Here is a 142421-nt window from a genome sequence, read left to right as displayed (position 1 = left end):
CCAAATTAACTAACTTCTCCAATTTTGCATCTAGCATTCTTTGAGACAATTTTCATGCGCAGAGGTTGTGCGATAAAGTTGCGGTAATTCAAATATAAAGTCTGCGAACAAAAGATCGAACCAAAGTTTATCAAGTGCAATCACTTTATGCTGTTATCAACAATCGGGGGATTACCCCAGTTTACATTCCCGCCCTGTGGAAAATTCATGTTACCCCTAGGGTGCATTTCTTTCTATGGTTGTTATCTCACGGTAAGCTTCTCGCTAGAGATAACCTGATTAAAAGACAACACCTAAATGATGTGTCATGTTTAATGTGTTCTGAAGCTGAATCCATTGACCATTTATTCTTTTCTTGCGATATTGTGAAACTGTTCTGGGAAGAGATCTCTTCCATGTTGAACATACAATAGATATTTGGCCTTCAGTAGTCTTTTTTTTAGAAACATCTGGCTTTATTGAATCAATAAAAAGAGTACAAAGAATCGAAAAACTGAAATAAACGACAACAAAAATCTCTAATGAAACTAAAACTTACAACAAGATTTTTTGAAGTAAAAATCTCTAGATCCGTCATCTGTATCTTGAAATTTCTCCATGTCTCTGATGATGAAATTGCAGAAGACCAAAGCTCCAAAAGCTGTCAAGCTGGACTAATCTCGTTGATTTTCAATAGCCACGTGAGTCGGTCGACGCAACCGAATGAGAACCTAAGATCTTGGAATGGGCTTTGGCCGATGACAACCTAAGTAGTCTGGTGTGCAGAGACTGAGGATGTCCAGGCCTGTCTAGCAAGCAATGCTTGGTTGAACAGCCTCAAATTCCTAAAGCCTAGCCCACCCTTGTTATTGGGCCGAAGCATATGATCCCAGGCCATCCAATCGACTTTTGTTTTTCCACCTTCTGTTCCCCACCAGCAATCTCTAATTATTTTAGTAAGCTCCTCACGAAAAACTGCGGGTAGCTTGAACACGCCCATAACAGAAGTAGGAGGTGCCTCTGCAACTGCTTTAATCCCGGCCGGTATCTCCCATTCATAGACTCTTGTTCTCGACATCATTCAACCTAGTAGTGACAATGAAGCTGATCTGTAGCACTCTTAAGTGGATATGTTGCCACATATTTAACATAGTAAAATGTAAATTACAAATAGTTGGGACTTCAAAATGTCAAGTGTGGATTACTGAGCTGAGGTGATAGAGCTTACTTGATTGACTCAAGTGTCAATGGGATAGTATATATATCTCCATGGATAGGGGCAGTGAGTAGTGATATCATTGATTATGTACATGTGCATGAAGCTGGCGATGCATTCATTTGTATCAGTTCCATCTTATAATAACTTTTGAACAGAGCACATTTGTTGTTCATGTCGCATCATTATTTTGTTTCTTTGGTGGTTCTAGGCAGCTCCTAGCACACTTCATGGGTTGTCTATATTTTTTGAGTTTGCCACTGAATAAATATGATCAAATTTACCATAGCCTTGTCCACTAAAGAATGTTTCAATTATTTATCTTCTTTGAAAGGCAGCAAATTTTTGTGATACAATGTTTATTCTAGTCTTCGTTCTTCTTCTAGAAATAAACCAGAAAGCATGCACTGGCAAAAGCTTTGGAGGCGAGCAGCATGAAATCCAACCAGTTTGTTCGCCACCGAGAAGCGGAAGATGTAATCACGAAGTTGAGCCACACGAAGTTCCTCGACGGCCCAGCCCAGATGTGCGTGCAGCAGAAAACTTACAGTTTCTTCAGTTAGACGGAAAGGGCAGCGACCAGATGAGGAACCAGGAAGAGCTCCTGATTTGAATCGGCGAGTGGAGAAACAGGGGAACGCCATTGTCGCCAGAATTTCGGACGAAGAAGCTCGCCAGAACACGCCAATCTACCTCGGAAAGATCCATGCCTGCATGGCCATGAAGGCGGCGCCCAGCCGCCAAGGGCAAATTCAAGCGACGACGACCATGACTAGAAACTCACGGACTGAGTTGCATGACTAGCATTTGATCCTTTCCCAGTGTCTCCTATTCATACATACTTGTTCTCGACATCATTCTAGTAGTGATAATTAGGATGATCTAGCTATAACACCCTTACGTGATAACGTTGCCACCTTTTTAACATAGTAAAATGTTCAAAACAAATAGATGTGACTTCAAAATGGCTAGTGTGGATATACCAGGTGACACAGCTTATTTGATCAAGTTCAAGTGGCATGGGGTACTGTATATATATCCATGTATAAAGGTAGTGAGATTATTGATTATGTATACATGTGTAGGCTGGCGGTGCATCCATTTGCATCAGTTCCATCTTATAATAGACATGAACAACAAATGTGCTCTGATCAGTAGACATCACTGTTTTTTTTTTCATGGTCCCAGCACAATTCATATGTTCTATAACCTTTTTGAGTTTTTCACTAAATTAATAAGTACTGGTCGAGAACTCTGGTCCTTTTTATAAATTTAGGTCGGGGCCTCCCCTCCCAACTTCGTTCAAGAAATAAGCATTGTTGGACCACCCTAACCCATTGGGCTGGATACGCCAATGCTTGCAGTCTCAGCTCCCCCTTCCTTCTCTTCCTACGCAGGCCTAGGCAGCGCCCCGGCCCAGGACACTCCATGCCCCGTCTCGGCCCAACTCCCAGGCGCTAGGAGCTCAAATATCTATACCAATATATTAAATTGCAGTTTGTGGTGAGGACTGTGGGCGGTTGCCCGTACGTCCGCCCCTCGCAAATTCCGAACTCTTCGTCTCCACCCGCCTCGCCACATCGTGTCATGGATCTCCTACTTCACCTTCCTGCATGCCCTCTCCGTCCATCCTAATGCGGCCTCCTTCATGTTCCCCGGTGGCCTCCCTAGCCGAGGCGACAGGCCGTCACCATGGCGCCCAAGCCAGGGCCGACCCGGCCGGACAGGATATCGGACCTTTCGAAGGGGTTGTTTGGGTTCCTGGTCAAGCCGTACGGCCACGTGTACTCCCTGGAAGCGTCCGGCGACTTGCTCTACATGCTCGGTGCCCACGCTCTGACGAACAGGTGGCTGGAAGCGCCGCAGCGGAAGTAGGGGTGAGGCAGTAGGAGAAGCACCCGTCGTGACGCGGCATTGAGGGATCCCGCCGTGCCCTGGGTTTACCCATCGGGATTAGCCGGAATTGTGAGGTCAGGATTTGAAATTCAGGGATCAGAAAGACAAGGTTTTTCTCACACTATGTCTACGAGCTCAAAGTTTGGAACAGACTTTTCTCTTACGTGATCCCGCTTCCTGATTTACGAGCCGAGCAGCTGGCCGGCGTTCGGCTCCATCCAGCAGTGGTGGGAGAGTGTTTGTTTTGCCAGGCCGTTTTGGCGGGCAAAGCAAATTACGTCAAGGTTTTTTTTAAACCGGAATGACTCAATTTATTAATTAAGAAAAATAGAGTTGCGTAATTCCTTAACAAAACAGTAACAAACATCCATGATGTCATCATAAAATATAACCGCACCAAGAACTACTACACTGGTCGACTTGGTCACGCACACTCACTCAACACTAGTTGCCGAAATAAGATTGCCATCAAGGCTGTTGTTTCGGCGGGCAGGCCTAAGACGATGGCCAAGAGGTTGTTGTGGCCATGACACTGCTTGTTCTTTGGGAAACTAAGGAGTGCAACGGAAGGATTTTCCAAAACAAGTTCTTTGGTCCGTCTAATGTTACGGTGATTATCAAGGATGAGGCTGCGACCTCGTCTCCTGATTCGGCGGTGTTCTATGAGTATTCAATCTACTCTCTTTTTCTCTCTAACGCACCCCAACTCCCAACCCCTTTTGTTAGTTCTTCTGTGGCTCTGTGGGCAGTGTCATGCACGAAACGCATCCGTGTGTCTGTGAAGTTCATGCACAGGGTGCATCCTTGTGAATACGAAGAAAATATCACTTTCATGATGTCTCCCATTCCTAGCTACTGCACTCCTTAACTTTGTGAGGCTCTTCATATTTCGTTCAAGGATAAGTTTTATTGTGTTCCCATATATATGTCATTGCACCATCGGGTTTGGGAGCATTAATTCTTTTAAAGTAATGTTTCACAAATGGATGAATGCATATATTGTATACAGAAGACCCCAGTGATCAATCATGATTCATGAGAGTATGTTTGTGTTTATGAATTGGATGCATATATATGGCAATGTTTTGACATGTGCTTTCCATGTATAAGAGTTTTTTGCTCGGACATTGCAGTGGATCGAGATGAAAGGCTGAGATTCCTTTAGTTTTTATCTTCTACACTTGTCCTTAATTAGCATTGTAGTAAGAGGATGGAGTCCGTAATGACATGATTAAATTTCATTGATCGATCTTGTATACAAAGTACTGAGAGGATCAAGTCGTAAGGCTACAAGAAGATGCATATAGGATGCGGCTTTTTTACCGGTGGCATGGAGGCCTCTCACGCGCGCGTTGCCACGTGGCGCCAGTCCGGGCCCAGCTAATCCTTCTTTGTAAACCGGTTGAGGTGAGCTGAGAAAGGGAGGAGAACTGAGTGGCGGCCGGCGCCCATGCCGGAGTTTCCATGGCTGAACCCGGCGGTGGCGCCGAATCTGCTGCGAGTGCCGCCTGGCAACCCTGATCCTCCTCGCCGTCCTCATCCTAGTCCACTCCGTTCGCAACCCCAATTAATGCGGCCTCCTTAGCATGAGGTCATCGAGTGAGGGCATGGAAAGTATCTTGATTCTCGTTAGGCAGACATGAATACTGCATGTATCGATCAAATTACCATTAATATTTGGCTTTCAGTAGTTTGGCGTGCAGAGACTGAGGATGTCCAGGTCAGTCTAGCCATCAATTAATGCTTGGTTGAACAGCCTCAAATCCCTAAAGCCTAGCCCACCCTTGTTCTTGGCCCGAAGCATATGATCCCAGGCCACCCAATGGGTTTTTCATTTTCCACCTTCTGCTCGCCACCAGCAATCTCTAATTATTTTAGTAAGATCCTCACATAAATCTGCAGGTAGCTTAAACACGCCCATAGCAGAAGGAGGAACTGCTTGTGCAACTGCTTTAATCCCGGTGTCTCCTATTCATACATACATGTTGACGACATCATTCAAGCTAGCAGTGACAATGAAGCTGATCTGTAACACTCTTGAGTGGATATGTTGCTACATATTTAACATAGTAAAATGTTAAATACAAATAGTTGCGACTTCAAAATGTCAAGTGCGGATTACTGAGCCGAGGTGATAGAGCTTACTTGATATATCGACTAAGGTGTCAATGGGATAGTATATATATCCATGTATACGGGCAGTGACATCATTGATTATGTACATGTGGATGAAGCTGGCGATGCATTCATTTGTATCAGTTCCATCTTATAATAACTTTTGAACAGAGGACATTTGTTGTTCATGTCGCATCATTAAATTTGTTTCTTTGGTGGTCCTAGGCTCCTAGCACACTTTATGCGTTGTCTTTTTTGAGTTTGTCACTGAATTAATATGATCAAATTTACCATGGCCTTGTCCACTAAAGACTGTTTCAATTATTTATCTTCTTGGAAAGGCATCAAATTTTTGTGATACCATGTTTTATTCTATTCGTCGTTCTTCTTCTAGAAATAAACCAGAAAGCATGCACTGGCAAAAGCTTTGGAGGCGAGCAACATGAAATCCAACCCCAGTCTGTTCGCCACCGAGAAGCGGAAGATGCAATCACGAAGTTTTTTTTTAGGTAATAACGCTAGTGGTGCATTAACTTGTCCCGCATGTGCATTCTGGTGCATCAACTACAAAAGTGGTTCAGTCGCATCCTTAAACTTGTCACGCAGGTGCACTTTGGTGCAAAATGGTCAAACATGGGCAAATCCTGCCGCCACTTACGCAGGACGGCACACGAGGAGTGAAATTTTGTGGTTATGCCCTCACGAATTGGTACAGCGGAGTCCTTAACGGTTCGAGATAGAAGAATGCAAATCGAAATCCCTAGTCTTTAGTCCCCATTCATTCTGACGCCTCCCAATTCGCAATCCCCTCGACATTGACCTCGCTGCACGTCAGGCATCTACATGGCTTCTCCGAGCACATGCAACTCTGTCCGCCACCCGCAGTACGCCCCCTTCCCTTGATAAAGTGCACCAGCTGCAGGATTCGCGAGGTGGAGAGGTTCACAGCTAGAACGCCAACGAACAAGATACATAATTTCATGAAGTGTTGTAATCACAACGTGAGATCCTTCATCTGCTCATCAATTTCTGCTCATCAAGCTGAAATTTCCGGGCCGTGTTCTGAGGAGAAATCGTTGGATACTCACTGTATACAGGAGCGGTGGCGGTAGACCGTGTGATGGCGGCGGGTTCCTCCACCGCCGCTTGCGATGTTGCCATCGCCTCACTCGAACTCTCTGGGGAGACAAAGGGGTAGGGAAGTGTTTTTTAACACATTACAAAATCGGAGGGCCTAAACACGGCACGAATCTTCCCCTGCGCCCTCAGGTCTACGTGGCACGCCATGTCGGCAGGATTTGCTCGAGTTTCACCGTTTACACCAAAGTGCACCCACGGGACAAGTTTAAGGATGCGACTGAACCACTTTTGTAGTTGATGCACCAGTTTGCACAAGCGGGACAAGTTAATGCACCAGCAACGTTATTACCTCTTCTTTTTTAGGGTTAAAGGCTTAGGCAAAATGGATACAGTTATATATTAAATAAAGAGTCTGGTGCTTCACATCACTTAATTGGACCATCTTTTTTTTTCAAAAAGGGGAGAGAAATCCCCGGCCTCTGCATCAACAGATGCACACAGCCATTTCTATTGCAAAGTTTTAAAGAAACAAGCCATCAAATTCACCGATCAGCGATCGTGGATATAAGGATAAGCCAGTGAAGTAAAGCAAACATAGCGATTCTATGCATCTAGACGACTAGTACACCGCCAGCCAGCCCGGTTGAAGATATCCTGAGATACCATCTCCAACCAGTTGCATCTAGTATCCAAAGGTGCCCACTAGTGCGCAGGGACCAACAAAGCCCAAAGACGAATCCAATGTGTGGCCTTGAAGATAACCTGTAAAAAATGAGGAGTTCTTGATCGATTAAAAATAACATCATTTCTACAGTTCCAAATAGCCCAACAGAAAGCCGAAACTCCCATCAGAATTTGAGCTTTAATCATTTTTCCACACCATTAAGCCAATTGCCAAACATATTGGAAATTGATGTCGATGGAGGCAAATTAAAAGCACAGAAAATGATGCACCAAATAATACGTGCAAGGGGACAAGAGACAAAAAGATGGTGTACAGTCTCATTAGACTCGCAAAAACAACACTTTAAACTCCCCTCCCAATTTGGTTTCGCAAGATTATCTTTTGTTAATAAAACTTGGTGATCGAGGAACCACATAAAAATCTTGACTTTCGATGGAATTTTTAACTTCCATATGAATTTCTAATGAAAGACCGTTTGCCCATCCATATAGTCGGCGTATAAAGACTTCACAGAAAAGACGCCCGAGGGAGTAAGATTCCACACAAAGCTATCAGGTTCATTCGAGAGGTTAACCATCATCAAACGTTGAACCAAATGTAACCATCTTGTCCAATTGGCCCCGATCAGGTTCCGCCTAAAACGTATATTTAGAGGAATCGTCGCAAAGACCGTGGCAACCGAAACATTTTTATGTTGCACAATACGAAACAAAGATGGACATTGATAGGAAAGCGGGGTATTGTCGAGCCAGGTATCTTCCCAGAAACGAATTCCGTACCCATCCCCGAGAATGAAAGCACCACGGCTAAAAAATCATCTTTAACCTGCATAAGTTCTTTCCAAAACTGAGAATCAGTTGGTTTGGCGATCTGGGACAGAGTGTCATTCATTTATTTCGTTGCCACATTCCTTCTTCGTTAAGCAGTTTAAACAATCATTTGTTAAGTAAACATCTATTTTTAATCTCCAAAAGCTCCACACGGAGTCCACCTTGACTTAATTGGACCATCTGCAATCACGAAGTTGAGCCACACGAAGTTCCTGGACGGCCCATCCCAGATGTGCGTGCAGCAGAAAACTTGCAGTTTCTTCAGTTAGACAGAAAGGGCAACGACCAGATGAGGAACCAGGAAGAACTCCTGATTTGAATCGGCGAGTGGAGAATCAAGGGAACGCCGTTGTCGCCAGAATTTCGGACGAAGAAGCTCTCCAGAACGCCGATCTACCTCAGAAACAACCATGCGCATGCGACGACACGGGGGCAGCGCCCAGCAGCTAAGGGCAAATTCAGGAGAGGGCGACCATGACTAGAAACTCACCGATTCAAGATGGCTGACCGATTCATTTCCAATAGGCTGGTCAATCCATTTTTTGCATAGCTCACTTGTCCTTGCATGACCAGCATTTGATCCTTTCCCAGTGTCTCCTATTCATACATACTTATCCGTAAAAAAAATCTTCATACATACTTGTAGTCGACATCATTGTAGTAGTGATAATTAGGATGATCTATATAACACCCCCGTTGCCACCTTTTTAACATAGTAAAATGTTCAAAACAAATAGATGTGTGACTTCAAAATGGCTAGTGTGGATAAACCAGCTTATTTTATCGAGTCAAGTGACATGGTGTATTGGTGTGGTGTATATATATCCATGTACAGGGGTAGCTAGTGAGATTATCGATTATGTATGTTTGAAGGCTGGTGGTGCATTGATCATTTGCATCAGTTTCCATCTTATAAAGAGGCGTAATTCAATACGACCCCCCCCAGCGTAAGTCATCGGGTTTCCAGGGCCCCGCGACTTAAGTCAGCCCCTGTAGGTATAGCCCGCTGTAAGCCCATATCCAAGCCCTGTATAACCCCGTAGTCGCGTACGTATTCGTCTACGGCGTCGAGGTAACCCGCCCGCGAATGTAAATAGGAAAAAAGAAAAGAAAAGGAAATGAAAACAAAAACAGAAACGGCAGGATCAACGCCACGAATCGCGCACGCGATACATTCTCGGTTGGCGGTTTCCAAAAGAAAAATCATGCGCCGGCCGCCATCTGCGATTCGATTTTGTCCGGCGGAAGAGACCCGACACCACCTCGCCATCCTTTTACACAGATCTTCGTGAAAACTCCGGCGGCCGGACACATATCTCGACAGAGTAGTCTCGTTCGACCAACCCTGCCGTGGTTCCCGCCGCCTCCGTTCGTCCGAAGGTAATGCCGTGCTTTCATGCTATTGGCGTCCACGCCAACCTCATGTAGGTTAGCCTAGCTAGCGCTATAGTTTAGCTCCGCCACCCCGGTAGCCACCTATACATTCTGGCTTTTTCATTATCAATAACATCGCAAGTTCATGTGGTTGTGCAGTGCTGAGGTATGGAGGACGACAACGGATACGTGGGCGGGGATTCTAGTTCGGATATTGAATCCACGTCATCTAGTCCTAGAAACGGGCCATTTGGTGGCGAAGGAACCGACGACGGAAACGTGAGGCTTGAGCACGAATTAGGTGTTGTTGATTCAGACTACATGAGCGATGTAAGTTGTATACCTCGTTTCCTATTCATACTTGAAGCGATGATAAATACAAGGAACGTGACGCCAAGTTATGACGTGTATGGTTTCATTTCTTTTTACAGTCCATGATGGGCTCCGGAGATGAATATGAATACATTTTGGGTTCGGACATCGACATGGGGCATGAAGAAGACCCTGAAGAATCGGAGGTTATTACGGGGTCCTACTCGGGAATCACGAGTGAGGTACGTTGATCAGCTGTTACATGATTTAATGATATCGAGACTTATATATGTATTTCACATTGTGTAGTTGCAAGACCATCTTCAGGACGAAGAAGCGGGAGACTGCAGTTTTAACATGAACATTGAACTTGACGAAGATCGGTGTGGTAGATACCGTCAGATAATGGAGACGTTTTTCTATTCAGAAGATGCTGCTTACAGTTTCTACAACAAGTATGCTAAAGAAAACGGATTCAGCATAAGAAGAGACAAGGTGAAACGAACCAAGAATGCTCCCGGACAAGTACGCTTAAGGCGTTTTGTTTGTTCTAGGGAAGGAAAATGTCATAAGAGGTACTTTGCCAACCTCGGAGGCCGCTCGCAAAGGCTAAGGGCTGAATCTCGATGCAACTGCAAAGCGCGTCTCGTTGTGAAGCTCGACCGTCAGCGTGGGGTTGGGTTGTTGCAAGGTTCGACGACCTCCACAACCATATATTGGCCAAAGCGGATGAAGTCCCATTTCTTCAGTCGCAAAGGAAAATCAAAGATTTTCAGAAAGCAGAAATTTTAGCATTGGGAGCTGCTGGGGTTAGAAAGCACATGATCATGAGTAGCTTCATAAGCAAATACGGGAGATACAGCGAAGTGGGGTTCGTGAGACGGGACGTGTATAACATGTGTGCCAGAGAGAAGAGAAAGCTGATTGCGAATGGTGACGCGTCCACCTCACTCGGGATTATGCTCAGCAGGAGGGACAATGATCCTAATTTTTTTTTTCGAGTACCAGGCAGATGAGATGGGACGTCTGCGAAGCATGGTCTGGTGTGATTCGCAATCACGTCAGGACTATCAGGATTTCGATGACGTCGTCGTGTTTGACAGTACCTACAAGATGAACCAGTATGGCATGCCATTCATTCCCTTTGTTGGTCTGAACAATCACTGTAAGACCACAGTTTTTGGGTGCGCCATCGTTTCAGACGAGACTGAAGAAACGTACGTATGGCTGCTCCAAACATTCTTGAGAGTCATGTGTCAGAAGAAACCGAAGGCTGTGATCACTGATGGTGACGCTGCTATGATCAGGGCTATTGGGGCCGTCCTCACAGGCGTATGGCACCGTCGATGTTCTTAGCACCTAGAGAAAAACATGAAGAAGCACCTTAGTTTCAAATCAACAAAAGAGTTCCGGTCTCTCTTATACTACACCACTTCAGAAGACACATTCGAAGACAGGTGGAACGCGTTTGTTCAAAAATGGCGAACAGATAGAACAGAACCATGGCTGAGGAGGATGTATAGAAAGAAAAGACTGTGGGCCGCGTCATATCACTCGGGAGGATTTTTTCTAGGCATGAAAAGCAATCAGAGAAGTGAAAGTCTGAACTCATGCCTCCACCTTCACCTTGACTTCGGAATGACTCTCATCGATTTGATAGTGCACTATGAGAACGCAATTGTTCGTATCCGCGAGGCAGAGGCAAGTGATGACTGCAACTGTTCTCAGACACTAGCTGTGGCAGTTACAAACTATAAGGCGATCGAGGTGGCCGCTTCACGTGTACTGTTCGCTCCGGCAAACTTTTATATGGTGCAGAAAGATCTCAAGAATATTGGCGGCCTACAAGTGTTTGATGTACACGCCGGAGATCCTCGCCGTTTCATCGTCGGATGGAAAAACAACAACAGGTACAGGTTCGTCGTGGACTACACACCTAGAAGTTCTGAAAAAACTATCAATTGCAGCTGTCGTAGGATGGCTCGGAAGGGTCTCCCTTGCAAGCATATCCTATACATACTAAAGGTATTGAAATTGGAAGAAATTTCTCAGTGTTGTGTTCTTCCACGCTTCTCGAAAAGGGCCAGGCATGGAGTGCCCGCGAGGCGAAACAGCAATCTGTTTGCATGGGGATGGTCCGGAGCAGGGGAGCGGAAACGATACAGCGAGCTTAGCGTATTAGGCTCGGAGGCTTTCCATGTTGTGTGCAATGATCGGGTGCTGTTCTATGAGATGAAAGGATTCTTGAAGAACATGATATCGAAGAAACAAGCTGAGGGCAATAGATTCTTCAACGAAGAAGATGGTAAGAAAACAGAAATCACACACCCATTGATTGGCGATCCCGTCAAAGTTTGTACCAAAGGAGCGCCCAAGCAGAAGACTAAATTTCGGCCCGGTCAGAACTCGTCCATAACGAAAAATGGCCGGCCACTAGCATACGACGAGCGAACAAAACTGCAGGTGTGCCGCGCCTGCAAGCTTCCAGGCCATAACAAACGCAGCAAAGTTTGCAAACTACATCCGTCGTAAGGGCCTTCAGACATCACTAATCGTCAATACATTTTGTACTGAATTACTTTGTTGCTGAACTTTTGCCGTATCTTTTTGTGCAGCACGGCGGATGGGAACTAAAAGGGCAGTGCCGGCGTTCATCTTTTTTTTAAAATTCCAATGATGTATATTTTATGAACTTTATTATACTCTGATATTTCGAGCGGTAATTTAGACTGTCATGAGCGGATAAGAATGTAGCATACTGTAGCATACTTAGTTAATTGAGGCGCCATTTTATGCCGGTCAGGACGCCCCTAAACTGGCGAGTGGGACTAAACGACGCCATTTCCCTCGTCGCGGCCCAGCACGCGCGGCTCACAGCGCCGTGCAGCGCTTGCGGCCTTCCCCTCATCGCGGCCCCCCACGCGCGGTCCACAAGCGCGCGTGCAGTGAAATGCCGTCGTTTAGTCCCACCTCGCCAGTTTAGGGGCGGCATGACCGGCATAAAAGGGTCCATCGTCATGAATGCATTACGATCAGTGCCATCGATTGCAGTTTAAATCGGCTATGCAGTTTACGTAAACAAAAATAAATTAAATCGAAATTAAACTTTTTATTCGCTGACGCGGGCATTTTTTTTTTTTACATATATGTTTAAATCTCCGACGTGACATTTAAACGGCAATAGAAATAGGAATTGAAACGGCAATGGAAATGGAAATACGAATTTCATTCAAACATTTTGGATTTATTACAAGTTCGAACAAAATTACAAAATTAAACCTAATCTAATCTAAGAAACTCCAACTGAAGTCGCTGTCGTCGCCGCTGCCGTCGGAGACCGGCTCGTCCTTCACTGGGACGAACCCAGCACTGCTACCGGTGGCGGCGCCGCCGCCGCGTTCCGCCGACTGCATTTGCTCCCAGTCGCGCGCCGACCAGGCGAGCGCCTCTTCCTAGGTTATCCGAGGCGGCTCCACCGCGGAGAGCGCCATGGTGGTCCGGTAGCCCGGGAACTCCTCGGGCTCCCCAGGAGCCGCCAGCGACCTTTGCACGCCGCACTCCTACACCCACCACGACGCCGGATGACGATGCCGCGTGACGGGCGCGCCGCAGGCCGCGTCTTCACGGCCATCTTCTTGCGCTGTGGGGAGAGGCCGCTGGACCTCGGCTGCGGCGGAGGGTTGCCGGGGAGAGCACCGGGGAGGGGGGTGCCGGTGTCGAGGTGGGCGAGGACGCCGGCGAGCGTGCGGCCGGGCACGCCCCCCAAGCCCTGCGCCCGACAACGTTGTGCTGTCCATACAGGGGGTTGGCGGGGTCGACCTGGGCGAGCTCGGCCGCCCACTCGCCCTGGAAGAGCGCCACCGCGTATGCCGTGTTGTTGGCGGCGTACCGGGGGGCCTGTTGGTCATCCTCCAACATGAGCTGTCGGCGATGGGCGAGGTCGGCACGCCACCGAGGGCTCCCGACGGGCGGCACTGGCGGGACCCCCACCCCGCCGATGCTGAGATGTGACCCCGAAGGGAGGCGCGTGTCCGGCGGCGTCGGGTAGCCGGCCTGGTACAGCGCCACCGCCTGCTCGGACAGCAGCGTGCGCGGGAAGAACCCATTCGCCGCTGCGTCGTCCGTTCGGCGGCTGTTGCCGCCGCGTCCCCACCCGCCGCCTTTGCCTCTGTCGCTGCCGAACATGGTTGCGAGGGAGAGAGAGGCAAGAGGGAGAGAGAGAGAGAGAGAGGCGAGATGGCGGTGTGAGGATCGGTGAGGACGGGGGGCGGGGGGGTTTATAACGGCGAGGGAGGCAACTGGCCGAGAAGGCGAGACGGCAGGGGGGCACAATAACGCCGACGTGGGAAACACGCGACGGGACGGTTTGCCAGGCATCTGGGAACCCGTGGCGGCAACTGGTAGGGCGGTTGCGTGGGAAACCGGCGCAGACCACGACCGGTTTAACTCGCCCACCGACCATGCGGTTATAGGGTACTTGATTGCATGCATGCAAAATCTTACGTACCCTTTTGTCTTCCTTTTGTCTTTTCATTTGCAATTTTTTAAATTTTTGTCAGAATTCAGCGGTTTTTGCGGATTTCCTATCCGAATTTTTTCGAAAACACGAAACAAAGTGGTCGGTCGTTGTTCATAGGGGTACATAGCATGGAAATAAAATTTGGTCCGATTCCGAGGATGTCGAAAAATCGGACCCCCCTTCTGAATTGACGTTTGATGTTAATCCAAACACACTCTCTCCGAAGCAACTCCGTTTTTTCGACCCTCTCCGAACATCCTCATTTTTTTTACACAGAATCTAGGACACCAAAGATGACACTTGAACACGGTTTCCGGATTTTTCCAACTTTTTTGAATTTTCTACGATTGTTACGAGTTTGGTCAGAATTCGACGGTTTTGGCTGATTTCGTATCCGAATTTTTTCGAAAACAAGAAACCAAGTGGCCGGTTGTTGTTCATAGGGGTACGCTAGCATGGAAATCAAATTTGGTCCGATTCCGAGGATGTCAAAAAATCGGACCCCCCCCCTCCAAAATGACGTTTGATGTAACCCAAATGCTCTCTCCGAAGCAACTCCGTTTTTTCAACCATCTCCGAATGTCCTCGTTTTTTTTACACGGAATCTAGGACACCGAAGATGACACTTGAACATAGTTTCCAGATTTTTCCAACTTTTTTGAATTTTCTACGTTTTTTACGAGTTTGGTCAGAATTTGGCAGTTTTGGCTGATTTCGTATCCGAATCTTTTCGAAAACACGAAACCAAGTGATCGGTTGTTGTTCATAGGGGTATGCTAGCATGGAAATCAAATTTGGTCCGATTCCGAGGACGTCGAAAAATCGGACCCCCCCCCCCTTTCGAAATCATGTTTGATGTTAACCCAAACGCTTTCTCCGAAGCAACTCTGTTTTTTCGACCCTCTCCGAATGTCCTCCTTCTTTTTACACGGAATCTAGGACACCAAAGATGACACTTGAACATGGTTTCCGGATTTTTCCAACTTTTTTGAATTTTCTACGGTTTTTACGAGTTTGGTCAGAATTCGGCGGTTTTGGCTGATTTCGTATCCTAATTTTTTCGAAAATACGAAACCAAGTGGCCAGTCGTTGTTCATAGGGGTACGCTAGCTTGGAAATCAAATTTGGTCCGATTCTGAGGATGTTGAAAAATCGGACCCACCCTTCCGAAATCCCGTTTGATGTAACCCAAACGCCCTCTCCGAAGCAACTCCATTTTTTTTCAAACCTCTCCGTAAGTGCACCAAATTTCACAAGATTTGGATAAAGTTAAGAAGTCAAAATCTCAAAATGTCTTCATATCTCAAACATCTCCAAGATGTGTTTCAGAAACAACTCGGAGGCTTGTTGTGTTTTCTACATGAAGTGCATTGTGAAATTGTGCATTAAAAATTTAAATATGTGTTTAGTAAATCACTACATGTTGATACTCTGGCAAAGAATTCACAATTTTGTAACATTATTTTAATTCGACACATCAAATTTAAATGAATTTAAAATTGAAAAAATATGAAAACATCTTGAAATTGAAAATGCTTTTGCATTAACGCAATACACACCGAATATGGTAAGTGCACCAAATTTCATAAGATTTGGGTAAAGTCATGAAGTGAAAATCTCAAAATGCCTTCATATCTTCAACATCTCTAAGAGGTGTTTCAGAAACAACTCGGAGACTTGTTGGGTTTTCTACATGAAGTGCATTGTGAAATTGTGCATTAAGAAATATAAAAATGTGATTAATAAATAACTATATATTGACACTCTTGCAAAGAATTCACAATTTTGTAACATTATTTAATTTGTCACATCAAATTTAAATGAATTTGAAATTCAAAATTTTTGAAAACGTCTTCAAATTGAAAATGGTTTTGCATTCACGCAATACACACCGAATATGGTAAGTGCACCAAATTTCACAAGATTTGGATAAAGTCATGAAGTCAAAATCTCAAAATGCCTTCATATCTCAAACATCTCTAAGAGGTGTTTCAGAAACAACTCAGAGACTTGTTGGGTTTTCTACATGAAGTGCATTGTGAAATTGTGCATGAAGAAATTAAAATATGTGATTAATAAATCACTATATATTGACACTCTGGCAAAAAATTCACAATTTTGTAACATTATTTAATTTGACACATCAAATTTAAAGGAATTTTAAATTCAAAAAATATACAGCCAAATTTGAAATTGCAATAATTCAAATGTTGTATGAAATAAAGCAAATTGGGTTATATAAAGTATTCATAAGACCGTACAAAAAATCTTACCTATAGAATATGAGGAAATTTGGTTCAAATTGACCATATCAATTTAAAGCCAAATTTACAAAACATATATTACTCATTTTTTTGGTCCTCCTTTATTAAATGAGCCTGTCACGTATGCTAACCGCCGAGTCGCGTGGTCTTTGTGGCGGTTTCCAATGCCAGCAAAATCACGCGTCTTGACGGGCCACGGTTTCCGCGCCGTCTGCAGTCGCGTCTCCCTACGTGCATTAAGGCCCCAACCAACCCCGGAACGCCTCCCTCCCCATTAAAAGCCGGCCGCGAGCGTAAATCAATGCCTTTGTCGGAAACAAACCGCCTCGCATCCCCTCTCCTCTCCCTCCTTCCTTCCCCCGCGATAACCCATGGATACCACGCCGCCGCCTCCGCCTCCGCCGGCATCGCCTCAGCCACCGCCGCCGTCGCCGCCAAATTCACCCGCGGTACCACAGGGCATTTGGTCCAACCGAAGAATGCTGGAAGAAATGAATTGCAGGCCGGATCCAGTCCCCCGCGGGGGACGCCGGACTCGTCCAATTCCGAGGCGCGGAGTCTTCCCGCCCGAGTGTAACCAAGGCAGCCGCGGACTTCAGGGGCGCGTGGAGAGCGTCGGAGAATGCTCCGCCGGAAGCGACGGCGAGACCGATGCGGAGAGCACGCCGGCGCGTGAGGCGGCGGATAGTGCCCGCTCAACGCAGTGATGGGCCTCCAGCCCGAAAGACAGAGCCGCCATGGACAGTGACGGTGCCGACGTGTCCAATTAGTTTAGTATTATTATTTTACAAAGTTTAAAATAATTCCTGTGTAATCTGCTCTCCTCACCGTATGTGGCCGTAACTGCCGGGATATTAATCCCGCTTTTAAATAATTGCAAGTCTTTGTGTATTAGTTATAGTTACTTCGATTTAAATAATTGCAATTATTTGTGTATTAGGTCGATTTAAATAATTGCAAGTGTTTACTTGAAAATACGCGCGTTAAACTGCGCCCCAAGTGGCCGTAACTGCGCCGGGATATTATTTCTGCTTTTAATCTTACCCCGTTGGGGTTACGTCGTATTGCCTTAACCACGATTCATGCAATCAGATGAGGTAAAATGCCAGCGAGCCGACGGCTAACCCCAAAAAAGGAAGAGGCGCTGATATTGATTTTTTGCGTTCGGCCGAACCCTTTTATGCCGGTGACGGCTTCTCTAAACGGGCGAGGTGAGACTAAAACACCCCCTCTATGGGCCAAGACGAGGTAAAATGCGAGCGTCACGGCCCAAAAGCGTCCGCGCACTATCGCTTGCGCCAAGGGAAACTCTATGGGCCGAGACGAGGTAAAATGCGAGCGTCACGGCCCAAAAGCGTCTGCGCACTATCGCTTGCGCCAGGGGAAAGGGTGTTTTAGTCCCACCTCGCCCGTTTAGAGGCGCCGTCACCGGCATAAAAGGGTTCGGCCACCCTCACAAATCAATAGTACCGGCTCTTCCTCTGTTGCATCTCCTTCAGCTAGTACCTTCTGAGACCTTCAGCGCTGATGCTTAAGCACCTCAGTGGGTACTAGGTGAGGGTGGTGTGCCTATGGGGGAGGCTGCTCTTTTTTTGGTTAGCAGAGGCTCCACGCATGACAGGGTAAAACGTTAGTTTTACGCATTCAACTGCATTTATTTCGGCAACGGGGTTTCCAATAACATAGCAATTACACAACAAATAGAACAACACTTATGATATGATTCGGATAACGTCGGTTCAATGAACACCACATTCATAGAAACGTGTTCATGCAACCAACTTAACGATACTTATGTTCTTCAATCAAACTACTAAACTGTTTCAAACCACCACAATTCAGTCATAGCAAATCAAATACGACGAAAACTTTATGGTTGGATTCTCACTTCCTCCCCTTCTTCCTCCCCTTCTTCTTTGGAAGGCTCGGCATCCGCATCCACCTCCTGGGCTTCGAGCTTCCTTAAGAACACGCCGAACGCCTTATGTTTTGCCACAATGTGAGGCACATTCTTAGACACACGCCAGTGTCTTCGGCATGCTGCACCATGCTTTTGAAGTCGTTAGCGAACATCCTCTTGTAATGGTATTCGTACGCACCATACTCCAGTGCATTGAGGACGTGACGGCTTTTCGCATGAATACATTCCTCCTCACTGCCGACATCTGAATCCTTTTCTTGCATAACATCAACAAGCATATTTTACTATCGAAGCCGTTACACAAAAAATAATTCACAACGGATACTTGAAAATAATTGCCAAAAAAAATTCGGCCTCCCCATAGGCGCACCACCCTCACCTAGTACCCACTGAGGTGCTTAAGCATCAGCCCTGAAGGTCTCAGAAGGTACTAGATGAAAGTGATGCAACAGACTAAGAGCCGCTGCTATTGATTTGTTAGGGTGGCCGAACCTTTTTATGCCGGTGACCGTGCCTCTAAACGAGCGAGGTGGGACTAAACCACCCCCTCCCCTAATTTGTACTTTAGATTTGTGCGCGGAGATTCGTGGGTTTGTTTTTTTTTCCTCTGGCCGGGCTAGTATGCGGCCTGTGTTCTGTTTGGGCTTCGGAGCACATTTGTCCTAGGCTTTTCGTCGGGCCTCAGGGGAGGGTGGCCGGGAGGGGGTGTTGATTGACGGGGAGGACGTGTTGTTTCCTTTTTTTTATCTCGCTTTCGAGTTTGAGGACGGGGTGCGGGAAGAGGGAGAACCGTCGCCGGAGTTCCTTTCGCCTGTCTTGCCAGATTGCTCCAACAGCCCTCAGATCGTGGTAAAGTTTCTTCCGTCCTAGCACCGCTCTATCCGTGCAGGGACGTGTGTCTAGGGTCTGGTCCCTTTTTTTTTGCATCTGTGATTCGATAAAGGGGTTGTTAGATCGCGGGTTGCTTTGTTTGATTACTGTATACTGTTGCAGATACCACCCTACATAAGATAGACACGCCGTTTTTAGATCGCCGGATCACGGGTTGCTTTGTGTTTTTCCAGAAAGTATCATTGAAGTATACGTGACGTTTTTATTGTTTTTTCCTGTGAGTGTTCTGCACTTAACCTATGTGTTTTCCTAGTGGAGTTCATGGCGCGCCCTTGCAATGAGTGCAACAAGTTCAATGTACTGTGCAAATGCCCTGAGGCTTGCCATTCAACCTTCACGATCACCATGGTTGAAGGGTGTGGCAATTTTGCGGTAATGGGAATAGTTAAGTGTTCACATTTTTATTTTTGATTCTTTTTAAAAAAAAATTACCAATGCTTTCTGTTTAAGCAGGTTGTTCCCCAGTTCTTAGGATCGCCTGAACGATTTTGCGGAGAACTTCCTTGTTGTTGTGGACTGTCATGGGTTCGAGTACGACTTCCACATCCAAATTGGGACTGACGCCACCTTGCTATGTTGTGCTTATTGGAAACTGTTTGCAAAGACCCACAAGTTGAAACCTGGTGCTAGTGTGCACTTCTCTGCCGCGGAGGACGGGGATGCTTTCAGTGCTGTGTTAGTGGGGCAGCCCAATGATGTTGTGCTGCATGCTACCCTTTTTGGTTAGTAGCTTGTTTTCTTTATTTATTTATTTGTTGTTTTATTTTGCTTACTTTTTTCTATAACTTATTGCTTCTTTTTTCACAGGGCTACGTGAGGTTAGTGCTGATGTGCGCAATCTCTTCCACTCCACTGTATTCAAGAACATGGCCGACCTAACCGATCGTGAAGTACGAAGGGTTCTGAAAATATTAGATGGATTGGATGAACCTGAGTTTTTCGAATGTGAGATCATCGTTCAGAAGATGACTGACCTTGATTTGGCTTCCCGAGTACTTGTAAGTTTATTGTCATTTCCCTTTTTGCCGTTACGACTAGCTAGGACTTTTTCCAAGTTTTCATAAGTGTATCTCGCAGGTTATCCCATGCAAGAGCAAGAATGTGCTGAGGATTCCCACTTCTGGGTATGGCAATTTCAGTTCTGAAAGGCTAAGCAACAAATTCATGGCACCGGCATACTCAACGACCAACGCATGTGACACTGTCATCCACCAGGGGTGGGAGGATTTCTGCATTTGCCACGGGATCAGGAGCGGCAGCGTCCTTATGTTCGAGGTGGGCAATGCAGCAAGATTGTTTGTTCAAGTTTAAATTGTCAAGCTCTGAAGACTGTCGGTGCCCTCTTTTGTCAGATTCCTATTATATACACCTTCTACCATGAGTTTGTGTTCCCAAGACAAAAACAAGTGTGGATTTTTTGTGTTTTTGACCTTTTTTCATGCACTGGGGTAATATCTGTGTTCAGGTGCAAAGGATATGTGGGAATGTTTTCTGTTCCAAATGAGTATTGTGTGTTGGCACGAACAACCCTATTTTTTAACGAGTTGCTCCAGTAGTATATATCAGTGGTTAGTCTGACGAGTGCTAAAACTTTGTTTCATATTTACTACCAAACGGCTAAACCATGAGTATTGCTAAACATTTGTTTGATATTTATTTCGGCAACAGGGTTTCCAACAACATAGCAAATAGAACAACACTTATGATATGATTCAGATAACGTCGGTTCAATGAACACCACATTCATCGAAACGTGTACATCATAAATAGTTCATGCAACCAACTTAACAATACTTATGTTCTTCAATCAAACTACTAAACTGTTTCAAACCACCATAATTCAGTAATAGCAAATAAAATACGACGAAAACTTTATGGTTCAATTCTCACTTCCTCCCCTTCTTCCTCCCCCTCCTCGCCTTCTTCTTGGAAGGCTCGGCGTCCGCATCCACCTCCTAGGCTTTGAGCTTCCTAAAGAACACGCCGAACGCCTTGTGTTTTGCCACAAGGTGAGGCGCCTTCTTAGATACACGCCCAGTGTCTTCGGCATGCTTCACCATACTTTTGAAGTCGTCTACGAGGCTCCTCTTGTGACAGAACGGGCACACCCATTTGTCACCGTAACGGTATTCGTACACACCATACTCCAGTGCATTGAGGACATGACGGCTTTTCGCATGAATCGATTCCTCCTCACTGCCGACATCCGAATCCTTTTCCTGCATAACATCAACTAGCATATGTTACTACCGAAGATCGGCGTTACACAAGAATATGTAATTCACGACGGATCATCAAGAATATCCAAATCACCGTTTGTACGACGAAGATAATGATTCCGACATAAATTCAGCCATAAATTACATCACCTACAAATTGGCGCCAACCATGCATACTAAACTTAACTTAACATGAAACTTAACATCAATAGTGTATCCGACTAACCCTAACTCGCATAGACTTAGCATACCGGTGACAAACTAGATTGCATCGACAAACCCTAGAATAACATTGCATCGAACTCATGGACTAACTAGTTTGATCTTACCTCTGGTTCCAAGTCGTTGAGGACTTCATCAAACTCCGTGTAGTCGGCCGAGTCGTCGGAGAAGTCCCAGTCGTGCGGCAGATTAATGGGGTCGACGACGCCAACGACGTCCTCCTCCTGTTGGCGGGTATTGGACCCCGCAGCGATCTCGGACGGCGAAGACGTCACCGAACCTGCCGGCGCTTTACCCAACGCGGTCACGCCTTCCTTCTCCTCCGCTGCATTTGCCACGATCACGGCCTCCTCCTCCTCCTCCGCTGGATTTGTCACGACGGCAGCTTCCTTGCCCAACACGGTCACGCCTTCCTTCTCCTCTGCTGCATCTGCCACGATCACGGCCTCCTCCTCCTCCACCACCGGATCTGTCACGACGGCAGCTTCCTTGACAACAGCCACGGCGTCATCTGCTCCGCGTGTTCGCTTCATCGCCGGAGGTGGTTGTGCGTTCGGGGCATTTTTTTCTTCTCCGCTAGATTAGAGGGAGTCGTGAGGCAAGTCGATGCGGACGACGCGGGTTTTATTCCATAACGGGTGCGTCCGGAACGTTATTTGTTTCCCTGGATTAGAGGGAATAGTGGGGCAAGTCTGTGTCGACGACGCGGGTATTATTCCATAACAGACGTACGCCGTCCGAGTACGCCAAGTACGTATACACGTGGACGCCAACGAATACAGCCGCGTACAACCCCTTGCGGCCCGTATGGGCTTTCTAGGGCCATACGATGGGTTCTACGCAGCGATATTTACAAAATTGCCACGGCGGGCGAAGGGGTACGCGTCAATCCCAGCCGTCCTTGTGTTTTCGCCCGACTGACGGGGGTCGTATAGAATGAGAAGTGTCTTATAAATTATACTACCTCCGTACGTCCCTAATTACTTGTCATTGATTATTTAGTACAACTTTGTACTAAATTAATCTGGAACGAGTAATATGGTTCTAAGGGAGTAATATGTTTTGATCAGAGCTCATCTGTTGCTCATGCCACATCACTATTTTTCTTTCTTTTGTGGTCCAAGCTCAATTCATGTGATCTGTCTTTTGGAGTTTTTTCACTAAATTTACGTGGTTGTGATGCCCTTTTGTTATTTTTACTGTATCAATAGTCCATTACAAGACTGCAACTAACATTATGAAAACAAATCACATTTTTTAAAATTTCCGTTAGCGTAGTCCACTGAAGACATTTTTTAGCTCGTTGTCACCTCTGAGCGATAAACAGAAGATGGCGACCTTTCATCGTTGTTTCTTCCCAAAGTCTCCTAATGTCAAGCTAGAATTCTTAATTTTCTGTGTTTATATACTCAGTTCCCTCCTTATCTTAATAATGCTTGCCAATGGTTCTGTAGACGAGAAATGATGGAACACATTACACGATCATATGTACATATTGGTCAACTCTTATACTGTCGGAGCCTTTCATACAGTTTTGCCGTCAAATAAATAGTCAACTCTTATACTGTCGGACCTTCTCGTACAGTTTTGCCGTCAAATAAATGCCGTTTGTTGGTTAGTTTTCTTTTCGTTTCCTACATTGTCAGCCATTACCATGGTATCAAACCAGTTTGACTGGACTGCCTGAGCTGAGAAGAGACGTGAAAGGTCCCGAATGCCCTTGCTAGCCATGGCCAGTGAATGTCATTTAATTATAGAGCAAATTCAGGCGAGGCCAACCATGACTAGAAACTCACCGTTGCACGATGGTTTATCGATTTGTTTCCAATGAGCTGGTCGATTCATTTGCATGGATGACTAGAATTTGAACCCTTTCCCGATGTCTCCTATTCATACATACTTATTCTCGACATCATTCTAGTAGTGATTCAAAACAAATGGTTGTAATTTCAAAATGGCTAGTGTGGATTGATCAGGTGATGGAGCTTATTTGATCGAGTCAAGTGACATGGGATAGTGTGTATATATATCCATGTATAGGGGTAGTGAGATTATTGATTATGTACGTATGAAGGCTGGTGGTGCATTCATTTGTATCCTTATAATATGTTTGACAAGAGCACATCTGTTGTTCATGTCACATCGATATTTTCTTTATTTCGTGGTCCTAGTACAATTCATGTGTTCTACTCCATCTTTCGGAGTTTTTCACTAAATTAATGCGTACTTGTCGGGATGTCCTGTTATTTCAAGTACTGTATGAAGCCCATTACAAAACGGCAACTAACATTACGAAAATAAATTACATTTTCTTGTGGCATGGAGATGGTAGTTCATAGGTACATCAAATTTTCCTTAGAGTAATCCACCGAGGGCATTTGGCCTTTCCTCTTTGTTTCTTCCCAAAGTCTCCTAATCTCAAGCTAGCATTCTTAACTTTCTGTGTTTATATATATGTTTTTTTGATAACGTCTCTTCCTTGCTCCCTCCCTCTCTTCCTTGCGCCCATGCTATATACACATTGATCAACTCTTATACTGCCAGAGCCTCTGAAGCGGTTTTCGTTCAGAAAATTAGTCAATTCTAGCCAGAAGATATCTATTTATAAGGATAGAAGATATTCACAAATCACAATACGAACTAATTAACGAAGTAACAATTATGTCAATTAATGCCACTATAATAAGGATAGAAGATATTCACAAATCACAATACGGATTAATTAACGAAGTAAAAATTATGTCAACCATATGCCACTATATTCTTCTCTGGAATTCTGAGTGTGTGTCACTAGTTTGATTGGACTGATTGAGCTGGCCTGAGAGAACAGGCGGGAGGTCCAGAATGCCCTTGCTAGCCATGGCCAGTGCATGTTGAGCGAACTAGGGGGAGTTGCGTGTCCTCTCTAGATTAATTGGGCACTGTTCTCTGTGTAAAAAGGAAAACTGCTCGCTTGTAAATAGTTGATGAATCCGTGAAAGTAATAGTGCCTTTTTCGGCCTTAAACCTGGCGATACTTGCCAGCCACAAGACATATATAGTATAAGACAGTGAGTCAGTGACAATAGAATCAGCGTGTCAGACCAAAACCCATCACATTTGCTAACACGAGCAAACTAAAATCCGTCAATAAACCATCAGGTTTTCCGGCAAGTCCTTCAGGTCTTACTTTGCTCGCACAGAAAAAAACACAACCCAAACATCCATGATCCACGAGCAACTTTCAGCAAGCCTAGAAGCAAGCAAAAATAAAACATGCATGCAAGTTTGCAACTACAGTTTGATGCAAGAATACCATCAGCAATTTGCGGCCACAGCCCACAGCTCCCTGTTCCTTCTCTCCCTGCGCAGGCCTAGGCGGCGGCCCGGCCCAGCACCTGCACTTTCCCTTCTTGGCCCAACTTCCAGGCGGTGGGGGCCCAAACGAGACCCGATCCAGGAGGAGTCCACCCAGCAGCAGAGGCAGACTCCTCTGAAAAAAAAGGCAGCAGAGGCAGACTAGTACTGTTTTCACCTCTATCCCGTAATAATTCTGTACCCAGATATGATGATATTTTTCTGCTGGTTATTTTCTCTTGTAAGAAGGCACAGTTCTTGACGATTATTTTCTCTTCTTGAAGAGGCAGCCAATGTTTGATACCGTGTTTATTCTAGTTGCCGTTTTAGATGTTTTTCAGGGGAAAGTTCATTCTAGGCTCCTAACCACCCAAATTTTGTATCCAATGGAAATGCTAACTTTCTCTTGCTTGATCACCTGATGTATGATTGCAAATCTAAACGGCTAGATTCCTCTTGGGTCCACGCACTGCACATTGCAAAGCAGCAACGTAGTATTCTTGCTGACCTTTTGGCCATTTGTCTCTTTCAGCTCCATATTCCATCTGAACAAATCAAGAAGGGCTAAAAAAGCCAGCCGTATTTTATCCTGTGAGTATCTCTTGGGATCTTGTCACTGACCTTTTGGCCATTTGTCGCCCACAATGAAACTAAACAATTGAACAGGTGCATCACCCTCCACAAACCACAATCTCTGCAGTTTTATTCTAGATGGACAACTAGTGAACAAAAACAGTACTATTGCATTAGGACATGTACAAACAAGAGGATAGTACAAGCTAGCTAGAGATGTGATTGTTTGAGAAAATACAGCAGATTTTCCTCCAGAAAAAGGTAAAGGAAGTACAGCATATGTGGCAAAGCAAAGACTTCAGTACTGCTGTTGTTGGATAAATGATCTGCCTCTCCATTGACAAGATGTATCTGTTTTGTGCATGAGCAGGGGCCACAGCATGCATGTTGCACCAATTCTAGGCATGCAAGTTAATCAAGTTGTTGCTTCCATGAGCTCCATTTCTGTGCATCAGCAGTGATGATTTTGTTTTGGTTGACATGCTGGTGTTCATGAGCTGATCATCAGAGGAGTCCTTCCCTTCTCTCCTTGTCGTTTCCTTACTCTTGTATGGCTCCATTTTTGCTCTTATCTGACCTAAAGAAACCATAGCACCCAAGTCTCTTTCTGCACCAACACAAATTAAAGAGAGTTTGTGAGAGCATGAAAAAGAAAATGTTGGCATGATTAAGATCAAATCATGAGCTGAATTAGATACAAGTTCTAGTCTCTAGTGGGAAGATGATGATTAGATTAGCCGTTTCTTAGTAGGACATAAAGCATTTATGCTATGATTGGGATTCAGGTGAGGACAAACAAAGCGCGCCTTAAGCTTTTCAAAAGAAGAACTAAAGTAGGCAGCTAGATCTATTTGATCAGAAAATCGGGCTCGCTGGAATCCATGATCACATTCAACTACGGCTAAACGTACTGGAAAGATGTAGAAGTATTCAGAAATAGTGTCAGAAAACAAACAAAAATCTATCCAGCAGTCACATTTTAAGGATAAGTAGTAGCAGTAGCCACAATGTTTATACCAATTCTCAACATATTCTTTTATACAATACAATTATTATTTCAATAGTCCACAGCAACGAAAAAGTTCTAATATCCATAAACAAAACATTTGGGGATTTTGTAAGTAACAAGAACGCAAATAGAAGACTCTTGAAAATTGACCATATGTGAAGTCATGCCTCCTTTCGCCCAAGAAGGCTGCCGTGAAGAGTATTATAAGGAATTGACTGGTAAGTTGATTGTGACGAAACAATATGAACTTCCAAGTCCAAGCCATGACCAATCTCTTTGCCGTGTTGACCAATCTGCCCCCAAAATTTCTGCCATGACTTCACAGTTCACACTAACTTCCAGAAGGGGGGACAAAATGTGTTTTGGCCCTTTTAGCAGCCTGACGCTGTAAAATTTTCATACTATACGCATTTGCTGACACATGCTTACAATTTATAATTTTTAGATCCAGTCATTTTACCATTTCTGGCTCTGACCTGAGAAACGCCTTGTGTTTCTTTACCAAACGTGTGTTCTAGAACGTGTCAAAAAAAAGGGTGTGTTCTAGAAACTGGAAAAAAGAGTTACACAAAAACTAGAACAACTAATTTTTTTATTTTCCGAAATTATGTTCTAGATACCAGTAAGTTTGCATCTAGAAGATTAGAAAACTCTATTTCCTGGGTTGAAAACTGTTACTGCTATGTAAAATGATCAAAGAAATCAGAACCAGAGAAATGAAGGATAAAACAACTCCAACAACCTTTGTCTGCAGTGCAACTCAAGAACCTAAGGAACTCTCAAAAATAGAAAACTCGTGAGCCTAAAATACTTTTTTTTGAAGAATAATAGCAGGTGCTCTGCTTTTGTATTGAGGAGTAGAGGTACAAACGATCCTAACAGTAGTTAGGGGAAGGCCACACAAAGAACAAAGAAAAAAAAAGAACCTGATACCGCCATGTCAGCTCAGCAGTACAGACAAACAAAATTTTCCACATATTTTTAAGAACAAGGAATTTTGGTTTAATAAATCCGAAATTAGAAATTTACCTGATCATAGTCTTGGCCGGAGCTTTCGTCGTGCCGCCGGCAGCGCCAGCAGGAATGCCAATGGCGCTGCCATTGCTGTTGCTGCTGCCGGAGCTGCTGGTCCTGCTGCTGCTCCCCGCCTCGCTGCTGAACTCGCTCTTCTTCCACCACTCCTCCTCCTCCCCCTCCTTCCTCTTCTTCCTCCCCTGCTTCTTCTTCTTCTTCAGGCCGTCCTTGTCAGCCACAGGCTTGGGCGAAGGCGAGACCTTCTTCTTCTTGGTCCGGCCGCCGCCGCCGACGGAGAGCGGCATGAAGAGCTTGATGAGCAGCCCCGTGTCCAGGCTCACGCTCCGCTCCATGCTCCGGCTCCGCGCCCTCCCCATCTTCTTCCTCCCCTGTTTCCCCTGTTTCTTCCCCCCGATGCTCTGTTTCCTCTGTTCCTCGTAATCTTCCTCGTCGTCCGCCATGGCCGCCGCCACCGTAGTCGCCACCGTAGTAGTAGTAGCAGCAGTAGTAGCACCCTGCTTCCTTGATCCTAGTTCTTCTTCCCCGGCGACGGCGACGGCGGGCGGCGGAGGTGGGAGAGGAGGGAGAGGGGGGGAGGAGCGATGCTCGACGATGTCGCGGAGGGAGAGCTCGTAGGCGGCCTCGGGGAGGCCGCGGACGAGGTCGAGCATCTCGCGGCGGTACCCGGCGATGGCCTGCGCCCGCGACGGCCCCGGCGGCGAGCTCCCCGCCGACGCCGGGTACAGCCTCCGGTCGTCGTCGAGGTGCGTCCAGAGCCGCGGCGACGGCGTGCCGGACCCGGACAAGACGGCCGATTCCGGCGAGCCGAGCCTCGACTCCTGAAGCCACCGGAACTCCTCCTCCCCTGCCCGCGGCGCCATCGGGTTCGCCGCCAACTCCGGCAGCCGCGGCGGCAGCATCGCGCGCCGCCGCTCGTCGTCGGCCCCCTCGTCCCCTGCGAAGCTGAATTCCTGCCGCCTGTGCGCCGACCGTGTCGCCATGGTCCGAGATCAGAGAGAGAGAGATACGTACTGGGGTAATAAAGGCGCCGCTGGCCGCGTGGAAGGAGGAAGCCCGGGAGAAGAGCAAGTGTGGAAAGGGATGGCGGGTGCCGACGCGAGCTTTAAAAAGCCGGGGAGCGGTTAGCAGTAGTAGTGGGGGGTGAATTACGGCGTAAGTACACTTGGCGCGAAGAGCACGGACCGCTTGACGGGGGTGAATTTAATGTGTGTGTGACGGGAGGATCCGGGCGAATGGGGCTCCGTTGCGGCGGTTGCACGGCCTGGCGTGCTTGGCTTGTTCGTTGTCATCGCTCGCTCGCTCAGGACGTCGTCGGTCGGGAAAGGGAAACGTAATTCTCGAGCTCACGGCGATACAGCGGCAGTCACCACCAGAAAGGTTCAGAATTCCACGGCAGAAAGGTGAAATCTTTTCTTGATACTCCCTCCGTTACGAGACATGGATTTGTATCAGAATTCCTCCGTCCAACAATAGGGACGTATTAGCTTTTCTTTGACCAATATTTTGATCACAAATTATTCTATTAATATATAATTATTTGGCATAATTTCGTATCCATTATATTCCTACTCAAGGATATTTGCTTATGATTATGATTTTGATCACATTAGTCACATTCATGATGTAATTTGTAGTTAAAAGCTTGATCAATCGAACCCTAATATGTCCCTTATTGTTGGATGGAGGGAGTAATTCGGAACAGGGGCGGAGCTAGAAAATTTTGCCAATGGATTCGTTCGAGATTTTGGCATACACTAACTATAGTATTTTACGATCTTAGACCATCTCAAAACAAGCGTGTACGGCTCAAAAGGAGCATAAAAAATGAAAAATAACATATCATCTATAACCATCACATTTAAACTGTCTTATCATAAGGCAGATCATCTAAATTAATTTCTCTCTAAACACAAGACTGCAGCAGACTAGCATTAGTAGAATTTGATTGCTTGTGTGTAACGGGTGGCCTTGAAGTGCATGCATCACGTAGAAATAAATAGCGCGCGATTTGACCGCTATAGCGGCACGGAAGCCTCAGTGGGACGCTATAACAATTGCGGCGAAATCAACGTTAATCTCTAATTTTGCATTAATCTTCATTATATAACAGATACGTTTAGATATGGCACTAAAATTTTGTATGCGAATGCGGCGCAATGGCGGCTGCGATTGCGGCTGGAGGATGCCGCAGCGAAATGATTTAGCGTGCGATTTAAAACCTTGCTGCATCATTATCTTAATCTAACGATCGTTTCTTTTTCTCATAATACCATTCCGGGGCCTAGATCAATCAATCATTCAAAGTACAAAAAAAAACCAATCAGAACATTAGGGATTATGCTAGACACTAGACACTAGACAGGACTTAGAATGGAGGGAGATCAGGTGCTCATGTACCTCAATTTTTAGAGCTCGGCATGTAGACGGCTAGTCAGATTGCCGCTGCTGTCGCCGGCGTCCAGCGTCTGCGTGATGGACGATGTGAGACGACAGAGGCGAAGGAATTACGGGATTCAGAGTGGGGTTTTCCTTGTTTTGGTTGGCAGATAACGGAACGACGCGAGATTGCATAAGAATTGGAGTTGAATACGAGACGCCGCCGCCGTGCGTGTAGAGGGTGTAGACAGATCGATCGTTCGGGATTGCTAGCTGGGCTGTTAGTTGTCTAGTTGGGCTGACTTACCACTGAGTAAATCGGCTCCAGCCCAGCAGCACGAGATCAATGGGTTCGACCGTGATTTTTGGTTGGGTTCGGCCGAGTAACTACGTGTCTATTTCTACGTTACCGGCAAAAGTTATTGGAGTCGGTAGCACCGAACAACGCCTCTATGGCAGCTCCACCCCTGATTCGGAACGGAGGGAGTATATACTAGCAGCAGACCTCTGAAGGCGATGTTTCCGGAGAAATCCCCAAGCTAGGCAAGCGTTTTACAAACATTGTTGGAATTCACAGAATTCAATTATTCAGAGGTATTATTCCATATGGACAGGATATCCAATATATATAACCATGTTTCATGAAGAAAAAAATCACGTCAAATTTCCTTTGTTTTTCTAACTATTTTTCTTTAATTAGATGTGGTTTTATCGAATTTCTAGGTTCTTCCAAAAAAAATGGGTTTTTAAAATTGTACTCGTCCATGATTCTGACAGGTCATTTTTTCTAGCTATCTTTCCTTAATAGTCCAAATGTTGTATTTAATTTGGGAGTATTTATGAGTTAGATATTTGATTCGGTAGACACTGCAGAGGAGCAGGAGTGTGTTTGGCTCTTCACCAAACTCGACCCTAATAATATTTTGGTCATGACCAAATATTTGGTTCTTATTTGGATTGCTACCAAAATTTTGGTAAGACAATCATCCATGATCGACTCTAGTTCAACTTTGTTGCCAAATCTTGGACAAACAAAAGGCAACCAAATATTGGCTGCCAAATAACGGACCCTACGATCGGTTTGCCGCTCTACAAGGTCAAAACCATGCCACCACTTCACTCCAAAAATCCTCTTTTGTGGTACGAAATGGCAAACTTTAGTCCCTAGTAAGATTAGACGTCAGGGATGAGGGTGAAACACACACCTTTTCCTTTTTATATTGTTATAAAGATAAACATGGATTATGGTGCATATGCTCTTGTCGCCCCTTGAAAATGGTAAAACATAACCATGAAAAATCCTCCAAATATTTTTACATTGGCTTTAATCAAAACCTGCAAAAGAAAAACTGCCTGCAAGCAAAATGCTTACGAAGTGAAATAAAAAAAGACATAATTACATTGCATATATAAGCTTTCAAAAAAAAAACTCCATGGCTTCATTGAACTTTCCCTCTTTACACATTCTTCCGACATGCTCTGTCTTTACCGTTTGTGTATTTCTAGGAGTTTAGCTGTAGAAAAATATAGTGGCGACTTTGTGGTTGTTGGGTGCGAGGAAGTCATAGGGTTCTAGATAGATAGATAGATATGGGGGTGATTGCTACATATATTTGTCTGCATGTGGGTCTAGAACTGAACCACTTTTGAAAAACGGGCAATAATTTCCCGTCGGGGACGACAGGTTTCACTTTCCACTGGATCATGTCTTTCCTAGCTTTGGTTATTGTAGTGGTTAATTATTCTGACAGAAAGGAAAAGAAAAATGAAAGGTTACCTCACAAAGGAAAGAAAAAGCTATCTCTCTTGGTAGAGACAAAAAAATTGCTATTCACTGCCGAGAAAATCCCTCGGTAATTCTGGGTCAAGCTACACTGATGAAGAGTGGGGATTTCTTCTGTGGGCACATATTAAAAATAAATAGGAATTACTTTTCAAAATCTTACAAATTTGATTTTAAAAACAAATAGGAATTACTTCCTCCAACCAACAAAGAATGTCTTAACTTTGCCTAAATTTGAATGCATATATACACTAAGTTATGTCTAGATACATTTAATTTTAACAAACTTGAGACATTTTTTGTTGGACGGAGGGAGTACCACACATTTTATAAGGATTGAGAGTGGCCGGATGACTCTCACGAATAATTTATTCAAATTAATTAATGAGTAAATGTAAGTACATGATTTGATTGAAGTATTGAACTTTGGTGGGTAAAGTCATGTCAAATATACGGAGGTCATTTTCGTTTTGTTTTTTTAGATGAAGAGGTCATTCTCGTTGATGACTATGTTTACTGCTATTGATTCACGCTTTGAACTGATATTATCATGCCTAAAAAAATTCAATAATCATTTCTAATTTTCTAGAATGTTTGCACTTGGAACTTAATTTAGTGCCATAATTTTACAGATTTGTACTTTATACATTCATGTGAAATTAAAAACTGTACACTGAAAACAGCGCTCACATCCAAAACGAACGGAGAGGATTTATTGTTGCCATTGATAACTAAAATTTTGCTTGGTCATTGTCATTTCCTCACTCAGTTCACGAAATTGTATATAGTTTAGTCGTCTGAAACTGAGGTTCCTGTTGCTGTTGGAGACGCACGCACGCGCGAGAGCAAGAAAATCGTCGTGTTGGACTAAAAATCAACAAGTCTCAAAATCAAAGCCCGCTATATAGCTCCCATCTTGATTCTTACCTACCTAGGTGCTGTGCATGCATACTAAAAACCCATCCGAGTCAAAGATCTCCCATAGATCCGTTACATCACTCGACTTGATCAACAACATGTAGTACTGTTAATTTATTTATGCACAAGTCCATCACTCTCATTCGGCCCATTTCAATTTCCATGACCTGTGCATGCATTCAAGGGAAAATATATACACATGTGGTAGTCATCACTTTGCTTGCACACGTGCATTATATGGAATTTTTACGGCTCCAAATTTGACCGTCGATCGATCCGGATCATGCATTACAATAGCAGCTCTCTTCTTTTTCTTTAATTTCGGTCTTGCTATTTCTTAGGCGACTGAAAATAATATTTCTTAGTCGATGTAACATTCTTTTGATTCAATCATTGAGATTCATGTAAGATTAATGTAGGTTTGATGGATAAGAAATTTTTTATTGGATGGCTATGATTGTCGACTGAAAAATAACTACTCCCTCAGTTACATAATTCTTGTCTCAAATTTACCAAAAAGTGGATGTATCTATTCCTAAAAAGCGTCTAGATACATGTAATATTTCGACAATGATTATGAAAAGGAGGTAGTATTTCTTAGACGACTCAGAAATAGACACTTCCTTTTTTATTAGAGGCCGTAGCAACTTGTGCGAACGTTCTATCGCACCGTCGACCCTGTCATGCATTGAGGGTTAAGTGATAGGACGGCCTGAAAATTAACCACCGAAATCCAACCGGATTCGATTATAGTGAGAACTAATTCATCGTGTGCACAGTTTGAAGAGGTAATTAAGAAATACAACGAATTCAGTGGTTTCTGCAAACAAATCCCAATCGAGAATTCAGCTTGTACGGCGTGAGAATTCAATGTGTCGGTGATATGAAGGCGCTTAATTGGACCAAAAATTGTCCTAAAAGGGTTGTGTCGTAAGGCAGGCGTGATCAGTTCGCACCGTACATCAATCCCTTTCCAGAAAACGACCCTAGCTAGCTAAGCTTGAATGCTTGAATCTCTCTTTCTTTTTTCTCCTCGTTGAAAAAGGAAACGGTACTAGCTAAACACACAAGTGCAAAGTGTGCAAACGGTACACATTTGCACGTACATATATGAACGACCTTATTCAAAGTTCAAACACGTGCGCGCGTGCGTACACATCGACCATATATCGGATTGGAGAAACAAGGCATGCTGTAGTCATTTTCCAATTTATTTATTTTTCGTACACACTGAAGCACGCGGATTAATTGGACTCGGTGGCCGGAGAGCACTGATAAGATCATCTGGTTTTACCTTTTTTTTACTGGATATTATTCCATTAACTGTGTTTAAGACCAGACTTGCTTATACTTTCAATGATTTTTTAAGGTTTGCATTAATAATGTGTGATCTATACTCTGTAGCTAATATTTTCTAAGTTTAAGATAACTGAACTCTACTTAGCTCGACGGCGGCGGATAAGGAAAAGGGGGATTTTTTTATTGTGTTTGGTTGAAGAACCATGTGGAACGGAATGAAACGGTTCTATTCATATAAGAATGAAATGTAATGTAACGGTCCTATTTTTCTATGTTATATAAACCAAATATTTGGAACCACTCCATCCACTTGGAACCATATGATTTCTACCTTTTTGGGAAATGAGATGGTTAGGCATATTTCCTTATGTGGAATCAAGTGGTTCCATTTCAGTTTCATGCATTCCACAAACCAAACACGAGAACCATTTCAATTGTTAGAACCATTCGGTACATTCTACCCCACTATCTCAACTAAACACTACCTAAAGGAATGGACCAACGGAAAACTGAGGAAATTTGTACGTTGATCTCAATTGTTTTCAAAGGGAAAACATAGGGATTTTACAACCCACTCAAATCTCAAGAATGAGATCAGAGTCTTCAGTGGCATATCAATTAACATTCCAATTATACTTCTCCAAGTGGTTTGACCGTGTTTAGTACTACCTCCGTCTCAAAATAAGTGACGTGCAATTCCACGTCACTTATTTTGGAACTATGATTTTTTTGTTTTTCCTATTTCTATTAATCAAACATCCGTATTTACGTTTTTCAAACCTCTGTTTTGCACGTGCACTTCTACTCTATTCTAGGTTTTCGTAGTCCTACTAATCAAAGAGCCCCTAAAAGGATGAAAAATAAGACTGATCCCTATTAAATTCCTCAGTTCCAGAAGGCTCCATTATTTTCACGCAGGAGGTGAAAACGAGAGTTTTTTCAAGAAAGCAGTGATTTTTCTGGCCAACTGAGTTGGAAGTCCCTCTCCATTAAACGGGTGAAAAGTTCGCTGATGGATGGGCTGGGCGTACCAACAAATGCACAACGGGAGTCACGAATGTCATAAAGACCATTGACTTCTGATCAGGGTACACACCAAAAGACAGGTGAAAAGCAGTCGACAGTGGCTTGAGCAAGAGAATGATGTCAAGATCTCTGCTTACTTAAATTGGAGATGATATGATTGCAACATTGCTTGTAAAATGGATGGTAAAAAATAGAAACACATCATCACCAAGATCTCACCATAAAAGTGGCCAGAGGTTCAAAGTGAATCTAGGCCCCTTTTCGCAGAGGCAGAGCAGTGGCTTGTGCCAAAGCCTGCCTCCCGCCCGCTGGCTGCCGTGAGAAGTAACTCTACGCAGGCTCTTGCTTCTCTTCACAAACCCTGCGATAGGTGCCCACAGAAGCAACTTAGGAAGCTAAAGGGGGCGACTCCTGAAAGAAGTCTGCAAGGTTGGAGCAAGAAGCCCTTCAGCTTGGGTGTCTAAAAAAAACAAATACTACTACAGTTTAGACAAGTTCTTTGTATAACAAAATATTCCAGCTAATCCAACCCAAGTGTGAGAAAAACATTAATAAAAAATACACGATCTGCATAAAGGAGCTCAAACGACCATAGCAAACAGATTCGTTACTAGCAGGGTATGATCCATAGTTGTCAAAGAAGCCTGCTTGTGAAGCAAATGTACAAGAGAAGACATGATATGATAGTGTACTATCCGCAGTAAATATGACTGTACAAATTCCTTCATTACGAAGTTAGAAAGTACAAGTCATAAAAGATGTGAACTTCACTTTGATTGCAAGCATAACTAAGGATCAAGAATTCAAGATTAGCCAGTCATCTCAATCTTTGTTTTTTTAAGAAATCCATTGTCTTATGGCTGTGTCATAAATCTTGTATCCATCATATTACAATTTACAAATGCTCAAAAAATTGATACACCAGAACCACACAAAGGCTGTATTTGAGTTAAGGTGGCTCCAGACAACAAAACAAAGAGTGAACTAATGCTATCTGTTACATATATACTGCAATAGAAAAAAGGAAAGTCGTTCCTTAGCCACAACGGCCACAACTCTAAAAACATTTTGTATCGTTGCTCGCTTGCATTTCATTTGTTCCATGGCGTTGCTGAATACCCATGGAATTAGCAGAGAGCAGAAAACTGCAAAGCCCCAAGTCTGCAGAAACCGGTCATAGGAGACAATGAGCGGACAGTAAACTGGCTTTACTGATCTTCCATCATTCCAGTCTGATGCTTCGAGAGTGCATTCTTCACCAAACATGGAGGTCTTAAGGACCAAATGCAATCCTCTGCACCAGGTCTGGCCTTCTCTTGCTTGGCATCCGAAGAAGTCCGGTAATTTGTAGCTCAGTGACAGCTCTGCAGAACCGTGCTCTGGAAGACTTGAGTCAAGGATTACCTAGACTAAAAATGTATGTAAAGAAATTATAAAATAATATTTGAAAAATAAGAAACATGAACCTCAGTTTGTCAAATTTATAAGTTCAAGGATACTGGATCATAGATTCACTCTGTCGAGGCATCGCTTTTGATTTCTTTTTTGAGGGGGAACCAAGCAGTCTCCTTTTCCCTTTTGAATGTGTACTATTGGTAATTCCATCAAAAGACAAGTACCAGTCATGGACATTAATTACGTCACCATATTCTTGGGCTAGGTTGCACCTGCAAAGTTAAAGGGATTCACATCAGCTTAAAAATGTCAGTCTTGCTTGACTAAGCTTCAACATGAGTCTATAATCTCTATTCTTTAGTCAAAACTTCAACTCAGAATAGATCCATACAATTTTGCCAGTGAGACCCTTAAAATTTCCATCTTGCCATTCATTGGGCCTTCTTCAAAATCATATAGTGGAGTCAGTACCGTGGACATCATGTCAAGGACAAGATGGCTAACATGCCATGCCATTTCAACAATATGGTGTGTTTACTTTGAGCCAAACCCTACCCTACCAAAATTTGGCTGGCCAAGGCCAAGGTGCTTGCCCAAAATTTGGCCGATGTTTGAGCCTATGCTTAGTCTGTATCGTAGTGGTATTTAGAATTTTAGATTCCAAGCATAGCAGCCCCTTAGATATCAGCAAACACTAGCCAATGCCCGTGTGTTGCTGTGGACAAAAAAAATGACATTGCATGTTTATAGAGAATGTACTATTTATTATCTCAGATCAAATAACCCATATCTATTCTCACCGCAATGCTTTAGCCAAATCAACAGGTGGTGCGGTATGAAGACTGATGGTGACAGACCGCCGCCACCAGTTAAGATCTTTATAGGAGTAAAAATCCAGATGTTAATATAACGAAAGCATGGACTTACATAATTGATGTGTCATGCAAGGATGCTGACACCGCAATTCTATTTTTACTGCAGCAAGAGCATTTAAGACAGCTCTGTGACTTCAGCAGATCAAGCTGAACCATTCTTCTTGGGTTTCCAAGCAGTGCCTAGATTTCAATGCAATGGAGATCAGAATTTATTTATTTTGACAGGAAGATCAGAATTGTTGTTAGTATATGTGTTAGACAATAATAACAGTTCTTATTCTGTGATGATAAACTTACAGATTGCAGAACGCCAACATTTTTGAAGCAAATGATTTCATGAAAAGGTAAGCACTCAACAGGCACCAAAACTTTCCTGTTGAATATCTAGAGATTAGATGCTGAGAAAACTTTAAATGACTTACAGTTATAAAATAAAGAGATAAAAAATATGATAAGCGACTTCTCGGTTCACAACATCAACTTAACTATCGGTCATGGTTGGATGTTAATTACTAAATCTCATTGTATATCACAGTTATTACCTTAATGTCTTGTGAACAAGTACAGCTAGGCTATATTTGGTATTGCAGTGGATTATGGTAATTACATCACATTTGGTTCAACCTCTTATAAATATTATTCGGTGTTTGGCTGTTGCTTTTCTCAATCAAGTCGTGAACAAATGTTTTACTGTGTTTCAAACTGAGGTGAAATGTGAGCAAACAAATACACTGCACTCCCTCCGGCCGGAATTACTTGTCGAAATATTACATGTATCTAAACATCTTTTACACATAGATACATCCATATTTGGGCAAATTTGAGACAAGTAATACCGATCGGAGGGAGTATAACAATTATATAACATTAATCTGATTCACCAAACAGAGTAATATAAATGTACAATCAAAATGTTGCCGAGTTGACATATCGTACTACAAATTTTACCTGGTAATATCATCCAAAAGCATGGTAGCCTTATCATTTAATGGGGCTACTCTATTTGGTGAACTATGTGTTGATCTCCTGATACAGCAAGAAGTGGTAGTCAGCCAGTATTAGCTAATCAAAACTGATAAATATCAAATCATAAGCCATTTTTGCCAAAGGACATCACAGCATCGTAATGCAAGTAACTACTACATCAGCTTGATGGGTTAGCAGGTATATAGAATGAAACAAACCAGCTAATTATGATTGAGCATTAACATAATGATCATGATTCGGTATGTCAATTTTTGCATGACCATTATTGGTTATAACCAACAATAACTGCACTGTTATTTTGGCATTCTTAATGTTGGTTTTGTCAATCAAATTTCACATGAGATGATATAAAGCAAGTACTAACCTAGGCCACTTATCCTTTGTGATCTTCACAGAATCTGTACTGATTGTGGTTGACTGAAGCTCTTTCACCTTGTCAGTAATCTAGAAAAGAATGGACATGTTCATAACTAGGAACAAAGTGCAGTCAATACAGATATTGCAATTATTATGTCTGGCTGTCTGCCACAAGCCAATAGTTAGTTTCTCCAGTGAGGAATTACAGGTCCATTTACCAAAAAAATTGTCCACCAATGGAGAGTGGCCAGAAGCTAGTTCAACCAAAAACAAACACCAATGGAAATTGATTTGAACATCAGATAACCAAAACAATATGCTCCATTTCAGAGTATCTACCAAGATTCCAAATAAACACCCAAGAAAATGAAAACTGTTGCTCAGAAACTGAAAGTAATTTTTAGCAAGTGAATAAACTCAACCAAAAGGATTTCATGAGACATAATATAAATTATCCTTGTACTCCGTATGACTTAATACTTCTTTTCTCAAAGTGTCAGCCATTACAAATAAGCAGTGAGAATACCTCATTCATTCCCTTTAAATGGGTGCTCCAAACATCAAGAACACGAAGTAATTTGTCCGTCGGCATGTATCTGATCCAAGAGAACAGATTTCAATCAGGCATGTGCTCTTTTATCAGAATCTAAAGAATGAATTTCTTTATGAATTGCCTTCACATTAATGAAAAATCAGCCTGTACTGTTATGTAACTGCCACAAAAATTTAGAGTCTCACTTCTTCAATAGTAATTGTAAGTTGTCCATATTACTACACAATACAATAACCATGGCCTAGTAACTCCATTAAGTAATCTGGAGCTTTCACAAATTGTAATAAATAAGAAACTTTGGTGCATCAAGCAGCCTGAAAGGAACTCCGATCTTACCTTACCGTATCCAATGCCCGATCTATAAATCTTCTACCAGCACCTGACTTTCCACTTGATAGATTTTCACTGGTCACTTTAGACATAAGCAGGTCACTCTTTGGAGCCCTCTGAGTATGCATATCCGGGTTGATTACCTCACAGAAAATATCTAAAAGTTGCATTTTCTCATGTCTTCCAGCTTCATACAAGCACTGGATAATCATGAAGTGGAAGATATATATTCAGTGTTATGGACTTGGCATATTTCCAATTAATCAGTTAAAGATGCTTTAACTATGGAAACTGCAATCCGTAGTTCTGCTGTATCTATAATTTCAAATTGTGCAGATATTTTTGGTATCATTAAATTTGGACCCTAGAGTAAAATACAAAGAGAATACAAATTTCTGTTACAGCTCGTTTGGCACCCATCATTTGGGCATAGAATTCTGGAATTCAAAATGAATTCCAGAAATGAACTTGTTTGGTTGGCACGGAATTGGCCACAGGAATTCAATCTTAAATTCCATGGAATCACACTATAACTAACCCTAATTCCTCTCTAAAAGCCATCATTAGTTTGGAATTGTCTCTCACTCTACAAATCCAAGTGGTAGACACATGATTTTTTAACCCGGAATTCAAATTCAGCCAAATGAAATCCTATCAAGAATTGGATTTCATTTCATTTATACCAAATGAAATGAAAGGATGGATGCCAAATGAGCTGTCAGTTTTTAACCATCCTTCACATGTAGAAAGCATGTGAACACTGAACATGTAAATATCTGAAGCGTTGAACTGAAAGAAGACATTTTCTATAAGGATGAAAAATGTCTTTGATGTAAACATAGCAAATTTCTGGGTAGAACCACAAGCCTACCAAGAGAACAGAGCTCCAGTCCTTTTGAAACTTCATCAGCTCAGACAACCCTTCTACCACGTTGTCAGTCTTGACTGAGTAATTTTCCCTGCAATGCAAAGTTTTAAACCTATAATATGGATGGAAATTACTATAGGAGAGTCTTATACCTTGTGCATGAGGGTAAACCAAAAGCGCTCTTCTGCATTGCTTGAGGCAGTGCATCAAATTTATCACGCCAAAAGTTCTGTAGGGTGGGAAATCAGAATGAAGTCAAACAAAGATAATCATGTCCATAAAATCTAGGAGAAGCCGGTCCTAAAAGCCAAAAAGAATTGGCCCTATAAAATCTAGCTTGTAGTAGTAATATAAAATTAGCCAACATTGTATTATGTTGGAAATAGGAAATAATAGAAACCTCAGAATCCTCTTCAAGCATTCCCATACACAAGAAGCTCAAAGGTTCAATGGAGAAGTGCTTACTGCATGCAAGCTGTGTAAATTTGGATTTAGTCTTTGCATGAAAAATGGAGAACATATTCATTGCTAACATGAATAGCTTAAGGGCTTAACATGAATACTAACCTTGAGAGCACTAATAAAAGATGTTATTGTCCCATCGTGCCTGAAAAAGTAATTTCTGAGGAAGACTGCAACTTCATGACTGATGGAAAATCCGGCGCATGGTTTAACAAGGATGGCCTCCACAAGCGCGTTCATTCTATCAGAAGGAGATCCCAAAGTGAGCTTACAGGGATCTAATCGTTGAAGAGCTTCCGATGAGAGCAACTTCCTTGGTGCGTCAAGCGTAGTTGCTATCCCCATTACAAAGAACATTGGAAGCTTAACTACCCACTCACTGCAACAGAGAAATTAGTATTATGCTTTCAAACATTCTATGCGAAAGTGACCCCACCAATTCAAGTTTCTTGGTGGAAGCAATTGTAGAAAGAAAAATGTACATATTATATTTCATTATCTATTTATTTTTGAGAAAAAAATTATTCTTCTACAGAGGAGCTAAACAACACTTGGTGAGTGGCATGGAGAAGGAAATTACAGAAAAGGAGTGGAAGCTACCGAACAAACATTTTGTGTTAAGCAGTCCAAAAAAGATGCCAGTTAAACGTTCCATCTAGTTTTATGTAATCCTGGTTTTGGTATAATCGCATGAGTACCCAAATCAGAGTTTCTTCAAAGCTTCCAATTACCTGGGCACTTTCCAAAAATAACTTCTACTTGGGTTTGCATAGAAGCACATCCCCACACAAGAGCAAAATGCTTGAACACAACGAAACATAAAGTTTACCTCAGCATTATCACAAGCTCTCCCAAGACATCACCAGAACATTGCTCTAAATCATCAATTATGATAACCATAGGTTGATCATAATTCTCGACTCCACAGTACCAAGATGCAAGTGCAGATACATCCGCTACCTGTTCCATAAAAGAAGCAATACACATATTAGGTCGTATTTGCTAATGCAGTGGATTCCTATAATCATGTTTCCCCACCCGCTTTTGCCTACTTGGCTACTTCATTTTTTGGTTAACCAACTTGTTCCTGATCTTATGTCTATCCGTTCACAGCAGATTATAAAATAAATTCAGCGCAGCAGACTATGCCTTGGAGAGCTTATACAACTCCATTCTGAATCGACACTGCCAATTTAATAGATTTGAGCTGCAGTGTGATGTGACCCACATCTGGAACATCTGAAAGCAGCTGCCTCAACAAGCTCCTTAAGCAACCACCGACTCCGTGCTTTGCTGCGAATTCAGTCGCCGACAGCTTGGCCAGGTGACATCCATTTGACTCCAGATGGTCCGTGAGATCCCGAAATGTCGTGACGTCGTCAACAAATTCCGCATTCTCTGCAAAAGTGAGATATCCAATCCCCACATCAGTCAATTCCTCACCAGCACAAAGCAATCAGTAAAAACACTTGGTGGCACGGCAGTGCTTACTGGTGAGAACAAACGCCGTCGGTATCTTCCTGCAGATGACATCGGTTAGAAGAGGGTACGGCTGCTGGATTTCGGCGGGGCACGGTGTCGCAACAGAGCGGATCGCCGAGAAGGACTCGTGGACCCACTGCAGCACCTGGTCGAACAGCTTGAGGTTGATGTCTCTCAGGACCTCCTGGAAGCAAAACAAAACGAAACAATTGCAAGATGAGGAACAAGACTGATTGATCGAAAAACTGACTGAGGCAAGAGAGACGGACGGACAGACATCGATGGTGGACTGGATCTTGGACCAGGTGCGGTGGAACGCCTCCAGGCGGAGCCGCTCGTACAGCGCGACATCCCCCTCCTCCTCGTCCTCCTCCTCGGTGTTCCGCGGCCTCTTTGCGGATTTGGGATTGGGGGATGACGGCGGGGAAACGTCGATTCGCCGCCGGGTCCGGGTAGTTGTTGTCGGTGGGGAACTGGAAGACGCTGCGGCGGCGGCGGCGGCGGCCTTGGGAAGAATAAAGAAGGGCTGCGAAGAGGACGGAGCTGTGAGGGGGAGAAAGATACGGGGCAGCAACATCCATCTGAGTGGAAACGTACCTCGATATTGTTGGCGGCTGCGAGAGGAGTATCGTGGGATGGTGAATCCATGGCAGCTCGGCTCCCGTGGGCGGCGGAGGTCGGAGGAGGAGGAGGAGGCGGCGGCGGCGGCGAACCACACAGCAGTTGCTGACCGAGGCCCGGCGGCTGCTCACCCCAAGCGAGGCGGCGGGAGCTTGGGAGGGGAAAAGAAAAGGAGGCGGCCAGATCTGGAGGTCCAGGGCTGGCGGGAAAATTGCCCGGCCAGAATTGTGTGGGTTTTTGCTGGATCTCACATATTTTGGAAAAAATTGGTACCGTTATTCTATCTTTTTTGTCGAAACAAATCGTTGGATTATGTTTTTTAAGAACAAGAAATTATCATGTTACCTTCTCAATTTTTCCTAACGTTTTTATTTTTTTTCTTTCGAAACATAGTTTGGACGGAGCACCGCGCCGCACAGACAAACCGTGGACACGTGGTCGGTCGCGTGCTCACGTGTTGTATGTTTTTTTTGACAGGCAACATGATGCAGGTGTTTACCAAGGTTTAGATCCCCACGGATTGGGTAAGAACTCTACTTCGATTGTATTATATCAGGTCCACGAAGTACAACTACATTTACAAACAGAGGATGCCCGGCGAGTTAGGGGAACTCGACATGGACACATGGTGGTGTTCCTATCTAAAATCGACTTCTTTGCTTTTGCAGATCTACTATGGTTCCCGGTCTTCCTACGGACCCTTGTCCACCCTTATATTTCCTGCTCTTCATGGCGCATCAGGTTAGTTTCCAGGTCGTATACGAGTAGAATTGTTGCCCATTTCCATCTAATCCGCAAGGGTTCCTCGTCAACCAACCTTCCATGTTTACATGTAAGAAAACTTTACAAGTTTACATACAAGCACTTTGATCGTCACCGGTCGCCGGGCACGTTTGACAGGTGCCTTGCCTTGGAAGACCAACAGAATGTGAACGGCGGTACTCCAGTAGGCAACGCCCAAGTGGACAAAGGATATCTTCAGGAGGAAGCTAGGGACTAGCCGAGACAAAAGTAGTTATCCTGCACAAAAATTGCTACGCAGCAACCAGAACGGTACGACTAGTAAGGACCAGAGAGTACAGTCAAGCATCCAGTACAACATATTCGGAGCTCCATTGCTACAAGCGGCAGCAGACAGTCGTTCCTAAGAACCCAGGTGATCGACACTCGTGAAATCAAGAACTGGTTGCTCCATCAGATGACCGGGTTGAGCCGTTAGATGGGTTTGTTGCTCCATCAGATGAGTAGGTTGAGCCGTCGGATGGGTTTGCTGCTCCGTCAGATGGGCTGTCTGCTTTGTCAGATGAGATTGATCGGTCAGATGAGCCGGTTGATCCGTCAGATGGGTTTGTTGCTCCCTCAGATGGGCTGGCTGCTTCGTCAGATGAGATTGATCGGTCAGATGAGCCGGTTGATCCGTCAGATGGGTTTGTTGCTCCGTCAGATGAGATTGATCGGTCAGATGAGCTGGTTGATCCATCAGATAATGTGTCTGCACAAACATGACGAGAGAATGGTAAGTTATGAGGTTTCATTTGTGATATAAGTAGAAACATTCAATTGCTCGAGAAAACACAAGTAGAAATATTAAAAATATTAGGGAAGCGATTTTGCAGTTGAGCAGCTCAGTGCAGCCTTAGAAGTGACACACAAATACTGGTATTAGGCCATCATGGGGTTCGAGTACGGGTTTACTCGAATCTGCAAAATAGCGCGGACCACACGGTAGTACATTTTGCTTCGTTGTATGTGACATCAGCCAAAGCTCTAGCTGAAATTTTTCTATAGGACAGTTTCACAGGTTCAGACGACCTACGTTTTGAACACCCCTAGGCCCTAACTGGCATCTTACTGAAGAAACCTACAATGACTCGACGCACAACTTGAAGTTTAGAACAAAAAATAACATCGAGGCACTGAACTAAAAGAGCTTCGAAACGAACCAAGGGGAATTATAACACAATTAAATCATCTCCAAACAACAAGACATGCATTATGTTTTCTCTCGACACCGGTGTATGTCATATGGTAAAAGAAGACTCCATTCACTAGAGTTTCTTAACGAGACGTGCAACAATCAAATTGGACACCAAGAAAAGGTTCTTTTTTTCTCCAGATTTTGGTATGTGTGAAGATAATTGGAAAAAAAAGAACAAACACAAATAATTGAGAATGGAAGACAACAACTATAAACGCAGCACGAGAATGAGCATCTACCACCCAAATGCACACTATTCCATCTGCTTTACAATATGGAGTATTTCTTCATCTCATCATGCACATAGACCAGGGAAAAAATAAATCTAAGAAATAATTAAAAAACTTTAAAGTAATGGTACAGTCTAGACTAAAATACAGCAGTATCTGCACTCTTGATATCTCCAATGGAAGACTTTTTGAAACAGATTCTCTTGAGCCCCTATGAGTTACCAACTCATTTACAAAGCATATAGTTTGAATCAAGGATCATATCAGCATACTGTTTTGCATGTTAATCATGGATATCGTTCAAAGTCGGCAAGGGGAATCAGAGAAAGAGCAGTTTAGTCAACAATGAAGACCATGGAAACATTTGTTCGCTCATGGATATACAGTAATAAACAATTATGTGAAGTGAAATTGCCATATTTAACTTACATGTGTACTCACCATCTTTGGTCACGAGTTTGATTTTGTCAGGACTTATGCCATATGTACTCAAGGTGCTCAAGAATTTGTAAACCCTTCTATTATTCTTCATGCATCTGATTTCAACAATCTTTAGGTGCTCAGATCAAACCAATTGTTCCACTGGACTGCAAATTTCTTCTATACTCATAAATCTCTCCTACAGAGAACAGAAATATCTCGGATAATTAATTATTCATGATAACTTTGCAAGACAGCAACTATCAAAAAAGATTGCATGTACCTCACGAAGTTCAAGAGTGAGTTTCTCTAGAATTGGTGCGTGTTCAAGAAAGCGAAGTAGTGCTGTATGGAAGTCAGAATCAAGATCCCACCCATCAAGTACCAAAGTCTTCAGCTTGCTGAATGTGGGACACCATGTCATGTCTAGCTTGAAAACACGCTGGGTAGAGTAAAAGAAACAATTAATTTTGACATTCAAGATAAAAAGAATAGAGATAGTGGGTAGAATTTTGAGCAAAACAAAGAGATAACAAAATACATCCACAGTCCACTTCTCACTTCATAAAGTTCTTTTTACTAACACAGAAATATCCTTATTATAGTGATGTCAACCTAAATCCTGCAGAAATTAACAAGAGCCTAACTATTTCCTAATTCTCAGAACAGCTTGATGTCAGAAGTTCCAAAACCATAAAATGCAATAATACATCCACACAAACGAACACAAACAACTTGCCAAGGATATCCTTACTGAAGCATGAAAACATATAGAAAACACAACTGGTGGTTACAAGTCACAAGAAGCTTGTATGAGCATAGAGTTCAAGAATATGAATATATGCAATCATAGATAAACAAGCGACCTAGTAGTATGAATGGTGAACAACGAAACACTAGGAACCAAGGTAGAAGCGGTGCAAACATACCACCCCAAGTTCAGCTTCCAAAGCCAAATGTGTAGCGTTGGACAGACCTCTGAGAAGCACAGACTTGTCACTGCCGTCACGAACCCCATAACAATTAAGACACGCACCAGAATGGCAATCTCCGCAGTCGTCATGCCTACTATTATCACTACAGAAGATATCAAGCGCAACAGACGCTGTCACTAGCAATGGCATGCTTTCAAGCACAGGAGTCCAGCCGCTGGTGCTTCTCAGTTGCAGTAAAACAAGACCAGGGGCAGAGATACATGTGCGGAACTGATAGTCAAACTGACAGTTGGTGATGCAGAGACGCTTCACCGACGGGGATGACAACTTACTGACGGCAGTAAATCTGCATGACCTCATCTTCAGATCCTCCAACACGGGGCACCTTGAGAAATCCAGAGCACGCCTGCACAGAACTACACACTCGAGCTCTAAGGTCGTCAAATGCTGGGAGGCGAGAGGCATTTGGACCAGCTTCAGAGGTCTGGTCAATGAGCGAACCCAGACCCGGAGCACCTCCACATGGAAATTTATAGCATAGGCCATCCAGAGCTCCACGTATCGGAGTGGCTCCTCACTGTCGTTGAATTTACCACCAGCAGCAACACCCCGCACTATAGATCTAGGGATGTAACGGAAGGTTTCCAACTCGAACTCGCGCAGAAGCACGGGGCGGCGCAGGAGCAGCAGGCCGTTGACGAACTTGTTGAGGTGCTGCGGGCTGCGCCAGCGGTCGCTGCTGCGGGTGATGCGGACGACCGGCGACGATCGCCAGACGTCGCGCCAGCGGCTGGAGAGCACGCACGACCGCACGGCGTCGCGGGCCGGGAGGAACGAGAGCATGTGGTGGAGGAGCTCGTCCGGGAGGGCGCTGATGCGGTCCGCGCCGCCCGCCCCGGCGTCTGGCTTGAGTCTCTTGCCGTTGCGCGTCCTAGCCATTCCGTCGAACAGGCGGTGGGCGCCGGTGCTGTTGGCAAAACGAAATGTAATGATTTAAGCAAGCGGCAGAGAACGCCATGGAAACAGAGGGGATGCGAGAGGCTCTTGACGCATACGCTCACCTCACTCCGCTTGGAAGACCCGCCGCCGCCGGCAAGAGGAGACGACTACCAGATCGCCGCCGTGAACTCTCTGCTCGGAACGAAGTCCGGGAGAGCGGAGCCGCGGAGAGCCCTGGGCACGACGGTCTTGAGGCGTTTTACTTCGGCTTCACGGAGCAAGCGGGTCTTGAACTTCCAAATTTCGCTTGAACAACTGCTTATTATTTCTGGATTTTGCTAATCCGGTATAACTAGTTAAATCTTTTTATTCCTTCGTTAATAAAATGCTTTTTAAATGAGTGGATGCCATATGCAGCTGCAGGTTATTTTGATGAAATGCCAAAGAGAGACGAATAATGGAGAGAAATTGACAAATGATCGACCTTATTTCTAATATACTTCATCTGTTCCTAAATCTAAATATTTGAAATCCTAACTTTGTACTAAGTCAAACTTTTTAAATTGAACAAATTTATAGAAAAATCCACAAAATTAGTTTTATTAAATCAATCGCACTAGTCCCTCCGATCCATATTAATTGTCAAAATATTACATGTATCTAGACGCTTTTTAAGCATAGATGCATTCATATTTGGACAAATTTGAAACAATTAATATGAATCGGAGGGAGTATATAAAACTTGAACAAAGTTCAAGAAGTCGATTCAGAACAAAGTTAAGACTTCGAACATTTAGGAACAAGGAGTAGACGTTAAAGCCCATCTACCAATCATTGGTCTAGGACTCCAGGTGCACTTGTTTCGGGGTCGAATAAGGTGCCAAAATCTCGTTTTTCTTTACCATTCTCTCCTCATATCTACCACCAAATTAATAACACCAAACATAAAAACAAACTATAGATAAAAGTTCGCCCCTACAGAAATATGCATATACGGTAGCATATGTCCATCCACAGTATAATCCCATTCAACATAAGTCGTCCATAAACATAACAGGGAAGTGCTCCTGTTTCCCGTCGAACACAACAGGGAAGTGCCGAACACAATATAAACCAGCATGCGCATAAACATTAGCTAGTTAGTAGTGATAACGGATGATGAAGGGCTCCACAGATCGGTGGAGTACAACACGCTAATTATGAGCTGAACCACCAGAACTGAAGTTGGATGTTCCAGAAAGCCGGGCCAAGATCTGAGTGAGGAGCTGGCGTGCAGCTGCTGAGCTTGTATCTGCTGATGCTGTCTGCCATCTGCTCAATCATGCTCCGAAGCTGAGCGTTCTGTGAGGGGGAGCTTGCTCTGACTCCGGGGTTGAGGAGGTCCAGCTCCTGAAATGTGAGGGAGAGCTTGCTCTGACTCCAGGGTTGAGGAGGTCCAGCTCCCGATTCCTGAAAAAAAATCTTATTCTCTGTAGGCTCAACATGATCGTTCTAGTTAATCACGAAAACTGAATTTGGGACCTAGATGTACAAGTGTCAATGGCCAACTAACCTTCAGAAGATCCAATACTCCGATGGATATTAATTTGACCAATATGTATGCCATAGGTATCCAAGACCGCTAAAATTTTGTGAACCTTCTCATCAATCGTTTCACACTTGATTTCCATTACCTTAAGTTTCTTAGTTGCAAATGGGAGCTCTATTGGATTGTAGCTTTCTTTAGTTACCATTTGACTATTGATTGCCTGTATTGTGAAAGAAATATTCATTAAATCATGCATGGTAACTTAAATGAGAACAGCTATCAGATTTATAGAACATATACCTCACAAAGCTGGATGGTAAGCTTATCTAGAACAGGTGTATGCTGGAGAAGGCATATGAGTGCACTAAGATTGGTCTTCATACACCACTCATTGAGTAATAAAGTCTTTAGCTTGCTAAAGGTTGGGCACCGCATTAAATCCCTTCTGAAAATAAACTGTAAACAATGTAGAGTAGGAATAGCTCAAAATTTAATATTTGAAGTACAGATTGCGATGTACTGAAGTAAAAGAAACTCACCACACATATAGAAAAGCATGATTTGATTTGGGCGCAGTCAAAAAGAGGCCAATAACCCATATAAAAATTTATAGGTTATAATGGCTCTAGGGCATGTATGGGGTGACCCTGGACCCAAGGGGTGCGACAGCTCCAGGAAAGTAGCCGCACCTGAAGGGCAGGGATGAAGTGGACGGGATAACTACATCAATTTGTTCTCGACTTGACTCAAAACTATAACACGGGCCCTTTTATAGGGAAGACTCAACTTGACATCCAAGAAAGTAATCTCTACTTTCCTAACAAACTATATCTTAATATTCTTATCTACTCCCTCCGATCCATAATAAGTGTCTCAGATTTAGTACAACTTTGTACTAAGTTAGTACAAAATCTGAGACACTAGGGGGAGCAATATCTTGCCTAATTAATTTAGAAAATACTACTAGGATTTCTTCCCTTATTTGGATATCTAGGACTGCTTCCCCTTAGGAATGTACGTCCATGACATCACACCCTCTTTTTTTAGCAGCTCATCCTCGAGCTGTGGCGGTGGCCACGGCTGAAGTCCGAGGAGGCCCCAAACTGATGGCTAGTCATGGCTGTGCAGCACCTCTAACTTTGGAGGAGGAGGCACCCATGTCCCTGCTGCTTTCGGAAGAAGTGGCCTCACCCTTGCGCCTGGGGGCAGGAAAGGAACCTCCATGTTGCTGCAGTATGTCTCACCATGTTTGCCTGCACTGATAGGGATCACCTCCGTGTGGTGTCCGCCTTGAGAGACCCTTCCCTACTATTGATGGCCAAGGCACTTGCTGCAGCTCCTTGCAAGCTTGAAGACGTACACGGCAACACCACCGCCCATAATTGACCACACCCCACCCCATCCCTGCTGGACTTGCAGGTCGTACTCGAGCTGCTAGTTAGCGAAGGCGCCTCTGCAAGGCCGACAAGCTCCTGCCACAGGTTGCACTAGCACCATGGCTTGCTTTGTAGAGTCACCCATCGGGGCAGCAACGGTGAAACCAACGGCGCTGCAGCTGTTGGGGACATGGTTGTTAGCGTGGCTGCTTTTCATTGCTCCACCCGTCAAGCATAGCTTCAACCTTTGCGAAAGGGTTGGGTTGCAGTTTGTCCAACGCAGCTTGAATCCTGTCATATGTAGCTTCAATCTTGGCGAAAGGAGAACTCCGTGGCATCAGGCAGCGGTGAATATCGACTGCTCTGTTAGCAAATTGTCATGATCCAGGTTCAAGACATGGGGGCTAATGACTCTAGGACCTATACAGGGTGACCCTGGACCGAAGAGGCGAACTTGCCTCATAACGATTACATGCGGCAGCTCCATGGGGAAGAGACAGGATAACTAGATTGGTTTATTCTTAACTTGCCTCGCAACGATTACATGGGGCCCTTTTATAGGGAAGGCTTAACTTGATATCGAAGAAACTAATCTCCACTGTCCTAACAATAAATATATTAATATTCCTATCTAATCCCTTGCCCTAACTAATATAGAAGTCCTCTGTACCGAAATTCTTGACGCGACCGAAATTTTGCAAACCCCCCCCCTCTATTTTTTACACTTGAGCTCCACCGTCCCCTGCATGATGTACTCCTCTGTCTTCTCCCTCCCAGAACACTCCCGTATCTTCCCCATCGCGCTCCCCTCCCCGTCTATTCCCCATCGAGCTCCCCTCTCCGTCTCTCCCCTTCGCCCCGCCGCGCTCCGGCCACCTCCGCCGCCGCACTCCGGTCGCCTCTCCCCGCCGCGCTCCCCTCCCCCATCTCCCTCTTTTTTCTATCGCCCTCCCCTCGCAGCAGCCGCGCCACAAGAACGGAGACCACCGGATCTGGTGATTGGGAGCCCTGATTCGGTCGACGGGAGCCTGGATCCGGTGGATGGGAGCCCGGATCCGATGGTTTTCAAAGGGGGAGGAGGAGGAGCATGGACCGCCGCCGCCACAGCCCGGGGAGGAGGAGAAGGGGCTGCGAAAGAGGAGGAGGGGCTTCGAGATCCGGCGGCGGCGACGCGACGTGGAGGCGGAGCAGCTCCTCAAGGCAGCGGCGACGAGGAGGAGCAGCTCGAATATCGCCGCATTCCGACAAACCAAACAAAAACCATTGTAATTTCTGTAATTCTGAGGATGTTACTATAAAATGTTATTCCTGAAGAGGTTGCGACAGAAATTAGGTACGGAGAGAGTAACTAATTTAGATGATACTACTGGGATGTCATCCCCTATCTAGATACCTAGAACTAAACTCCCCATAGGGATGTACGCCCATGACTTAGGTTTAGTTAAAATATTCATAACTTCCACTTTTATTCCCTGAGCAACATAAATCCATAAGAAATATAGTTGATAGCCAACAAAAACACTAAAACTCCTCTTGCAAAGCAGAAAGTGTGACTTCAGAAGAAAATAAGAAAATCCCTAAAATAACCGGTTATTCACATTGCTGAAAACATGATGGGATTTATAAATGTACAGGTGGAAGCAAAATGCTTGTACACATGCTACTTCACAAATATCAAATGATGACACAGTAGTGTAAGAGACACAACATATCAGATTTCACAAATAGCAACAGAAGTTAGGAAATAATTAAATGCAAACGTACCACACCAGGTTTAGCTATCAACTCCAAGCTTTTAGCCTCTGACAAACCGTTGAGAAGCACACAATCTCCATTGCCATCATTATTGGCACCACAATTCTCACAAGTATTACTGACATTGAAACACGAACTCCCAGCCTCTTTACCACAACAATCATCACAGTTTGTGAGTTTAACAGATCCTGTTACTAATGATGGCATGCTTTCAAGAAATGGAGTCCTCCCCCAACATTCAGTAAATTCCAATGTAACGAGACTTGGGATGGAAATTCGAGTCCGTGCATTTTGATAAAACATACAGTCAAGGATGGTCAGCCGTTTAACGGATTGAGACAAGATAACATCAAGTGCGATGTAGCAATCCCTCATCCATAGTTCTTCCAGTGCTGGGCACCTAGAAAAATTAAGAATGTTACCATTTAACATCACGTTGCAAAGCTCCAACCTCGTCAGGTGCCGAGAGACAAGAGGCAGGTCCTCCAGGTCAAAACTATTGTTATCACGGCTTAAATGAACACTGAGCACTTGAGCTTGGCACAACAGAGCATGTCGGATCCATAAGTTGATCTGCGGATCATCCTGGCTCCGGAAAGTACCGAGTTCTACCTCACACGTGTGCAGAGGCGCGGTGCGGTCACGGAGGAGCAGCAGGTGGTTCACAAACTTGTTGAGCTTCCTGACACCCCGCCGGTTCAGTATCCACCCCTCACCGGTGACGCGCAGGACTGGCATGGACTTCCAGAGGTGTTGCCAGCGCCTGGCCAGCACGCAGGTCTGCACGGCCTCCGGCACCGGCAGGAACGACAGCACGTGCTGCAGGATCTCATCCGGGAGGACATCAATCCCATCTCCACCGCCGATTATTGCCTCAGGCGTCGCGTTGCGCCTGCGGGAGACCGCTTCTTGCTCTAGAGACATAGCGTCGAACAGATGGGGAGCGCCGGTGCTGGAGCAAGGGATTGGGGGTAAAATCAACAAATTTCAGATCCTTCACTGCATCAACTGGCACCTCGGAAGTAAAAGCAAGAACTCGTGGATCCTTTACCTATGGATCTTGGGGAGGCATGGAATATCGTGGCACCCCAGCGAGCCGGATCCGCCGCCGCCGCCGCCGGCAGTTCTTCAGGCCGACCTACCTCCCGGGCGCCCCGTCCGCATCCGGCAATCACTGACTGGATAGAAACCTGTGGCCTGTGGACTGCGTAGATGCTTGGGTAAAGAAGCTTGAGGCGGAGAACCACGGCGGCGAGGAGGAATGGGAGAAAAAAAAAAGTGCAATTTCCCGGTCAAGAAAAATGCAATTGCCAAAAAGAACTAAAGAAGCTCATTTGCGGCAAAAACTAAACTACGACGTACAAATTTGAAATTTGGTCTCATATGACCAGAGCATTTTAGCCTTTTCACAACCGTTTTGCTATTTCTTAAGCGACTAAGAAATAACTATTTTTTAGTTGATGATAACTATCTTTGATTCAATCATTGAGATTCGTGTAAAATTAGTATTTCGATGGATAAAAAAATCTTGACTGGATGGTTATGATTATTAACTGAGAAATAACTGCTAATATTTCTTAGACGACTGAAAAATAGGCATTCTCTTTTCACAATCATCACTTTTGTATAGTTTTTGGTAACGAAAATAGCTAGTTGGGTCCACTGGTCAGTCACCTTCTTTCTCCTCGCATTGGACATTTCGTCGAGCAGTTGGCGGACATTGTCTCCAGTACCTCGCCGCTCGCAACCGGCTCCTTGCTTTGCCTTACTCATCGCTCGGAAGACAAAGCTAGTGCAGACACTTTTGCTGACGCGGCAAGATCGATGCTTCTCCCCCTGAAGCAGCTTTGCATATGCTAGAATGAGGGACGATTCACCATCGCAGAGCACAAGCTTGCGATTGTGGCCATGGTGTAGACAGGGCTCTATGTGCCGGCACAACACACGAGGTGGCCGTCGACATTTTATCGCTGGTGTCGTGTGTGATGTGCCCGCAGCAATGGGGTGCTAGACAATATGGTGGTAAGCAGCAATGTTGTATGTATGTGAAGGGCTCACTACTGAGAAAAAAATGCAGGATTAAAAGACGACGGTATCCGCGTCAGCTAGCTTCATCTTTCAAACAATGACCGAGGTGAGCGTGATGGTAGTCGGCGACACTACCCACCAACTGCTCAAGGAAATGTTGAAAGTGAGGAGAAAGAAAAAGATGAGTTGGGTGCGACATGCATACTTTAGGTAAAAAAACCGGACACGTACAACATCCAAAAACCGCTTTTGGTTGGGTCTAGAACTAAATATGTCCAGTTTGAGAAGACCAGGAACGAAAAAGTCTAAAATTTTCTTAATGGACCAAAATAAATTCGATGAATAGTTGAGAGTAGAAAAAAAATACTTTTCTCTATTCAGTATAAGGTTATGAGTGCTCTTTGTGAATTTATGAGTATATATATTTTTCTACTGTTTTTTCAAGTTATACTTCGTCAGAGAACTCGAATGAACCCAACTAAAGTTCAAATAAACAAGATAAGAAATAAAATGGACAACATGATATCCCTCAACAAACAAAAGAAACACTTGCAGTAAAAAACAAAACCATATACTTGTGCATAATCATAAACTCTTATCCACGGGAGACCAAAATCCGTGCTTCCTCCGGTGAAAGTAGGTTCCTGCCAAATACATGAATTTTTTTTTGCCTAAGGTATGTTCTTCGTGAATCTAGACAACGTATTTTAGGTACGCGCGTGGTGGAGTTTTAGCTAGAGACATGATTCCACCCAGCAGTAGAATGTAAATCATTCGGAACGGAAACAGGGAGCGAAGACTTCCGGCATGACAGATAAAGTCGTCGTCCTCACGATTAAAATTGTTATTCTCACAGAACTAAAGTTGCAACTCCACAGAACTAAGCGTTCACTCCATAGTCTTCTGGCGTGACGGGTAAAGTTGCCACACGCACAGAACTAGACCCACACAGAACTAAAATTGTCACCGACACGTGGCACGATCCCAGACACAATCTCCCTAATCTGATGGCTAGCAAAGTGTTCGCTCCGGGAAATAAAAAATCAAAGTTCGCTCATTATAAATTGCAAATCTTTTTTTTAAATTTAAAAGTGAACGTCTGCTAATTATAAATTTCAAATCTTTTTTCATATGATAACGGTGCTGAAGTATGTCCATAGGACATTGACCAGTCAATGTGCATCAGCCAAAGCACAATTGCTCATCGCTGCTCGGTTGTATTAATTGTTCACTTCATACTTGGAAGGGATTCGTGCAAAAATGTATTACTCGGCAACTCTTTTTAAGATGTATTAATGTATTGTATTCATGATTTTTTATAAGAAATTGAGGTTCTACGATGCATATATTCTATATCTAAGTAGAACCCTCCCACTACCTATTTTTCTCAACGTGCAAGCATGCCACATTATCAGGCCCACCGCTTTGCCATGCAAATCATGCGACCTCATCAAGTCATACATGACTTTATTTTTTCAAGCCATGCATGTATTCATTTACAATTTTTGCATTTAGTTATCAATTCAAACATGTCACATCATCAATTAAATCATGTAGTCACTCCGTCCTGAAATAAGTGACGTTTGTATAAGACTTTGTACAAATCAACGTCAGTTATTTCAGGATGGAAGGAGTATTAATTTTTTGGGAAAAAAATATCTCTCTTTATACATCATTTTGTCATGCAAACCATGCCACCCCATCAAATCATGCATGTCACTTTTTTCAAGCCATGCATGTATTCATCTTTTTTCATTAATCTAACAATTCCAACCGTGACATCAATTAATCGTGTCTTCCTTTTTAAAAAATTGTTTACTTTTTAGACATAATTTTGTCACGTACTTCTTAAATTTTATTGTTTTAAATGTAAAACAAGAACACTTATATATTTTTTCATTAGGTTTAGTTAATTTTAAATGTATATTTATGCATTTGTATTAACACACGGTTCCGCGGCAACGCGCGGGGTATCATCTAGTATTTGTAGTGTAGTGCAAAGGTTTGATGTTCTACGACGCATGTATTGTACTGCAGTGCAAAGCTTATTTCTGTAAGGCATGCATAAGAAAGAGTAAAACACACTATTGGTTCATAAACTTGGGACGATTAAACACTTTTCATAAATTTAGAAAACACATACATAAAACCGATGGGTGATACAAATTAGTACATACTAAGTAGGAACCTCCTACTACCTATTTCTCTCAACATGCAAATATGCCACAGCATCAGGCCCACCACTTTGCCATGTAAACTATGCCACCTCATCAAGTCATGCATGACTTTCTTTTTTCAAGCCATGCATGTATTCATTTACATTTTTTGCATTTAATTATCAATTCAAACATGTCATCTCACCAATTAAATCATGTACTCACTCCATCCTAAAATAAGTGACGTGGATTTGTATAAGACTGGACGGAGGGAAAAAATTTATCTCTCTTTATACATCATTTTGTCATGCATACCATGCCACCTCATCAAATCATGCATGACACTTTTTTCAAGCCATGCATGTATTCATTTAGTTTTTCAATTAATCTATCAATTCCAACCGTGACATCAATTATTCATGTCTTCCTTTTTAAATAATTGATCCCTTTTTATACATCATTTTGTCACATACTTCTTAAATTTTATTGTTTTAAATGTAAAACAAGAAAACTTATATATTTTTCCATTAGGTTTAGTTAATTTTAAACATATATTTATGCATTTGTATTATTTATACTACTTGAACCATTTTTGGAATTATATGTGTCACTTATTCAAGTTTAAAGTTTTATTTGTGATTTTTGCAAATGCTTCCGTGTGCTCTCAGGAGCTCTCCTATGTTTTTTATCTCGTGGGGAACACGCAACACACTGCAAAACACTATGTGTGCTTTTTTCAATGATGTTGACTCGTCAGAGATTTGATGCAACAACACATGCAAACACTATTATGATTAAAATCATTTGAAAAACAAAATTATGCCTATTCAAAACTAATATATCATCATACATATACCGAATCATATTTCAACACAACCATCAACATAGTTACATATCCAGATTCAAATATCACAACCCATCACATGCATTCGATGCAAACAAGAATTTCATTCAAAGATGACAACCCATCATCATCTAGTAAATCCAACAGAGAAGGTTCAAAAGATAGCAATCCGTCACTATATATAGTGACCCATGCCAAATCCAGCATTAAAAAACACAATCCTACATCAATGACAAACAAAACACGAATATATGTTGATAAGACAGCCACAGGATTGGCCTCATCGACTTGATCTTCCGCAGGACAACTCTTCTGATTGTTCACCACACCATGAACAAGACCAGCTTCTGACTCTAGTGTTTCCTAAATTATCAAAGCATATCAGAACTAATAAGAAAGCACCCAAGATTAACAGTAATTTAAAGAATACCAGCTTGGATCCGAGTTAATTAAAATAGCTTCAATTTAGCATATATAATCAAACAAAAATTCTGGTGGCCCAAAATTATTATGAAGCAAAGTGAAATAACATTTCTACTAGTGTGCAGTTCATAACCAAACAATATAAATTGCCGGTTACTCATTGAGATCAGACTCCATCCGACATTGTCAAGTGTGAGAATATATTTATTTTGCTCTCATCTAATTAAGAGATCTAAATTTCTTATTGGAAGCACATATTCATATATACACGGGACTGCTTTCACTACATTGGTTCAGTTGCAGAAGGTAAACAAAAGGAACATATTAAAATGAAAGATACATACCAATAGCCGAATGACACTTTGAAGTCACCGAATCTCTTCAACAATAAATTTCTCATGAGATATACCAAAAGAAATCAAGGTTTTTATTATTGTTACAACCCACTTATTCAACTTTTGACATCTGACATTGACTTTATCGAGGCGCTCCATTACGAGGAGATTTTCCATTTGATTATGGCCTCCAGTTGATTGAAATTCAGCGACCTGTGTAAGTTTCTAGATAAGACAAAACATTCCACAAAGATCAACCTTCCATCCATACAACATATTAATAATGGAATATACCTCACAAAGTAGAAGATTGAGCTCCTCCAATACTGGTGAGTTGTGAAGAATGCAACGAAGTCCTTGCAGATTAGTAGAAACAATCCACTCATTGAGTATCAATGTCCTGAGGTTTCTAAATAAGGGGCATCGTCTCAAATCCCCTTTAAAATGGAACTGGGGAAAGCAAAAAATAAATAATATTTGATCAATAATTTATTGTTTTGAAGCCAAAGTGTAGCAAAGTCAAGTGGTGCATATAACATTCTTAGTTAATTTCAGCAAATTGATGAAAGTGGCCTTTGACCATTATGCATTTCATCACTTGTATAGAATAGTAGGTAGGTCTAGTAATTTTTGGTAATATAGAAATAAGTGATACAAAAATTACCAAGACTTGTTATAAAAGTAGTGGTACGGACGTCCTTCCCGGAGGACATTGCTGCTGCCGTCCGATGGATCCTCGTGATTCGTACCCATCAGCAATTTCTCAGCATTTGTGTTTTATGAACGAGTTCACTGTATTCGATAAAGTTGTGCCATATTGTGCACCTGACGGGGAAACAGGCCTAGGCCATCTAGATATCTAGCCATTTACCGTTGGAGGAGGAGGACACACCTCATGGCGTACTCACGACCGAAGCCGGCTTTTCTTTACCTGGCCTGCTGTTTCGTGCTCGTCTTCGCCTAGCTGCCGGCGCCCTGCTCCTCGCTTCCTCGCCACCAGGACCGGCTGGCGGCGGCGGGATGCTAGGCGCAGTGCGGGAAAAGCCTAGGCCTGGTGCGCGTCGGCGGCGAGAAGGTGCGGCGGCTGCCGGCGTGCGGCCACCTGTTCCACTGATTTTATTTATTTCGCTGAAGATTTGAGTGATTGCTCTTTCTTGCCAAGATTTGTTGCCTTCTTTGCAAGATTTGCGGCTACTCCTCTGCATTTTTTCTTCTTCTGAATCCTACCCCCAAATATGAGCAGGGGAAGCGGCGGACCGGCGTGAGCGAGGAGTGGAGGAAGTAGGGAAGGCAAGCTTGCCTCTTTTGCATCGGCAGCCTCCCCGACGCGCTTCTCCGCCCCATCGCTGCGCACAGCCGCGTTCGTCTTCGCCGACGCCAACCACCTCGACCTCGAAGCCCAACAACGTCTCATCTCGGATCCAGAGGCAACGGCGCATCGGCAGTGTCCGGCCAGGAGGCTCCACCGGTGGCCCGCTGCTGTGCTGCAAGCGGCACGTCTCGGAGAGCCGGAGCGCGCGGCGCCGCTGCAGGCATTGAGCAGGCGAGGCGACGTGGCAGCGAGGATTCATCCCCAGGTCACCACCAGAGCCCGTCACGGGTAAACTGTCTTCTCTCATTATCTCGTGACGGGGGATGAATTAGGCCAAAAGAAAAAGAATATGTATGATTCTAGATCTTTCACACTGGTGTAAAATTTACATTTTGGAAGCGAAAGCTGAGCACCACATGCTGGCGTTCTTGGCTGGTTTCTTTGTCTTCTTTTGTTCATCGAGAACCAAGGAAGACATACACATGCATGATTGCACACGTGCTCCTTGGTACCTGGTGTTCCAGGTAAGAGGAGCTCTTCGTGGATGCGATGCGGTGGCAAAAGAGCTTTGGAAAGCCTACCGTGAGCAAAGGAGACAATGTTAAGTTTTGTTCTTTTTCTATGTTTTGTTTTTTTTTGAACCGAATGACCCTTAACACATTAGCGAGGAAAACAATAAAGGTTCAACTTACACTAAACCACTAAGAACTATATGTGCCATTGAAACCACTAGCACTATTGATGTGATGGAACATTTGGCAGTTATGTATATATGTATCATCATGACTATCTTACTGCCAAAAGATTCGAAATCATCTTAGTCAAATGAAAAATACCTATGAACTCGACACAACATTTAGTGGTTATACATGACAATAATCATTAATTAGGAGTGCTCTAGTCACCATCGAAATGTTTCTGAAGTCAGTGTGAAATTGTGTAAAGTTTTCATATTAAGCAATTTTCAGATTTAGTTTATAGGCTTTCAAACAATTAGAGTTCAACAACTAACCGATATATAAATGATATATTCCAGACCCCAGTACTAGATTTTTCAGTTTTCTTGCAATATATGTCGTGGCGCTGAATGGTCAAACAAGCCCGTTGGAATTCCAGAAGCCCAGTTCGACTACACCAATGCCAAAAATCTAATTAAGCACGAGTAAACATGTCTTCGAGTAAGTGTTGTGAGATGAATGTAAACATGAACACTGTTCATTATAGATGTCATGTCATTGAGAATAGATACAGCTTGAGGTGTGTTCTATGCGCCAGGGAAGTGAGGGTGGTAATAAGATCTGAAGAGACGGGAACTGATATGGGAAGGTGAAATTAAGGAGATATATACATGATGTCGATAGTGGGACCTAGTTGGTTAATGCTGTATGACCGATCTGTTGTTCACATCTGTCTGATGTATCATCCGCAATGGCTAAAGTGGACGGAATTATTAGTTTATTTGAAACATTTAATTCAAAATTTGTAGTGAATTAATTCATGGTTTTCCCTTTAAATATTAGACTAGACTTTCATTTGGTACTCTTCCGCCTCAACTCTTAAAACCTGATACTTTCAGTCCCTTAACTCCCAAACTTATCCAACTTACGTCCTTAGGCCGGTTTGTACGTTGGTTTCAATTCGGTTTTGCTACTGATAAGTCGTCTGTTTTTTTCAGTTAAAAATAAATAAGTCGTCCGTTTTTTAGTTAGACATCAATCGACATGTTAGCGATCGGATCTTAATCCAATGGTAGCAAGTGAGAGATAAAAGAATGGGAATGACCATCAGATCTTAATCCAACGGATTTAAAACGTCAAATGATATTTAAGACTCATTTCTTAAAAAACGGGCGACTTAGAAACAGCCACACCCTTTTCAATTACAGGACATTAAAAAAAATGGAGAAAACAACTTATTCAGCCTCTTTCTTTCTCATATTGTGGTATATGTCATATGCACTCGGTATCAAAGACACAACTAACTCCGTCGGCTGAGAATCGACAGGAAAATGCGAATCCCTGACATGAATAGAACTCTTGTGTGTCGGCGGAATAGCCGATGGGGATATTTATACAGGGATATCCTTGTGTGTTCATCGACAGAAGATATAATAGAAAAATTGCATTGGGGCTGAATATTTCTTTAGGTAATCGAGGATGGGTTGAGTAGAGAGTTCTCGTTGGATCTCACGCATTGTGAGCCGTGCGAGGGGACTGCGTTGGTGTGTGAAAAGCAAAATTATACTATTGTGGGGCCTGCAACTGACCGACAAGAAACATAAATTCTTGTGTGTTTGATAAGAAAACAAACATGAACGTATATTCCCATGGGTTTGATCGATAACGCACGTGTGGTAGTTCGAAAACAAAATGAAATATTATACTCCCTCCCTCCTTCCATAATTCTTGTATCAAATTTGCCCAAAAATGGATGTATTTATTTCTAAAAGACGTCTACATACATGTAATATTTTGACAAGAATTACGGAACGGAGAGAGTACTTTTTAATAAATCCCATGTAGAATATTATTTCGTATATGTGATTAAATAAAACCAATGCATGCGCTAGTATAGACTGATTCATAATTTTTTGAATAATATTTTTGGTATTTTTTTCATGCACTGCCTCCAACAAAGAGTTTAAAACATCAAGAAAATATTACTTTGCCCAACTAGTATAAAATAAAATTTATATTTAGTGCATTTATAACCCCTTATGCGATTCTTATATCTATACAAATATATTAAATTAGAGTTGGTGGTGATGGTACAGTCGCGGCGGTACGTCGCTTCACCGAAATTACGAATCTGCCACCGGTGTCTCCACGTCTTTTAATCCTGGCTCCTACAGTCCTCAAGCACAGAAAAAACACGTATCGCCCAAAAAAAACCAACAGAGCTCTCCTCGCTCTTCCTCCTCTCCTACAAATCTCACCCCACCCCCTGCCCGATCCGGATCTCGCCCACGCCCACCACCGCTCTTGTTGCCTCCACCAGCTCGTGCGCGTCGGCAGCGTCTGTGTGCGAAAGGCGGCTGCGAACCCGCAGCTCCGTCGCGTGCTCCGACCGCCGCCTCCACCGGCTCGTGCGCGCCGGTGGCTCCCCGCGGGACTTGGATGGAGATGGGATGAGCCTGAGGCCGGGATGGTGGTGGCCTCGCGCAAGGCAGCAGGGACCGCGTCGGCGCGAGCCATCGGTGGCCCTTCGGATGGGCAGTGGCGCGCGGCGATCAGTGGCCGTACGCGATGTGTGGGCGGCGCACAGGCGTACCTGGCCGCAAGTGGGAGCAGACGGTGCGCGGGAGTGGACGGGCGGCAGGAATCTACAAGCGGGCGGCCGCGCATGGCGGCGCGATGTTCGGTGGCGGGATGAATAGGGAGAGGAGGAGTTTGCACTCAGAGTGGATGGAGAGGATAGTCAGAGGGAGAGCGAGAAATTGGGAGAAGAAAATTGAGAAATAATGTACGGATTAGAAGTAATAGGAGAACAGGGCAAGGAGAAATATATAAATAAGACATCGGAAAAAAGAAAGAGACCAGAGTATTGTCCACGAAAATAAACATATCATAAACACATTAACATTTAATTTGACGTTTTGATACAATTTTCTGTTGCTCCGTAGCAACGCACGGGTTCTTTTGCTAGTTAGTGTAACATAAGAATCGCATAAGGGGTTGTTAATGCACGGAACGATATTCGATGTAAATAGACGGTGGATTAAAAGCAAGAATAATAAGAGGAGTAAGCTGGCTATAAGACTTTAAATATTATAGTTTTGCTTAGTTGAAGGGAAAAGAAAAAGAGAGAGAAGAGAGGTGGGCTATTATCTAATAAACAGCTGCAGTACGTGCTCCTAGACACTATGTTAGACTCCAATGTGGGCCAAGTGCTAATAAAGTAGTTCATATTTATAACCAACTATTATACATATTGACTATTGCACTAACTATAGATGACATGACAAGAGGTTATAGCCAAACAACAAGCTCTTTTATTAATCTTGCTCTAAGTGGGGCAGGGGACTGGATCCCGGTCCCTCCTACCCAACCTCCTGCCCTATAGTATATGCACAACTGCCACGCACCTATATCCTGCTACCATATGCAATTTACCGTATAAAAAGTTCACAACTCTGTGCCCGTCAGTTGGGGTTAGTGGCGGTTTCACGGACCCCTGCTAGCTTCTTGCCGTTGTTGGCCCCTTCTCCACCCACGGTTCAAGGGCCATGTTCTTTTCGGCTTGAACTTCTTTAGAAACTGGCTTCAGCTGAATTTCTCACACAAGCTGTCAAGAGAGAAGCAGTTTACTTTCATTTTTTTTTTTCTGGAATTTCAGTTCATAACTTGCTCTAAATATGAAAAGTCCATATTGCCCAAGTAATTTGTGCTATGTTTAACTGATAACCAGAACACAAGCAGGTCGGCGCGTCCGGTGGATGGCAGCGACGAGCTCCTGGCCAGACCGCCGGCGACGAGCTCCGGGAGAGATGAACAGGCGGTGGGGGGTGGGGGGGGGGGGTGGAGGGAGGCCGCTGCGGCCACTGGAGAGAAGGGGGAAGGGGGCGGTGGAAGCAGGCGGACGGCAGAGGGTCTGGCTGCCACCGGAGAGACGGGGGCTGGGTGGGCGGCGGCGGCCCCAACCCTAGGGAGAGCAGCGAAGGGGACGAGGTGGGGAGCAGCCGAACAGGTCGGGGTCTCGTGGCCGGGGCGGCGCGTCCGGGAAGAGACGGGGAGGGCGGCGCGTCCGGGAGGAGACGAGGAGGACGGAGCGGAGGGAGGAGATGGGGAGGGCGGCGGCCACCGGAGAGGGGAGGTGGGGCGGCGGCGGCGGATCCGGAACCATGATGGGGGTGGGGGAGTGGAGGTGAGCTGCGGGCGTCCACCAGGGCGGGCAGCGGAGCTTGGGGCGTCGGCGTTGAGGGTGGAACTTCAGGGCAGCGGCGGCGCTAGATCTTTGGGTTGGCGAAGACGGCAGAGCTTTGGGGTGGCAACGGGGTCGCGGCTACGGTGGGGAGGATGCGTGGCGGCCACCTGAGAGGAGGAGGCGGGGCAGCGGCTGCGGGAGAGAAGACGATGGGGAATTCCCTTGGCGAGGGAGGGGGTCGCTCGGGTCTGGGAGTAACGGTTCGCAACGTGTCACTTGGCAGTGGCATTTTGACGTAAATACGGTTCGCCGTGAGGGCAAGTCCAAGACTGCAGTGCGGAGAAGCCCGAGAAACTGATCTAGACAAGTGGGATGGGCTTCTTGTAGCAGCTGTTGAGAAATTTTTCTTTTTTTTGGGTTTCAGTTGCCTAGAACCTAAAAACTGGTTTAGAAACTCAAAAAAAGGGGGCCAAGATCCGCCACTTACGGGCACACCAATGGCGGTTCAAGACTCGCCGACCACTGAAAGACATTCTAGTGGTTGCTTCTACAACCATATAGAAGCTGGAAAACACGAAACAATGGGGTGTTTCTCAAACCGGATCAGGGTCGATGGCCAGGAAGTACCATTTGATGGGACGGATGCGACTTCTGACGAACAACCCAGATAATAATTCAGGCCCTTTTCGTAATCTTAAACCAACAATTAAGCCCTGTTAATTAGGCAATGCAATTAGCAATTAAAGTCTTCAATCCCAATCGTAGCTGAAATCAATCAATGTAATTAGGCAAACATCAATTCAGACCCGTTTTCCTAACCATAGCTGGAATTATTATGCAGCTAGCAATTAATGCATGTTTCCTAATCTCCTAGTCATCATCCTCGAATCGTATGGGTCGCGTCCCTGCTGTCAATCGGTCGCTTCTGAGATGTATACCCTGATCAATCCATAGTTTTGGCCAACACCGATTCTAGACCTTCGTTCTCGTCCCTCGATCCGTTCGACCCGAAAACTTGTACCTATGACTGGAACCGCCACTAGTGTGTCCTTCAGTGGCGGTTGCTGGACCCGCCACTGTTACCTTCAGTGAGTTTAAAATAAAGTAAAATTGGGTGTTTGTGTGTGGATGTATATTGAATTTAAAACAACACTCTAGATGTTAGTTATACCGAATTACCAGCCGTTGATCTTAAAAAAATTTGCTGAGAGCCGCGGTATTTGCTGAGTGCTTTTTATTGGGCACTAGATCGGTAACTACTCAGAGAGCCACGGCAAAACTTACACTCGATCTATTGATGGTCTGTTGAGTGTTTTTATGGTAGTCGGCATATAGATGGTTGCTTGTCGAGTTTTTTTTTTGTGGCACTTGGCAAAGCCAGTTGATGGCGCTGCTCACCGCGAAAAAGGAAAACAAAAGGGACAAGTGTCTTTATAAAAACACTAGCAGCAGCAGTTTGCCTCAAATGTGGTTTGCGTGATTTACAGGCGGCTCGCGGTAGATGAAGGTGGATTTTCGGATTTTTTTATATACACCGTTCGTGGATAAAACGATCGAGAGGCAAAAACTTCTTTCCGTGCGGGCCAGCTCATTTATCAACTAACGCTTGGTCGGAAATGTTTGCCGATCAATTGTTAAGGCATGTACAAAGGTATACAAACATCCAGCTGTCTGTAGTGCTTTGCATGTGATTTAATGACAATTTAAAAGATAGTATATACAATTGTCTGTTTATAAATTGTCTAAGAAAAATCTCTACTATAAAATATAGAGCATGCATACAATGGTAAATAATCTGTCTATTAGATTGTCTGTAAAGATACAGACAACTTGCTCTCTTTTCTTATTCTTTTTCCTCCATCTCATCAAAACTACCTTTTACAGACACCTAAATCATCCCCATTGTATATGCCCTTAATTAGTCGGGCAAAACAACAATTCGACAGGCCATTCGACGAGATCGGCGAGGAAATTTTTCCGACCAACGGTTGGTTGGTAATAGACACTTTTCTCTCGACACACAACAATATGGAATATTTCGTTGTGGTGTAGTGAGTCTTCAAACATAAAAAGATAGCAGCCTCGTGCCGAAGTTTAGTTCTACTAGCTGAAATGCCCATGCGTTGCAACGGAACAACAAAATAAAATGATACATTCAAAACACATGCATCAAAACCTCTCTTTGCTCTTCTTTAACGATCACCAAATATCCATTTAAAAAAGTTTTCTTCCGAAGATTGTGTCTCTCAAAATAAAACAATACATTTTCTTCTGAAAATTATATAACATCACCCGGTCAATGAAGTTTTGAGACGGAATCACTTAATTTTTTTTAGTTCTCTCCACTATCTCACTTCGCCCGTTAAAACAAAGAGTTAGAAAGGGCAACAAATTTATATTTTGGCAGCTGGATGTTCTCTCTACTATGCCTAGGCACCGCCACCATTCTCTCTCGCAGTCTATCTCATTAGCTTCTTCTAACAATTCGTCATCTCCTCGTATAATTTAGCCCTAGGAGCAGACGGCCGTGGCTAGGAAACGAAGGAGGGGACCAGCCGTGGCCGCGCCTGGGAGATAGAGGGGATGACCGTGGTTTCAGTTCCTTGCCCGATGGGTGCCCGATCGGTTCTCATCTTCCGACTCCCGTAGTGTTTCGACGGAGCGATTTTTTTCTCGTCAGATTCGGAGTTGTTGCCCGACTCTCATAACGATCCCGCTGGTGATGGATTCCCTCGCGAAATTTCAGTCCAATTCGGTGCAGGTAACGGGCCAGCCAGCTTAGTAGTGCCAGTCCAATTTGGTGCAGGTAACGGGCCAGCCGGCTTAGTAGGCCTAATATACATGCAATCTTAGGGGGCCCACAATGTTTTTGAGAAGTTTGACAGACGACGGTGAAGAAAACGGTCCGTATTTTTTAGATAGATATAGATTAATTGGTTGGGTCGTTTACTGTCGTCATTCATGAGCTGTCAAGTACAGCGATACCACCATCCAATTGGTGGGTAGTTTACTGTCGTTATGGATGGGTAGTTTACAGGTTGAGCGCTGACAAAAATTGTACCACAATGTTACGACGTCCACCTGCTGCCAGCGGTTGCTTCCCTCGCCATCGCTATACTCAAGTTGTTAAGTCCAAGCTGCGCAGAAATATAACCAATGTCGTTAAGGCCCAGGCCCAAAATAGATGAACAAAGACTTGCAAGCAAACAAACTGCAGATGAGTTTTAGACGTGAGGTTTTCTGACTTGTTTCTGCTACTCTCTCTAATTCAAATTAATTGTCTTAGCTTTATCTAGATACACATGTTAGAGGCGTTTCAGTGCGTAGATACATACGATATCTAGACAAAGCTGCGATAATTAATTTTAAATCGGACAATAAAAGTGATAATCTGAGATACAGATGAACCGAAAATCTCTCCTACCTAAGAGATACTTAAGAGTGTGTTGTCCGCCAGAAGTGACGTCACCCCAACTTGAAAGCCGTGACCTCAGATCACGGTTTCTCTGCCGCCATCAACACCGAAGTGGGTGTCCTTTACGGATGTTACCAACAAAACCAATGCCGGTATGATTTTGTGAAACCTTAGCCAAAAAAAAAATACGATTTTATGAAATTTACTCATGATATATATAGTACGTACGTAGTACACACTGTAGATACTGTAACGAAATATAAATCAAGCAGCTGCAGAATATTAAACATAGGAGGATATATAAGATGGTGGTGCAGCTTGATTATCTTGGAGTTCCTGGATCAATTACAGGACCCAGTAATTGAAGTTCCTGGCATAAAATTAGATATGGGCTTGCATCGATGGGCTAGGTTGGGCGCTCCTGCGTACCCGCGAGATAAATAAATGGAGGAAAGAAAAAGAACGTCGTACTTTCGTCGTACAAAATTTACCGTGTGCAGAGCGTTTCCGTTGCAGGTTTTGTAGTATGGGTCCCGTACCGTATCGTTGTGCTGCGGTCTATATATGTGTATGGATCCTCAACAACAGAAATTACATAGCCTAGCTAAGCTTCAACTCATCATCCACCACGCCTTATCTTAACGTGGCACAACTCGAGTGTGTGTAACCATGCAATTCCTGATCCTAGTTTTTCTATTCCTCGTACTAGTAACCACCTCATCAGGAAGAATCGCCCTCGCACGGTGTACCTCATCGACTATGCTTGCCTTCTGCCTTCTCCCAAATGGCGTTTTCCCACTGCCACCTTCATTGAGCATGCTAAAATAGTGCCGTTTTTCGACGACCTCAGCGTCAAATTCATGGCGCGCACGTTCGACCGCAGCGGCCTTGGCAACGAGACCAGCCTACCCCCTGCATCGATGACGATCATGCTACCTAGAACGCACTCCGTAAAAGTAAAGCAGGTTTGAACATCAAATAATCCAAGTCTTGCCACATACAAGTCTTGACACACACTGAAAGAGCATTTGCAGGCAGTAGTTGGTATCATACATTAATCTGTACAAAAAAGAGTATTATCAAGAACATGCTACCAAGTACCAACCAAATGGAACCTAAAGTCTTATGTGCAGCAGAAAACAGTTCGCATGTCAAGCTAGCTACTCTCTCCGTCCAACAAAAGATGTCTCAAGTTTATCAAAATTTGGATGTATCTACACATAACTTAGTGTATAGATGCATTCAAATTTAGTCAAAGTTGAGACATCTTTGTTGGACAAGGGGAGTATAAACAATCTATCGCCTGGGTGCAATCACTGAATTGTACACTTAGAATGGCAACTGTTCTACTCTGAACTTCAGAGGAGAATTAATCCCATGTGAAGCTAGCTATGAACAATCTTTTTGGAGAGAGAAGGTAGTATACCAAGGTAATATACTAGTAGAGCTGGCACACAAGTGATATTAGCACAAGACCTATAGAGGGTAAATTTAAACAAAAAGGCATGGTTAGGAGACTGAACCAATCCTAACGGGTGGATCATGGGAAATTCTGAACTGTTGCTCAAACATCAGTTCATGCTCATCAAAGTATAATGTGCTTGACAATAATGAGAATAATTGACAATATATGCAACCAAAGCTTCAAGCCTCTGACAACAAGTCTCGATACAGAAACTAACCAAGGCATTGAAAAATATTACCATTCATCTTGCTATATTACAGGCTTGATAAATAAGGTGCATGTACACAATAATCAGCATTTAGATATAAGTTATGATAAATAGAAGAATGAAGTAGGCATTCAGATATTTAAGAGATAGGTTTCTCTTCTTCCTCAGATTGCAACATTCATCAGTCAGATATTTAACATGCAGACAGATTCAGCATCTTAGTGTGTCTCAGCAGATGTATAACCTGGGGTTTCTAAGGCTGATGTATAACCTGGGGTTTCTATGTAGATGTCCCTACTCCATGTTTCAGAGATATGCTACAGAAGTAGTAGTGCTGGCCTCCAAATGATCAGGGTTCATTATAACCCAGGCATGTACACTTTATACAGATATACAAACAAGGCATACATCTTTTTCAGAGCAACACTCTCTCAATCCTAGCTAGCAGAAGCAATTGCCAAATCTGCACTTACCAAAGCGAAGTGTATATTCTAATTGAAAAGTTGATCACTAAATTTGGCTTGTACAGCTATACAAGTGCTAATGGAAACTTCTTTATACTCCTACAAAATTGACCTGTCTGCATTACTTGAATTCAAAGCACAATTCTCTTGCTTTAGAATCCAAATAGCCAAGCCCAACTTCGGTCAAACCAATTCAAACATAGTTGATACCAATCCATTATTCTATTCTACATTGATCTCCCCCTTACAGGATTCAGCAGAAGTTCAGAGTTGGCCCTGGAAAAAGAGAACTGGAAGATGATGCGAGTAAAAAATGATTTATTTACATCATGAGCTATGCAAAAAGTGTAAACAGAAAATGAAAGATGTCAATGTGTGATTCACATCATGAGCTATGTTGATTACAAGTTCACAACGGGATAGACAATGTCATGAGAGCCAAAGATAGTGTATGCATCAACTCTTGCTTTGCCTAATACATATGGAAACGCTAGGTCCAGCAGGGAAAGGGAAGGAATCACCGTCATGGGAGGCCTGGCGCCGGGGGAGGGACCGCGGGATCTCGTTGCAACACGAGGAGGCTCAGGTGTCAGGGTCACACGCTACCGCGGAGACGTGGCCGCCGGGGTCTCGCCCCACTGCGGGAGGCCGGGCTGCCGGGGTCACACGCCTCTGCGGGAGGCCACCGCGGGAGGCCTGGCCGCCGGGGTCACGCGCCACCACGTTGCCGGCGGCAGTCGAGAGTCGAGACTCGAGACGTCGAGAGGCAGGAGAGAGCGCACGAGAGAGGAGGGTCGAACCTATGGACCTCAGGGTTCAGATGGGTATTCTGGACTCGACCCTTCAACTCGGTGGGCCAATGGGCTGGGTCAAATGGTACCAAAATGAGGAGCGGGTCAGCGGGTCAGAAGGCCGACCCGGCCCTTCTTGCAGGCCTTCTTGCAGCGCGGGTGTCATCTCCGTTGGGCTCGCTGCCGGCCTACTGCAATCCTTGCCCGATGGTGCGTACGCCCTGGTGGTGTCCACGGAGACCATCACACCCCACTTCTCCCGGAGCCATGCAGCTCTCCAACGTCCTGTTCAGGGTTGGAGGCGCCGTGGCACTGCTGTCTACGTCCAGGGACAAGGCGCGGTTCCGCCTCGCGCACCTTGTCCGAACGATCACTTGCGGCAGGAGCGACAGCTCCTACTCCTGCGTCTTCCAGGAGGAGGACAGCGTCCCAGTGGCACCCATTCCTCGATAACTCAGAGACTAGTGTGGTCCACGACACCACATGTCCACATCCCTCGCGCCATCCGCTCAAATAAAATCTCTAGCTGCCTCCAGATCCTCGGCAAGGCACGAAATCCGCTCAAACAAAATCTCTAGCTGCCTCCGGATCCTCAGCAAGGCACGACACGTCAATCATGGCATTAGAGGAGGCAAGATCCCGACTCCCCATTTCGTCGAACACCTTGCATGCGTCACCCGCGAGCAGTCCAGGGCTCGGCTATAGGAGCTGACGAGCGAACAGGCGAGAAGCCATCGGCCGCGCCCCGAGGCCGCGGCGGAGGCACGGCGCGTGGAGGGCCGTGGTGGCTGGGCCGGAGGCGGAGGCGGACCTGAGGAGGGAAGGGAACGTGTGGCCGTTGGGGCACGCGCCGGCGGCGAGCATGGCTGAGAATAGGCGCAGCGGGGCGCCTGGCGGGGAGGAAGTAGCGGGGAGGCGCAGGTGGGCGTGGATGAGGCAGTTGTACAAGAAGGCGGCGGCGGCGGCGGCGGCGTGGGAGGCGGAGAGCGCGAGGAAGTGGTTCTGGAGGAGTTGCTCGAGGCGGGCGTAGGAGTACGGGTAAACACTTCTTCCGCGGGGAACAAACAAAATTAAAACCTGCAGAAAAAGGGAAAGCACAATGAATTCAGAGGGGTTTTTGGTTGAGAAAAGTGAATCCCAAATGCAGAAAATTGTTTTAAATCAGAGATAAGCAACTCTCAAATGAAGGCAATTAACTTCAAAGAGTAAGATCTTCATTGTGAACACATGCGAGTTAATCAAAATATGTCAAGTCTGACAGATGTTAGTAAAATAAGAGAATCCAAATGTTTGCTGCCTTACATATTTGACAAGAAACTTCAGTGGATATGACTATACCTGGGCATGGGTGACCCGGCCCGAAGCCCGTTGTACCGGGCCGGGCCCGGGCTTCACTTTTCTGCCCAAAGCCCGGCCTGAAAGCCCGAAATGGCTTAAATTGAATATTTTTAGGAAAAATAAATATATAAATACATTATTTAATCCGAAAATAATTATTTTAATGCTTAAATGGCCTATTTTCGGGGTTTCGGGCCGGGCCGAGCTCGGACTTCAGGTTTGACCGTCAGGCTTTTATGAAGCCCGGCCCGGGGTTTGCCCAGGTATAGATATGACGATTCAGAAAGATGAAAGAGGTATTTAAGTACCCTAGATGATACCCCGCGCGTTGCCGCGGAAAATGTTTTTGTTTTATCTAAATCAATGTTCAACAGAATATGCACGACTTACTCTAATATATATATATATCTTCATTCACCTAGTATATAATATATATATCTTCATTCACCTAGTATATGATCTATTAGTTTAGAGAAGATATAGATATACCGCTAATAAATTAAATTAGGGGAACAATTTCAGCTTTACTTCTATGTTAAGCTTGTAAAACATGCAGGTGTGAAACCAAACATTTATGCCGTTAGTCCGCCTCTTTTGAAACTTATGCAGTCATGCTTCAACTCATTTATCCGTGTCCTCGGATGATGTTTGTTTTCTTTTTCTAAAAGTGAGCTTTATAAATCAGACAATAGAAAAGTTTACAGTCATTCATAAACATGCTCCTACGCAGAGTGGAACTGAATTCTGAAAAACACCACTACCCAACTCTCTAGCACCTGTCCAGCGCAGCTAAACCATCTGCTACTTCATTTGCCCTTTATATACCTACTTCAACATATATTGGCTTATCATTATGAGACACTGGCTCGATATAATCAACTAGTGACAACTAATGCAACTGAGAGGCACCACATGTGATCACTGGAACAACGTGTGAGCTGACGGTGTCACGAAGGGATGTCATACATGTGATGTCTTAAATCTTAATCATCAAGCTTTCGCAAATGCGGTTGTAGAATAACCAACAACATTGCACAATGGTCTGAGAATATGATAACACCAGCAAAATTGTCTTTCAAATTCAGGTTGACTGAAAGAGATGTTATCCTGCAAATAATTCGAACGGAATTGATAGAGGTCGGTTGGAAGTGCAACTTGTTATTCACATTAAAATGCAGGAATAGAATAATAATTGGGAACTTAGTCTTTACACGAATAAGGTAAAACATAAACTACCAGCACATTGTAATCTTCATGCTCTTGGCTCTCGACAAAACAACCGCGCACCATAAGGAATAACGCAAGTAATCGGTCGCTACGAAGCTTCTCTTCTCGATGCCAATCTAAGATTTTTGGCAGCCTTAACAACTGCACCGGTGGAGGAACATTGAAAATGTGCATTTAGTGTTTGCAAACTACACATGTAAGATGCCCACATCACCATCCACATTATGCAACCCGCCAAGCAATTCATTTTAGTGGCATCTTATACAATTCAATTTTTTATCACCTAAAAATTTCACAAGTACCATGGTTGTACAACATCATATTTCTTTTGCATTTGATCATTTTACCATGCAAATATGTATACGAGATATCAACTAAAGGATGACAGCAGAAAACTATGTAACACAAACAAGGGGAGTCATAAATCATATGATTATCAAATCTGAACATGTTAGTGTGTATGAACAAGAACAGCATTGGATCAAAGTGGTAAATCAATCGAAATGGACTCGAGATAGAGTGATACTTGAGTGGATAAAAAAGGAATATTTTAAGGACTTGTTACGCTTTTGCTCAATAATAACAAGCACGTGTGCTAGCAGATAATGATGTATCTTAAGTTGAAGTAAGAATATGTTCGGCCAAGTATGGATTGTAGTTCAACTTAAGTACCTTACCTAACTTGTTATCTTTGCAGAAAAGTCTAGCCCCCAAAATAAAAGTACAAGTTCAACAAAGAAACTGAGTAATTTCGATCATTTCGTTTTGCACAGAACTTGAAGGTTTCGCATTTTTAGATTTGGTCTAAAGCTTTGGAATTCTTTGCTTCATCTTTCAAGCACATATAGGAAAATTACAGAAATATACAAAGCATAAAGAGATGAAATAGTTAACTTACAGCCGGATGACTTATTTGTTTGTCGGATATTAATTTTCTCAAGAGGTATGCCATAGGTGCTCAAGGACTTCATAATGTTGTGAACTCTCTCATCAACCTTTTCACATGCAACTTCCACTATCTTTAGGTTTGGCGATGCAAATTGTTCCAATGAATTGTAGGTTGCTTTCACTGGTCCGGGAAACTCATCCTGTACCAAGCACAGTTTTGTATAAGATTAATATTCATGGATGAAAAGTTGATACTAATCACAAATCTACAGATAGGGCAAATACCTTATAAAGCTGGAGAGTGAGATTGTCCAGAACAGGTGTGTGTTGGAGAATATGAATTAGTGCACGGTGGTCACCATCCACAGTCCACTCATTGACAAATAGTCTTTAGTTTACTAAATGTAGGACAGCGTCTCAAATCCCTTTCGAGAATAATCTGGATAGTTTATAAAGCAATGTCAGCACGATAAATTTTGAGTACAGGAGACATTATTCTAGAAGTAAATAGTTACTTTTGTCAGTAATTTCAGCCAAGTTGTCAAAGCAATGGAACAGTTAAATAAGCCATCTCATATTTTATATGTCACTTATTTAGAGAGGAAAATTCACGCACTGACAGTACTGAAAGCAATCCTAAGAAAACCATCATTGATCATTTGGTATGGGCCATATTTTTCTTGTTTTTCATCGAAACAATTTGCTGTACACAGAAACTTCATGATTGCTCTATACATATTTTATGAACTCCTATGTCACAACTGGTGATATATCATAATGGTCACAGCTTCTTTAGATGCAAACTTCCAAATATTTACAGGGTGGCAAAAGAGAGTGAAAAAAAAGGCAGGAGGGAAGACAGAAGTAATTGTAAGATTACCAATTCAGGTTCAGCAACTAACTTCAAATCCGTAGCAGCTGACATACCATTGAGAAGCACACAGCCCCCACTGCTGTCATCAGCTCCATAACAACACTCGCAAGAAGCATCATAACAACACTCGCAAGAAGCACCATAGCAACACTCGCAAGAAAGATCACCACAGGTCTCTGTTTCAAAATTGCCCAGAGAATCCTGACACTCAGAGCCAAATACAATCGTTGCTGTTGCTAACGCTGGTATGTCTTCAAGAAATGGAGTTGTACCCTCAAAATCGGTTAGTTGCAGTGAGGTCAGACTTGGGACAGAAATACGTGTACGTTCGTTCCAGTTCGCATTAAAAAAATAGCTGCCCACAATGCTTTTGACGTTCAGTGTACGGGAATGGTACACTCGGTAATATCCAGCTCCTCCAGTGAACACAATGCTCAGACGTTTGAGTGTGTGCGAAATGATCTCGTGAGCAGAAATCGTTCATGAACTCCTGAGATTCACGGGCAGGGACTTCCAGAGGAAGCGCCACTGCGCCAGCGCCGGGCGAGCACGCACGACCGCACGGCTTCCTGCGCCCGCAAGGAGGACAGGACGTGCTGAAGGGCGCTGAGGCGGTCTGCGCCGTCCCCGTCCGTGAGGGTGCCAAATCCTGCAGAAGAAGAACAGAGAATGCACGGAGGAGGAAATCAGAGAGGCGGAGATATGGAGCTAGCGGGATGGGGAAGGCCCATCACATCACCCGAGGCTGATGTACTCTTCTTTTCTGGCATGATAACTGCCAAGGCAATACTTTTGCTCGTCAATGGCCTCAGCCGTTTTCTTTTTCCATCAACAGAGAGCTTTCTGTTCTGGTTGTTATCCAATCAAATGGTGATGGATATGTCACGCCTATAATGGTGGGATACGACAGGATACTTGTTCATCTGCCTCTTCCAACATTACTCACGATAGGTTCCTTCTGTTAATCTAAGCCCACGCTACTTTATCTCTTCGTTTTAGTTTGTGAATTTGTAATAGAGTCTGACTAGGGTTCTTTGTCTTCCATCATCACTGTAGTATAAGGTTAAGGTGATGGATTCGGCTTGTTAGGATCCAGACTGAATCCGAATAGAGGTCGAAAACAATTCCGAAGGGCGAATAGAGGTCGAAAACAATTCCGTTTTGGAACTGGGTCACGTCGTGTTGGGCTAGGATTTCCTTGCCGAGTTGGACGTGGTTTTAGGCTTGTGCCTATTGTATATGTGTTTCTTGCAATGCTGTGCAACTGCGAGGTGTAAATCTCGTGGGTGCACAGCTGGAAATCTTCCCACTGCGGCTAACGGAAAAAAAACCATGCGAGAGAGCTGAGAAGTCGGACACTTTTCAATTTTCGAATTCACCATAGTGCCTTCTGATCGAAGGAAGGGTACATGAGGAGATGCGAAATGAAAAATATTATGCACAGCTCGTGCAACTGCTTGTTTGACCGTCGAATGATTCGTTCAACATGTAAGACAACTAAGAAAACGCGTAATTTCAGAGATTAATTCGAAATTATCTCAGGTATAAATATACTCCAATATTAGACATTCGGCAAGGACGATTGGGACCCCACATAAAAGTTTGGCAATGAATTTTTGGAAAGCAGTACACCTTAAATTTTGGGCCAAGCGCGTCAAAATATTTCCAGACCAAAGGAACAACTAGTCAAAGCGCGTCGACCGTCTTCCCCAAGAACTCTCTCGAACCAGTCGCCCCCAAATCTCCCCGCCGGCGCCGTTCCCCATGTCTCTCGCAGATCAGCTCCAACCCCTCCAAAGGAGTCCCGGAAGGCGTCCTGCTCCATCCATGCCGGCTTCCTCCTCCACACCCCCGCCGCCGTCCCCTCCCGTGAGGATGAAGCCAAGAAGGTCGCCCCCCATGTCTACCGTTTGGAAGCGCGTGCTCATCTCTTCGGCCCTGCTCGCGTACTGTGCTTCGCGGCCCAGAGGTACTCCGGCCATGCCCACCGCCGCCATCCTATTCCTACCCCGCGTCCAACGCCCCTAGAGATCATCATCCGTAACCGTAAGACGCCGCCTTCTGGCCACGCCGACGCGGCGGCCGGGTGCCTTCCTCTCGCCAGGGAGGCGGCGGCGGATAGTGCTGGGCGGAACTTCGTCGTCTCGCCCCTGTCCATCCACGCGGCGCTCGGCCTGGTGGCCGCCGGCGCGCGGGGTGACACGCGGCGGCAGCTCTTGGAGTTCCTCGGCTCGCCGTCTCTCGACGCGCTGCACGGCGCCCCCGCAACGGAGCTGGTCGGCGAGCTCAACGGCCTGAAGCAGACGTCCTTCGCCTCAGGCGTGTGGATCGACCGGAGGCGGGCGCTCAGGCCGGAGTTCATGGCCATCGGCCGGGAGCGGTACTCGGCCACGGCAGAATCCGTGGACTTCGTCACGGATGCAGAGAAGGCGAGGCAGCGGGTGAACGCGTTCGTGAAGGACGCCACGAATAATCTCATTGGCGAGATCCTCCCTCCCGGCTCCGTCCGGTCGTGCACGGCAATCGTCCTCGCCAACGCCCTCTACTTCAAAGGGGCGTGGTCCGAGCAGCCGTTCGACGCACCGGCGACCTTCGACGCACCGTTCCACACCCCGGACGGCACCATCGTGCGCGTGCCGTTCATGACAGGCCGGGGCAAGAAGCACGTTGCCGTCTACCCAGGCTTCAAGGCCCTCAAGCTGCCATACAAGAACGATGACGGCGATGGCAGGCAATTTTACATGCTGCTGCTTCTCCCTGACGACAGCACAACCACTATGAAGCTCAGTGATCTCTACGACCAGGCCGTCTCGACCCCAGGTTTCATCAAGAACCACAGTCCGACGGTGAAGGTTCTGGTGGGGCGGTTCATGGTCCCCAAGTTCAAGTTCATGTTCGGTTTCGAGGCATCGTCGGACATGCGTAAGCTTGGACTAACCAAGCCTTTCGAAGACGGCAACTTCTCGGGCATGGTGAGCGATGAGGATAGGCTCAGCATCACGGCGGTGTACCACAAAGCCACCGTCGAGGTGGATGAGCTGGGCACCGTCGCCGCCGCCGCGACAGCAATACACATGGCTGGCAGTGCTCGTGGTGCAAGCCCACCAAAGCCTCGGGTGGATTTCGTGGCGGATCGGCCGTTCTTATTCGCCATTGTTGAAGAGAGGTCTAGCGCGGTGATGTTCCTTGGTCATGTGGTCAATCCTGTGAATCACTAACCCCATTGTCACTGCAAACAACTCTGGCCTCTCTCAGAACGTACGCATAGCTGCTCGTATGTTCCTCTTTCTCTAGCATGCATGAGTACGTAACATTTTATTTTACATATGTGGTACCTTTTTATGCGTCATGAAATTTGAAACATCACTTAATGAAATCGCAAAGAAGCAAAACAGTTCAACCCAAATACTAATAATTGCTACTCCAGCTTACATGACAAAAAAACTTCGGTGAATATGAGGTTTCAGGGAGTTGAACCGTATATGTGTAATATGCATTCTGATCCGCCGTTGTTGTTTAAGTTTCGAATTGAACCATTTTGCTTTCTGATCGAAGGGCAGATGTGCTGAAATGAAAAATATTCTGCACAGCTCGTGCTGCTACTTGCCAAACCAAGTTTGCCGAATGATATGCACGACTAGAAAATGCGTAAATGGGGCGCTGGTTCCTTGTGATGAACCAGCCCATACAAGTTCAAGTCACAGACTTGACATGGGTGTCCGCATTTACCTAAATTAATTACAAGATTTAACTGACGTTGTGTTTTAATTGGGAGTGACGTACACATCAACTACGAGCCGTCTGTGGTGACTGTCTTCATAGGGATGAGTGTACGTGCGTGTATGTTAATGATTGCGTCTGTACTGTGTTTCCTAAAAAAAATTAATTTGAAATTGTCTCATTTGTAATTATGTTCCAATATTAGACATTCGGCAAGGACGATTGGGACCCCAACATCAAAGTTTGGCAAGCCAAGCGACCAAATTCCAACCGCAATGAATTTTGGAAACCATTACACCTTAAATTTTGGGCCAAGCGCGTCAAAATATTTCCAGGACCAGAACCGACCAAGACCAACTAGCCAATTCGCCCCCAGATCTCGCCGCCGCCGTCCTCATGTCTCTCGCAGATCAGCTCCAAGTACCCCTCCCAAGGAGTCCCGAAAGGCGCCCTCCTCCATCCATGCCGGCTTCCTCCACACCCCTGACGCCGTCCCCTCCCGTGAAGCTGAAGCCAAGAAGGTCCTCCCCCATGGCTACCGTTTGGAAGCGCGTCTTGATCTCTTCGGCCCTGCTCGCCCTACTATGCTTCGCGGCCCAGAGGTACAACGGCCATGGCCACCGCCGCCCTCCTACTAGTCCTATTCCCGTCCCGCGTACGACGCCCGACGAGATCATCGCCATCCGTAAGACGACGACGCCTTCTGGCCACGCCGACGCGGCGGCGGCGGGGTGTCTTCCTCTCGCGAGGGAGGCGGCGGCGGGTACTCGGCGGAACTTCGTCGTCTCGCCGCTGTCCATCCACGCGGCGCTCGCGTTCGTGGCCGCCGGCGCGCGGGGCGACACGTAGCGGCAGCTCCTGGAGTTCCTCGGCGCACCGTCCCTCGACGCGCTGCACGGCGCCCCGGCGATGGAACTCCTCCGCGAGCTCAACGGCCTGAATCAGACATCCTTCGCATCTGGCATATGGGTCGACCGGAGGCGCGCGCTCATGCCGGAGTTCATGGCCATCGGAGGCGAGGCAGCGGGTGAACGCGTTCGTGATCAACGTGACCAACAATCTCATCCACGAGGTCCTCCCTCGCGGCTCAGTCGACTCGTCAACGTTGGTTGTCCTCGCCAACGCCCTCTACTTCAAAGGGACGTGGTCCGAGCAGCCGTTCGACCCGTCGGCGACCTTGGACGCGCCGTTCCACACCCCAGACGGCACTGTCGTGCGCGTGCCCTTCATGACAGACCGGGATGACAAGCTCGTCGCCGCCTACCCAGGCTTCAAGGCCCTCAAGCTGCCCTACAAGAGCGACGATGGTGATGGCGTGCGACGGAGTGCTGCTGCATTCTACATGCTGCTGCTTCTCCCTGACAACAACACAACCACTATGAAGCTCAGTGATCTCTACGACCAGGCCGTCTCAACTCCGGGGTTCATCAAGGACCACACTCCGGCGGTGAAGGTTCCAGTCGGGCGGTTCATGGTCCCCAAGTTTAAGTTCACCTTCGAGTTCGAGGCATCGTCGGACATGCGTAAGCTTGGACTCACCAAGCCTTTTGACAGAGGCGACTTCTCGGGCATGGTGAGCGGCAGGGATGTGCGCGGCATCACAGGGGTGTACCATAAAGCCACCATCGAGGTGGACGAGCTGGGCACCGTGGCCGCCGCCGCAACAGCTATAGTCATTGATGCTACTGCTATCGGTGCACGCAAACCACCACGGCCTCGGGTGGATTTCGTTGCGGATCATCTGTTCTTGTTTGCCATTGTTGAGGAGAGGTCTAGCACGGTGTTGTTCCTTGGTCATGTGGTCAATCCTCTGCATCACTGACCCATTGTTCACTGCAAACAACTCCAGCCTCTTTCCGAAAGCACTTGGATTATTTCCATGGAAAAGGCAAGATTATGTTGCAGATGGCATTGGTGTTATTTTTTCAGTTAATTTTCAACTTTGAGGATTTAAACCAAATAGTAAAAACATGCCTTCTATCGTAAAGTTGTTACATATTCTTTGATGTAGGCTCGGTAGCTATAATATGTTTTTAATTAAGAAAACGTGGGGAATTAATTGTCGCTTTTGGTATTGCCGATAATGTTCTTAACAAGTTATGTCGCGCTTTAAAGTCAATTGTTTTTGTCTGAGCCTGCTCTGAATGGCCTGAAGAGTACCACTTGTGCGTGATGTCGCTGTGTGGAGCATCACTTTTCCCTTTGTATTAATTTGGTGCATTGCCTTTTTTGCCTAAAGCCCGGGCCGGTAATATTTGTTCGTATTGTCATTCAAGGAAGGCGCATTCCTCCTCAGATAAACACACCGTTTCCAGAGGCAATTTCGTTTTCAGCGCGAAGTTTCCTGCTATTTCAAAAGCGCTTTGCCTGAGAGGTTAGACATGTGTTGCCTACTTTGCTGATAACCCCCCCCCCCCTACCTTGCGTCGTTTGTGTCGGGCTGTCATATCAATTTTTACGGAGGGAAACTACGGTTAGTTAGAGCAAATTTCACAAACTACTGCTATTTGCGCTCGTTTCAGTTAGGCACAACTCGGGAGGCCCCAGAAAGGGCTTCCGTCCGATGGGTACACGAAAGTGATGAAGTTGCTTTTACTACTGAACCATGCTCGTCGGAGCGAATTGGATGATCGGGCCGAGGGCTGCCCCCTTTGACCCTCGCTCTCCTTTCCTTAATATTCACGGTCGAGTCATCAAAGCCGTCAACTAATTCAGAGGGGCTCGGCTGGCCCGGCCGCCCTACGGTACTGGCGCTTCCAAAGGCGGAGCTCTCGTCTTTGGCTTTTACTCTTGGTGTAATTTTTTTCACTTTATGCACACTCGACTTATTAGGGTATTTGATAGTAAACCTGACAAATTGGGCCTACATGTTAGGTCCATGTCAGACAATATTTTTGCAGTAAACTCCCTAGAGCCCTAGGTTTCTTTTTTTTTCTCAGTTTGGAGAGGTTGTGCCCGTGCTGGAGTTGGGGAAGAAGACTAGAGGGGCCGGCTGTGGGGAGGGGGATTGAGTGGGAGAGGAGGGGCGGCGTCGTGGGTGAGGCACGCGGCCCCAGCACGTGTGCAGGTGGGCGGGCGGTGCGGAACGGACGCGCGGGCAGGCAGGCGGCAAGGCCAGGCATGCGGGTGCACGGGCAAGCGGATGAGCTGCCGGCAGGGCGGCAAGGCGCGGGCGTCACGGCGCGCGGGCATCACGGCGACGGTGTAGGGTGCAGACGGCACGATTCCGGCATGGTTAACTTTGAGGGCCTCTTTGATTCACAGGATTTCCAAAACGCAGGAATAGAAAAAATACAGGGTCAGAGTTGCATGTCATCTTCAATATTACAGGAATTAGATGATGTTTGATTGTTCAGAGGAAAAACATAGGATTACAATGAGGTTGGAGGGGATGGAATTTTTCCTGCAAAACCTAGTTCAAATGAATCCTAAGGTAAATTTCATATGGTTTGTAATCCTTTGGATCAAACGAACTCACATAGGGAAAATTCTTTAGGATTCGAAATCCTCCAAAAATCCTTTGGAATTCCTTTGAATCAAAGGGGGCCTGATTCCCTTCGCAAATGCATGGAGGACGAGCACATCAGAGTCAGTGGGTGAGGAAGAAGAGGAGAAAAAAGAAGACGAAATATAGAGAAAACCGAGGGGGCTACGTGAAAAACAGAGTGGACCTTCCATGTGGGCCATCCTAGTTGGTTTTCTGCCAAATAAACTCTAATCCAGGAGATAAGAGTTATGTGAAAATAATTACCCAAGAGTAGTAGTTTTGTGTTACAGACCTCTCAAGTTGTGCCTAGCTGAAACCCTAGCCAACAGTAGTAGTTTTGTGAAATTTGCTCAGTTAGTTATTCTATTTTCTCTTCTTTTTATATGAGCAAGTTCTTGCTTCCACAAGGGGTTATTCACTAGACTGACAATTACAGTACACACTGTCAATCAAGAGGACATGATTTAGTTAAGGAAACCCTTCCTCTTGCTGCTTGGGAGATACTCTTCCGTTCCTTAAAAGGGGCCAGTTCTTTTTAGCTGAAGCTTCTTCAAAAACGGCTTTAGCTTCTCTACCCACAGAAACTATGGTGAGGAGAAGGTCCTGAGAAACAACATTCCGGTTCTTTTCGGCTGTTGGCATCTCAACTTATTATTTGAATTGTCTGTTGAAAAGTCTGTAATACCTCTTCTTTGAAATTCCCTCTTAACTACCCTTCTTTGAAATTCCCTCTTAACTATCTAACTGAATTACTTCGTAACTGATTTTTTCGTGCTGATTTTAATTGACATCTTACGATAAAAAGATATATAAAACATTCAAAAGTGCTAAATATTAAAATTCATGAAGTGCTAAATATTAAAATTAATAATACGTGGTGTAAATGATACATGAAAGCATCCAAAATATTATAACGTTATACACATCAAAACGTGAACTGAAGAATCATAGGACAAAAGAATCATCTACTCAAGCAGATTTGAGTTGCAACTCTCGGTAGCTTCATCTGACGCTATTTGCAAAGATAGATTACATTAAAAAAAAAGATCGTAAATGCAAATTGAAGCTAGAGCATCACACATGTAGCAAATAATCACAGCAGTATAAGGACGATCGCAATCAAACCAAAACACACATGGTCCGTCTCTTCCTTATCTTGAACAGAACGAGCTCCTTGTGGCCGCAGTCGGAGTGCTGGTCCATGTAGCAAATTGAAGGCAGAGCATCACATGTCAGTGGTCGGAGTGCTGGTCCAAAGAGGTGGCCGTCGGAGGATAACTGCAATAGAGGGCGTCGAGTTGAACCAGACGAGCACGGACGGTGGAGTACAGTAGGGAGAGGAGCACGGGCGGAGGAGTACAGGAGGGGGCGGGAGCCGCCGCGAAACAGCAGGGCGGCTGCGGTGGTTATCCTGGCGTCATGAACTTGGGCGGGTGACGGCGCGGCAGGGTCCTCGTGGGGCGCCGGCGCTGGTGGCTAGGTGAGGAACCCTAATTGCGGAGAGAGGAGAGGAGATCGGGGAATGGTCGCGAGGGGCGCACGGGAGAAAAAAAGGCCGAACCGGTACGTGGCATTTTCGCTGTAAACAGAGTTCTCCTTTGGAGTGGATTTTTCAGAAGTCCAAGAAGTAGACCAGTTTTTTCTCATACTAAGGATTTCAGACCTTGGGCTGCTCCTAAAAACAGGTTGGAATCGAGTTTTTTTCGGCTTGAGCTGCCATGGACCTAGAAGCTGGTTTAGAAGCCGAAAAGAACTAGCCCAAGATGTCATATTAGTTTTTATTAAGACAAAGCTTTGATCACAAATTACTATGTCAATGTGTGGTTTATATGACATGAAATTTGTATCGCCAAATTCGTTATCCAAAGTACTTCATGATACTTGTGGTTTCATGTCATATAAACCATACTTTAACATAGTAATTTGTGGTCAAAGTCTTGTCTTAATGAAAACTAATATGACATTTTGAAGGAACGGAGGGAGTACATGGCTTGCAGACCAAAGTGTAAAGGGGGCTTACGGTTCTTAATCTAAAATTTCAAAACAGGGCTCTGATTCTTAAGAACATATTCAAGTTTTACAACGACATCCCCTGGGTTAAGCTAGTTTGGGAGAAGCATTATTCCTGGGGCCTTCCCCCTAAAATTGTTTCTAATGCCCCTTTCAGGTTAATGACTATAAGGAGCTTGCAATTTGCACCTCTTTTCTGCAGGATCGATAAGTGGCAAGCAAATACTCTTGCTCATCAATGAAGCGCTGTTTTCTTTTGCCATCAACAAAGTGCTTTCTGTCGTAGCTGTCACTACCACAGACAGGAATATCGACGTCGGTCATGAACCAACAGGAATAATGCTGTTTCCCGACAGGAATAGAATTAGCTGACAGGGATATCTATACAGGGATAGACGAAAATGTCTGTGTGTTAGCCGATAGGACATATTTTCCTGTTGGCTACTCCCGTGTGTAACCGACAGAAATATAATCCGTCGTCAGGTCGAGGCTCGTCAGCTCAAGAAATTTTCTTGTCGGGAAATCCCGTGTGCGGCTGACAGGGATAGAATCTGTCGACAGTTCTAGCCAATTTTCTGTCAGTAAACTCCTGTCGAGGTCCCCGACAGGGATATGAAGTAATAGCCAATTCAACAATATTTATACAGAAGAAATCTTCATTATGTCTTACTGACAGGAAAATGAACAGGCTGACAGGAAAATGAACATTTTATGGAATTTCAAAAATAGCAAATGCATTTCACCAATTCATTAATAAAATCAGCAATTCATTTGATACAATCACCAATTCATTGATGTAGTCACCAACACAGTCATGTAGCCAATCACATAACCGTACAATGCATCTTTGTGTCACACACAAAAAAATTCCATCGTATGTAGAAGTGCCGTCTAGCTACCTCCAACCATGCATGTAGATGCCATCCAGAATCAAGCTTGTGCTATTAACCTGGAAGAAATGCAAAGCTCAACACTACGATTCTAGAATATTAGAGGCAAAATTTCCCAAGAAAAAATGATGTTTGACACAAGCACAAGCACCTAGATAATGGATGTAACTTAGCAAGAGTACGAGGACAATCCATCAGCATATGCAAATATATACAACCATCCAGTGAAATAGAACCATTAATTACTACGATTTTAGGTGAGAAACATTGAAACATGTGCAAACATATAAATTATTTTCTATAACAAGTACTGTATTGCTAGCAGGTGGTAGCGATGTAAGTTAAAAATTGATATAGGAGAGTTTACAGGATCTTGGGGTCATTCCCCAATGCTTCTAAATATGCACCAACAAGGCTAAAAAAAAACTTGCACAATCCAAAACTATACAGGATTAATATTTTTCAAGCCCTATTTCATAATATAGTTGACTAGAAATACACAAGAGATTGGAAAATAGAAACATGGTATTAAACTCAATAAGCGAAACATCACATGAGATATCAAACTCAATCTTATGAGCATTCGCTTCCTTTCTGTAATAGAGAGCATGTAGCTAAGTTTATAATACCTTGATATATAAGCCATTTTCATGAAGCTTGTTGAATGCTTCAACGGCTGCACCTGAAAATTTGAAAGCACGTAGCTATGAACTCTGTCACTCAACCACAGGGGGCACAAGTTTTGATGCATCCAGCCTACCATGTGTGGACATAAATAAAAACCCAAAGAACAGAAGCCATACGAGACATAAAACCCAAAGAACAGAACCGCAAATTTCCTATTCTTTTACATTCCAGCCAACAAAGCCTAGACCATTATAATGTATATCACACATGTGTTATAACATAGAAAGAGAGCTTGAAACATGATGTTTCGCCCAGGCTGTTCTACCCACTGATTTAATAGTATAGATGATGAAATACACCTAGTTTGCGATGGACTGTATATGTTACCTACATTCTTTGTTCAGATGCAACGTGGTAAATTGTAAACAAATTCACGAGGATGAATAGCTGACATGTGACTTGGGTAATCGTATACTCCCGAGGATAGCACTTCAGTTCTTCCCCGTGTTGCTCTTTTTAGCACCTTCAGGAGTAATCTATGGCACATATTTGATCAATGTTGTTAGAATTAATGTGTAGATTCGGTTTGGTGCATACCTCCAATTTATCGAGTTCAAATTAGGTGTCCCAGCAGCTGCAACATTCATCGCCTTCAAGGGTTGTGTAGTAATCTGTACCCAGGTAAGAAGAGTCAGTGTTAAACCTCTGATTCAGTAACTTCTTAGGAGTATAGCTTTGAACTGTGTTAAGAAAAATCATAGTGAAACTCTGGTTTGTCCGGTCGATTGAACAAAACAAAATCTCTTAAATTGGAATAGGAACTGCGTTTGTCAGAAATCAGATCTCAGGCTAATGAAACTGAACTGAAGTTAACTTGATATATGAGCACTCTGTCCTTACCAGCTTACGTACACCCTGAAAACCCTGAAATCAGCACTCGCATTTACACCAAACCTAAACAGGCTTTCGTCAAAGCACAACAAGATCCCAAATGGAGCAAGCATACCACTAAACAGGCAAGCAGCAAAACAGGAACACACGCTAATCTCGGCAACAAGCTGCATTACATATCACGCGAATTAAAAAAATTAAGGGAAAACATATCCATTCAAAACCCAGATGCTGAAGAGGAATTAGATGGGAGCAATGGAGCAGGGTACCTGTTATTTGGTCTTTGGTGCGCTGAACGAGAGGATAATCCTGCCTGAAGAACTCGTCGAGGATGCTGGGGCTCAAGCTGAAGGGCTCCCGCTTCGGGATCGAGTTGCGGATCCATGCGGCTCTGCCAGCACTGACCACCTACAGCCATGAGGTTATGCAGCGGCTGAGGATGCAAAGCCGTGTGCAGTGGGGGCCAGGAAGAGCTAGAGTAGTGGGGAGCGGGGAGCGCTGGCGGAGGAGAGCAGGGGCGGGGCCGCGGGGCGACTCAACGGCGGAGGAGGAGCACGAGGCTGCCACTGCCAAGCCCGCACGGGGCTGCCGCCACGACCGCACCCTGTCGCTGCAGATCTGAGTTGGGGAGGAGGTCGACAACAAAGCGAAGGAGAGCTCGGGCGGCGATCTGCAGGGTCCACGGTGGCGAGCTCGTGCGGAGAGAGAGAGCAAGGGAGGGGGGAGAGAGCCAGATCTGCGGGGAGGGCTACGGCGGAGAGGGGAAGCGAGCGCGATGGGAGGAAGACTGGAGAAGTGGAGAGACTGTGGCTTAGCTAGGGTTGTTCGGGACCAAGAGATGTTAATGGGCCTGCGCCTGGGTTGAGTGGCTGGCCACAGACAGTATTCCTGTGCGTTTTGGTAAGAAAACCGACAGGCAAATACTATATTCCTCTGTGTGTCTTTAAAACCTCATAGGAGTACAAAACAAAATGATAGTTTACACTTTTTATCTAGACTATATAAAATATTATTTCATATGTGTGATTAAATCAAACCAATGCTTTCTCGTAGATTGATTCAATTTTTTTGGAATAATATTTTTGGCACTTGTTTCATATAATACCTTCATTAAATAGTTTCAAAACATCAAAAACACATTATTTTGCCCAACTAGTATCAAATAAAAATTACATTTAGTACATTCACAACCTTTTACATGATTCTTATGTTACACTGTAGGGCCGAATCATATGATTACCAACAATGAAAAATGTGCGATCGTAATTGGATAGAAGAAATGAGACATAGACTTACCTTGAACCATTCAAAACAAGGTATGATCATATTGCACATTTTATGTTGATAATTTGATTCCAAGCTTGTTAGTGTGCAACATAAGGCCTTGCTCAGCCGCACCTAATTTGGAGTTCATTTGGTAAGTCAAAAAATTCAAAAACACGTCCATGTCCTATTCCTGTCGGTGGACAACCCACGGGAAAATAGATATTCCTGTCGGCTAGAAAAAAATACTGATAGGAATAGAACATTTTCCTGTCAGCCTGAAGAAAACCGCGGTAGGAAAAACTTATTTTCCCGTCGGTGTACACCTGGCTGACAGGAATATATGTCCATTCCCGTGGGTGGGCTTCAAAACCGACAGGAATATATGTTTCCCTGTGTGGTTCTAACCAGCCGACAGGAATATGTCGTGTTTTCCTGTCGGCCAACTGCGCGCCTGACAGGAATTTTAATCACCGACAGGAATATGTGTATTCTCATGTCGGCCAGCTGCGGGCCTGACAGGAATAGAAATCCCTGACAGGGATAAAACGGTTTGTGGTAGTGTGTTATCCAATCAAATAATGATGGATCCCTGTTTCATCAGCCTCTTCCAACATTGCTCATGCTTTTTTTAGAATTTATTGGGCGCTTGGCTCCTTCTCAAGAAAGTGACATATGGTCTTGCATATGGCAGATCGAAGGCTTACTTTGGCTCAGTTTGATCATATTCAGCTTGCTTTCTGCTTTACATGGCTTTAGACATCTTGATGTCATCTCTGCACATGCTTATTAATAGGCTTAACACCAGACACTGCTACCAAACACAACATATGTGACGAGTCATCAGTGACGGGCGCGCACGTGACCGTCACTGATGACCACTCATCAGTAACGGGTGTGGGAGGCCCGTCACTAATGGTCAAATGTCAAAATTTGAAAAATTCACAAAAATACACATCAGTGGTGGGCCTTGCTGAAGGGGCGCGTAGAGATAAAAAAAAACTTTTCCTACGCGAACTCCCAAGATCTAGCCGAGGTAGAAGACCACGAGGATTACCACTAGACGCGCAGTTGCGGATTATCGATGCGGCGCCTTGATGCAGTGCAGTCCCTCGATCCGATCCAGCCGATCCAATCCCGCGAACGTCGAAGTGCTGAACGTACAGCACCTCTGCCGGTATCCACACGTGCGAGGAGGAGCTCCGACAGCGGACTGCTAGGTCCGGTGCGACGGTTGGACTGAATGGGGTTAGGGTTCTCAACGCATGAGAGTGGAAAAACCGTGCCCCTTAGGCATCCCACGCCCCTGCTTATATACCGAGTGGAAGTGGGCTCCAGCACTTGTGGCCCATCCACTCTGCGAGTCCAACTCGCATTGTCAGCCCAATTCCGGTTCGGGTCCAACCCGACCAAATACTTGCTCCCGCTCTTAAGTGTGTGACCCCACAGGCTCATGGTGACTTGGACACGATTGGAGTCCGACTCTCAATCCATCAATCGGTAGCGGCTCCTAGTAGAACGTGCCGACTCCCAAGTACCATCGAGTCATGACGACGTACCTTCCAATGTGACATACGTCTTAGTCCCTTTTGCCTCACGATATACCTTGTCAAACTATAGGCGATTAATCGTCATTCCTTTAATAGTTCAACTCTCTTCTCCATCTGTGATATACGATTCATCCGACTAACTCTTAGTCGATCGACCCGGTTAACAGTTAACCGGGTCGCGCATGGCCATACTTCCCGAATCATATCACTCGAGAGGGCCCAGAGAATATCTCTCCAGTCGGAGGGGCAAAATCCCATCTTGGTTATCCACATCACACAGCTTGATTCTCAGTTAACCCGAACTCTGCCTTTATAACTGCCCTGTTACGGAACAACGTTTGACAGAACCTAAGTTGGTGATCCACAACTCGGATTGTGCGATAACCTCTGGTCTAAGGATTACATTGATTGAGACATGCAAATGACGACCTACTCGTTGCATCTCAATATGGGTCAGTCCGACTCGCTAAACTCTTTAGCCGAGTCCGTGTAAGCTGGAATGACATCACCATGCTCATGACAAGTGGAACCGAGTCATCAGCCAACTTTCACATTAGTCTAGGTTATGTGTCCAGCACAACCTCAATGACTAAGGACAATTTAGTATGAACAACATGAATACATAGTTCCACAATCAAATCACATATTCAATGATACATATCAGATGTTCAAACAAGTACAACTTAATAATATTTATGAATATATTGGGAATTACATCATACATGATTACCTCTAGGGCATATTCCCAACACTTGCATCTAAGCCCGCCACTGATGAGGCCTGGAGACTTTTGAGGCCAGCTCGTTACCTGGGCCGGCCCAGCAATTTTTAGGGTTCGAGGTTTTGCTATAAAATACCCCTCTCCCCATCTCTTCTCTCCAACTCCCTCAGCCCAGCCGCCACCCCTCTTCTCTCCCCCTCTCTCCCTCTGCTCTCCTCTCTCCCTGACTTCTCTCTTCTGCCCAGGCCCGACCCCGCCCCTCAGCCTCCACCTCCTCAGCCACCGCCGCCGCGCAGGAGGGCGCGGGCGCCGGTCCCTACCGCCGCAGCCGCGTGCTCTCGTGCTTGGGCTCCGCCGGTTCCTACGTGAGGAAGGGCGCGGCCACCACCTTCGGTACCGGCCGCCGGCGTCAAGATGGAGGGCACCGCCTCCACCTCCCTTCCCGGCCGTTGCCGGATCCGAGGAGACCGCCGCCGGATTCGAGGAGGGCGTGCGTCATCTCGCGGTTAGTCTCTCTAACTTTCTCTCCCTCTCTCCTTCTCTCTAAATCTCTCTCCCTCGCAGGATCCGGCCGCCCACCGGTTCGGCCGCCGTGGATCTTCCCGGCCGACGATGGATCTAGCCGCCGCGGCCCCAACGCCTCCGGATCCAACATGTGTATTGTCGACTATGTATTTGTGTATTGTGAACGTATCTTGCACTGTGATTGTATTTGTGTATTGTTGATGTATTTTTGATCGATGTATCTTCATTGCAAATATTGTATTGTATGTATCTTCAAGTTTTGTGCCAATTCGTGTGTATGCTGCCCTGGGTTCTGGTGCGGGCCGGCCTCCGGCCGTGCTTTTTTTTTTATTTTGGCAAATACACATCGGTGTCGGGTGGGTTCCGTGACCGCCAGTGATGGTGAGCCTCTCACTGACGGGCTGACCGCCCGCTACTGAAGATACCATCTTCACTGGCACTGAGGTTGTGGCGGGCGGGCTGCCCGCCACTGATGTGCTTTTGTGCCCGTTACTAACGTATATTTTTGTAGTAGTGAGAGATCACATCTTCTTTCTTTGCCCTTTTGCAAAGGCCTACCAGAATTATATTTGTCTAAATTTCTCTGCCCAATAGATTGTGCATGAAAAATTGCTCTCCCCAAGAATGTGTTAAAGGTTTCTTTTAGCATGGAGGTTATTTGTGGGTTGGAGTATTCAGAAGACTAGAAAAATGATTTTATCTTCATTAACATTTGCCAAGTCTTTATACTTGCAGAAAGCTTTGCAGAGAGGAACTAAATCTCATCTTCCACGGGTCAAAGAGAAAGGAGCATGCTGCCTTTGAGTTTCGATTGACTCCTTTAGATAGTCTTTGTTGGTTTTCTTTTCTGTACAATTTTATTTTCTTGCAAATATATTTTTAGTAAATTTGGCAGTAGATTTTTAACCTCCGTCTCCGGTTTTAGCAGTCGTATATTTTGAGTGCCTTTGTCCGGTTTTAGCAGATGCGAAACTGAAAAAGAACAATCACTGACCATCAACCTCAACAGGAGGTAAATTCTAGTCTATTATGGCCATCGCTGAGTGCTGGGGCTGGCTCTAACTAGCTCTCCCTTCACTCACGGACAGAGGAAGAAGAGGAAGGACACACGATTTTTCTCGCGACCAACGCCCAGCGCACAAACGCTTCTATTTTCCTCAGCACAAACTGATCGAGGCACGTTGCACGGGATTTATACCCAGCGTCCAACGGCCACGACTACAGCTACCCCGCTGTCCGACGCGAGCCTGGCTCATGCGCCCCCCTAGCAGCACACACGCACATGCAGCTAACAGCCACGCATGTAGCTAACAAACTAAATCACCAATGTGATCCCCTACTTTTTTGTGGCAGTTCTGTATCCTATTCGGTGGGATTAGGGGCGGTGGTTCGGGCAACCTGGAAGTGCCGCAACCGAGTAACTTTTGACATGAGACCACCTTAGCCTGTTGATGCTGAGCTCACGAAGGAGGGTGCTAAGTCCCTGGTGGCCAATGCTCAGAACCTGATGAGGCGCATGTGGGAAGGCGCAATGACGGTTGCTGCACCTGTGAACCCGCTGGCGTGTGCTCGTCTGACCAATGATTAGAAAGACCTGCTGATGTGCCTGCTGTGAGGGTTTAGACAGTTCTTTTGAGACTTGGTGGATTGCTACTTTTGAACTTTAGTCTGTAATAACTTTCTAAACTGCTGTCTTAGGATTATAGGTTAGGGGCAGGTTTTCGTCCTATAGTCAATCCTATAGTCAAGTCTTGATTGCAAGGCTTGGTCAGTAGGTTTCCTGCCCGCGTAGTTCCCCTGTTGGTTCTTCTCCGCCGTTTTCCCTCAACCTTTTTTCCGTTTATTCTCAAGACTGTGTGTATTTCTGTTATGAAAGTAATGGAAAGGGGAGAGATCCCGGGTTGAAAAATCTAACAAACTAAACAAATCAAGATTACTGCTAACACTGAGAAGCATGCTCAAATGGTGAAGTTGGAAGAAGAGAGGACGTGCTTCTGCGGCTCTCGTCCCCCTGATTATTTAATAATTTATACGCTGGACGACATGAAATTTTTTAGTTCATGGCGGTCGTCGGCAGTGGATGCAGGTTCTTCATGGTAGTTGTCTTCAAAATTTGAGTAAATTTCATAGAACTAGAGGTTTTGAGGTAGTCTTCTCAACGAGCCTTCACTGTTGCTAATTTGTCCGTAAAACCACACGTTTTCTATCCAACTGTCTCACATCATCCAAAACAATGGTTTAAGCGCATTTGACGGTATTTCTTACATGTGGGTCCCGAATGTCAGGCGTCACGTCTTTTGCATTAGACCCTTTGTCTTTTTTTTTTCTCATACGCACTCCCGACGCATGTCCCCTACGCCTAGCCTCCCGCTCCTCCTCACAGTTGCAGCAGCAACAGGATAATCCAGACAGGAGGACCAATAATGGCAAGAAAAATACCCGAACCTGCCAAAATCATTATGGCAAGAAAAATATCCGAACCTGCCTGTTGAGAATTAGCAATGCACACTCGAGAATATTCTGGAATACTCTGGATAATTGGAGAGTATTGAGAATTAGTTATGCATACTTGGGAACACTCTAGAATATTTTGGATCATTGGAGAAGATATTTATAAGGAGCCTTCTAGTGTCATGAGAAGATTGGAATATTCTAGAAGGCTTGAGAGGTTACATGAAAAAAGATGTTATCTAGCATTGAAGGTCTTAGAGAAGCCCCACCGGAGTCAATTATTGGACGTCAAGAAGCATACGATGTGGAGGACAAAGCCACCAGATCCGAGGTATGTCCGTGGTTATATTTCATACAAGGAAATAGCAAAGAGGCAAATTTGGAGAAAGACAAAGAAGAAATATGAGCCTCTATACAATGAGGTTAAAAATAACCCAATGCACAAAGAAAAGAAGAAAAGTTCGAAACGGAAGAGCTCAGAAGATCCAAGGACATCATTAAAGAGATGATTTTGACAGTCAAGTATGCATTGAGGGGGAGTGTTGAGAATTAGCAATGCATACTTGATAATATTCTGGAGTACTCTGGATAATTGGAGAGTATGGAGAATTAGTTATGCATACTTGGGAACATGCTAAAATATTTTGGATCATTGGAGGAGAACATATTTACACGGAGCCCTCTAGTGTCATGAGAGGATTGGAATATTCTAAAAAGCTTGAGAGGTTACATGAAAAGAGATGTTATCTACCATTGAAGGTCTTAGAGATGCTTCATGAATAAGTAGGAATTCTCTAGAACTAAGATAGTTGTAGAGTATTATAGAGAATTGTAGTAGTATGTTTAGGATGGTCTTGTACAACTATAAATAAGGGTGCTCCCCCACTCCATGAGTAGTACCACAATCACTACAAGTAGTGTACTACAACAACTATCTAAGAAAAAAGTGAGCTACCATTGTTAGGTTGTATGTGTAATAGTAGGGTAGCCACTAAAAAGAGTGTTGTAGTAACATTGAGATAGTGAATAAAGTGTTGAGTTCCACACAAGTGTGATATCTCAAGGAGTGTAGATGTGCAGAGGTCCTCAAGAGTGGGTGTCAGGGTCAGCCTCCGAGAAATTCTCTACAGTTAGTATGAGAGCAGGTTGGTCGGGACCATTCAGGGAGGAGTCTTTAGCAAGTGCGGGGCACTTAAACTGTGCAGGCGCTTACATAGCTTAGTGTGGCACTGAGAGGCGCTAAGGGGAGATTCTGCCGGAGCATAGTCTGGGACTGTGGAGATCATTGGTCCGGGACCAAGTGAAGTGGACGCAGGGCGTCAGTTGAGATGGCGGATCTCATGAGCGCAGGCAATGGTTTGAGAAGGCTAAATAGCCATAACTATGGCTATTGGCAGAGCTGCATGGAGTCCTGTCTGCAAGGTAAGGACTTATGGGAGGTCACTGCGGGCATCGGGACAACTCTTCCAGAGAATGCAGAAGCTTCGCGGAAGTGGCGCATCAAGGCAGGGAAGGCCATGTTCGTGCCGTGAAAAATATTTTTCGTGAGATATCACAAATTGCCCCGGATGAGAAGGTGAGTGAGGCTCGGATGAGGAGAATCATCATCCATGGTCTTAGATCCGAATACAATGGGTTTATGGCTGTGGTGATGGGATGGCCTACTCAACCTTCGGTAGTGGAGCTGGAAAATTTATTGGCTAATCAAGAGGAACTAGCTAAGCAGATGGGCAGTATCACCTTGAAAGAAAAAGATGAATAGGAGGCGCTCTTCACTTATAGGAAGAAGAGTCCACTAAGGAACCGAGAAACGGTGAAGGAGAAGTGGACAAGAGATGAGAGGTGGTGCCCAAGGGAGAGCAGCTATTCAGGGGGAGCTCAAAGAAGAAAAAAAAGATCAATGGGAGCTGATATATGAAAGGAGAAAGAAAGGTGAGTGCTTTAATTGCGGCAAGAGTGGTCATCTTGCTAGGGACTGTTGGAGTTCGAAGAAGCACTCAGAGAATGAAGTGGTGACTATGGCGGATGTGGTCATAGATGAAGAAGAATGGGATGCTGAAGGTGGCTTCTTCATAGAGAATCTAGAAAAATGCGGAGAAGATGAGAAGGATGAAGAAGAAGAATGTGAAATAGAAAATGGCTTATCCACCGAGGTGAGAAATTTAGAACCTTGCCGCACGCCGTACGTGCCGCCCTGCTGCCCAGCCACTCAATGTCCATGGCTAGTATGGGAAGACGTTGAAGGTAGAAGAAGACGAGGGGATGAGAAAAAAAAGAAAAAGACAAAGGGTCAAATAAAAAACATGTGACACCTGACATGTGAGACCCACATGTAAGAAATATCGTCAAATGTGCTTAAACTATTGTTTGGGTGATGTGAGACAATTGGACAAAAAACGGGTGGTTTTGTGGACAAATTAGCAAAAGTGGAGGGCTCCAATCAGTACGTGCGGCCTCGCTCATAATAATTGGTTGCATGCAATGCACGGGCTTTAAATATTGGCTGCAACGCTTGCGCATGGATCGATTTGACTCTTGTCTGATTGGCTGGGCGCCAAAGATTGCCTCGATCGATCCCATCGAAAATTCTAATTTACCGGAGCCGGTACCTACCGGAATTTAATCGACCGTTCATCCTCTCGTTCGAGATTCGTTCTCTGTTTTCAGATTCCGTAGATTTTTGTACAAATTATCTAGACGTGGGTCCTAGGTCCCTAGATGGGACGTGGTTGCTGGTTGGGGAAGGCAACAATACACTAACACATTTTGATTTTTGTACAAATTATTTGAGGGTCTAAAGTACTCAAAATTTGATAAAAATTTGAGGGTTTGTTTAAGATGGTCTTTTCCACCTACATAAAAAGTTTCAAAAAGTTTCGAGCAATTTCAAAATCTCGGCTGATCTCCACCGATAGTAGTACTACACTAACAGGTTTTGATAGTTGTACAAATTATTTGGTGGTCCAAACGGACTTAGAATTTGATGAAAATTTGATGGTTGGTTTAAGATGGTGTTTCCGACCTACAGAAAAAGTTTCAAATTTTTTGGAGCAAGTTTGAAATGAAACTTTCATTGAAACATTAGTGTCGCAAGGATTGCCGATTGAAACATCGGTGTCTCAATGAAACTTTCTTATATAATTTCAATCACATAGGAATACCGATTGAAACATTAGTGTTTAACCGAAAGTTTTAGAAAAATTGGAACAAGTTCGAAATGACACTTTCATTGAAACATTAGTGTCGCAAGAATTACTGATTGAAACATTGGTGTCTCAAAGAAACTTTCTTATACAATTTCAGGAATAAGTTCAACTTTTGTCGTTTGAAACAATAGCGTTTCAATGAAAGTTTCCCCAACCGCAACTGTTGAAACCGCATCATTGAAATTATATGTGAAAGTTTCATTGAGACAATAATGTTTCAATGAAGTTTCACTCAGAACTTGCCCCAAATTTTTTGAAACTTTTTCTTTAGGTGGGAAACACCATCTTAAACAAATTATCAAAATTTCATCAAATTCTGAATTTGTTTGGACCATCATATAATTTTTACAACTATCAAAACACGCCAGTGTCGTGGTAGTGTCGTGCTAGTATCAACAAAGATCAGAAAGATTTTGAAATTGTTCGAATTTTTTTGAAACTTTTTTTGTAGGTGGGAAACACCATCTTAAACAAACCCTGAAATTTTTATCAAATTCTGAATTCGCTTGGATGATCAAATAATTTGTGCAACTATCAAAACATGTTTTTTTAAGGAAAAGCTTTCCATTAATTAACGTCGGCCAAGGGAATACAGTTTGGAAAATCCAGTCCATTGGGCAAGCCCCGGGAACAGCCTCCTGAGCGAACCAGAAGTGCCATTAAGCCTAGCAAATTGGGCAAGATCATGCGCTACTGTGTTTGCCGCACAGTTGACCCAGCTATAACAATAATCATCGAGGGTAAGGAGCTGTGCTCTAATATCAGCGAGCGCAAAGCAGATCGGCGATCGGTCGGCGGTATTAGCTTGCAGCCCTGAGATCAAAGTACTGCATGCAGTCCGACTCCACCTATAACTTGGTGACAGCATCGTTCCGTAAGCCAGCAATGCCCATTCTTGCTGCTAAAGCTTCAACTTCCACTATGGAGTTACTTTGGCCAGTTCTTCCCCAGGCAGAGGCCACAATGGTGCCCGAGGAGGATCTCATCACTGCGCCCCACCAGGCTTCTCCAGACTGCTCCACAAAGCTAGCATCGCTGCTAATCTTAAACCAACCTAGCTCGGGTGGCGACCATATACTAGTGGCAGGCGGCAACCCACGGGCAGTCGCATGACGACGACGAGCAGCAGGTTGGCCAAAGGGAATTCTCGGATCAACATTGTACCCGACGCAGCTCAGAATTTCGTCATTGGAGCCTTTAATATTTTCCATTGCCAGAGAATAGTTTCTGATGAAGTTTGCCGAGTCTTTGATCGTGGCCTTGCCATTTCCGAATAGGGCATCATTTCTGAGGTGCCACGCCCTCCACCAAAGGAAGAGCAGGCGCTGGCGTGTAAGCTAGGGGATCCACTGAGTCTAGGGTGATCAGCACCCAGTCATCCCCATCGCGATGCAGGTCTGTGTCGTCAGGCAAGAGCCAATCTCGGCGCATGCGCTGTCGCAGGCCTCTCGCCTTTGGACAATCCGCAGAGAGAGCATGTTGGTTTACCCTTTGGACAATCCATCACCTTGGGGACCTTGGGGAATTTGTGGCCAGTTTCCAGCCAAACACGCGAACTTTGGGTGGAACCTTGGCCTTCCAAATGACGTCCCAGATCTTGCGGTCACCTTTGGGACTGCCGCTAGATTATCTCGCAGTTTGAAATCTACGGGAGAAACCGGCTTTGCCGGAGGCCATGGGTCGCCGGCAAAGACAACTTTGCCTCTGGCAAAGCCTTTGCCGGCGGCTTTCCGTTCGGGCCGCCGGCAAAAGCTGTCGGCACAAAGCTCCACTGGCAAAGGATTCTTTGCCGGCGGCTTTTGCACGGGGCTGTCGGTGAAGCCTTTGCCGGCGGCCAAAATTACGGCCTCCGGCAAAGAAAAGTCGATCACGGCCGGCGGTGGCGTTAACGGCAATTCCACTCTGGGCCCACCTGTCGGGCCTTTGCCGGCGGCCTGGAAAAATGCCGCCGGCAAAGGGCGTGCACGTGGCATGCCATGAGGCGGCCACGCGTGGCGCGCGGTGGCCCACTTGTCGGCCTTTGCCGGCGGCCAGGACTGTGGCCGTCGGCAAAGGATCTTTTTTTTGTTTTTCGTTTATCGCAGCAATTAAAAATATTTTGACAGCACATATGTATAGATATATATTCAGCCACATCACAGTAATACAACCACACAAAATTATACACGCATACACATATAGCATTCACATCACAAGCATATAAACATCTCTTGAAAGTCCGAAAACATCACATATCTCACGACAAAAGTATTACAAGTGTTCATCACATGGTAGCAACATATTACAAGTTCTCTGGACATGAAAAGAAGGTGACTCGGGCACCTTCAACATCCACCACCCATTGCACCAGTAGAAACTTATGAAATAGAGTTGGAATAGCGCAATTAGATAGAAATAAAGGCATTGAAGTGACAATTGTAGTATTTGAAGCGGAACTTAGCCATTTGGCTAAAAAATGGTGCAATGGTCACATAAATGAATAAAATGGCCCAGAAATGCCACCAAGGCATCATTTTGAAAACAAATGAGCCAGAAATGGCACCAAGGTACCATTCTGGAACCATTATGGCGCATTTGACTCCAAAATGGTGCCATGGCCGCACAAATGAGCCAAATGGCCCAAACATGCCACCAATGCACCATCTTGGCTCCAAAACGAGCCATTTGGCTCCATTATGCCAACATGGAACCATTTTTGACCTAATATGGCTCATTGGGCTCCAAAAACGACGCCAAGCCACCATTTTGGAAACAAATGACCCCGAAATACTCTAAAATGGCACGATGGCACCATTTTGGAGCGAATATGGCTCGTTTGGCTCCAAGATGGTGCCTTGGTCGCATAAATGTGCCAAATGGCCCAAAAGTGACACCAAGACACCATTTTGGCTACAAAACGAGCCATTTAGCTCCATTATGCCACCATGGCTCCATTTTGGAGCCAACATGGCTTATTTGGCTCCAAAATGGTGCCATGGTCGCATAAATAAGCCAAATGGTCCAAAAATGCCACAAAGGCACCATTTTGGAGCCAAATGACCCCTAAATGGTCTAAATGTACCAAGGTACCATTTTTGGAGCCAACATGGCTCATTTGGCTCCTAAATGATACCCCTGGCCCAAAAATGCCATCAAGGCACCATTTTCGAGCCAATATGGCTCATTTGGCTCAAAAATGGTGACCTGGTGGCATAAATGAGCCAAATGCTCCAAAATGCCACCAAGGGACCATTTTGGAGCCAATATAGCTCATTTGGCTCCAAAATGGTGCCCTGGTGGCATAAATGAGCCAAATGCCCAAAAATGCCACCAAGGCACCATTTTGGAGCCAAGTGAGCCCTCTTGGCTCTGATGAGATCTATGTCACTATGTGATGCTAGGTTATGCAGTTCTACGTGTGGAGACAAGAAAGTAAGTTTTCAAAACAACGGACCTGAGTCAGTGCCCAGGAGCAGGTGACTGGCCAAGAGGGTTGCCTCTAGCAAGGCTTGCGTGTGAAAAAGGGTCGTTTGAGCCATGGTTGGATTGGTGTTGTTGCACAGATGATTAGGCATTGACCCCAACCCTCAACAAAAGCAAGAAAAGTCATGAATGGAGATTGAAATGTTTCGAGTGAACTCATCTGAGTCCGTGGAGAGGCTGCGGAGCATGCTCAATCTGGAGATTGACAAACGCCAAGTCAAATGGCGGTGGTGCCGTAGGCGCCTCTTGAGAGGTGGCGGCGAGGTACGGCTGCATATTGAAAAGACAAAGAGTTGCAGTTACGAAACTAATACCACGCTATCTTGGCTATCATGTGCGGTAAACATACCCTAAAGTGGTCGTACTAAGCCCTCAGTGCGGCCTGCATCTGAGCCTGGACCTGAGCCACCACCTGAGCCTGGATCTGAGGCTCCTGAGACTGCCACTGAGCCTCCATCTGAGTCTGCACCTGAGCCTGCACATCCTCATTCATCTGCGCTCTCCTGCAATGCCATTACAAGATCATCGCCGTTACAATGAAATGCGAAAAGACACGAGATGGTGAATGAAGAACAACTAACCTGATCTAAGAACTGTCGTGCACCTTGACGACCGCGTATACTAGCACTCGAGCTCGTGGAAGTATCCTTCAGGTGAGGTAGGCTAGAGCGGTGCTCGGACAATGGTTCCGTTCCCGAAGACCAGCCTACCGTGCTTCTTTCCTCCTCCTGCCCTCACGACCACTTCCACATCTAGGTCGTGCTGGCTAGGATCAACCCCGGGGCCGTGCACCTCCTCAAACACTTCCACGTAGCCTGTGATCTTGGCATGGTCAACCGAGGTGGCGTAGGCTTCGGGAGGGGCGTCCGCACTGTACTCTGACACGGTGCTCACCTTTCCCCTGAGGGCGCAGTCAACGGCCGTGAAACTGGTGAGGCGTTCTTTATCCGGATGAGCCTTCGCCTGAAACAACAAGCAACAACAAGATAGTTAGGGGTGAGGCTCGCACATGAAGATCTTTTGGGAGAGAAACACATACATAGTTGTTGATGTAGCCCTATAGGTTCACGCTCCCTTGATGGTGCATTCCGCTTGGGTTTGCCAACCTCCTCTCCCTAAGGAGCCCGTGAGTCTCCACGTACTCCGGGCTGCACCACGAGTCCACCAGCGCCTTCCAGGCATTTAAGTGCGAGATGCGCACCAGTGCGGAGGAACCTAAATGAACAAGTACAAGCCCAAACACGAAGAAGTTAAGCGTTAGCCCTTATTAAGCACGAAAATGCACTTTTTTTACTTTACCTGCATGTATTGTTCGTGCTCGAGATGGGTCATGATACATTGTGCCTTCTCCAATCTCTGTTTTTTTTACTTCGGCATAGTACCTCCTCATGGCGTAGACACACGCGTGATAGAACATCTCGGACAATGCCTTCTTCACACTTGCCTCGAAGTGCTGTTCAATTGTTGCATCATCATAGCCTTCCGCTAGCTTGAAGAACCGCTGCAATTAGACTTTGCATTACATTTGTTTTGACTAATGTATGCATTGTGCGAAAGCGACTTACCCAAAATTCGCCCTTCACCCGCTCGGCTTTGTTTGCATACACCACATTCTCTCTATGTTGAAAGTCCGGTTGGGCCACGTAGTGTGCCCATGTCCGGGCTACCTCTGGCTCCTCCTTTCCTTCAGCAAGAACCATGCCAGGAAAGTGGTCCATGAGGAGGATTTCAAGGACCCCAAGCAAAGTCTTGGGTTCATCGTAAAACACCCGGCTGCAACAAGCACCCAGCCCCTGCACAAGGATAAGACAAGTCAATTGCAGTTAATAAATGAAAAAACAATTTGATGTAAAGTGAATTTTAGGATCAAGAAAGGTACATCTTGGCTGCTGGATGAATGACCGGCTTCTCAGCTTCACAAGAGGGCCACTTGGTGGGGAGACGGGTAGGACCACGCTGGTACACTTTGTCTGTACCAGAGCTGGAGGCAGCCCCCGCCGAGGCTCCCGCAGAGGTACCAACAGAGTGATCCTGCAGCTCGTCCTCACCAAAGTCCCCCGCCTCCATCTCCATCTCCCTCACCTCCTCCTGAATCTCCTCCTCCCTGTCATCCTCAGGATCGTACAGTGGATCAACAGCGAGTGGCGGCGGCGAGGGAGAGGGCTCCCTCCTGGCTTTGCCCTTTGCTTTACGTGCAACGGTTTTATTTGGGGGTTTGGCCTTCACTTTAGATGGAGGGTATAGCTCTTGGATACGCCTCTGAGAGGTACTACGGCCACCCACTGTCGCACCAGTGGCACCCGGGGTACCACTGTTGCACGACACGTGGGTCGCGTCGCCGAGTTCCCGGGAGGATCTCACCCCGGGCGGCAACTGCAGGCTGCCCGCCAAGCTACCAGCCCGGAAGGGCTAGCGGGGCTTCGGGGAATATTCCTGCCAGGGCACCTCCCAGGAAGCCACTTGCCGGGAGGAGGGGTTCCCGGGCGCCGGGTCCCGCCGTGAGGGCGGGGCCGAGCGAGCAGAGCAACGACGCCATGTGGGCGCGCGTTGGGCGCCCAGTGCACAGTCTCGCCAGGGCAAGGAGTGAGCTGCACGGCGCATTTAATGAGCCGACAGGAGGGGCGTTATCCGTCTTGTCGGGCGAACAGTGGCTGTCCAGTCTTATTTCTTAGGCCCTAGACCCCTAGCGGCGGGGTCGGCGCTCGTGCATGCATGCCAGCGCACTGAGGAGGAGTTGCCCGAGCTCCTTGCTCGCCACTTGTAAACCATGCACCGTGGCACCTGTGTTATCCCCTTGGCTATAAAAGGAGGACCCCCGCCAACGTTCAAAGGGGTCGGTTCAAGAAAGTTCAGTCGGTATGCGAGGTACTTCCCTTTAGCTCGTTGATTCGTTTGCAGAGCCAACTCGTAGTGCACACAGGCAGTGGCCTGAAGTAGAAAGAAACACTTAGCCAAAAAGAGATCATCCCGGGGTCTTCCCCCGGCAACTTGTAATCAGCTGATTGCTCGGTAATACAAGCTCAGACAAGCAAGACGTAGGGTTTTACACCTCCGGGTGGCCCGAACCTGGGTAAAAAACGTGCATGCATGTGCTTTTGTACTCCGCAGGTCACGTACACCATCGGCCACGCCGGCGATCGCCGGAGCGATCCCCGTCGCCCCTGCCGAACCTAAAAGGGGGTCCCCGCAGGCCCCCGGTGTCAAAGCCCCGTGCTATGACATCTGGCGTGCCAGGTAGGGGTCGCGCAAGGGAAAGCTCGCCGGTGACCGCCGGCAGCGACGTCCACATCGACGTCGACCTCGTCTTCTTCGCCGACAGAGCCGGCCACCATGCCCCTCAAGCGGGCTGGTGACCCTCGGATTGACCCGCGTGAGGCCCCAGCGGCACACACGCGGTCGCATGACGCACAACCCGCGTCGCGGGTTCAGGAGAACCCTGAACCCTCGCGAGTGTAGCAGTCGCAAATGCGCCCTCCACCTCCTCGGCCGTCGGCAGACAACCGGCTGAGGGGGCCGGCGGCCGCCAGTGCCGAGGCCAGCCGCGCGAGCGGGCATGGTGCCGCCCACACCGGCCAGCGAGTCGAGTCGCGGGCCGAGGACGCGCAGCGCCATCTACGCCACGAGCATACCGCGTCACGAGCGACGCCCCGGGGGTCACACCCCACGCACCCGGGTGCATCCGGGGGTAGAGTGGAGAGCAGCCGCTCGGGAAATCGGCTGCCCCCCATGCGAACCCCCGCGGAAGCCATCGTTGCCGCGCAGGTCATGTGGGGTACGAACCGCAACAGGGCACGCCGGCGCACGAGACATGGTTCGAGGAGTTGGACGTGCTCCTCGCGCTCGCCGCCCGACAGCTGCAGGGCGAGGGCGTCCCGGCAGGCTCCGGCCGCGGGCAGAACCCGGAGCGCGGAGACGCGCCCCGTGCCTCACGACCAAGGGAGAACCCTCCCCCGCACAGGGGCCAGGGAGGCAGGGACCCGGAGGGATCCTCGGACTCGTCACCCACCATCACGCGGGGTGACGCGCGCGGCATCTTGAATGCCTGCCAGCAAAAAGATCTACGCCAGCGCCTAGAGTGCCGGCGTCAGCGCGAGGTAGAGTGCCAACGCCCGCAGGAGCAGGAGGTTGCTCCTATGGGCCTCGAGGACAGCTGCACCGTGTTTACGCGCGAGCTGCGGCGGGTGATGTGGCCCCGCAAGTTCCGAGCGCCCGCGCTCGGCACGTACGACGGGACCGTGAATCCCAAGGATTTCCTCCTGACCTAAACGTTGGGGATGCATGCCATCGGCGCCGACGACAAGGTCAGAGCCAACTGGTTCCCGATGGTCCTAAAAGGATTAGCGAGAACCTGGTTGCTCAACCTGCCCGCTGGGTCCATCACCACTTGGGCGGACCTGCGCGAGCAGTTTGTGAGCGCGTTCCAGGGTGGCTACAAGCGCCCGGGAACCATGGCGGAGCTGCACACTGTCGTGCAAAAGCTGGGAGAGATGTTGCGGAGCTTCGTCAACCGCTTCTCCAACCTCTCCTACTCCATCCCGGAGGCGGAGGCAGCCGCCATCGTCAACACCTTCGCCATCAACATCTGCGACCCCAAGATGCGCGAGAAGCTGAGCACGCATCGGGTCCGGACGACACAGGATCTGTACGCCTTGGCGCACAAGTGTGCCATGGCCGACGAAGGGCGCCTAGCGCCCGAACTCGCAGCTAAAGCTGCCGCGAGCCCTGGGGAGGGTTCGCAGAAGAAGAGTCCCTGCAAGCGCAGCGGGAAGCAGGTTCTCACTGCGGAGTCGGGGGCTATTGCCACGAGGCCTACAAAGAAGGCCTCGCTGGGTGGCGGGTCTGGTGGCAAGCAGGGCGACGCGCCCCGCTGCCCCATCCATGCCAACTCCACCCACGACGCGCAAGACTACCGCATCCCGCAAGGCATCAAGCAGCGGCGCGAGCAGCGCCACGAGGAGCGTTGAGCGGCCGGCTCCTGCTTCAACTGCGGCGACATCGGGCATCTCTCCCGAGATTGCCCGAACGACGCCGGAGTGGGGCCGAGGCCTGCCGGCGGCTGCGCCGGTAGGGAGGAAGCCTAGGTAGGACGCGGCCAAGCCCGACCCGGCAGGGAGCGCCCTCCCCGGGGACGGGACAGGGCTCGTGCTGAGGAGTAGCGCGAGTCCGACTGCACGGGTGGCGATGAGCCGGGCTTCCAGGAGCATCGCGGCGTCTCCTGCATCCATGGGGGAGCTTACGCTCTCCCATCTGATGCCGCGGTGAAGTTCCTCACCCGCGATGTGTGTGCGCTGTTGTGGGACGCAGAGCCGCAACAACTGCTGAGGTGGTCGCACGTGCCGATCACCTTCAGCGCCGAGGACCACCCAGCGCGGCAGCTGGGTTCAGGGGTCATACCCTTCGTGGTCTCACCGATCATCAGCAACATGACGGTGACCAAGGTACTTATGGACAACGTAGCGGGGCTCAACCTCCTGTCCGCCAGGCTGGTGGAGAAGCTCCAATTTCCGGTAGAACAGCTGAAGCCCATCGACCTGTTCCGGGGGTGAACCCCGGGAATGTGTGCCCCCTGGGCTGCATCACGCTGCCGGTGACCTTCGGGTCCCGGGAGGCGTTCAGGACAGAACACATAGTGTTCGACGTGGCGCAGACCCCATTGCCCTACAACGGGATCCTTGGTTGACCGGCGCCGATCAAGTTCATAGCGGCTACGCATTGCGCCTACGGCGTGATGAAGATGCCGTCCGTGTACGGGGTCCTCTCCATCAGGTGCGACCTCAAGAACGCGGCCTGGTACATTGGCGAGGTCGTCAAGGCCGCCGGTGACGAAGACGTTGCCTGAGACGAGGGCTCGCCGGGCGACAGCCCGGCAACGAAGAAAGCCCGCGCTGCCCCGCAAGAGCTTGCCGGGGGAAGCGCAAGCTCGAGCTCGTGCCCCGGCAAGGGCCAGAAGTTCCGGGAGGAGGCCGCCAAGGTGAAGAAGCTGCCCTTCCAAGCCGGCAACAAGGAACGCACCGTCAGCGTCGTTGCGAACCTTACTGCCGAATAGAAAAGCGCCCTCATCACTTTCCTCCGGGAGAATGCCGACGTGTTCGCTTGGGAGCCGTCGGACCTTCCCGGAGTCCCTAGGGAGGTGATTGAGCATCGACTCGTGGTGCGCCCGGACGCCCGCCCCGTCAAGCAGAAGATCCGCCGGCAAGCGCAGGAGCGGAAGGATTTCATCAAGCAAGAAGTGGACAAGCTCAAGGCTGCCGGGGCTATCAGGGAAGTTCTATACCCCACTTGGTTAGCTAACCCTGTAGTAGTACCTAAAGTAGGGAATAAGTTTCGCATGTGCATAGATTTTACTGATCTAAACCGTGCATGTCCCAAGGATCTTTTCCCTGTACCCCGCATTGATCAAATAGTATATTCCACTGCTGGTTGCGATCTGCTGAGCTTTTTGGATGCGTTTTCCGGCTACCATCAAATCAAGATGGCAGTCGAGGACGAGGAGAAAACAACGTTCATCACCCCGGTTGGCTGCTACTGTTATACGTGCATGCCTTTCGGGTTGAAGAACACGGGTTCAACATTCCAACGCGCGCTGCGCGAGTGTTTGGGACCCCAGCTATGCCGAAACGTGGAGGCCTACATGGACGACATCGTCATCAAATCGAAGCGCGGGGACTCGCTGATTGATGACCTGTGGGAGACGTTTGACAACCTTCGCAGGATCAAACTCAAGCTGAACCCTGAGAAGTGCACTTTTGGTGTAGACTCGGGCCAGCTTCTGGGTTTCTTGGTTTCACACAAGGGGATACAAGCCAACCCACAGAAGATAGAAGCTATCGAGAAGATGGGGGCTCCCTGCAAGGTGAAGGATGTCCAGCACCTCAACGGTTGTGTTGCCGCGGGGGCCGCTTCATCTCACGGCTGGGCGAACGCGCCCTGCCTTTCTTCAAGGTGATGAAGAAGAAGGGTCCGGTTGACTGGACCCCCGAGGCCGAGGCGGCGTTCCGGGATCTCAAGCAGTACCTGAAGTTTCCACCCGTCCTCGTCCCCCCCAAGCCGCGTGAGCCGCTGCTACTCTACCTAGCAGCGACTGACCAGGTGGTCAGCACGGTGTTGGTTGCCAAAAGGGAGGAAGATGTTCTGGGGACCAAGGCTGCGGGGCAGGGTGCTGAACGGCCCCCGGCAACCGCCTCGGAACTAGGGACCACCCCCGAGCCGGCAACTCTAGCACCGCGCAAGCGGCTCGTGCAGCACCCAGCGTACTTCGTCAGCATGGTGCTGCGCGACGCCCGTACGAGATACCCGCAAGTACAGAAGCTCCTTTTGGGGATTCTCCTTGTGTCCCGCAAGCTGCGCCACTACTTCCAAGCGCACCGCATCACGGTGGTGTCGAGATTCTGCCTCGAGCGGGCCCTCACCAACCGCGAAGCCCCTAGGAGGGTCGCCGAGTGGAGGATGGAGCTGTCAGAGTTTGACCTGCACTTTCCAACTCCAAGATCATCAAGTGCGGCCCTGGCAGACTTCGTCGCCGAGTGGACGTTGACGAGCATAGAAGAGGAGGAGCCGGAGGCCAGCCTGCCCGACAGGCTGGACGAAGGCCACTGGGTCCTCTACTTTGATGGCGCCTTCAGTCTCCAGGGAGCTGGCGCCAGGGTCGTCATCGAGTCATCGAAGGGGGACCAGCTGAGGTTCGCCGTCCAGCTCGATTTCCCGAACTCCACCAACAACACGGCGGAGTACGTGGGTTTGCTCGTCGGGTTGCGGGCGGCAATCGCCCTTGACATCAAGCACCTGGTCGTTTGCGGGGACTCCCAGCTCGTGATCAACCAGGTTAACAAGGACTACGACTGCCCGCAGATGGCACCGTACGTGGAGGAATTCCGCAAGCTAGAACGCAAGTTCAAAGGCTTGCGATTCGAGCACGTCAAGCGGAAGGACAACTTCGCAGCTGACGAGCTGTGGCAGCCGAATGCCGGAAGACGACGTCACCGCGGAGCGAGTGGCCCGGCAAGCCAAGATGTACGCCGTGGTGGACGGGAACCTCTACCGTAGGCGTACAAACGGAGTTATGCTCCTCTGCGTGCCACAAGAAGAAGGGCATGCATTGTTGGAAGAGATACATCGAGGCACATGTTCCCACCATGTGGCCTCCCGGGCGCTGGCCAGAAAGGCGTTTCGACACGATTTTTACTGGCCCACGGCTCTGGCTGACGCGGAGCAGTTGGTGAAGACGTGCGAGGCGTGCCAGTTCCACTCAAAGAAGAGCAACCTGCCGGCGCAAGCCTTGCATGTCATCCCTTCCTTGTGGCCGTTCGCGGTCTAGGGGTTGGACATCGTCGGCAAGCTGCCAAGAGCAGTCAGTGGCTATGAGTATTTGTTCGTGGCAATCGACAAGTTCTCCAAGTGGGTGGAAGTAGAACCAGTGCGGAAGGTGACCGCCCAGGTGGCCATCAAGTTCTTCAAGAGCATTGTGTGCGAGTTTGGTGTGCTTAACGGTATCATCACCGATAACGGCACGCAATTCACGAGTGCGGTGTTCCAAGCCTACTGTGAGGGCATGGGCACCAAGTTGCACTTCGCGTCCGTTGCTCATCCAAGGAGTAACGGGCAGGCGGAGCGAGCCAACGCGAAAGTGCTGCGGGGGCTCAAGACGAGAACCTTTGACAAGCTCAAAGGCCACGGGAAACACTGTGTTGAAGAACTCCAGCCCGTGTTGTGGTAAATCAGGACCACACCTAGTCAGACAACGGGCGAAACTCCTTTCGTCCTTGTCTACGGCATAGAAGCGGTGCTGCCCCTCGAGCTCAAGCACGGATCTCCCCGAGTACGCGCGTACGGCAACTCCAGCCAACACGAGCAAAGGGTCGATGATCTGAACTTCATCGAAGAGTTTTGATGCCGAGCTGCTGTGCGAGCCGCGTGCTACCAGCAGGGACTCCGTCGTTATCACGACAGACGAGTCCGTCCCCGGGGGCTCGAGAACGGAGACCTTGTCCTGCGCCGGATACAAGGAACGAAGGCCGGGAACAAGTTGACTCCGGAATGGGAAGGCCCCTTCCAGGTAGTACAGGTAACCAGACCGGGGGCTGTCCGGCTGGAAACCGAAGATGGCTTGCCGGTGCAAAATAGCTGGAATATTGAGCACTTGCGCAAGTTCTACCCGTGAAGCGGCGGAGCCCGACCCTCAGGTGATGCCGCCAATGCATACCTCTCGAACTAGTGTAGCCGGGCAACCCCCGTGTGTAAACCACTAGTTATTGTGAATAAAGATAAGTGCTCTTTCCCCGAGTTTTAAAATTGCCTCGTTTATTTGCTTGTTCCTCCTTCTGTCTCCTGCTTTGGGTGCACAGAAGTGTCTTTCCCTACTTGGTTGTGAGCAGGGGGCTGCTGGAGCTTCGAAAACACAAACCCGTTGCCGGGTCGCTCCGGCACGGGACATGCAGTTGCCGAGCTTCCCGCAACGTGCATCAGGGACGTGCGGTTGCCGGGCTCCCCACAATGTGCACCACGCAGTCACTGCGTCTAGGAATGAATTGCTCACATCCAAGTTTGGCATCGACCCTTCCGAGTCCAAGGACTGGGAGGCAGGAGCAGGAGATTATCCATGTTGTTTTGAGTTTTTCGTGAATTTCAAATTTTTTTTGCAGCATCTCGGGCTTGGAGAATCTAACTTGCAGGGTAAAACTGGAATCTTGCGCACTATAATGCCCGTGGACCGCCCACGGGTAGCGGCTTGTAGCAGCGCCTTGTGGTGCAGAGTGACCGCACCACGAGGGACTCACTGCACTTCGGGCCCCTGATTCAGGAGGGAGCCGCCACGTGTGCCACAGCAACTTGGCATGCGGAGTGGCGAAGATTGCACCGTACTTCAAGGGGCGGGGCACCACGCATGCTGTGTTGACCCGGCGTGTGTGGTGGGGAGCCCCCCCCCCTCCGCGCCAATAAAAGGAGCATCCTAGCCATGGAACGGCTCAGAGCATAGCCAAGGCTATGAAGGCGGGCGGTGCCGCAGAGGCGCGATGGTAGTGCATGCCATCCGCGCCCAGCGCCGACGGGTGCACTGCCATCGCGCCCTTGACGCATTTGCCCACCGAGCCCACTCCGAGGGGCGTCGCAGAGACACGGTGGTGGTGCATCGCACCGGCACTCGGCGCCGGCGGGTACACTGCCGCCGTGTCCTTGCCACGTCCCCTCTACCGAGCGGCTCCGGGGAGAGGGCTGCCGCGGAAGCACTGTGGGGGTGCATTCCATCAGTGCTCAGCGCTGACGGGTGCACCGCCGCAGTGCTCCTGCCGCATCCCTCTAGAGGTTATCTCCGCAAGGAGCGAGGGGTGACGCGGAGACACTATGGTAGTGCATGCCATTGGCGCTCGGCGGCGACGGGTGCACTGCCGTAGTGTCCCTGCCACACCCCTCCAGAGGGCGCCTCCAGAGGTCAGGGTCATAGCGAGGACGCTGTGATGGCGCCGGTGCCGGCGTTCGCCGTTCGCTCCGACCCACCGCAACGTCCCTGCTGCGTCCCTCGGACAGATTTTTCCCCAAGCAGTGAGGGCTGCTGCGGGAACGCCATGGCGTCCTCGCCACCCGTGCTCCCCGGTGGCGGCGAGGAAGTCACGACGTCCCCGCCGCACACCTCGGGACAGGTTCCCCCACTACTACAAAACGGTGCATATGTAACGAGACATCAGTGACGGGCCTTTCGCGCCCGTCACTGATGACCAACATCAGTGACGGTCGCGTCCCCGCCCGTCACTGATGACCCCTCATCAGTAACGGGCTCGGGGGGGGGGGGGCGTCACTAATGGTGCAATGCGAAAAATAACAAAAAAATGTCTGGCCTCATTAGTGTCGGGCCTCACAGTTAGACCCGCCACTGATGTATATTTTGGGGCCGGCCAACCCATTTGAGGCCCAACGAAATTTATGGCCTATAAAAACCCCACGGCTAACCCTAACCCGCACCCCCTCCCTCCCTGCCTCCGCCGCCACCTCCTCTCTCCCTCTGCCCCTCTCTCTGCACTCCCTCTCTCCCTCTCCAGTCCAGCGACGTCCCAATCTCTCCTTCCTCCTCTCCATCCCAACCTCTCCTTCTCCTATCTTCTCCCTCCTCACTTTCTTCCATGGCTCCAGTCCGAGCTGTTGCCGTGCCGAGCAGGAGGGAGAGGGTGCTGCCTCCTATCCCTGCTGCCCTTGCTGCACAGGAGGGTGCGGGCGCAGCCCCTGGTCCCGACCGCCAATGCCACGTGGGAGGGCGCAGGTGCAGCCCCAGGTCCCGGCCGCCACCGCGCAGGAAGGCGCGTGCGCCGCCTCCGGTCCGGGCAACCACGCAGGAGGGCGCGGGCGACAGCAACAACAACGCGCGGCGCCGCCAGTTCCGGTAGCCGCCGCCGGCGGCTTCCCTCGACGCGCCATGGAGCCCCGACGTGGATCCGCCCGAGACGGACGCGGATCTGCCCGAGCCGGACGCGGATCCGGCCTCTCCCCGGCTCCCTCCTCCCCGCCGTATGTCTCCCGTACTCTCTCCCTCTCTCGGTTCTCTCTCCCTCTAAGGTTCTAACTCTCCCTCTAAGGAGATGGTCAGGAGCTCACGGTGGATCTGGCCACGGGCCCGCTTCGTCCGGCTACCACAGTAGCGCGCCTGCCGTCGGAGCTCGTGGAGGAGATGGTCAGGGAGCTCTCGGCAGATCGACCCCGAAGACGTCGACTTCCACGAGTTCATCTCGTTCTGTTTTCAATGAGTCTTTTCTTTTCAAGTGTATGTTAATCCCTATTCTGGATCTACGAACAGAGATATTTGAATTTGTTTGATTTGTCAGACGTTGATTAATATGTTTAATTTGTGAGAGATTTGATCAATTTGTGATTTGGTGCATCTGGCCTCCGGTCTGCTTTTTTTTAATTGAATGAAAAACTATTAGTGTCGGTCATATATGTGTGCCCGCCACTGATGGGGGTGCCTTATCAGCAACGGTTGCTGCACCCGCCCCTGATAGGCATCATAAGTAACGGGTGGTCTGACCGTTACTAATGATATGTGCATCAGTAACAGGAAGTTAGTAGCGGGCGCTGGGACCATTACTGATGTGCTTTTTTGACCGTTACTGATAACTGTTTTTGTAGTAGTGCCCTGAAAGCAAGGGCTTTTCCAAAGACGAGGGTTGTTGTGGAGGCGTGGTGGGAGCATCGTCGTCGGCACTTGTCGCCAGCGGCGATCCTGCCACGGCGTCTCCACCACATTTCTCCAGCAGGCTCTCCCAAGGGAGACGTGCCAGGCGCACATCACCAGCAAGCGTGCCGAGCGCGAGACTAAACGAGAAGCTAAGTGCTTGAACCTGAACGATAAACTCTTTAAGAACTGAACATAACTGAACGCTGCCCCGCCAAGGGTGTCCCTGGAACCTGCGTGTGGCCAGGGTGTTAGAAGGACGCGTGCGGGGGGAGTGCGTTCCCCGTGCGGCTTCCGGGTCCGTCCCGGGAGGGCATGGCCTGGAGTAGTTACCCCGCAAGTGGAGTGGCTCTCCATTGCTACTTGACCCCAGTTCGGCACTGCGGGTCCGTCCCGGGTCCCTGGTCTGGTCAAGAGTGAGGCGCGCGAGTCCCCGGCAACACAAAGCATAGCACACAAAGGCTAAGGGATCCACCCCGCGAGGCAGCGCCGGGAACAAGGAACAAGCATTAAGTTGAACTAAAAAGCTTGATTAATTAAGCAGCGAATGATTACAGGAACTAACGAAAGTGTAATTGTTCAAACGAGGCCAAGCGCCACACTTGCAGGACGAAAACAAAAGAAGAGAAATAGGAAAGCAGGGAGGCCGCGGCAGCTAGTTGCCGGCGTCTTCCGCCGGGGGCTCCGGGGACGGCTCGGGGTCCGGCTTCCGCTGCATCCGCTCGACCACCTCGTCGAGAAACCCACGCACTACTTGAGGGTGGGTGGGCTCGTCCTCGCTGTCCGACCAAGCATCCAGCGAAGACTCAAAGGAAAATTCCGGGTCCCGGAGGTGCATCCTCGGGAGGATCGTCCCGGCAACCTCCCGGGCGCAGTTGGCAACCTCGTTGGCGCCGTACTGGGCGATCCAGACATCGAGCGCCTCGAGCTTCCCCACTAGGTCGGAGTAGAACAGGATCAGCGTCGAGACGTCCGTGCCGTCCACCGCCGCGGCCTGCAACTCGAACCGGGGCAGCAAGTCGCGCAACGCCTGGACGATCTTGAGCAGCTTCTCAGTCTCTATCTGCCGCTGCCCGATCAGCGTGCCATGGTGAAGCCGGGCATCATGCGCAGCCTTCTTGTCCTTACGGAGATTGCTCTCGAGCGCCGCGAGCTCTGCGGTCTTCACCGTGTTGTCGTTGCCGGCCTTGGCGAGCTCCTCCCAGACGGTGCCCAACTCGGTCTCAAGCTTGGCTGCTCTGTCCTTGGCAGAGCCGAGCTGGATCTCATGCAGGGCCGCCGCTTCCACCGCGCTCTCGGTGGCCTTGACCTGCACCTCTAGCTTGACGCGGAGGCCCTGGATCTCACCGCGGTAGTTGGCGATCAAATTGCTCTTCTCGTCAAGCCGGGCCTGGGCCGCCGCGAGCACCCCGTGCGTGCTCCTTCTTGGTTTCCTCGAGGGTCGCCGCTAGCGAGTCCAGCGCCCCCTGTAGTTCGGCGCGCTGGGCCTCCAGCTGCCGGTAGAGCTCCACTTCCGGGACGACTGGTTCGTCGACGCCCTCCAGGGCTTCCCGAGCAAGGCGCGCCTCCTCTCTGGCGAGGCGCGTCTCCTCATGCAGCCGGGAGAGCTCTTGCCGCTCCTTCTCCACGGCTTCCCGCACCTCACCAAGCTGGCTCTTGGCGATTGCATGGTGCTCCCTCACCTCGTTGAAAGAGGTGACGAAGGCCAGTTGTTGGTCCTTGACGGCGTCCAGGAACCGGTGCCCTCGCTCGAAGACGCTCGAATCCCAGGTGATGGGATTCCAAGCCACCTCGGCAAGGGTGTTGAGGTCGGTGTCGAGGGAGGCGGCCGATGACGACGAAGCCCCCACCGCCACCGTAGAGCTGAGCAAGGAGTCGACTGCATGTGCCGGGGCGTCCTATCGCTCTTCCCCGGCAACCTCCCCTTCACACGCGCCTGGGGGCTGCGGGGCTGGTGAGGCCGCTGCGCCCCCGGCAGGGGCCGTCCCCTGCTGGGCAGCAGACGAATCCGCGCCAGCTGCGTCCGCGGCTGCTGGCGCGTCGCCGGGTGTTGTCCCGGCAGCGGCGGTGGTCGCCGCTCCCGTCGTGGCCGGCACGGCAGGGCTTGGTGCGGGAGCCACTGCCGGCTCCTCCGCCGCCCCCGAGATCTCTACGTCGGAGTCGAAATCAACCACGGTAGTGCCCGCTCCTGGTGCGGGTGCGCTTGGGCCTGCAGCGGCAAGAAGCGTGAGAAGCGGCAAGCGAAAAAGTAGCCCGAAGGCGGACAAGGGGGTTCAGGGCGGTTACCTTGCCAGGCCGTCGGACTTGCGGGGGGAGCCTCCCTCTCCTCCCCCGCCCAGGCAAGGGGCTCCAAGAGGCTTGCCGTGGGCGAGGTGCCACCTACGGAAAGAGAAGGTACGGTTGCGTGATTAACTGAGATCGAAAATGCAGGAAAGAGCGCAGGAAGGAGCCGTACCTGTTGCCAGCGCCACCTCCGTCGGAGGTGGGCCACCGGCAGATGCGATGCCGGCGCTGTTGGGTTTGCCTAAAGATCAATCACATGAAGACGCACATGATCGGAATTTTATTTGGCCAGAGGCACCTGTCGTGCCTCTCTTTTTATTTCTTCTCAATATCTCAAATCCCACGTTACAAAAGCTGACCTTGGTGCATCTATATACACACCCATAATCACCTAATCCTAATAGGACTAGGACTTAATGTGCAAAACTAATTAGACTCGTACTAGTGCTACCACTCGAACTCAGGACGGACCAGTCCTAAACGGACTCATACAACAAGATTATTCTAACAGGCGCCGCGGGCCCCAGTGATGGCGGGGTCGGCAACGCTGCCGACGTCCTAGCGCGCCTTCTTGCTCGGCGTGGCAGGCGGGGAGTCGTCCCTCCCCCTCTTGCTGGCACTCGCCGTCGAGTTAGCCCTCGGGGGGTTGCGCCAGAGTGCGAAGCCCCGAAAGACCCCTCGAGCGGGCGGAGCCGTGGGTGCCCGTGGGGGTGCCACGGCCCGGGGCAGCGGGCACCGACGACGAGGTCGCCGCGGCGTCGGGGACCGTCCCCGGTGTGGCTGCCGCTGCTGAGATGGCCGCCGTTGGGTCGCTGTCGGGGGGGTCACCGTTGTGGCTCCAGTGACCGCCATGGGTGGGGTCGCCGCTGAAGTACGGGCAGACGCCCCTAGGGCAGCTGCCGCCGCAGAGCTGGGAGCGGCCGCTGGGGCGGGTGCCGCCGCAGCCGCCGTGGGGGTAGCCGCGGCCGTTGCGAGCACCCTTGATCTTCGCACGATCAGGGGCGTGTCGTCGTTGTCCTCCTCCTCATCGTCCACCAAGACGACCGCCTGGGACGCCGCAGGCTGGCCCACCTCATGATCCAGAGACTGGAGGGAGGGCCAGCTGATCACTGACTCACCCCCGATCTCCTCAAGCACCTGCTTCCCGCGGGGTGCCGGTGGGGATGCGCGAGGGGTTCGAGTGGGGGTGTCATCCATTAATCCCCACTCGTTGCAGGGTGGGAAGGAGGCGACGATGTCGTTGAGCCCCGCGACACCGGCGTGGAGGGTGGTGACCCCTGGCGGGAACCCCGTAGCGGGAAGGTCCTCGCCGGAGATCCCCTTCGCCCACACCTGGAGGGATTCCTGGTCCATGCCTTCTTGGTGGAGGAGTGTCCGGTCCCCAAGACCCGTGTACATCCACGCGGGCCGGGAGCGCAGTTGGAGCGGCACGACGTGCCGGGTGATGAAGGTGCGGGCCACGTCCACATCAGTGAGCCCCGCCAGCCGCAAAGCCTTGATCTTCTCCACGATGGGGAGGAGATCGGCATCGCGGTGGTACCTGTCCTGCCAGCCGCCGTGGGGTTGCGGCAGCTCGGTGGGCGAGAGGATGAACTCCTGGGGGTCGTCCACCCGGATCCAGCACCAGTCGCTCCGCCACTCCTTCTCGATCTTCTTCCCCGACCGGACGATGAACTCGGACTTCATCTGGTCGCGGGCGCGGAACACCACCCCCGACGACATCGCTTTCGCGTTATCGATCCGGGGGTAGAAGTAATGGCGGAAGAGCGCCACCGATGGCATCACCTCGACGAACGCTTCGCAGAGGAATTGGAAGGTGGAGAGGAGGAAGAGCGATGTGGGGTGAAGCTGCGCCACCCGCAGCTGGTACGACTCCATCAGCGCGTGGAGGAACAGCGAGAATGGTGGCACCAGCGCGGTGAGTAGGAAGCGCCCAAACACCCGGAAGTCGTTTTCCTGGTGGTCAGCGCCCGCGGGGAAGATCAGGGTCTCCCCGTGCTCGTTGAACCCAGAGGCAACAGCGTGCTGGATCTTGGCCAGCGCCTCGCCGTTGTAGCCGGGCCGGTAGAAGGCGAGCGTGGCCCTCATTGCCCGCTTTTGCTAATCCTTGTCGACGGCGACCTTGGTGGCCGCCTCGCTTTTGCTAGCCGCCGCTTTCTTCGAGGCCTTCCCCTCTTTTCCCTTCCTGGTGGTGGGGGGCGCCATGGGGAACGGAGGCAAAAGTTAGAGCAATTTTTTTTTTCGTTTGGTTCAATTCGGACGGGGGATTTGCCGGCGGTCTTTCCGCGTAGCCGCCGGCAAAGAGTAATTTTTTTTCGTTGGTTAAATTCGGACAAGGGGATGCGGAAAAAAATACTTTGAGTTTTAACGGTGGCCTGTTCTTGTGGCTGCCGGCAAAGAGTAATTTCTTTTTTGTTTTTAATTTGTATGCGCACGTCTAAATTTGAACGGCACGTGCGGGAAAAAAGGATCACTTTGCCGGCGGCATGTTTTGGTGGCCGCCGGCAAAGATAGCTTTTTTTCCTTTCCCGCCGTCCGTTTTGCCCGCCGTTAACCTCGCACGCGGGCCCACGTGCAGGGTTTCGTTGCCGTGGGCCATCCTTTACCGATGGCCTATCTTATGATTTGCTGGCGGCCCACCCTATGTCGTGGGCTTTTTCGCTGGTTGACAAAGATGTGACTTCGACAATGTATCAAGGACTTGTATCAAGGAAAAATTTTGAGTGTGTGTTGGCGAACTCGTCGGGTAACAAGGAGACAGGGGACACGATTTACCCAGGTTCAGGACCCTCGATGAGGTAATACCCCTACGTCCTACTTGTCGGATCTGTATTGGTGAGTCGATTACAATGGGGTGCCGCAAAGTCTAGAGGCACCGAGCCATCGAGTGCATCTAGGCGACTTCTATCTAAAGTTGGGGGTGTCCTCTTGGCTCCCCCTCCTGGTCCTTTATATATGCAGGAACTCAGGTCTCAGGTAGAGTTCAAGTCGGTTACAATGAGGAGATATACTCTAATTAACCTTCCTTGTCTTGAGTCGCAAGATTTGGCATGTAGACTCCTGGAGTCGAAGTAGGCTTCCTTGCGTGCCCCCTGCTGGGCTATACCGGGTATACTCAAGCCGAGTACGTGGTTAGTCATAACAACGTCAGTAGCCCCCAAGTGCCTGGTTGAGTCAAAGACTCGACTATGGACTTTTCTCGTAAAGAATGAGCTTATTCTGCTATTAAACCAATTGCATAATGCTACAGACTTGGAGTTTCATCGATTTGTACTTTGAATGAGAAGTATTTTCGACTCAGAGAGTGTCTGAGCCGATGCTTTAGTGCTTGGCTGTTAAATGACAATTTCACCATATGATCTGATAGGAGATCAAAGCGGTGAGTGAGAGTCATAGGGATATTTGCTTAATGTGCCTAGATACTCAAGAAGTCGAGTCCAGTTAATCGCTCTTAGGGCGAGAACAACATTAGCTTTCATAAGCATTCGAGTCCCCGGGCTCTAACCTGGTGACTGACGAATTTTGACATAGACTGCTGGGGTCTTATAGAGTCAAATTTTAGTTTTTTAAGTACTCGACTCGTTCGTCAAGATTACTTGTACTGGAAATACGCAGCTGGTACGTTTCCAGGCCCTATAGGAAGCGGACGGGTCTTATCTTCATGTAATGAACATGGTTGCAGGGAGCGACCCTTAAGTGAGAATTGTTACTGGAGGGGTGCAGTCGATGCATATCCAGGCCTAAATTTTAGGACTTACCTTCATACAATGAGTATGGATTTGACTGGAAATAACGTAGCTGATACGATTCTAGGCCCGTAGGAGAACTTTCGGGTCTTATCTTCATGCAATGAGCATGGATTTAGTGAAATACGCAGCTGGTACGATTTCAGGCTCAAGGGAATGACCCATGAGGCTTATCTTCATGCAATGAGCATGGGGTTTACTAGAGCAGCGCAACTGGTGCAGCTCCAGGCTCTTCGAAAGAAATCCAAGAGGCTTACTGTTATGCGAATGAGAATAATTAACCGAGGTGACGCAACGGGTGTGACTCAATTGAGTCGACTATATGAAATCGTCTGTTTTGTGTCAGGGTCATTACCCTGTTTTTACTGTTGTAAGTAAAGAATGAACAATGGCTGACTGTATGAAGTCTTTAACAAATATAAACCAACAGTCGGTCAGTTAGCGACCCGAATGAGACTCATAGTATTCATAATCGAGACTCGAAACGATTCTCAACATTTAAGATAAACTCCGTCATCTTGTATGAAAGATAATTTCGAGTCATGATATTTGAGTCAGACTTCGTCATCGATGACGTACCTGTTGGAGGTGAAGAGCCATTTTGGTCAGCCGATGTGACTGGATGTGCAGCCTAGCCTGACAGCTAGGCACACTGTAGGTGTGTGTCAGTGGAGAAACGATCACACTTCGCGTAGTAAACAAGACACAACGATGATCTCATTGGTTCTTGCGCCCATAAAAGTAAGCAATTACTTTCATCCTTGCCGTTTCATATTTTGGTTGATGTGGAACACGTGGCCACGACCGAGATCGTGCGTCCCGGATTTTTTGCCAAGGTAAGGATAAAAATGGAGGTGGGGTAAATTAGTTTTAACCCTTCTTCCTCCTCGCACCCAGAGCTCAGGCGCCCAAGACTTTAGCTTCCATAGCCAAAAACCCTTTGTGTTCCCTGTTAATCACGTTTTTCGACCCAGCGAGATGGGGAAGAGCAAGAAGAGCGCGAAAGCTTGGCTGCTGTCGTCCGTGGATCGCGAGAGGGTGGCCGGAATGCGAGAGGAAGGGTTGTTGTCCCCGCGGCCGGGGCATGTGCATTTTCCCAGCGAGGAGGTAATCCCTCGCCCCATGCACGGAGAGCGAGTGGTGCATTACGATTTCATCACTCGTGGTTTAGCATTCCTAGTCCACCATTTCCTTCGTCGCTTGCTTTTGGCCTATGGGCTCCAACTTCATAATCTTTCTCCAAACTCCTACCTCCACATCGCGTGCTTCGTGACGCTGTGTGAATGCTTTCTTGGAATAAATCCCCACATGGGTCTCTGGAAAAGAATGTTCACAATCCAGCGCCAGGGCAAGGACGCGATTGGGTGCGTGGATATTCAAACTCAGGCGGATGCCAAATTCTTCAACCTCCGAGAGAGGAAATCATCTTCTCGATGGAAATCGAGGTGGTTTTATGTCATGGATGTGCCGGCCTAAGGACGCAACTTCAGTCTTCCCGAATTCTCCGTGACAGCTTTGGTGAAGAAGACGACGGCCTGGAGTCATAAGTTGGGAGGAACAGAGGGCGAAGAGACCGAGACTCTGTTGGCCCAAGTCTTGTCTCTCATGGAGACTCCTCAGCTGAAGGTGACTGGAATTCACCTCATCGCCGCTTTTATCCGGAGAAGAATTCAGCCTCTGCAGGCTCGTGCTCATCCCATGTGGGCACATCAGGGGGTTCGTGACCCGACCCGGATTAGTACCATGGAATTTCGTTTGACTGAAGTGTGTCGATGAGTTCGGCGGCTTACTGACTTGGGCGAGTCGGAGCCATGTGAGATTGACCCTCCGGTGGCTCCCTATGGACCTGACAGGCCCCGGGAAAAGGTGATCATTGAAGCATCTGACAAACCCTGCCGTCTTTGACATGATTATTTCTGAATGTGGCTTTGATTTCAGGGAACCGATAATGAGCCGAGCAGCGCTTCTCCACCGGAAAATAAGCGCGGCAGAGAGGATGATGACCCGCCGGTGCAGACCCAACCAACAGGCTCGAGGGACCCGAATGTCAAGCCGTTGGTGTCTGTACCCGCGTTCAAGAGGACCAAGTCAGACGGGCCAGTCGCGGCTCGTCGCTTTGGCCTTTTTGCTCGATTCAACCGTGCCAGGTGAATATTTTGGCAATCTTATTTCAGCATTCTAGAGATTTTATCTAAACCTCTAAAAATTTCTTGCTTAGCCGTACTGGTGGCTCAGTCAAGGGCAAAAAGGCTCCCGAGACTCAATCGACTGGTCAGGACTCGAAAGGTTCGGACCAGCCGACTAAGGAAAAGGCAGCTCACACCGAAGGAGCCTCAGCGGCCAATCCTTCTGGAACGAGTAGCAGGAGTCGACCAGATGATTCGAGCATTCCTCAGGCGACGACTCCCGCATCGAGTCAGTACGTGAGAAAATTTGTCTTTTGCTATTATTTTGCCTCCCGGTGGGAGTGATGCTCAAGAAATAACTTGCGGCTGCTATTTGTTTTTTGCCGATCATCCGCTCCATGACAACTCTTATTGAAGAGTTTGAGGAGACGAAGGCAGATCGGGAGCGACTTTCAGCAGAGCTGGATCAGTGTTGTCAGGAGCTGCAGGAAGCAGCCGTCGAAAAGAGTTGTCTCCAGCAACGGATAGACCCGTACTTTCACGGAGAAAGAGCAGGAAGAGATTTGGATCGAGCGACTCGAAAGTGCTACTCGCTCTGTTGCTAGTGAGCGTTTGAATCTGTTACCCAAGTGGCTTCCCCTTCTCGTGTAAAATTTGACCGTTGCTCTGTCCTTTTGCAGGAGTCCTTGATGCCTCTGTTGAGGTTCAATTCAATGAGAGAAGCCGGAGCTTCAATGAGGCTCTAGAAAACGTCGAAGTCATTAACGCTAAAGCCAAGGGCAAGCTCTGGCAAGTGATGAAGATTCTGACCACCTTAATCGGGAAGATGTCTCCTGATGGGTTAGTGCCAGAGTCGCTGAATGGCCTCATTGACTTCTTTGCTGCAAGTCAAGACCCGGTAGAGGAGTACTGCCAGCATCGGTGGATGACCGACGCTGAATTATTCTTCACGCTTGCTATTGCGCATGGCGTTGAGGAAGAAACTCTCTGTCGAGTAGCCTCTCCATCGACTCGATCGAGAGCAGGTGACACGGTCAGCCTAGGGGCCCTTATGGGAAAGGGCAAAGAGCTGGCTGAGATCTCATTGCGGCAACCTCGTAGATCAATCGAGGAGATGAACCTAGCTTCATCCGGCGGCCCAGAGGTGGGCGATCTTTCACTAGATATATTTGAATCTTTTTCTCCTTTGTGAATCTTCTTCTTCTATTCTTTTAGCTTTGTAAAGAACTGCTCTAGCTGAGCCTTTTTTGGAAAGAAATCCAAGATCTTTATGTCTACCCCTGAAGGGGTTCTTTAGGATAAATGCTGAGGTAACTTGAGTCTTTTTCGTGCAGGGGGAAAAAAGACAGTCAAGTCACTCGGTTCCAGCTGCACAGGCAGCCTCTTGCAACGATGCTCCAGCTAATCCTAGCAGAAAGGGTCAGGATGGGACTACTCTGTCCCGAGAGCAGTTACGAGAAGTTGAGGCTCGGCTCGCTAAGCTGAAACGTGACACGATGGGTGACGCTCAAAGTAGCAATTCTAGCCTGAAAGCTGCGACCAACCGGGAAGAGTTTGTCTTTGGAGAGCTTCGTAACCTGAGCGGTCAAATCCAAGGTATGGGATCGCAAGACTTTGCCTTTCGTGTCGGTTTGCAAAGTAATCTTGCCGTCTTCTGTGCAGCCGTTCGCTTTGACCCTAATGATGAAAAGGCCAGAGTGAATGCTGCCATTCAATCTCGCCGAGTGCATGACCCTTCACCCTTTTGGCTGGATCAGTCGAGGAGCTACGACTTGATGCTGTTGATCGAGCGGATCAAGCAGGTCAAAAGGTACTTCACCTCCTTCCGTGTTATGCTAGCTTCAACTCATCGGGCCTTGTGGCCACGGGAGAAGGTGCCTCGTAAACTGGGAAGCCTGATGGTGAAGTTTCACGGCGAGGAGAAGATGAAGGAATTGGTTCGACTCCAGCTGGTGAAGGGTGCCCAGATTGCCCTCGCATTTGTGCAAGTCAACCGCCCAGAGTTGGGTTTCTGGTGAGTTGCTACACTGCCAGCTAGTCTCACCCAAGGTATAAAGTCATTCCTGGAGGCTGGGCAGGCGGCGGCGCTGCAAATGATCCGGCAATGGGAAGCAGCCGAGGAGGAGACCATACCTCGTAGTAGATAGTCATGTAGTTCTTCTTTATTGTAAAGAATATTCTACCAGGTGCGCGGTTAGCGCTCCCGGTGAGAGTAGCCCCCGAGTTCGGTTTCGACTGTGCATAGTGGCGACCGGACTCAAGGTTGTAATTTGATATCCTTGAATTTCTTGGCGAAGTTGCTCCCCTTCTTTTTTGGAAATGGAACGCTATGACTTGCCAATCAGTACCGAGTCGAATTCCGACTTGTGGAAGTCGAATTTAAGTCGGATTTCAACTACTCCCGGTGGGAGTGCCTCGCAGTCGGATATAAATAACCAAGTGCGGACTCGAACGCACTAACTAGCGCACGGGATTTGTCCTGCTGATTAGCACTTAGGTCTCGGGGGAGAGATGGATTCCTCCGACGCACTCGTGGTTATGCATATCCGTTTGGATGTTGAATACCAACTTGCGCAAGCACGGGAGGAGATCTCCTTGCTTAAGTCGGAGAATCGGGCCGCGTCGGGCCGAGAAGATTTCGTTCTTGGGGAAATCGTGAAGCTGAGTTCAGATTTGCGAGGTAATGGCTGAGTCCTTTGCTTGAAATTGTTGAGTTAACTGAATTTCGACTGATTTGGACGCGCCATATTTTGCAGATATGATGCCAGAACCATATGTTGAAGCTAAACGCGTAAGAAGTCGTCTTGATGCTTTAGCACGATCTGGTTCAAAGACCCCGTCCTTCTGGTCGAATCGCGACCAGGGTTACCCTTGAACTGCTGCAGGATTGAGTTGCAAGAGCTGTGGTCTGCCTGAAGTCCTGCAGCCATTGTTTGACTGAGGTGCACCATAACTTGTTTCCGGAGCTTCCTGTTCCTGTTGAAACTGAACTGGCTAGTCTACTTCTTTAAGCAATAATCAGATAATTACTTGGAGATGCTCTTGTACATTAGGTACTATGGTATTAGCTGATTGGTCCTTTTCCATGATTCTAAGTTGATCCTGCATGCTAGTGCCAAGACTTAATCATGCATGCACCTCACTTGTATTACAACTACAACAGACTGTGATTTGTCTTTCTCACCGGTACTATACTTTATTTCGCAGGGCTTGAAAACTAATACTCGAGGCAGCCACAGACGTGACAAGGATCTTGATATGGACTATGATGAGCATGATCTGTATGGCGACGAGGGAGATGAGTAGTATGGCAATGAGTGCTATGGCTATGTTGGTGATGAGGACTATGGAAATCAGCAAGATGACCGCTACAATGATGATTGAGTACTTAGCGAAATTAAGTGAAGTTCTGAAGTTTATCATAGTTACTATTTTGTTTTGCTTCCAAGCACTTCCTAAATGGATCTTTATTATGCAGCTCATTAGGTGAAACATATTGGGTGAAATAAAATATATCTTCTTTTTTCATGTGTGTTGTGTACAATTGTAAGATGATTGTTTTGAAACGCCAAACTTACAAAATTAATTATATCGTCTGTGATCGCAATATATAGGATTTAAATTGTATATTTCTAGATTGTTCAACATCCCCCCGTCAAAAGAAATCCCGAGGGGTTACCGATGCCTGACAATGCAAAACCTCCTGGATATATGATAGGCCGACTGGAACTTCGGACCGTCGGCTATCTTACAAACTGAAGGGGCTGGACTCCACTAGACTATAAGTATCCCCGACGGCATGTGCGTACCCTCGGCGATTATACTAATTGACGGGACACATACCGTCGACTATTAAACATGTTGACGGTGAGAAATAACCATTGGCCAATACATATTCGACGGGACACGGTCGGCTATCAGAGTCACATGACCGAGCGGCCAACCGTCGGATAATTACCGTAGGTAAAAACAATACCCGACTGAACCGTCGATTATTACAGTAATGGCTAACGCCGCATAGACGAGGGATAGCCGACGGTTCACTGTCGGTTAAACTGTTTGCCGACGGTGATCGAAAATAGCCGACGGTGATTTCCCCCTCGGCTAAAATGTGATATCTAGTAGTCATGCCCTTGCACTGCTGCAGGATCGAGTTGCAAGAGCTGTGGTCTGCCTGAAGTCCTGCGGCCACTGTTTGACTGAGGTGCACCATAACTTGTTTCCAGAGCTTCCTGTGGATTTATTGAGAGGTTTTGCGAAGGAGCAGTGGTGAGGGGGGCTACTCATGAACAATTGGTGGAGGGGGCTGTTCTAGCCCTCTCGTTTGTTCGTCTTCGCTACCCCTCATTGAATCTGGACTGCCTGTATTTGACTCCCTCCTATGTTCCAGACGATGCTCAGCTTGGACCGGTTTACGACAGAGGCTGAAACTGAAAAGGAGAGCCGCCACAAGTTCTCAGAACCCTGCTCTGGAATCTCCTGGCTGAACGTCGAAGCTGTCGTCGTCAAACTCCACGAAGTAACCACTCACCTGCTCCTCCGGAAACTCTGGAGAAAACAACGTTGCAAAGCAACTGAGTACAAAGTACTCGCAAGACTTACGGGAGATCTAAACTAGATATGCAAAAAGTCTCGAAGGATGGATAAAATGTGGGTTATGCAGCAGCGATATAACCGGAGAGACACGCTAATGACATCGTCTAGATAGAGGATAAGGAGCGTCTACCAAGTGAGGGATAATCTAACAACTAACACCAAACAAACACAACCTCTTATCACCCCCTCAACCCCTTGTGAGGAAATGATCCAAAGGCACTCACACTTAAGCAGTTTTAGGCATATCCATGATTAAGGCTAATTACTACTCAGGTTTAGGAGAGCAAGTTAATTAATTGGTATGAGTTCTCTATGATCAAGTAATGACCAACCAAGTCGTCCATGACCGCGGACACGGCTTTCCGAAAGATTTATCCCTGCAGGGTGTGCCAATTTACCCATACACGTTCGTCCAACCCTTGATGCCACTAGCATGGAACACACGCAAAAGCATGTGCCGGCAGGATTGATCGACATGACGTTTCCAAGCCCACAACTAATCCAGGGGACCACCCAACTGAGTCTAATCCGAAACAAGAGCCCGGCCGAAGCGTCGCACGGGCTCAAGAGTTGCGTGGACAACTGGTAGTGGTTCAGTGTCCGCAGAATGACCACTCCAGACTAGTGCCGCAATCCTATATGAATGAAAAGTACCAACAAATCTCCAAACATAACACCAGTGTATATGCGATATGCCAAATGGAACGCCCGAACTATGTGGCCCCTGGAAGAGCTATGAAACGAGTACTAAGACGAGGGGGAACCCATATATTCTCCCATGAGCGGTTAGCGCGAAGTTTCTTGGGTCGGCGAAAACGAGAACTCAGTCCTTAGGTCGGCACCAATGGAACAAAACACCAATGCGTTAGCACGGCCTCCCATCGTTGCCTTGTGCAGGTAATAACAGGTCACAGTTCAATAATTGCAATTAATTACAGAAAAGTAGTATGTGGATGTAGCAATTGTATAACCCCAAGTAAGGACACTGGACCAGCAAGCTAAGCAAACTTCTAATGACCAAATAGGGCAATAGCAAACATGTGACATGGTAATAGGATAAGGAACAAGACAACAGGCAGTTGAGTAGAGCTGACTAAAGCTATGCAATTCTAGAGGCATCGTGACAATAACCGAGAACGTAACTTAACGCAAGAATGAGAGAGAGGCATTGGGTATAATCAACATGTTCAAGGAATGGCTGCTTGCCTGGATTCTCAGTCGTTGGGCACCGAGAGAGGGGATCCGAAGAAATGTGGGAACTCGGATCGTCGACGGAGTAAGTCGGAGTCGCTATCGTAAAGATCCAAATCACACAATACGCAAATAAGTAACAATTCATAGGTGCAATGCACAATACAACATGAGATGGCATGTGACAACATGATGCAACAAGATGCAAGTGAAAGGATTCCATTTAGCATCAAAGTTAACCATTAGGTGACTAGAACATGGTAAACAGTAGCTTTAAACTACACCAGTGGCCTAACCAAGTATGCTGCTATGTTCTACAAGTTACAGTGATCAACTTTGATGTTTACACTTATTACAGAAGGTTACCAGTTTTAAACTAGAGACTAAACAAGTTCATACGTTTGAATTTCAAATCTGGGACAGATTTGAAATTTGAAACCTCAAAAATGTAATTCTAATTGCACAGTTAAATCCCTTGCATTTTTCTGATTCCAAAACATATAGACTTTGTATTATTTGGATCTGGAATGAATATTCTACAAATAAAACAAGATCAAAGCATTTTCTAGGATTTTATAAAAGAAAACCAACCAGGCAAAACAATTTACACCGAAGGGGAGCTAGCCACGATCACTGACAAGCGGGACCGGGACCTAGCTGACGTGGATGGGAGCCCGCGTTCGCTGACCGACCAGGCCCACCTGTCAGTCTCGGACAGAGGCTGAAAAGGGGGGTTTTATTCCGCGCGGGCGCGGGGGATCGAACCTGGGTCGGGTCGGTGTGAAGCGAACGAATGAGCAAGGTAACTAGGCGGGCTGCGAATCGGATCTTACAAGATCCACAGCGCAAGCCGTCTTAACTCAACCCAAGCGGGCGGCTTAGGAGCACGCGCGGCGGCCACGGCGAGCATGGATGCCGGCGACCAAGCTAACGGCGGAGGGCTTCCTAACACGGAAAACAGAAGCGGCGCACGAAGATGAACTAGGTGACACGACGGTCACCGCACAACTCCCAGCAAGGAGGCGGCGCGGCGGAGCTCAGAAGCTCGCCGGCGGCACGGCGGGGCGTGGGCGCACGACTACGATGCTACGATGCCCAAATCGAGCGCGGAAAGAAGAGGGAGGAAGAGGAGATCACCCCGGTTACGTGAGAGGAAGCTGACGAGGACTGCACGGATGAGCTCGCCGAAATTGCGTCGGAGACGGGCGGCGGCCGGAGAGGAAGAAGTCATTGCGGGCGTCGATGTCGGCGTTCTCGTTCCGATTCCTTGCACGTAGACGAAGTAGGCGACGACACGTTCGGGTGACGCGGTCGGCTTGCCTCCGTTCGGCCGGAGACGGTGGCGCGACGCAACGGCGTCCACGGCCCGAGAGGAGCGGTGACGGCGGCGCAAAAAAAAAAGGAGAAGAAACCCTAACAAGGGTTTCCTAGAGGCGGCGCGGGTAGGAGGAGGTGCGGTGCAGCTTAAGTAGGTGAGGCGGAGGCGTGGCTGTCGCGGTCGCGTCGACGTGGCGCAGGGGGGGGGGGGGCTCACCGGCCGGAAGGACGAAAAAGGTGAGGAGGAAGACGCTGTGAGAGGTGGCGCATTTCGCGAAGTACGTCTTCGACGCGGAGAAGCGCACTGCAGGGCGGCGCGCTGGGCGGCTAGGCTGAGGCCGGCGCTGCGGGGCGGAGCTACGGGGCTGCAGGGAGCGCGCGCGAGGCTGGGCCGAGGCGGCTGTTGGGTCGACTCGGGCCTGAGGTAAGGTAAGGCTTTTCTTTTATTTCTTTTTCCTTTTTCCTGTTTTCTCTTTTGCAAATGCTTTTGGATTCAAATTTCAAATACCATTTTGAAAAGCTGAGGAGTAGGAGAGTTCAAATATGGTACTAGTATTTGGAAAGATTCAAATGGGTTAAAGTTTGAAACAAAACCCACTTGAATGTAATTTGAAAAAAAATAGAGGGAAAATAATTCAAACTCAAAGAAGTGTGATTCATATTTGAATCTTCTAGCAAATTCAAACCACAAGAATTCAAACTACAAATTGAGATGCAAATTTAAACTCAGGTGACACAATTAAATAGACATGGCATGTCACGGATGCGAATGTAATGGTCATGCAACATTTAAATAAATTACAAACAGGTCCACACAAGGACTTAAATGTAAAAGTTGTTCTTGAGCTGTTACAGCAAGTCATCGATGAAGGCCTAAGTCTCCCGTCACTTCAGAGAAGTCTGGAGGTGGTTGCGCGAGAAGAAGGGAAGATGCAGGTACTGCAATATCCCAGGCCACTGTGCGGCTGAATGTCGCAAGAAAGCCCGAGATGAGAAGAGAGGCGAGCCGGTGAACATGGCGCAATCGGATGAGGACCACGAGCCCGTGTTGCTGATGGCGCAGGTCTGCATGACTGACGAGGTCGGCGATGATCTGGTGCCGGCCGTGTACCTAAACGAAGAGAAGGTCGTCCCGTGTACGCCGCTGCCGGCGTCTGGTACGCGGACATTGGGGCCACAAGCCACATGACCGGCGACAAAGGCGTCTTTGAGTCGCTCGACGGCAAGGTCAAGTTTGGAGACGGCAAAGACCAAGCATGTGGCTGGCTAAAAAACTCGTTTTGACTACCATTGCCACCTATACAACATTTGTTGGAAACAAAACAAAGATGTATACAAGCTGCTATGCTCTCCTGAAGATGGCAGTTGTTTCCAACACACTGGTTTCATTTGCATGTATACAATGAGAAGTAACAGAGATCTTGACTTCGTGACAATGGTGAGAAGGCTCTGAACTACCTTTGCCCCAAATAAATGGCAGTTAGTACTAACCTCTTTAATTTCCCAAGAAAACAACTGCTCAGAACACTGTCCGAGTCAAAGTATAGATGACAAGCCAACTTTTAAAGCAAAGAAGTGAAGCCTCTGTGATAACCTTGCAAAGTTGCAACTGGCCAGGGTGGGAAGAAGTCAATGGAGATCCTCCGGGAAACGCCAGCACGCGCCCCACAAGTCACCCAATCCTTCCCAGTCACGCGTGGATCGGGTCGCCCAGTCCTCTAGGCTCTGAACGGCCCAAGTGCCTTAAGGCCCATAACATTTCGCAAGCAAATTTTCCCGGCCCAATCGACCAAAGGACAACCAGTCAAGCGTGTGGACGTCCGACTCCAAGTCTGTCTGTCTGTCTCCGCGTTCCCCAGGAACTCGCCCCCAAATCCGCCGTCCCCCAAGTCTCCGGCGCGGCGGCGCCTCTGCAGAGCCCTCCTCCTTTTCTAGCAGATCCGCTCGAACCCATCCGAAGGACTCCCGGGAGGCGCCCTTCTGCATCGATGCCGGCTTCCTCCAAACCCTCGCCGTCGCCCCTTCTCGTGAAGCCAAGGAGAGGGACGACAAGCATGTCTACCGTCTAGAAGTGCGTGCTTCTCTCTTCGGCCCTGCTCGCCGTCTTGTGCTTCGCGGCCCAGCGGTACTCCGGCCACGGCCACCGCCGCGATCCTATTCCTACCCCGCGTCCAACGCCCCTGGAGATCCTCATCCGTAAGAAGACGACGTCTCCTGGCATCGCCGACATGGCGGCCGGGTGCCTTCCGCGTGCTAGGGAGGCGGGCAGCAGGGCGGCTGCGGGATCTGGGAAGAATTTCGTCGTCTCGCCGCTCTCCATCCACGCGGCGCTCGGCTTGGTGGCCGCGGGCGCGCGGGGCGACATGCGGCAGCAGCTCCTGGAGTTCCTCGGCTCGCCGTCGCTCGACGCGCTGCACGGCGCCACCGCGACGGAGCTGGTCGGCAAGCTCAACGGGCTAGAGCAGACCTCCTTCGCCTCAGGCGTGTGGGTCGACCGGAGGCGGGCGCTCAGGCCGGAGTTCATGGCCGTCGGCAGGGAGCGATACTCGGCCACGGCAGAATCCGTGGACTTCATAAATGACGCCGAGAAGGAGAGGCAGCTGGTGAACGCGTTCGTGAAGGACGCCACGAAGAATCTCATCAGCGAGGTCCTCCGTCCCGGCTTCGTCAGCTCGTCAACGGTGGTTGTCCTCGCCAACGCCCTCTACTTCAAAGAGACGTGGTCCAAGCAGCCGTTCGACCCGTCGGAGACCTTCGACGCGCCCTTCCACACCCCAGACGGCAGTGTCGTGCGCGTGCCGTTCATGACAGGCCAGGGTGACAAGCATGTTGCCGTCTATCAGGGCTTCAAGGCCCTCAGGCTGCCATACAAGAGCGATGATGGCGATGGCAGGCGATTTTACATGCTGCTGCTTCTCCCTGACAAAACTACCAACCTGAAGCTCAGTGATCTCTACGACCAGGCCGTCTCGACATCAGGGTTCATCAAGAACCACAGTCCGATGGTGGAGGTTCTGGTGGGGCGGTTTATGGTCCCCAAGTTCAAGTTCACGTTCGATTTCGAGGCATCGTCGGACATGCATAAGCTTGGACTGACCAAGCCTTTCGAAGGCAGCGACTTCTCAGGCATGGTGAGCAGTGGGGATGGGCTCGGCATCACGGCGGTGCACCATAAAGCCACCGTCGAGGTGGACGAGCTGGGCACCGTCGCCGCCGCCACCACAGCCATCACCATGGCTGGTAGTGCTCTTGATACAAGCCCACCAAAGCCTCGTGTGGATTTCGTGGCAGATCGGCCGTTCTTATTCGCCATTGTTGAGGAGAGGTCGAGCGCGGTGATGTTCCTTGGTCATGTGGTCAATCCTTTGGATCACTAACCCATTGCTCATTGCAAATTACTCTGGCCTCTCTCGGAACGCACTTATAGCTGTTCCTCTTTCTTTTGCGAGCTTGACAATTATTTTTTACATACTTTTGAATTTCCATGCAAAGAAAAAATGAATTAATCTTCTCTTCGTTCTTAGAATGGTTAAAGGAAATATTATGTTGGAGGTGGAATTGGTGTTATTTTTTCAATTACCGTTCAAGTTTGAGGATTTAAACCAAAGAGTTAAGACATGCCTTCCATCGTGTTGTTGTTACATATTATTATTCCATGGTAGGCTTGGTAGCTATACTATACTTCGAATTAGGAAAACATGGGGAATTGTAGCCTTTGGTATTGTCTTTCTGACATCCTACAATCCTAAAGTATTACTTATTTCGTTCTATGATAGTTGACTAGGTGCAAACAATTTTGGCCAACGCACATATAGTTGTACCTCTTTCTCTAGCAAGCTTGATAAACTTGCGAAACTTGCATTATGTTCTATGATATGTAGCACATGGGCAATTCATATGTACGAATCGCTAGATCATTTACAAGCAACTTGCATTATGTTCTCGCTGCATGATGTATGTTAGACTCGCAAGTATTTTGTTTCCAAAATAAACTTTCCCACCTTCCTGTTTGATCGCCGAAGTCCATGCCGTATACTGCGCAAAGTCAATCTTTATCTAGTTCTTGTCCATGAGTTTGAGTTTGCAAGGCTAATTTGGACGTCCTTTGAGTTTCGGGTGCTGATTTGTTTGGCTTGACGACTACTCAGAGTTCAAAGGAGAGGGGGAGCGAGATGGAGACAGAAAGAGAAATCATTCAAAGCGCATTGACAATTTGACATAGAGCACGAGTTCGTGTCAGTGTTTTGATCATTAGGAGATACAATTCATGTAATCACTAGAAGATACGGTTCAGAATCAGTATGGACGTCTGAGTCGAGGCCCAAACTAGCCTTGGCTTGGGCTCATCAGCCCGTTATGCGAACGGCCCGATCGCCTTTATAGCTTGCTCGAGCTTCCGGGGCCAGCTTGGCGAGCTGAGGTTGCTCGGAGCCACCAGAAGCTCATTGTCCAAATCCTACATGCTGAAGCTCAGCATCCCATGAAGATGGGTGCGTTGCGACCCAAGGGATGCATCGTTTCAAGATTTCTTGCTACAGCGGGCACACAACGGCTAGACGTACGTACGTAAACTCCGGTGCCTTCGATCGGATCGCCGGCTACATGACTACATGTGCTGTATGCAACATGCTCTCCTCGCGGCTCGCGACCATGACAAGTCCTTTGCAGCTGCTAAATATCAATGCTTCCTCCAGTCGGAATTACTTGTCGAAATACTACATGTATCTAGATACTTTTTAAACATAAATACATTCATATTGAATAAATTTGAGACAAGTAATAGGGTCGGAGGAAGTACCTTTTCTTCGAACCGAAGGACCTTATTTTCTATTTCATAGAAAAGGAAACAACATTGCCGTCTCGGTCAAAGTGGTTCTATGGGACCAAAACCTGCTGCCCCTGCAGTTTCTTCATACAATTCAGCAAAAGCAAAGTCGTGAGTCGTGACAGTTTAACAATCCTTTACTGACACACAAAACAGTAGTTCCTTGACTGCGGCAAATCAAGGAAACAATTGCAGAGAGAGAGAGGCAAATTTACCCGCCGTTCATTCGCACGCCGAGATCCGCACAACCATTTAATGCCAGGAAAACATAGGAAAGTGTGTCGGCGAACAAGAATCATGGCGCGGGATGAGCGGGCGATCCGGTGCCCCGAGGTACCGGCACCGGCAAAAAAGACTTTCGCAACGATTGCATCCTTTCCTTTCATGACTGTGGCATATCAAGGAACGCTCGCCAGAGTAAAGTGTACTAGTGCCACCGACTCGATCGATTTCGCCATCAGCTACTCCCACCGTCCGTTTTTATAAATTATAAGAACCGTATTAAATTTTATGTGAAACTTTGACCAACAATTGTACAAATAATATCTAATATATGCATATAAAAATTATACCATTAGAAAGAGTTTTCCAATATGAATCCAGCGATATCTTTTTTGCGCCAAAATAATCTTATATTACAATGTAATTTTTGTTCAAATGTTGGCATAGTAAACCCGGACGGAAGGAGTTAACCTTACTGGGCTACGTACTATGGGAACAGGTCCAAGCGAAAGAAAAAGAAAAGGAAAACACTAAACTAGTCCATTTAAAAGGACCTTACCAGCCCACGAGCAAATAATAATAAATGAAGAAATTGGTTTTCATATGGTACGCTCAAGCGATGATAGGAAAAGATTCTGCAAAGCTCTTGCAGCTACTCCTTGCCAAAGCAAGCTTACCGAGTGATTCGCTCAACATGTACACAATTGGAAAACGTGTAATGTAGCAATTCGTTCAAATGTACTCCAAAACGGGTGGGACGCCAGATCAAAGTATCGCAAGCCAATCGACCAATTTCCAACCAGAGTGGACAGCACTAGGCATTTTGGGCCTAATTTCCCGGCCCAGATCAAAGAAACGACCTGTCAAGCGCGTGGACTCAAGTCTGTCTCCGCCATCCCAATGAGCTCGCGTAGACAGTCGGCCCCAAATTCGCCGCCACCGCGCCCCTAGATCCCCGCCGCCGCCTCCTTCTCTCCCAGATCAGCTCCAACCCATCCGGCGGAGTCCCGGAAGGCGCCGTCCTGCGTCGATTCCGGCTTCCTCCGACCCCGCGCCGCCATCCTCCCCTCTCGTGAAGCCAAGGATGTCGACCTTTCGGAACCGCGTGCTCTCTTGCGCCCTGCTCGCCGCCGTATTGTGCTTCGCGGCCCAGAGGTACTCCGGCCATGGCAACCGCCGCCATCCACTTCCTACCCCGCGTCGAGAGCCCGACGAGATCCTCATCATCCGCCGTAAGGTGCCGCCTTCTGGCCACGCCGGGTGCCTTGCTCTCGCGAGGGAGGCGGCGGCGGGTAGTACCGGGCGGAACTTCATCGTCTCGCCGCTCTCCATCCACGCGGCGCTGGCGCTTGTGGCCGCCGGCGCTAAGGGCGACACGCGGCGGCAGCTCCTGGAGTTCCTCGGTTCGCCGTCGCTAGAAGCGCTGCACGGCGCCCCCGAGACGGAGCTGGTCCGCGAGCTCAACGGCATGAAGCAGACGTCCTTCGCCTGTGGCGTCTGGGTCGACCGGAGGCGTGCGCTCAGGCCGGAGTTCATGGCCATCGGCGCGTCACGGTACGCCGCAGTGGCGGAATCCGTGGACTTCGTCACGGACACCGAGCAGGCGAGGCGGCGGGTGAACGCTTTCGTGAGGGACGCGACGAACAATCTCATCGATGATGTCCTAGCTCCAGGCCCTCTACTTCAAAGGGACGTGGTCCGAGCAGCCGTTCGACTTGTAGGCGACCTTCCACGCGCCCTTTCACACCCTGGACGGCACCACCGTGCACGTGCCGTTCCTGACGTCCTCAGACGGGGACGACAAGCACATCGCCGTCCACCCAGGATTCAAGGCCCTCAAACTTCCCTACGAGAGCATAATGGCGATGGCGTGCGACGGCTAGCTGCAGCATTCTACATGCTGTTGCTTCTCCCTGACAACAACAGCACAAACATTTTGGAGCTCAGTGATTTGTACTGGCAGGCCGTCTCGACCCCGGGGTTCATCAAGAACCACACACCAGTGGCGAAGGTTCCAGTGGGGCAGTTCATCAAGAACCACACACCAGTGGCGAAGGTTCCAGTGGGGCAGTTCATGGTCCCCAAGTTCAAGTTCACGTTCGAGTTTGAGGCATCATCGGACATGCGTAAGCTCGGACTAACCAAGCCTTTCGATGGCGGCGACTTCTCGGGCATGTTAAGCAGTGACGATGAGCTCTGCATCACTGGGGTGTACCATAAGGCCACCATTGAGGTCAACGAGCTGGGCACCATGGCCGTGGCCGCCACTGCCATACTCTTGGATGGGAGTAGCGCTCGCATTGCACCTGCACCACGACGTCGGGTGGATTTCGTGGCGGATCGGCCGTTCTTATTCACCATTGAGGAGAGGTCTAGCACGGTGATGTTCCTTGGTCATGTGGTCAATCCCCTTGATCACTGACCCATTGACTCGGCTCAAACAACTCTGGCCTCTCTCGGAACGCACATATATAGTTGTTCACCTGTTCGTTTTCTCTAGCAGGCATACCACTTTATTTTTACATATCTAGTATACCTTTATATGTTCAGTGAAATTTTAAACATCGCTTTCGGCGGACGTTAAGCTCCGGTATGACCGGAAATGGGCATGCCGTGTAGAGGCGTCATGGGCGCAGGTGCACGCGCCGGAGCTCCGGCACAGGGACAAGGAGTGCTTTGAGGCCATGAGAGAAAAGAATTTAGGGATTTGGAGATTGGGGATTTTAGGGATTTCAGGTGCTGGAGGGGCTGATTGCAAAATAGACTCGAGGATTTACTATTAATTGTGGGACCCACTAATCAGATACGTGTCACTGTCAGAACACGTATAAAAATTCTATATAGTACTGTATTGCACCGTGTTTACAAGTTTATTGGCTCCGATGTGCATTTTCTTTAGTTCGAGGACTAAATTGTCAGTCGCACCTAGTTCCATGAATAATGGTGTATTTTTCTCCTTGAGGGTTTTCCTGACTCTGCACAGGTTCTTGTCTCCAACGTTTTGCTTGTGTGAGAATGTTAATGGAAAGTTCTTTTATGTGCCAAAAGAAATTGTCGAATGAAATCACCTCCTTTCCTGGGCAATCCTGGGATTAGTTCTTTCTTGTTCCCTCCATATTTCGGTTGTAAAGTCGTACCAAATAAGTTTTATAGCAGAAGAAAATATGAGTGTAACATTGCCGAACAATGAATACTAGATCATGTAATATGTTTTCGTAGTGTATAGATTTGATATAGTAAATGTTATATCGTTTGCTATAAGTTTGATCAAACTTTAATTATTTTTAGAAGCAATGAAAACTGTAATTCTTAAATTTTGAAACGGAGGGTGTATATCACGACCGTCCAAAGACCTCGTAGTCTGGCCTGAGTTATGTGAACAACTTACTCTCCATGTCTCTTATTTCAATCACTAGCGGTAGCAGATACCAGAATGAAGATATAGTAAAGTGTACTAGACCTTAATTTAAAATTGATATGAGAAAGCTTATGACAAGGTTAAATGACCTTTTTCGCAATAAGCTCTTCGGATAAAAGGTTTTGCCCACAAGGCGTGTGAGTGAATATCTCATTTTGTGCAAGTGGGGTAGGGTGGGGAACTAAGGTTAAAGATGGCATTGGCTACTATTTCCAAACTAGAAAAGTATTTGGGCGAAAGGTAGCGATCCCTTATCTCTTCTACTTTTCAACATTTTTGCTGATATGTCGGTTATATTGATTGCTTTGGCAAAGGAGGTTGGTCAAGTTGGGGGTTCTTATCCCTCATTTGGTAGAGGGAACTGTCTATATTCTTCAGTATGATGATGATATGATTATCTTTATAGAACACGACTTAGAAAAAGTTGTTAACATGAAGCCAATTTAATTCATCTTCAAACAATTGCCTGGCCTTAAGATAATTTTCACAAGATTGAGATCTTTTGTATTGGTAAGGCCAAGTATGAGGAATCTCAATAAGGTATTCATCACATATCCTACACATTGGGATTTACCAAATATCGTGTGCGCTTATTTCACCATCGGAAATGGTTGCATCTTGGGCACATAGTTTATTTTTGCAGCATTATGTATATCACGCACAATTGCTTCAATTCGTCTGTGATTGGGGAGCCTTAAAAGGCATGGTTGTTTCTTACGACAATGTACAGAAACACACACATGTGAGACGATGCATATTGATCAATATGCCACATCGTGTCGCTTTGTTATTCTTTAGCAGTCCATTGGTATACATATTGTATCATTAAAACTTAAATGAGGCAATTGCACTGGCATTCCATAAGTTGGCGAGCGGGGTCACGTTATTTCACAAACGGTTAAACCTTTTAACGTTATCCCTAAACTTCACAAACCAGTGCACCGGCAGTCCAGATGACGGTTTTCGGTGTTAAAACGGCCACGTGGTACGTTAAGTAGCAGTGGGGACGATGCGGGAGGGTTTTCCATATAAATCTTTTCGCGATTTGCTCCCTGATTCTTCTCTTAGTTCAACCCGTGGTCCGACTCTCAATTCCCCATCCCCTCTTCTCAACTCTCGATTCATGTATGCTCTCGAATCCCTAACCCTCAGTTGCACCTCACCGGCGACCAAGCCGTCCTCTACATTGCGGCACCGCCTCTGCACCTCTGCATCTCTTCTTCCCCAGCCGCAGGAACTCTTCTTCCGTGAACATGGAATGAATGTGGAGTCGGCGGACGACCGGATGCAGAGGTGAATGGGATGAATAGCCAGACGGGAAATTAGTGGCATGCAAGATATCAACATATTGTATCATTAATTTTTAAATATTAGTTTCGACGTGATCGGGCAATTAATGGCATGCAGGATATCAACAAAAAAGCAGTAGCCACCCAAAAAGATATCCTAATAGTACTAAAACCTGGTGTGCAGGTAGCTAATGACGTTCTCACTTCCCAAATATCAAATTTAGCCACTTGGTGGAAGGTTTAGGAAGAAATCTAATTAACGCTGATATATAGAAATATCTTTCAATATTGGCTCATTAAATGTTAATATTAATGTAACAGCGGGAAGGATATGATAGCAATCTCAATTCAGCATTTCACCTCTACACAAGAACTGTCAGAGAGGCGTTGCAATCCACGCCATAAACAAACACGATCAATCACCTCTTCTTGTAGCCATTAAGATCTGACTATTTAATTCAATCTCCTCCAATGGCTCTTCTCAAGAAGGACACCAGCATGGCCGTGTTCTTGGCATCCATTGTGGTGATAGCTATGATCTCGCCACCATGCAACGCACAACCATGTAAGTATCCCTCTAACACTTGTAAATAGCAGGCCATTCAAATGAAACAAGCATCTTAATTATATAAAAGACTCTTATGTATTCGAAAGATTTCATTGCTTAATTTACGACATGTCTGTGTATGCATACGCAGATGGGTTACTATGCTTTGATCAGGACAAGAGGGGATGCGACTTGACGATGTGTGGATTCATGTGCGCAAGGATGAAATGCGAAAGGGGAATTTGCTTCCCTCCGAACAAAGGCCAAACTAACGAATGGTGTTGCTGCCATGGTCGATGTGGAGAAAAAAGAACTATGTCGGCCGCCTCCATCCTCGGAGAGAGATAGAAAGTCTATTGATAGATCCAACAGGTGTCTTCTTTTTATGTAAAACTTATGGGAACTGATGTTTTTATGTTGAGGAAAATATAAATAAAGAGAGAAAACTATGACGACGTGTATCTGGTTTCACTTTATTCTGGTCATTTGTTTTTCGCTTTCTTCGCTTATTCTATGTTTCCCCTATACTCCATGGCGCTACGAATCATTCATAATGGACTTTTCGGCAAAGGTTGTGAAATATGTTACGGAGGCCCTTCGGGGGAGTGGACTTGTAGATTCCATTTTTGCAATTGAATTTTTTTTCATTTGAATTTGTTTGCCATTCCTGTTTTTTCAAAAAAAACAGTCCTCTGAATATGATAACCGATCGGTTCTTAAAAAAACTGACAACCGAAAAGTTTGGTTCGTTTCGGGTCATAACCGAACGCATCACCTTTGAACGTCACAGATTATCACAGTTTCTCTTTATCCAAAAGAAAACAGATTGTGAAGACATCATAAATCAACAAAAATCCTCAGAAAAGCAAAGAGTGTCACAGATCAGGTATAGCATGGAGGCGGATGCGGACGGCGGTTAGAGAGGCAGCGTCGCGTGGTGGCAGGATGACGGCGGCGCAGTGGTGGGCTAGCGGGCCGCAGTGCGTCGGGGTCTGCATCACTGCATGGGAGGCTAAATGGGCCGGGTCTGGCGCTGTCAGGGAACAAAGTTGGGCCAGAAATCTGTCCATCGACGCGGCGCCCCTGGGGTTCCTCGATTGGTTCACACGCGCTGCACGACGACGCGGTCGACGCCCCCGCAACGGAGCTCCCTGGAGCTTAACCTCATCAGTACTGTTCAAGTCTCACAAGAGAAAGGATGAATTCGATGGGAATTTGCATCAATCCAGGATGAGTTAATTCAAAACTTGATGTCATTCAACTATACGTACGTAAGCTCGATGTGCATCGTTGGATGTTCGTAACTGTTGGGTTTTCCCTTCGAAAATAAAAATAAGATAACAGAGACCTGAAATTGAAACCAATTATACTAGTAGAGAGATTGTCATTTATACTATGAGAATTTTTTTTCCATAACAGAGCAGCTGCCAATAAATGGCATGTAAAGATTCTTCTAAAAAATAAATAAATCTTAAGATAGTATATGGTGAAGAGCTGAGGCTGTTGATTTGGAACATTATAATTAGCATATCAAAAAGCACTAATGTACGAGGGACATGATACAAAACTCGTTTCAGCATAAACTCTATATAAGCCTTGCCAGAGAGGTTTTGCAACAGTACCCAGCATCCTGTAGCCATTCAGATCTGACTTTGTCATTGTCAAGTCAATCTCCTCCCATGGCTCTTCTCAAGGACACCGGAGATAAAATTGATACCATAATTAAGCACATGGTTAGAACTCAGATTATGGGTATTCATCACACACGATTAGCGGGAATATACCGCCTCCAAGATGGCGCACATGGTTGGGATCGATTTACCAATTGTGTGTGCTCATTTCACCACCACACATGGTTGTATATATCATGGGCACACATTTTGATTTTGCAACCTACCTTAAAAGGCATGTTCGTCGGAAACACACATGTAGACGATGATTTCATCAAATGCCACATCGCTTCGTTATTCTGTAGCAATTCATATCGGTATCACTAATTTTCTAAATAGTAGTATACATATCGGTATCACTAGTTTTCTAAATATTACCTTTGGTGATCCGGCAATTCATGGCATGTAGGATATCAAGAAAAGGGGTAGCCACCCAAAAAGATATCCTGATACTAAAACCTAGTGTGTGCAGGTAGCTACAATGTCTGACGTCCTCACCCATCAAATTTAGCGGCTTGGTAAAAGATGTAAGTAATGATTATCCAATAAATGAGTGACATATATAGATATTTTTTTACACAAAAGCTAATTAACGCCCGTATATAGTAATTAATACCTTTCAATATCGGCTCATTAATTCTTAAGATTAATGTAGCATAGGGCAGGATATGATACCAATCTCAATTCTGCATTTCACCTCTATATAAGCATTGTCAAAGAGGTGCTGCAATCCACGCCATAAACACGATCCATCGCCACTTCCTGTAGCCATTCAGATTTGTCTGATCCAATCAATCTCCACTCATGGCTCTTCTCAGGAAGGACATAAGGATGGCTGTGTTCTTGGCGGCCATTGTGGTGATAGCAATGACCTTGCCCGCCTGCCATGCACAAATACGTAAGGAATCCCTCTTTGGATATACACACACTTGTTTTCATAACCGGCCATTCAAATGAAAAAGAAAAATAATATATTATATTAGAATTGTTCAAATTCTTTCGTGTTTTGATTAAATCACGAAGCCTGCAAACCTCCTGGACTTGCATGTAGTATTTGACAGTGACTTCATTGCTTAATGTATGACGTGTGTGTTCGTGCGCCTTCATATGCAGCTGGGTTACGATGCTTCGATCAGGAGAAAACGTTATGCAACGAGATGAGTTGTGCCTCCACCTGCGTGAGGGCGGGATGCGACAAGGGAAAATGTGTACCTGCGAACAAAGGCCAAACTAACGAATGGTGTTGTTGCCAAGGTCGATGTTGAGGAAATGTCCTCATCTCCAATTGATCCCATATATATTATTTTCGAGGAAAAACTAAATAAAGAGAGAAGTCCCTCTGACATAGTACATACAGTGTCCACTCTTACTTTATGATGTTAAATTTGGTTCAGATCTTTCTTTTGTTGCCGTTCTTCTGATCTGAACCAACAGGGTTGGTGTTGCAGATGTCCCAACCAATGTTTTTTTTTGGCGCAAAAACCAATGTTGTTGCTGAAGAACTAGAGAGCCCCAATTGGTATAACCTGGTCTGAGATCATCCATGGATGGACTGCTAAACCATCTAGGTACATAATGGCATGACAGAAGAGCAAGCTGTGGGAAATCCCTCCATTATCCAACACTGAGGCCACTGTCCAAATCAAGAATTTCTGGACATTGCTCAGTGCCATTTGAGCGACACACAGGGTCCACCCTCTTCAGATGAGAAATACCTGATGGTAAGGGTGGACTCTCTTTACTCTTTGCTTGAGCAGAATGGCTTTCATCATCGGGCGTTGCATGAGGGTGATCTTGGCAGAGCAAGGGGCATGACCTCAGGTGCTCCTCGCAGCGTACCTCGCGCACCCGAGGAAGGCGAGGGAGGAGTGGAGATCCGATGAGGATCGAAGGCGACGGGGCAATGGCTGGATCGGGAAGAGGGATATCGAGGGACGTTTATTCTATCCGTGTGCAAGTCTGATTTTGCAATCTTAAAATCCTCTACTTTTCAAATTGTGCACCTGTTGACGATCTGTTTTTACCATTAGCTTAGTCGTGACGAGATTTGCAAAATTAGATCCCATGATATGTTTTGACGACTTTTTTTTGTCAGAAGTTAATAGGTTATGATCATTTATTTTAGGTTATGATGATCACGTGGTTACCACGTTAAATATGTATCATTCAGTTCCTAGGTTATAGTCACTTGTTTACCAAGGTTTTTTTTTGACAACTCACTTGTTTATCAAGTTAATATCACTTGGTTACCAGTTTGTTAAGCGTGGACGTGCACCTATGTAAATATTTGAGTAAATTTTAAGAAATCACGGGTTTTGGGGCTAGGGTTTCACGGGGGCACAGGTTTTGTGGTTTGCAACAGAAAACCACAAGTTTTGAGTCTAATTGTTTCAGAAAACCCAAATGATCCGGTTTTGTTAATTTGACATCGAATCCGACAGGGGTGGCCCACAGCTCAGACGCCACGGCGGTTCTTAACGGGCGCCCGCCCGACCCGACCCGACCCGATTACCCTTCTCTTCTTTATTCTTTGTCGGGGATTCACAAATCACGAGCTGTGTGTCATACTCCCGACCGCGTCTTACTTCGTCTTGTTCGAGGCGAAGGAGCGGCGACGAAGCTGCTGCCGCCGTCGAGCCATGGCGTGGTGGCCACCAAAGAAGTCGCTGGACTGGTTGGATCCAATCGCCGGGCTCGAGTAAGTTGTTATGAAATCATAGGTGATGTGTAACAGTGGCAAGTGTTTTAGATGAAACATTGATGTGGATACTTTGGATAATATAGATACTTATGTGATGACAGGTATCATGTTTTGGACTTAGTGTTTTGCTATTGGTGAGTTGATCCATTAGTTTGTTATGTGAAAACGTGACGTGAGTTGTGTGGAACTTACCCTGAGTCAAGTCGTGGACTTGTGCTTGTACTGGTTATTTGTGTATTCGCTTTTAGGTGTTGCTGGAGCTAGAGGAACATGGTCGATGACGGGATTGAGGGACGAAGCTTGGAAGAAACTAAGGTCGAGGGATCAAGGTCATGCGGGACGTTTGTGCGAAGAAACAATGGAAGTGAATGCTACGATGATCCGGAAGAGCACCGGTTTGTCGTACGTTGATTATACTGAAGATGTACTTTATTGGAGATATTTGACATGTGATGGTTGAGTTTTGAAGACATCACAAGAAAAGTTGATGGCATGGGTGGCATCGACGTGAATACACCTAGTTCAGTCTTGGCTGGTTGGGAGCTTTTAAAGACTGGACAGTAGAGTTGGTAAGACGGCGTCCGATGGAAACATGGTCCACATGAAAGTTGTGCGTGTCGTTGAAGCGAACAACTTTGCTTTTGGACTCATCTCAATCCGAGGTCGTATGCGGGCCCCACGGGCAGAATACCGACTGGGACAGAGGAGTTCGTGTTGGATTCGGACTCGGTTTAGGGTCACGAATTTTCAGTTATTAATTGAGGGAGTCTAGGCTAGGGTTTTAGCAAGGACGTGACGGAGCTCAGAGATTTGGATCTAGATTAATTCTTAGAAAGTTCTTTGATGCATGGTTGCATCTTTTATAATCGATCGACATCATTGCAATAACGAAATTCGTTGGCGGTGTCATCTCTGTTCTTCTCGGATCTT

General features: G+C 47.1%; 6 protein-coding genes, 5 long non-coding RNA genes and 2 pseudogenes across 14 annotated transcripts; 5 read left to right on the top strand and 8 right to left on the bottom strand.

Annotated features, from left to right (window-relative positions):
- Positions 1–25542: 25542 nt before the first annotated feature.
- Positions 25543–28640, bottom strand: LOC100845221. Its single transcript, XM_003576153.4, has 2 exons — positions 27471–28640; positions 25543–26039 (listed from the first exon to the last, which is right to left on the bottom strand). The coding sequence occupies exons 1-2, from the start codon at positions 28454–28456 to the stop codon at positions 25973–25975; spliced, it is 1053 nt and encodes a 350-aa protein (XP_003576201.1). The 5' UTR covers positions 28457–28640; the 3' UTR covers positions 25543–25972.
- Positions 28641–35675: 7035 nt separating this feature from the next.
- On the bottom strand, positions 35676–43020 carry LOC100845634 (origin of replication complex subunit 3). Its single transcript, XM_003577685.4, has 17 exons — positions 42785–43020; positions 42465–42713; positions 42197–42371; positions 41934–42103; positions 41535–41665; positions 40811–41084; positions 40644–40718; positions 40396–40472; positions 40247–40334; positions 39382–39575; positions 39019–39088; positions 38500–38579; positions 38097–38174; positions 37446–37521; positions 37201–37328; positions 36378–36545; positions 35676–36257 (listed from the first exon to the last, which is right to left on the bottom strand). Exons 1-17 carry the CDS (start codon positions 42833–42835, stop codon positions 36152–36154), a joined length of 2190 nt encoding a protein of 729 aa, XP_003577733.1. The 5' UTR covers positions 42836–43020; the 3' UTR covers positions 35676–36151.
- A 534-nt stretch (positions 43021–43554) lies between these two features.
- LOC100844915 (MEIOTIC F-BOX protein MOF) lies at positions 43555–47640 on the bottom strand. 2 transcript variants are annotated; one of them, XM_014902098.2, is made up of 5 exons: positions 47433–47640; positions 46366–47338; positions 45720–45878; positions 45446–45635; positions 43555–44300 (listed from the first exon to the last, which is right to left on the bottom strand). In XM_014902098.2, exons 2-4 carry the CDS (start codon positions 47308–47310, stop codon positions 45582–45584), a joined length of 1158 nt encoding a protein of 385 aa, XP_014757584.1. In that variant the 5' UTR covers positions 47311–47338; positions 47433–47640; the 3' UTR covers positions 43555–44300; positions 45446–45581. The 2 variants fall into 2 exon arrangements, with proteins under 2 accessions (XP_014757584.1, XP_010237851.1); XM_010239549.3 differs by having other exon boundaries at positions 45458–45635; positions 47433–47639.
- A 543-nt stretch (positions 47641–48183) lies between these two features.
- LOC100845334 (F-box/LRR-repeat protein At3g03360) lies at positions 48184–53244 on the bottom strand. 2 transcript variants are annotated; one of them, XM_024463647.1, is made up of 5 exons: positions 53021–53244; positions 51979–52921; positions 49139–49294; positions 48863–49058; positions 48184–48771 (listed from the first exon to the last, which is right to left on the bottom strand). In XM_024463647.1, exons 2-5 carry the CDS (start codon positions 52891–52893, stop codon positions 48626–48628), a joined length of 1413 nt encoding a protein of 470 aa, XP_024319415.1. In that variant the 5' UTR covers positions 52894–52921; positions 53021–53244; the 3' UTR covers positions 48184–48625. The 2 variants fall into 2 exon arrangements, with proteins under 2 accessions (XP_024319415.1, XP_003577732.1); XM_003577684.4 differs by having other exon boundaries at positions 48184–48759; positions 53021–53240.
- A 3837-nt stretch (positions 53245–57081) lies between these two features.
- LOC112272326 lies at positions 57082–58580 on the bottom strand. Of its 2 annotated transcripts, XR_002965976.1 has the most exons (4): positions 58420–58580; positions 58050–58205; positions 57765–57968; positions 57082–57360 (listed from the first exon to the last, which is right to left on the bottom strand). It is a non-coding gene; the product is annotated as an uncharacterized LOC112272326 (long non-coding RNA). The 2 variants fall into 2 exon arrangements; XR_002965975.1 differs by having other exon boundaries at positions 58050–58580.
- Positions 58581–58599: 19 nt separating this feature from the next.
- Positions 58600–59687, top strand: LOC106866754. Its single transcript, XR_001407635.2, has 2 exons — positions 58600–58830; positions 58999–59687. It is a non-coding gene; the product is annotated as an uncharacterized LOC106866754 (long non-coding RNA).
- Positions 59688–62945: 3258 nt separating this feature from the next.
- LOC112268750 lies at positions 62946–63567 on the bottom strand. The gene is made up of 2 exons (XR_002960181.1): positions 63472–63567; positions 62946–63351 (listed from the first exon to the last, which is right to left on the bottom strand). It is a non-coding gene; the product is annotated as an uncharacterized LOC112268750 (long non-coding RNA).
- Positions 63568–69281: 5714 nt separating this feature from the next.
- On the bottom strand, positions 69282–71311 carry LOC112272386. The gene is made up of 2 exons (XR_002966112.1): positions 70004–71311; positions 69282–69758 (listed from the first exon to the last, which is right to left on the bottom strand). It is a non-coding gene; the product is annotated as an uncharacterized LOC112272386 (long non-coding RNA).
- Positions 71312–71882: 571 nt separating this feature from the next.
- LOC100844301 (putative serpin-Z12) lies at positions 71883–77976 on the top strand. The gene is made up of 2 exons (XM_024454599.1): positions 71883–71907; positions 76251–77976. The coding sequence occupies exons 1-2, from the start codon at positions 71883–71885 to the stop codon at positions 77816–77818; spliced, it is 1593 nt and encodes a 530-aa protein (XP_024310367.1). The 3' UTR covers positions 77819–77976.
- A 659-nt stretch (positions 77977–78635) lies between these two features.
- On the top strand, positions 78636–80394 carry LOC100844002 (annotated as a pseudogene).
- A 2245-nt stretch (positions 80395–82639) lies between these two features.
- On the bottom strand, positions 82640–83474 carry LOC112268747. The gene is made up of 2 exons (XR_002960170.1): positions 83168–83474; positions 82640–83085 (listed from the first exon to the last, which is right to left on the bottom strand). It is a non-coding gene; the product is annotated as an uncharacterized LOC112268747 (long non-coding RNA).
- A 44679-nt stretch (positions 83475–128153) lies between these two features.
- Positions 128154–130408, top strand: LOC100842887 (putative serpin-Z12). Its single transcript, XM_003576149.3, has one exon. The coding sequence runs from the start codon at positions 129048–129050 to the stop codon at positions 130194–130196; it is 1149 nt and encodes a 382-aa protein (XP_003576197.1). The 5' UTR covers positions 128154–129047; the 3' UTR covers positions 130197–130408.
- A 2340-nt stretch (positions 130409–132748) lies between these two features.
- LOC100842581 lies at positions 132749–134421 on the top strand (annotated as a pseudogene).
- The last annotated feature ends 8000 nt before the right edge of the window (positions 134422–142421 follow it).

This window comes from Brachypodium distachyon, chromosome 4 (genome assembly GCF_000005505.3).
Source record: "Brachypodium distachyon strain Bd21 chromosome 4, Brachypodium_distachyon_v3.0, whole genome shotgun sequence".
Lineage (NCBI taxonomy): Eukaryota > Viridiplantae > Streptophyta > Magnoliopsida > Poales > Poaceae > Brachypodium > Brachypodium distachyon.
This window is presented reverse-complemented; position numbering and strand designations above follow the sequence as displayed.

Bases quoted from the DNA above. Each gene is read 5' to 3' on its own strand.
- LOC100842887 (XM_003576149.3), top strand. From the start codon at position 129,048: ATGGCGGCCGGGTGCCTTCCGCGTGCTAGGGAGGCGGGCAGCAGGGCG.
- LOC100844301 (XM_024454599.1), top strand. From the start codon at position 71,883: ATGACGATTCAGAAAGATGAAAGAG. The intron at 71,908-76,250 runs GTATTTAAGTAC...TTTTGGGCCAAG, and splicing joins GATTCAGAAAGATGAAAGAG to CGCGTCAAAATATTTCCAGA.
- LOC100845221 (XM_003576153.4), bottom strand. From the start codon at position 28,456: ATGGCGACACGGTCGGCGCACAGGCGGCAGGAATTCAGCTTCGCAGGG. The intron at 26,040-27,470 runs GTAAATTTCTAA...GTGTTGGTGCAG, and splicing joins CCGGCCAAGACTATGATCAG to AAAGAGACTTGGGTGCTATG.
- LOC100845634 (XM_003577685.4), bottom strand. From the start codon at position 42,835: ATGGATTCACCATCCCACGATACTCCTCTCGCAGCCGCCAACAATATC. The intron at 42,372-42,464 runs GTCTGTCCGTCC...TTTTGCTTCCAG, and splicing joins AGATCCAGTCCACCATCGAT to GAGGTCCTGAGAGACATCAA. The intron at 38,175-38,499 runs GTTAGTACTTGC...TTGCTGTATCAG, and splicing joins ACAAAGGATAAGTGGCCTAG to GAGATCAACACATAGTTCAC.
- LOC100844915 (XM_014902098.2), bottom strand. From the start codon at position 47,310: ATGGCTAGGACGCGCAACGGCAAGAGACTCAAGCCAGACGCCGGGGCG. The intron at 45,879-46,365 runs GTATGTTTGCAC...TACTCTACCCAG, and splicing joins TGGAAGCTGAACTTGGGGTG to CGTGTTTTCAAGCTAGACAT. The intron at 45,636-45,719 runs GTACATGCAATC...TGTTCTCTGTAG, and splicing joins TCACTCTTGAACTTCGTGAG to GAGAGATTTATGAGTATAGA.
- LOC100845334 (XM_024463647.1), bottom strand. From the start codon at position 52,893: ATGTCTCTAGAGCAAGAAGCGGTCTCCCGCAGGCGCAACGCGACGCCT. The intron at 49,059-49,138 runs GTATATGTTCTA...TTCACAATACAG, and splicing joins TTACCATCCAGCTTTGTGAG to GCAATCAATAGTCAAATGGT. The intron at 48,772-48,862 runs GTTAGTTGGCCA...ACAGAGAATAAG, and splicing joins GAGTATTGGATCTTCTGAAG to ATTTTTTTTCAGGAATCGGG.